Raw genomic sequence first — 144179 nt, forward strand, 5'->3', positions numbered from 1 at the left:
GCCCAGGCAGCTGAAGGCACGGCCACCAATGGTGGAGCGATTAAAATCGGGGATGTTTGAGAGACCAGAATTGGAGGAACGCAGAGATTTCAGAGGGTCGTAGGGCTGGAGGAGGTTACAGAGGCAGGAGGGGGTGAGGCCATGGAGGGATTTGAAAACAAGGATGAGAATTTTCCGATCAAGACGTTGCTTGAGCGGGAATCAATGTTGGTTAGTGAGCACAGGGGTGATGGGTGAATGGGCCTTGGTGAGAGTTAAGACATGGACAGCAGAGTTTTGGATGATCTGAAGTTTACAGAGGGCAGAGGATGGGAGGCTGGCCAGGAGAATAGTCAGGTTTCAAGGTAACAACAGCATGGATGAGCAATTTGCAGCAAATAAGCTGAACAAGGGGTGCAGAGAGGCGATGTAATGGAGGTGAAAGTAGGCATCCATGCTTGCAAAAGGTTTGGTTCAGACTTAGACCGCGAGGGCAATGGAATTGATTATGAAAGAATGGAGTTTATGGTATTGGGTGAAGATAATAGCCCAGGAATTCTGGCGAGCACAGGGAGAACAGGTTACCTTCCCTGTGCTTAAATGTTGGGGTCTGAGATTCCACAGATACTGGGCCTCAGGTTTCAAATAATGGATCCAGGATGGCAATGAATGCTGCAATCAAAGTCCTTGAATGTGTTGTTGCCTCCCAAATCAATGCCCATTTCTGCACACAGTTGACCGCACCATCCTCCGCCAGCACCTTCCCTCCATCATCCAGGTGGGTGGGTCTGCCCTCGTCTGGTACCATTCTTATCTCCCAGTCGTAATCACGGAATCTCCCACAATGGCTTCTCTTTCTGCCCTGCACCCTTCCTTTGGAATTACCCAAAGACCCATCCTTGGCCCCCTTCTCTTCTCCATCTACATTTTGCCCCTTGGCAATGCCTTTTGCAAACATTGTTTTCATAAACACACTGATGACACCCAGCTCTAGCTCACCACTACCTGTCTCAATCCCTCCACTAAAGAATGACTTGCATTTCTATAGCACCTTTCACAGCCTCAGAACATCCCAAGGTGCTTCACAGCCAATGAAGTACTTTCGAAGGCAGCCACTGTTGTAGGAGATGGGGTGGCCAATTTGCACACAGCAAGATCCCAGAAACAGCAATGTGATAATGAACAGACTGCTTCAGTGATGTTGTTAGAGACATAAATATTGGTCGAGACACTGGGGAAAACTCTCCTGTGCTTCTTTGAAATAGTGCCATGGGATCCTTAATGTCCACCTGAGAGAGCAGATGGAGCTTTAATTTAACGTTTCTCCTGAAAGACAGCATCTCTGACAGTGCAGCACTCCCTCAGTACTGTACAATGAGTGTCCATCTGGATTTCATACTTGAGTTGAACCTATAAATCTCTAGCTCAGTGCTACTCACTGAGCTGCAGCTGGCATTAACTCTGTGTTGTTAGATTGATTGTCCACTAAATCCAATGAGCCGCCAATTCCCCCAGGTGGAGACCTTTGTCTTGGGCCCCACCACATACCTTTGCGACTGACTCGATCCCTGTCCCTAGCCACTGTCTCAGATCCAAACAGACTGTTGGCTATCCTGGAATCCCAGCCAGGCTCAGCTTCGTTTTTGACCCCATATCCTCTCCATCACCGAGCTTGCCTACTTCCAGCTCCATAACATGACCTGTTTCCATCTCAGTAATATTCCAATGCTGTCCTTGACACAATGCCATCATTCACTCTATGTAAACTTCGACTCACCAAAAACATCAACCTCAGTATAGACTCTGAGTTATAACACTCTCTCTGTGACACACCCCACCCTCGGTATAGACTCTGAGTTATAACACTCTCTCTGTGACACACCCCACCCTCGGTATAGACTCTCAGTTATAACACACTCTCTGTCACAAACCCCACCCTCAGTATAGACTCTGAGTTATAACACTCTCTCTGTCACACACCCCACCCTCAGTATAGACTCTGAGTTATAACACTCTCTCTGTTACACACCCCACCCTCAGTATAGACTCTCAGTTATAACACTGTCTCTCTGTGACACACCCCACCCTCAGTATAGACTCTGATTTATAACACTCTCTCTGTGACACACCCCACCCTCGGTATAGACTCTCAGTTATAACACTCTCTCTGTTACACACCCCACCCTCAGTATAGACTCTCAGTTATAACACTGTCTCTCTGTGACACCCCACCCCCCACCTCCCCTCAGTGCATGCGTTCCCACGATTGTCAGGATTAGCTGCTTTTGATTGTATTTTGTGTTGCACCATTTGTTTCCCAGTGGGAGGGGAAAAGGAGTTTGTCTGGGAGATTCTGCCTGGTATTGACAATGCCTCGGGATTTTATTACCAAAGACTTTTCAAGATAAAAATTCAATGGGACTGAACAGAGTCTGGCGCCGAACGGACATTGAGAGATGCACCAAAAGTGCGTGATCTCAGTGTACTGTGAGATGACAGAAGCAGATGTCTCCTTCCCACAGCAACAATTAGCTCTGGTTTGGGGGTGTACTTTGCCTTTGCTTTAAGTGCTTTCAATGATATAAAAAAATGTAAATATTCAGAAGAAAGGATGAGTGCTCAGTGTGTAATTGATGTGCAGCTGTCATGACCATCAGTAGCAATTAACCAGGAATGTGATGATTACATAGTGGAGCAGCCGCTGCTGTGAAACCTCTCAAGCCCATGAGGATTTATTTCCTGCAGAGCGGATCGCAGCTTAGAATTGCATGGAATTTACAGCAGGCAAACAGGCCATTCGGCCCATCCACTCCGTGCTGGTGTTTCTGCTCCATATGAGCCTGCTGCCACCCTCCTTCATCTCACCTTATCGGCATATCCTTCTATTCTGATTCTTAACAAAGAGTCCTGCAGAGGGTTCCTCTTGTTACCCTGGATTGACACCCTGGATTAAGTTCCATTCTTAAATTCCCTTCATGCTCCTAGTCTAATTTAAGGGGCTTGCGTCAAGCACCCACTGTTTAACAAAATGAAAGAACTTGCATCTCTAAAGCGCCTTTCTCCACCTCAGGACATCTCAAAGTGCTTGACAGCCAATGAAATACTTTCAAACGGTGGTCACTGTTTTAATGTAGGAAACACAGCAGCCAATTTGTGTACAGCAAGATCCCACAAATAGCGACCTTGTTAGCAGTGATCAGGAGCTGGACCAAGATGAAAGCTGGTATCTTGCAGTTCAGTACAACAACAGAGACTTGTATTCATATAGCTCCTTTAACATTGTAAAAAGGTCCCAAGTAGCTTCACAGGAGTGTAAGCAGACACAATTTGACATTGAACCACACAAAGAAATATGGCATCATGTGACCAGAACCTTGGTCAAAGAGCTCGGTTTTTAAGAAGGGTCTTAAAGGAAGGGAGAGAGAGGTGGAGAGGTTTAGGGAGGGAATTCCAGAGCTTAGGGCCCAGGCAGCTGAAGTCACGGCTATCAATGGCGGATCGATTAAAATCAGGGATGTGCAAGGGGCCAGAATTAGAGGAGTGCAGAGACCTTGGAGGGTTGTAGATCTGGAGGAGGTTACAGAGATAGGGAGGGACGAGGCCATGGAGGGATTTGAAAACAAGGATGAGAATTTTCAAATTGAAGTGTTGCTGGACCGGGAGCCAATGTAAGTCAGCGAGCACAGGGGAGATGGTCAACAGGACTTGGTGCGAGTTATCATGGGCAGCAGAATGTTGGATGGGCTGAATTTACTGAGGTGGGAGAGAGCTTTGGAATAGTTGTGTCTAGGGTACCACAGGCACAGGTGATGGTTTCAGCAGCAGATGAGCTGAGGCAGGGTCGATTGATTATTTTTCATTGAGCCACTAATTTCAGTAAAACATTAAACTCCCAACATGTCTTCCACTGCAGTGAGTTTTCTGCCTTGCCCTCTGTTATAGCCAGATGGAGGGAGCCTTGCTCATTCAGCAGGCTCTGATAGCTTTGTTCCCCATTGCCACACTGATTAATTGGACTTGTGACGGCCACAGATCTCTGCTGCTCACTATTCTCGGAGCCTGTTCAATCAGGCCTGAGGCCTAATTAGTGGAACTGTTTGAGGAGGCCCTTGTGAAGCCAGTTCTTTGCCAGTCACACCTTGAATCATAAATTACTTTATTTCCACAATTTGTTTCTCCAGTGTTACATTGACTTGACAACACAGGAACAGGCCATTCGGCCCATCTACTCCGTGCTGGTGTTTATGCTCCACATGAACCTCCTCCCACTCCCTCTTCATCTCACCCTTTCAGCATATCCTTCTATTCCTTTCTCCCTCGTGTGTTTATCTGACTTCCCCTTAAATGCATCTATACTATTCACCTCCCTGTGGTAGTGAGTTCCACATTCTCACCACTCTCTGGGTAAAGAAGTTTCTCCTGAATTCCCTATTGGATTTATTACTGACTGTCTTATATTTACGGCCTCTAGTTCTGGTCTCGCCCACAAGTGGAAACATCTTCTATACGTCTACCCTATAAATCCTTTATTAAATTTTAAAGACCTCTATCAGGTCACTCCCCAGCCTTCTCTTAGCGAGAGAAAAGAGCCTGTTCAAACTTTTGTGATCGCTGTAACCTGTCCATTCTGGGATCATTCTTGTAAACCTCTTTTGCACATTCTCCAGTGCCTCTATATCCTTTCTTTAACACGGAGTCAGAATTGTTCACAGTTCTCCAAGTAAGGTCCAACTAAGGCTCGATGCAAGTTAACATTCAATTCTATTCCTCTAGAAACAGAATCCAGTGTTTTGATTGCTTTTTTGTGGCCTTATTAACCTGCATTGGTACTTTCAGTGATTTGTGAATCTGTACTCTCAGTGCCCTCTGATCTCTACCTCATTTAGACTCTTACTGTCCAGGCAGTATGTGACCTCCTCATTATTCCCACCAAAATGTACCCCACACTTATCTATTTTACACTGAGTTACAGCTACAACACAGAAACAGGCCATTTGGCCCAATGGGTCTTTGGCTCTGTTTATGCTCCAGATGAGCCTCCACCCACTCTGAGGGATATTGAAATTATTTTTTATACTGCTCTCCTCTCCTGAAGTAGCTGATTCTTGCCAGTTGAAGGAATTCGATGGACAGCACACATCACTCCAGTGGCTGCTCCTTCCAGTTGGGTCTGGGCAGTGCGTCCCTGGCTCAGTAGCATAGAGTGAGCCTTTCTGCCTCATTGAAAGATTGCGGACGCGCACGTAACTCATCCCCATCACAGCTTTTAAAATAAAACAAAAAAAATCCCAAAGTGCTTTACAGCCAATAAGATACTTTTGAAATGCAGCCACTGTTGTACTGTAGGAAATGTAGCAATCAATTTGTGTACAGTAAGATCCCACAGACAGTAATAAGATAAATGGCCAAATATTGTGCTTTTCAGCTTTTGGCTCAGGGATAATCAGGACACCAGGGAGAATTTCCCTGCCCTTCCTCAAAACAGCAGCTGTGGGAACATTTACATCCACCTGAGAGGGCAGTCAGGCCTCCGTTAAACATTTCATCCAAAAGATAATGCAGCACTCCCTCAGTACTGCACAGGGAGCATCCACATACATTTTCTGCTCAAGTGGCTGGAGTGGGTCCTGAACCCACAACCTTCTGATAAGAGCACCAGCCACTGAGCCACGTTAAAACAGAGGTGACCGGGTGACCAGGTGAAGAACGCTCTGCTCCAATCTTTCACATAGTTGGCCTGTTTCTCATTTCCAAGCAGACAGATTCACTCATGATAAATCAGTCCTTGCATTTGCTCCACACCATTTTTAAAAAGCATCAGATAATTTCTCTTCTGGTAGGAAGCTTTCCCTGTCTCTCTATCCCTGTGTCTCTCTATCCCTGTGTCACTCTATCCCTGTGTCTCTCTATCCCTGTGTCACTCTATCCCTGTCTCTCTATCCCTGTGTCTCTCTATCCCTGTGTCACTCTATCACTGTGTCACTCTATCCCTGTGTCACTCTATCACTGTGTCACTCTATCCCTGTCTCTCTATCCCTGTGTCTCTCTATCCCTGTGTCTCTCTATCCCCGTGTCTCTCTATCCCTGTGTCACTCTATCCCTGTGTCTCTCTATCCCTGTGTCACTCTATCCCTGTGTCTCTCTATCCCTGTGTCTCTCTATCCCCGTGTCTCTCTATCCCCGTGTCTCTCTATCCCTGTCTCTCTATCCCTGTGTCTCTCTATCCCTGTGTCTCTCTATCCCTGTGTCACTCTATCCCTGTGTCTCTCTATCCCTGTGGCTCTCTATCCCTGTCTCTCTATCCCTGTGTCTCTCTATCCCTGTGTCTCTCTATCCCTGTGACTCTCTATCCCTCTCTCTATCCCTGTGACTCTCTATCCATCTCTCTATCCCTGTGACTCTCTATCCCTGTGTCTCTCTATCCCTGTGTCTCTCTATCCCTGTGTCACTCTATCCCCGTGTCTCTCTATCACTGTGTCACTTGATCCCTGTGTCTCTCTATCCCTGTGTCTCTCTATCCCCGTGTCTCTCTATCCCCGTGTCTCTCTATCCCTGTCTCTCTATCCCTGTGTCTCTCTATCCCTGTGTCACTATCCCTGTGTCTCTCTATCCCTGTGGCTCTCTATCCCTGTCTCTCTATCCCTGTGTCTCTCTATCCCTGTGTCTCTCTATCCCTGTGACTCTCTATCCCTCTCTCTATCCCTGTGACTCTCTATCCCTCTCTCTATCCCTGTGACTCTCTATCCCTGTCTCTCTATCCCTGTCTCTCTATCACTGTGTCACTTGATCCCTGTGTCTCTCTATCCCTGTGTCTCTCTATCCCCGTGTCTCTCTATCCCTGTCTCTCTATCCCTGTGGCTCTCTATCCCTGTCTCTCTATCCCTGTGTCTCTCTATCCCTGTGTCTCTCTATCCCTGTCTCTCTAACACTGTGTCACTTGATCCCTGTGTCTCTCTATCACTGTGTCACTTGATCCCTGTGTCTCTCTATCCCTGTGTCACTCGATCCCTGTGTCTCTCTATCTCTGTGATGCTCTATCCTGACTCCATATCCCTGTGTCTCTCCATCCCTGTGACTCTCTATCCCTGTGACTGTCTATCCCTGTGATTGTTTCTCATTCCGAATCCCTTTGTGCTTCCTCTGTGTCGGTTTCTGTCTGTCTCTGTGTGTCTTGTGCATTCTCTGTTTGCTTTGTTCTGTCCTGTGTCAGTCTCGCTCTACAGTCTGATTCCATCTCCCTTCAGTGCAGTGACATTATGTAGAGAATCGTTAGTGAGGTGTTCTCACTCGCTGCTGATGGTCCGTGTCTGCTGCAGTCCCACTCCCCATCCTGTGTCGCTGCATCTGGAAGAGTTAATCTGCTCATTAAAGAACTTTCCGCTTTATTTCACAAACCACTTTTAGCAGATTGGCCGTAAAATTGAAGCAGTTATTTCTGAATCCGGAAAATTTATGGAGGGATCAAAATGATGGATGAATAGGAAACAATGATTGGCCAGTTAGAGCAAAAGGGACAAAGAGAGAGCGATAGAGCCAGATAGAGACAGAGTGACAGATAAAGATATCGAGACAGACAGATAGAGACACAGAGAAAGGGAGGAGGCGGCAGACAACAGAGTGGAGAAAGATAGTGAAGGAACAAGGGAGACAGGGAGAGTGAGAGAGAGAAGAGAGACTGATGGAGACAGAGAGAAATAAAGGAATAGAGACAGATAGAGGGGAGACAGAGGAGAGAGAGAAAGAAACAGAAACAGATCAAGGCAGAGGAAGAAGAGAGAAACAAAAAGAGACACAGAGAGCCAGTCTGAAAGGGTCACCTTTGTAAAGGTAAAGAAAGAATTAGTGACAGAGAGATAAAGAGATAAGTGAGAATATGGAACTTACTGCCTGTGGTTACAGCAGAGAATATTGATGAATTTAAGAGAAGACTTGATACATACATAAAATAAAAGGGAATAGAAGGGTACAGGGCAGGATAGGAGGAGGCAGTCAGATTGGGAGGAAGCGCATGTGGAGAGTAAACACCAACGTAGACCTGGATCCGTGCTGTAGATTTTTATTTTATTCGTTCGTGGGATGTGGGCGTCACTGGTTAGTCCAGCATTTATTGCCCATCGCTAATTGCTCTTGAGAAGGTGGTGGCGAGCTTCCTGTTTTGTGATTGCCTTTAAGAGTAATGCACCTTTAAGATCTTTGTATGCTAATGAGTCAAGTACCAGGACACAGTCATGTGACTACATGCCGCTCCCTCTCGGTACCTGTAAGACCAAGAGGCAAAACCTGCAAATAGACTGCTCTGTACTGTTTATACTTGTTAGCTATTTAATAAACCTGTTTGAGATCGTCAACTACCCCTCCGCACAATGCCCCCACGTTGGCTGTGGTGGGGAAGAGACGGTCGCCCACCTCCTCCTGGAATGTGTCTTTGCAAAGCAGGTGTGGAAAGAGATGCAGTGGTTTTTGTCGAGGTTCATCCCAAGCAGCTCTGTAACACAGGAGTCTGTGCTCTACGGGCTGTTCCCAGGGACGCACACCGACAAACATCAACTGCTGCTGGAGGACTATCAATTCGGTGAAAGACGCCCTTTGGTCTGCCCGAAACTTGCTGGTCTTCCAGCGCAAAGAGTTGTCCATGATCGAATGTTGCAGACTGGCACATTCCAAGGTCCAGGACTACGTGCTGAGGGACGCACTAAAGCTTGGGGCAGCCGCAGCAAAGGCTCAATGGGGAAAGACCGCAGTGTAAGGTCCCCCCACCAATCTGAACTGAGGGGCTGGATCCATGGGAAACCCCTCGAACTGTATCGGAAAAACTTTGTCTCGTGTAAAATGTAAAAATGTGATTGGCATGACAAATGTGAAATGGAAGGGTTGTGAGGCAACTCATGATTGTATTGAAGGAAACTGACCACCTTTGCACTGTTTGTATTTTTCGACTTGGTGCTTTTTGAAACTGTTTGGTAATGTATTTTTTACAGATTTTTATGAATAAAGTATATTTTGGAAATAAAAAAAAGAACTCCACACATCTCATTTTATGTTGCATCAGACAACATCAGTCATTGCACTGACTTCTTCAACTGCTTCAGTCCTCGGGATGTAGGTGCAGCAACAGTGCTGTTAGGGAGGGAGTTCCACGATTTTGACCCAAATTTTGTGTAGATGGAGAAAGAGAGAAAGAGAGAGAGAGAAACAGGAGGGAGATACAGATAAGGAGAGAACCTGGGTTCAATTTAAACTCCCGGGCAGGAATGCAGTGGAGTGAACAGCACAGCCTCATGAAAATATCGCTTGCTGACTTCCCGATCAAAACAGGTGTTAACATAATGTGACTGGAGGTCACTGAATATGAACCTTTAAAGGAGTTCCCAGGGTCGCGAGAGAGAAACCATTTCCTCTGGTGGGGAAAGTCCAGAACAAGTGGGAATAATCTTAAAATTCGAGCCAGGCTGTTCAAGAGTAATGTCAGAAAGCACTTCTTCACACAAAGGGGATGGAAATCTGGAACTCTCTCCCCCAAAGAGCTATTGAGGGTGGGGGGATCAATTGAAGATTTCATATCTGAGATTGATAGATTTTCGTTGGTTAAGGGTATTAATGGTTACGGAACTAAGGTGGGTAGATGGAGTTAGGCTACAGATCAGCATGATTTAATTGAATGGCAGAACCAAATAGCAGGACTGAATAGCCTCCTCCTGTTCCTATAGATCCATGACCCAGAAGGACGGACCCCAACACAAGTTGAATATTCCAAGGGGGAGAATCCCAATCGGAGGGGGTGGGTGGTGAGAAAGCCCAGGACAGGAGTGGCCCAAGGTTTCCTTGTGGGGCCCAGAGTTATTTGAACTTTACTGTCTGGGTCTACTCTGGCCCTCAATCCAACTCCTGCCAGGGTTTGGCCTGTTGTGGGAGTTCAACTGTAGCGTGCTGCACACTCAAACAACTCTCATTTGTACAGCACCTTTCACTGCTCCACAGCTAATGAAGTACTTTTTGAAGTGTGCTACTGTTGGAATGTAGGAAACGCAGCAGCCAGATGACACACAGTAAGATCCCACAAACAGCAAAATGATAATGATCAAAGGATCTGTTTTAGTGATATAAGTCATGAGTCACTGAAAGCTAACGTGCAGGTGCAGCAAGCAATGGGGAAGGCAAGTGGTATATCGGCCTGTATTGCAAGAAGATTTGAGTGCAGGAGTAAAGAAGTCTTGCTGCAATTGTATAGTGTTGGTGAGACTGCACCTGGAGTATTGTGTACAGTTCTGGTCTCCTTACCTAAGGAAGGATATACTTGCCATAGAGGGAGTGCAATGAAGGTTCACCAGACTGATCCCTGAGATGATCCTATGGGGAGAGATTGAGGAGACTGGGCCTATATTCTCTAGAGTTTGGAAGAATGAGAGTTGCTCCCATTGAAACATACAAAATTCTTACAGGGCTTGACAGGGTAGATGCAGGAAGAATGTTTGCCCTGGCTGGTGAGTCTCGAACCAGGGAACGCAGTCTCAGAATAAGAGGTCTGAGATGAGGAATTTGTTCACTCAGAGGGTGGTGAATCTTTGGAATTCTCTGCCCCAGAGGGCTGTGGAGGCTCAGTCTTTGAATATGTTCAAGACAGAGATCGATAGATTTATGTATATTAAAGGCATCAAGGAATAGGGGGATAGTATGGGAAAATGGTGTTGAGGTGCAGATCAGCCATGATCAAGTTGAATGACGAAGCAGGCTCGAGGGGCTGAACGGCCCACTCCTGCTCCTATTTCCTATGTTCCTATCTGACCAGAAAGATGGCACATTCAACAGTGCAGCACTCCCTCAGTACTACACTGGGAATGCCTGGATTTTGCGCTCAATTCTCTGGAGTGGGAACCATCCACCCGAGATCAGTAAACTTAGGACGGATCGTGGATCAAATTATCCTGATCTTTTCATAGCCTGACTGGTCTGCCTCTTCCAAACCAGTAACCTTTACCGCCTAGAAGGACAAGGTCAGCAGATGCATGGGAACACCGTCACCTGCAAGTTCCCCTCCAAGACAAGCTCCATTCTGACTCATAAATATATCGCCGTTCCTTCACTGTCGCTGGGTCAAAAACCCTGGAACTCGCTCCCTAACAGCACTGTGGGTTTACCCACACCACATGGACTGCAGCTCACCACCACCTTCTCAAGGGCAATTAGGGATGGGTAATAAATGCTGGCCTTGCCAGCGGCACCCGCATCCCATGAATGAATAAAGAAGATAGACAGCCCTCTCCAAACCGTTCCTTGCAACAAGCAGATCTCAGAACTCAACTGGTTACTGGTGTCTCCTCTTGTCCTTGTTTTGCTCAGTCTACTGTCGGGGAACTTGTTTGCCTTGAGGAAGACTCTGAAGCGCCTGAATTATAACCCACCACCTTTCTTACAGACTCCAGTGGCCTCTTCAGTATCTGCAGATTTTTCTGTTATTTATTTCTGATTTCTAACAATTGCTCCTTTTCTCTTTTAGTTGCTGTCAGCTCTGTGTGGACCAGGGCTTCATGTTCCAGCAATTACCCACTGATGGCAGAGAGTGCTGTCTGGGATTCACACACTCAAGGACTACACCGCTAATCTCATTACACACTTACACTACAGACTGAAAGCCAGCACCCCAAAGGAACGTAAGTAACAACAACTTGCATTTATATAGCGCCTTTAACGTAGTAAAGCGTCCCAAGGCGTTCCATAAGAGTGTTATCCAAAATTTGACAGGGAGCCAAAGGAGGAGATATTCGGACAGGTGACTAAAAGCATTTTCAAAGAGGTAGGTTTTAAGAGGTATCTTAAAGGAGGAGACAGAGAGGCAGAGAGAATTCCAGAGGTTAGGATGCAGGCAGCTGAAGGCACGGTTGCCAGTGATGGAGCAATTAAAATTGGGGAGACTCAAGAGGCCAGAATTGGAGAAGCACAGAGATCTCGGAGGGTTGTAGATCTGCAGGAGATTACAGAGATCGGGATGGGTTTCAAAGCAGGATTGGTAATTTTTAAATCATGGCTTTGCTTAACTGAGAGCCAGTGTAGGTCAGTGAGAGCAGGGATGATGGGTGAATGGGACTTGGTGTAAGGATACAGGCAGCAGATAGATGAGCACCAGTTTACAGAAGGTGGTAGGTGGGAGACAACCCAGAAGAGTGTCGGAATTGTTGATTCTGGAGGTAACATGAATGAGGGTTTCAGCAGCAGGTGAGCTGAGGCAGGGCAGAGACGGGTGATGTTACAGAGGTGGAAATGGGTGGTCTTAGTCCTCGAGTGGATATGGGGACGTAAGCTCAGTTTAGGATGAAATAGGAGGCCAAGATTCTGAAAGGTCTTGTTCACCCTCAGGCAGTTGCTAGGAAAAGGGATGGAATCGTTGTTACGGAATGGAATTTGTGGCAGAACCTCCGCATCTGTCTGGGGACTGTTTCTTGACATCATATCGCGGTCCGATTCTTTGGTGTGCAGCTGGAGTGAATTTCCATTCTGTGTTATTACTCCTGTATCTCACGGCCACATCCATATGTCTATATTTGGCAGTCTCACTGAATCAGCAGCTGTAACTGAGTGACAGGGAATTCCTGCTTCCCTGGAGACTGGGCAACAATTCTGTTTGCCTCAGCAACCTCTGGGTAACTGATACACCGAGGCGGCAGGACTAGCTTTGCCAAGATTACCAAAGATTTGTCTGCTGAAGAACAGAAGGTGGGTGGTGGTGGGGGGGGAGCGGGGGTTGGGGATGGCGATGGGGATAAGGGAGAGGGGGTGTTGGGTGGGGTGGTGGCAGGGATGGGGGTAGCGGGTGGTGGCGGGCAGGATAGGGCAGAGGCAACAACTCCCAATGGCAGCTCACCTTCGCTCAGTGTGAGCAAAGAGAACTGGGAGAGGATAGTGCAATAATCACAAGATCTTAATCCCAGTAACTCAAATCACAGAATTTAAATCAGGCACTTCTCAGGAGATTTCAAATTGACACTTCACAATAGTGTTATCAGAAAATGTCTTTCTCCCCAATTTTCACCTATTCTCTCTCACTGGGGTACGGGTTCCACACACACTGATTCTCACTGGGGTACGGGTTCCACACACACTGATTCTCACTGGGGTACGGGGGTCCCACACACACTGATTCTCACTGGGGTACGGGTTCCACACACACTGACTCTCACTGGGGTACGGGTCCCACACACACTGACTCTCACTGGGGTACGGGTCCCAGACACACTGATTCTCACTGGGGTACGGGTCCCACAAACACTGACTCTCACTGGGGTACGGGTCCCACACACACTGAATCTTACTGGGGTACGGATTCTACACACATTGACTCTCACTGGGGTACGGGTCCCACACACACTGAATCTTACTGGGGTACGGGTTCTACACACACTGATTCTCACTGGGGTACGGGTCCCACAAACACTGACTCTCACTGGGGTACGGGTCCCACACACACTGATTCTCACTGGGGTACGGGTCCCAGACACACTGATTCTCACTGGGGTACAGGTCCCACAAACACTGACTCTCACTGGGGTACGGGTCCCACACACACTGATTCTCACTGGGGTACGGGTCCCACAAACACTGACTCTCACTGGGGTACGGGTCCCACACACACTGATTCTCACTGGGGTACGGGTCCCACACACACTGAATCTTACTGGGGTACGGGTTCTACACACATTGACTCTCACTGGGGTACGGGTTCCACACACACACTGACTCTCACTGGGGTACGGGTTCCACACACACACTGACTCTCACTGGGGTACGGGTTCCACACACACTGACTCTCACTGGGGTACTAGTCCGCCACACACTGACTCTCACTGGGGTACGGGTTCCACACACACTGACTCTCACTGGGGTACTAGTCCGCCACACACTGACTCTCACTGGGGTACGGGTTCCACACACACTGACTCTCACTGGGGTACGGGTTCCACACACACACTGACACTCACTGGGGTACGGGTTCCACACACACTGACTCTCACTGGGGTACGGGTTCCACACACACACTGACTCTCACTGGGGTACGGGTTCCACACACACACTGACTCTCACTGGGGTACTAGTCCGCCACACACTGACTCTCACTGGGGTACGGGTTCCACACACACTGACTCTCACTGGGGTACTAGTCCGCCACACACTGACTCTCACTGGGGTACGGGTTCCACACACACTGACTCTCACTGGGGTACGGGTTCCACACACACACTGACACTCACTGGGGTACGGGTTCCACACACACTGACTCTCACTGGGGTACGGGTCCCACACACACTGATTCTCACTGGGGTACGGGTCCCACACACACTGAATCTTACTGGGGTACGGGTTCTACACACATTGACTCTCACTGGGGTACTAGTCCGACACACACTGACTCTCACTGGGGTACGGGTTCCACACACACACTGACTCTCACTGGGGTACGGGTTCCACACACACACTGACTCTCACTGGGGTACGGGTTCCACACACACACTGACTCTCACTGGGGTACGGGTTCCACACACACACTGACTCTCACTGGGGTACGGGTTCCACACACACACTGACTCTCACTGGGGTACGGGTTCCACACACACACTGACTCTCACTGGGGTACTAGTCCGCCACACACTGACTCTCACTGGGGTACGGGTTCCACACACACTGACTCTCACTGGGGTACTAGTCCGACACACACTGACTCTCACTGGGGTACGGGTTCCACACACACTGACTCTCACTGGGGTACGGGTTCCACACACACACTGACACTCACTGGGGTACGGGTTCCACACACACTGACTCTCACTGGGGAACGGGTCCCACACACACTGACCCTCACTGGGGTACGGGTCCCACACACACTGACCTTCACTGGGGTACAGTCACGCGAGGTTACTGACCTGTCTGAAAGACAAGGTGTTTCAGATAGTGTGAAAAGGGTCAATGGTCAAAGCTCCAGTGAGAATATGCAGAGTTTTCTGTAGCTTTGCTTCAAGGGCAAAATTAAAATATTTCATAAAGAGAAAGAAATGAGTGCAGATGGTACAGTTGAGTCTAACACCCCTGAGGAACAGAAAGTGCGGCAAAAAACTGTCTTATTACCTTGGGAATTCTGTGGGAATAATGAACCGAGAAATTGAGCTCGTCAAAGTCAGTGGCATAGTTGACCCAGAAACCTACCGTCATGGCAACAGGGAGCAGAGACTGGAGAATATAGTGACAGCCTTAGTCCTGGAGCATAGTAAGCAACAGATTGGGAAATTCAGAGTAAAAGTGAAAATGGGTTTCTGATTTCTGTGTTGAAATTAGTCTCTGACCTGGTTCACATTTCACACTGCAAGTCTCTACACTCAATCTTTATTTGAGTTTCATATCCCTTTCTTCACCCTGATTAATCTAACAGAATTAGCTGGTGTCCTATATAAAGTACATTAATACTGTGAAGGTGCCCTCCAGATTTTAACCAGTGTTACAGTTAATCAATAGGGTAAGATAACAAATTGGTTTGCAGGTAGGAGACAGAGAATCGGCATATACTCCAATTTTGTTGGCAAGGCCAGAATTGATTGCCCATCCCTAATTGCCCCTGAGAAGGTGGTGGTGAGCTGCCTTCTTGAATACAACTACATTTGCTTTGCAGAGTCAACCACATTGCTTTCGGTTTGGAGTCACGTGTAGGCCAGAACGGGTAAGAACAGCAGATTTCCTCCCCTAAAGGACATTAGTGAACCAGGTGGATTTTTCCAACAGTCTGGTAGTTTCATGGTCACCAGTACTGTTACTTGATTTTATTCCAGATTAATTTACTTAATTAAATTTAAATTCCCAGCTGCCAAATTGGGATTGAACTCATGTCTCAGGATCATTAAGCTGGACCTCTAGATTACTAGCAGCAGTAAAATAACCACTATGCTGCCCTACCTCCTAGTTGGCAAGATGTGGTCAGTGGTGTACCTCAGGGATCTGTATTGGGGCTTCAGCTTTTCGCCATATTTATCAAGGGCTTGGATGAAGGAATAGACAGTTGTATATAAAAGTTTGCTGTTGACACTAAGTTAGGTGATGCTGTGAGTCGTGTAGATGGGAGCAGAAAGTTGCAAAGGGACATTAATGGATTAAATGAGTGTTGAAAACTTTGGCAAATGAAGTTCAATGTGGCAAATGTGAGGTCACCAATGTAGACCTAAGATAGATCAGAGTATTTTTAAAATAGTGAGCAGCTAGGAACCGTGGAGGAGCAAAGAGATTTAGGGATTCATATACAGAAATCACTAAAAGCCGGTGGCCAGGTACAAAAATAATTCAGAACGTGAATGGACTGTTGGCCTTCATTTCAAAGGGACTGGAATATAAGGGGGTTATAGTTATACAGAGCTGTGGTTAGATCCTGTCTGCACCTCAGGAAGAATATATTGGCCTTAGAGAGGATTCATCAGAATGATACCAGGTCTAAAATAGTTACATACTCCAGTGAGAATCAGTGACTTAAGGGAAGCGGCAGAGAAAATTGGAATTTAAAAAAAAACCTGACCTGGATATTTTTTTGTGAACAGTTCCCTCCCTTTGCAACCTTAAAAGGATCATGGCATTATTGAAATAATTAATTTTTAAAGAGTTTTAAATTATTTTATTCACAGTGAGGAATGAAGAATGATAAATTACTGACTGGGCCTCAACTCTCAAACACCTGTGCTGTGATTCCTTATTCCGCTGTGTCTCTTTCAGTTGGCAACAGCCACCTCGCTGAGTGAGCTGCTGTGAATGCCTGATACACAAGTAGAAAATACATTGAAGAGTACGCAGCAGTGTACTTTACACAGATGGGTTTCCAATCAGAATCACAATACACGAATGCTATAAATGCCTCAATTTTGTACAGAGCCTTGGCCAGACCTCCATCTGGAGCAGCTGTTCAATTCTGCGCACTGCACCTCAGGAAGGATATATTGGCCTTGGCTGCAGCGCAGATTTACCAGAATGATCCCAGGGCTCAAAGGGTTAAATTATGAGGACAAGTTGCACAAACTTGGTTTGTACTCCCTTGAGTTAGGAAAGTTGAGGAGTGATCTATTCAAGATGTTTATAATGATAAAGGTGATTCAATAGGATAGAGTGAGAGAAACTCTTTCCTCTGGTGGGGGAAGTCCAGATCAAGGGGGAATTAACCTTAAAATAACCATTCAGGGATGATGTCAGGAAGGACTTCTTCACACAAAGGGTAGCAGAAATCTGGAACTCTCTGCCCCAAAAAGCTGTTGAGACTGGGGTCAATGGACATTTTCCAGACTTGAGCTTGAGAGATTTTTTTTGGGTAGGGGTATGAAGGGATATGAAAGAAAGGCAGAGAGATGGAATTAAGGTGCAGATCAGCCTTGTTCTAGTTGAATGACAGAACAGGCTCAAGGGGCTGAATGGCCTCCTTATGATCCTATATTTCTGTAGTTCAGGATTTTTGGAGACCCGAGATTACAGGAAAAGGAAGCGCAGAGAGGTGGCCAAAGTAACTTTGGCTGGGAAATATATTAGAGGCTTGAGAGATCATCTATGCAAGAAAGAGCTTGTGTTTATCTATATATATATTTATTTATATATTTATTTATATATATATATCAAAGCCCTTTATAGCCAATGAATTTCTTTTGCAGTGTCGTCATTGCTGTAATGTGGTCAAACATGGCAGCCAATTAGTGCACAGCAAGCTCCCACAAACAGGCAATATGATAAATGACCAGATCATCTGTTTTAAGTAATGTTGAGAGAGGGATAAATATTGGCCAGGACAATGGGAAAAATTCTTCCAATAGTACCATGGGATTTTTTATGTCCACCAGGGCAGGCAGGGCCTTGGTTTAACCTATATCAGTAATTTGAGACATAACGTGTGGTGAGTGCAGCAGACTTGGGAGGAACAACTGACTTTGGACGTATGTTTCCCAAAGCTCTCCACCACTGGGGTTTCCTCACCTTATGCTTGGGTCTGTTGTAGAAGACTAATTGATAGAGATTGACAATAACAACGTGCATATATATAGCACCTATAATGTAATAAAATGTCCCAAAACATTTCACAGCAGCATTATAAAACAAAATTTGAGACTGAGCCACAGAAGGTGATGTTAGGACAGATGGCCAAAAGCTTGGTCAAAGATTTAGGTTTCGCAGAGCATCTTAAAGGAGGAGAGAGAAGCAGTGAGGCAGAGAGGTTTAGGGGGGGAATTCCAGAGCTTAGGGCCCAGGTAGCTGAAGGCACGGCCGCCAATGATGGCGCTATAAAAATTAAGATCCGCATGAATTGGAGGAGCAGAGAGATCTTGGAGGGTTGTGGGGCTGGAGGAGGTTACAGAGGTAGGGAGGGTTGTGGGGCTGGAGGAGGTTACAGAGATAGGGAGGGTTGCGGGGCTGGAGGAGGTTACAGAGATAGGGAGGGTTGTAAGGGCTGGAGGAGGTTACAGAGATAGGGAGGGTTGTAAGGGCTGGAGGAGGTTACAGAGATAGGGAGGGTTGTGGGGCTGGAGGAGGTTACACAGATAGGGAGGGTTGTAAGGGCTGGAGGAGGTTACAGAGATAGGGAGGGTTGTAAGGGCTGGAGGAGGTTACAGAGATAGGGAGGGTTGTAGGGGCTGGAGGAGGTTACAGAGATAGGGAGGGTTGTGGGGCTGGAGGAGGTTACAGAGATAGGGAGGGTTGTGGGGCAGGAGGAGGTTACAGAGATAGGGAGGGTTGTGAGGCTGGAGGAGGTTACAGAGATAGGGAGGGTTGCAGGGCTGGAGGAGGTTACAGAGATGGGAGGGTTGTAAGGGCTGGAGGAGGTTACTGAGATAGGGAGGGTTTTTGGGGCTGGAGGAGGTTACAGAGATAGGGAGGGTTGTGGGGCTGGAGGAGGTAACAGAGATAGGGAGGGTTGTGGGGCTGGAGGAGGTTACAGAGGTAGGGAGGGTTGTAGGGGCTGGAGGAGGTTACAAAGATAGGGAGGGTTGTGGGGCTGGAGGAGGTTACAAAGATAGGGAGGGTTGTGGGGCTGGAGGAGGTTACAGAGATAGGGAGGGTTGTGGGGCTGGAGGAGGTTACAGAGATAGGGAGGGTTGTGGGGCTGGAGGAGGTTAGAGAGATAGGGAGGGTTGCGGGGCTGGAGGAGGTTACAGAGATAGGGAGGGTTGTGAGGCTGGAGGAGGTTACAGAGATAGGGAGAGTTGCGGGGCTGGAGGAGGTTACAGAGATAGGGAGGGTTGTGGGGCTGGAGGAGGTAACAGAGATAGGGAGGGTTGTGGGGCTGGAGGAGGTTACAGAGGTAGGGAGGGTTGTAGGGGCTGGAGGAGGTTACAAAGATAGGGAGGGTTGTGGGGCTGGAGGAGGTTACAGAGATAGGGAGGGTTGTGGGGCTGGAGGAGGTTACAGAGATAGGGAGGGTTGTAGGGCTGGAGGAGGTTACAGAGATAGGGAGGGCTGTAAGGGCTGGAGGAGGTTACAGAGATAGGGAGGGTTGTAAGGGCTGGAGGAGGTTACAGAGATAGGGAGGGTTGTAAGGGCTGGAGGAGGTTACAGAGATAGGGAGGGTTGTAAGGGCTGGAGGAGGTTACAGAGATAGGGAGGGTTGTAAGGGCTGGAGGAGGTTACAGAGATAGGGAGGGTTGTAAGGGCTGGAGGAGGTTACAGAGATAGGGAGGGTTGTAGGGGCTGAAGGAGGTTACTGAGATAGTGAGGGTTGTGGGGCTGGAGGAGGTTACAGAGGTAGGGAAGGTTGTAGGGGCTGGAGGAGGTTACAGAGATAGGGAGGGTTGTAAGGGCTGGAGGAGGTTACAGAGATAGGGAGGGTTGTAGGGGCTGAAGGAGGTTACAGAGATAGTGAGGGTTGTGGGGCTGGAGGAGGTTACAGAGGTAGGGAGGGTTGTGGGGCTGGAGGAGGTTACAGAGATAGGGAGGGTTGTGGGGCTGGAGGAGGTTACAGAGATAGGGAGGGTTGTGGGGCTGGAGGAGGTTACAGAGATAGGGAGGGTTGTGGGGCTGGAGGAGGTTACAGAGATAGGGAGGGTTGTGGGGCTGGAGGAGGTTACAGAGATAGGGAGGGTTGTGGGGCTGGAGGAGGTTACAGAGATAGGGAGGGTTGTGGGGCTGGAGGAGGTTACAGAGATAGGGAGGGTTGTGGGGCTGGAGGAGGTTACAGAGGTAGGGAGGGTTGTGGGGCTGGAGGAGGTTACAGAGGTAGGGAGGGTTGTGGGGCTGGAGGAGGTTACAGAGGTAGGGAGGGTTGTGGGGCTGGAGGAGGTTACAGAGGTAGGGAGGGTTGTGGGGCTGGAGGAGGTTACAGAGGTAGGGAGGGTTGTGGGGCTGGAGGAGGTTACAGAGGTAGGGAGGGTTGTGGGGCTGGAGGAGGTTACAGAGATAGGGAGGGTTGTGGGGCTGGAGGAGGTTACAGAGATAGGGAGGGTTGTGGGGCTGGAGGAGGTTACAGAGGTAGGGAGAGGGGAGGCCATGATTTGAAAACGAGGATGAGAATTTTAGAATCGAGGCGTTGCTTAAACATGATCCAGTGTAGGTCAGTGAACACATGGGTGCTGGGTGAATGGAACTTACTGCGAGTTAGGACACGGACAGCAGAGGTTTGGATGGGCTGAAATTTATGGAGGGTAGAATGTGGGAGACCATCCAGGTGTGCGTTGGAATAGTCAAGGATAGAGATAACAAAGGTTTGGATGAGCGGATGAGCTGAGGTTTGTGAGATTGATCACTATGATAAGTCAACAACTCCATTATTATTGTATTGTGACTACCAGGATGGTAGAAAGTGAAGAGATGGACCACGGTGTTGTTTCATCCAGTAATTCCTACCTTCCTGTGCACTCAAATCCTGCGGTGAAACTTCGAGCTACAATCTTCTGATTGATATCAGATAGAAACATCGAAAAATAGAAAAATAGGAGCAGGTGTAGGCCATTCGGCCCTTCGAGCCTGCACTGCCATTCAATATAATCATGGCTGATCATCCAAACTCAGTACCCTGTTCCCGCTTTCTCCCCGTATCCTTTAACCCTAAGAACTATATCTAACTCTTGAATATTTTTAATGATTTGGCCTCAACTGCTTTCTGTGGTAGAGAATTCCGCAGGTTCACCACTCTCTGGGTGAAGAAATCCCTCCTCGTCTCAGTAATCCCTCCTCATCTCAGTGATCCCTCCTCATCTCATTCACTACCAACCTCTCAGCTAAGCTGACACATTGAATAGCAATAGTTGGGGAGAAACCAGGTTAATCTCCTCGAGTTAAAATGCAAAGGGGTGGAGTTGGCTCCGAAATACTTATTAAACAACTGTGAGCAATGAACGTTGCATATTAATGCCATCAAACTGGCAGGGCAAACTAAACAAGAACAGTTCCTACTCTCTCCTGCTGGGACTCTTTCTTCTAAATGTTTCTCCCCCCACCCTCCCAATTGCCCCCCCAGTGGGTGCAGCTGCTGCTCCACAGACAGTGGCTGTCAAACAAAGGTCACAAAGCCACTCAGCCTCCATTAGCCCAACCCACACACACAGGCTGAGGAACTGCACCCACCAGGAGTCCAGTCCACAAAGAAATTCCACAGCCAGCACTAGAAAGACAAACATTCCCTGAAATTTTCTGCCTCTTCAGCTTCCTCGAGGGAGAGAGACTGTGAATTAGGGACAGGAACGCAAAGCCATTTAGCACACGTCTGTTTGCAAATGGCTTTTCAATGGCTCCCATTAATCTTCCCAGTCCCCTTGAGCAAGCAGACTTTTGGAGAAATCTGCAGCTTTCTAGACCCAATGCATATGCTCAGGTGGACACAATGAGGAAATTTTCTGGGATTGAGGGTCATGGAGGGTGTGGGGAGGGGGAGTCCAAACCCATTGCTACAACACAGTGGTCTGCCTGAATTTTCTGAAAGGTACTAATGGCTGTGTGGGGGAGTGGAGGGGGAAGATTCCCTAACACTGTGCATTCAGAAATGATCGCAGGACAGGTACAGCACGGGGTTAGATACAGAGTAAAGCTCCCTCTACACTGTCCCATCTGGAAAGAGCAGGGGGGAAGGTTGGGTAAATCAGGAAGTTACCAACTGGTCCTAATAAATCTAGGAGCCCAGGTTGAAATGTGGAACAGGAATAGAAAAAAGAACTTGCATTTCTTTATCGCCCTTCACAAATTCAGGGTACCTGAAAATGGAGGACTTTTAGAAGTGTCTTCTCATTTAGGAGACGTGGCAGCCAATTTGCACACAGCAAGCTTCCACAAATAGAAATGTAGCAACGACCAATTATCGGTTTAGTGATGTTGGTTGACGGATAAATATTGGCCAGGACACCTGGGAGAACACCCCTGCTCTTCTTCCAATAGGACCGTCTACATCCACCTAAGAGGGCTGACAGGGACTCAGTGTAACATCTCATGCAAAGGATTCCACCTCTGACAGTGCAGCACTCCCTCAGTACTGACCCTCTGACAGTGCAGCACTCCCTCGGTACTGACCCTCTGACAGTGCAGCACTCCCTCGGTACTGACCCTCCGACAGTGCAGCACTCCCTCGGTACTGCATTGGAATGTCAGCATAGGTTTTGTGTTCATTTATCCTCAGGGCCACTGCCCTGTATATTATTTGTAAATAAATCACACTATAGATTTTAGCCTGAAGAACACAGTCTCGTAGTTTGGTGTTTTCTGCCTTTCAGATTGGACAGGGGTTGGGGTTGGGTGGGGGGGAGGGGATTGAGGGGAAAAAATCATATTGTTGCAGGAATCTCACGTGTGGAGCATTAGTTCCTACCAAGCATTATCCCATCCCAGGGAAAATGTTCCCCTGGCTATGGAATCTGGAACATGGGATCACAGTCTCAGAATAAAGGGTCAGCCATCTTGGACCGAGATGAGGAGAAACTTCTTCACTCAGAGGGTTGTGAATCTTTGGAATTCTCTACCCCCAGAGAGCTCTGGATGCTCAGTCATTGAATATATTCAAGACAGAGGTTGATAGATTTTTGGGTACTAAGGGAATTTAGCAATATGGGGATAGTAGAAGAAGGTCGAGTTGAGGTAGAAGATCAGCCATGGTCTTGTTGAATGGCGGAGCAAGCTCAAAGGGCCAAATGGCCTACTCCTGCCCCTATTTCTTATATTCACAGCACATATAAAGCAACAAGATCTAGCTCATGGGAGACATGGACCTGCTTCTAGAAACTTGCCTTTGTGTTGTGCAGTGGGACCCAGCCGAGTGGGGGTGGATGGGAAGAGTGAGAGATCTGGATCTGGGTTAGAGCAGGTAGGCTGTGTGACAGTTCTTGATTCGTGGAGGAGGGAGAGTATGTGGGGGGCCTTGCAACCTCCATATCTCTTCCAGCCCTACAACTCTCCAAGATCTTTGTGCTCCTCCAATTCTGGCCTCTTGCACATCCCCAGTTTACATCGCATCACTATTGGTGGCTGTGCCTGCAGCTGCCTGGCACTTAAGTTCTGGAATTCCCTCCATCATAGGGTCAAAAGTGGAGATGTTTGCTGATGATTGTCGAGTGTTCAGTACCATTTGCAACTCCTTAGATACTGCAGTTCCTCCATCTCCCCTTGACGTTCAGCAGCATTGCCATCAATGAATCCCCCACCATCAACATCCTGAGGGTTACCATTGACCAGAAACTTAACTGGACCAGCTATATAAATACTGCAGCTGCAAGAGCTAGTCAGAGGCTGGGAATTCTCTAGTGAGTAACCCATCTCCTGACTTCCTAAAGTCTTTCTACTATCTACAAGGCACACATCAGGTGTGTGATGGAATACTCTCCACTTGCCTGGATGGGTGCAGCTCCAACAACACTCAAGAAGCTCAACACCATCCAGGACAAAGCAGCCCACTTGATTTGCACCCCATCCACAAACATTCACTCTCTCCACCACCGACACAGTGGCAGCAGTGTGTACCATCTACAAGATGCGCTGCAGCAACTCACCAAGGCTCCTTCGACAGCACCTTCCAAACCCGCGACCTCTGCCACCTAGAAGGACAAGGGCAACAGACACATGGGAACACCACCACCTGCGAGTTCCCCTGCAAGTCACACACCATCCTGACTTGGAACTATATCGCCGTTCCTTCACTGTCGCTGGGTCAAAATCCTGGAACTCCCTTCCTAACAGCACTGTGGGTGTACCTACCCCAAATGGACTGCAGTGGTTCAAGAAGGCAGCTCACCACCACATTCTCACGGGAATTAGGGGTGGATAATAAATGCTGGCCTGGCCAGTGACGCTCACATTCCACGAATGAATTAAAAAAAAATTCCCTCCCTGAACCTCTCCCCCTCTCCCTCCTCCTTCAAGACTTTTCTTAAAATCTATCTCATTGAACAAACCCTGCCTGATATCTGACTCCGTGTCAAATTGTCTGATAATAATTCATGTGAAATACCTTGAGATGCTTTGCTCTGTTAAAGGTAAAAATCCAAGCTGTTTCTGAATGGCCGGTGTCAAACTCAGATGGAACAGGAAAGTTCAGGAGAATCTCAATGAAAATAACATTGATAAAATAGGGATAAGAGGTTGTAACAGAGGGAGAATTCGGAGGCTAGAGAGAGAAATTGATAATCAGATGCTAATCTTTCTCACGCCTCCTGTTCAGTTGTTGTGTTGAAGAATTTGAGGGACATTGTTTTGACTTTTGGTGCGCAATAAACTCTGTAAGATGAATAAATAAATAAGGATGGTTAAAGTCAGCTGTTATTGACAATTTAAAATGCAGAGTTTCAGGATTTGTTTTTAAAGTTTAAAAGAATATCAGTGAAAAAAATCTCCGAAAGATCCAGTGTAAATTTGAAGAAAATCTGTTTAAAAAAAAGACTTTTTTTATTTTGAACTTTGTTACAACTCAAGAAAACAAGCAAACAATTAAAAAAAATGTACATTGAATGGTATACTCACAATTATTTACACAGTGCATGGAACACCACTTTCAGAGGTCTCGTCGCCAGTCACTCTCCAAACCTCCAGTGATTTTAAAAGTAAAAACTAAACCAATGTTAATCATTGTGGCTTTGACCACTTACCTGCCACTACGACAGTGGGATAAGAAAATTTGTTGGAAGATTATGCAAAAGGGGACTTGATGTGAGGATCTCAGTTTTCAGTAAATTATCAATATGGTAAGTGAGGTCCTTTTTTTAATTATTCATTCTTGAGATGTGGATGTTGCTGGCCAGGCCAGCTCACTGGGCTGCCTCAGAGGACAGTCAAGAGTCAACCATGTTGATGTGAGTCTAGAGTCACATATAGGCCCAGTCTGGGTAAGGAAGACAGGCTTCCTTCCCTAAAGAGACATCAGTGAACCAGTTGGGTTTTTAACAACAATCCGGCAGCTTCACTGTCACTTTTGCGGAGACCAGCTCTCTGTTTCCAGGTTTCACTTTTTAATTGAACTCAATTTTCCTAATTGATGTGATTGAACCTACCTACTGTGTCCTGTCCACCTCCATACCTAACTAGAAATGAGAGACTGAGACTTCGTGCAGTATTAGGAATGGCTGCGCCACAAATTCTGTTTCCTAGCCGCCAACTCCATCCCTCTCCCTGGCCAGTATCTCAGGCTGAACCAGATCACTTACAAACTTGGTGACCTATTTGACTCCAAGGTGAGGTTCTGACCCCATATCCTCTCCATCACTAAGTCAGTCAATTTCCACCTCTAACTTCACCCAACTCCGTCCCTCATCTGCTGATGAAACCCTCATCCATGTCTTTGTTGCCTTTTGACACAACTATTCCAATGCTGTCTTGTCCCACCTTTCACTCTCCTTAAAACTCATCCAAAGCTCTGCTGCCTGTATCCTGACTCACACCAAGTCCTGTTTGCTCATCACTCCCTGTGCTCCCTGACCTACACTGGCTCCCAGTCTGGCAACCCCTTGATTTTAAAATTCTCATCCTTGTTTTCAAATCCCTCCGTGGCCTCGCCCCTCCCCATCTCTAATCTCCTCCAGCCCAATACCTTCTGAGATCTCCTCCAATTCTGGCCTCTTGGGCATCCCCGATTTCCATCACTCCAGCATTGGTTGCCGTGCCTTCAGCTGCCTGGGCCCTAAGGTCTGGAATTCCCTCCCTCAACCTCTCCACCTCCCTACCTCTCTCTCTTCCTTTAAGACGCTCCTTAAAACCTACCTCTTTGACCAACTTTGGTCACCTGTCCTAATATCTCCTTATGAGGCTCAGTGTCAAATTTTATCTGATAATCGCTGAGTGAAGCACCTTGGGACATTTTACTACGTGAAAGGTGCTATCTAAATGCAAGTTGTTGTTAGTACTTATAGCACAATGTAAATAAGCTTTATGTCCCCTTAAAAAGAGTGCACTTTCCTTTTTTATCTTTTGCTGACCAGAATGGGATCCTGAGAGTCTGCATCGTACTGGTGATGTCATTGTGACACACGCTGTCTGCGGTTGCGTGCTGATGTCACAGATGTGATGTTACAACTCCAGAGCCAGTTTTTTGGGGGAATGTTGTGGGTGGGGGGAGGAGAGTTTTAAATCAAATTTGGGAGGAAATCAGTTTTTTAAACTGATTAACCGTCCAGATAGTAAAAAAACACAGATTGGTGAATTTATCAATGGAAATAGGTAAGAACTGACTTTAATCGTCTCCACCACTACACACGATCTCAGGTAAGGCAGTAAACACACCGAGCCAGTCATTCAGACATTTGGGACTTTTATTGAGCATTGACATTTTTAGGAGGCATCAAATTAACCCAATTTCCTATAGGTTTACTTCTGACCCTGGCAGCATGCCAATTTGAGTTTTCATTGGTTCATATTAGAATGATTGGCAGGTGGGTCAGAATAGCATCATGCCAGCATCAATGGTGACTGCAGCACTGATTGGAGCAGGAAGGTGAGGGGGAGGGGATTAGGTGAGTTGGAGAGTTAGGGAGTAAGAGGTGGAGGTTAGGGGATGGTGTGTGGGTGGGAAGAAAGAGTTGGGGTTGGGGTGGGGTGGACACTGGGTTGGGGAAGGGAAAGGGTAGGAGTGCGAATGGGAGGAGCAGAGGGAGGGGAGGGGCTGGGAGAAGGGCAGGAATGAAGGGGCAGAGTGGGGAACAATAAGGGGGATGGGAGGGGTAGAGCAGGGAGGGCTGGAGAAGGTTAGGAGATGAGACGGGGTGGTGGGGGAGGGAAGGGAAGGGATGGTGGGAGTGGGGGAAGGGTAAGGGGTGAGAGAGGTGGGGAGGGGGCTGGGGGTCAGGAAGGGTAGGATGGAGGGAAGGTGAGAGTGGCCAAGGGAGAGATGAGGGTGTGGGAGTGGAAGAGAATGGAACTAATGACAGAATTTTAATTTCACTCAATTTTGTGTGGACAGGTCAGGTGGGTATTTTGAGCAATGCTGCAGTTATTTTATATTTTTATATTTAGAGATACAGGACTGAAACAGGCCCTTCGGCCCACCAACAACCACCCATTTATACTAATCCTACATTAACCCCATATTCTCTACCACATCCCCACCATTCTCCTACCACCTACCTACACTAGGGTCAATTTACTAGGGGCAATTTACCTATCAACCTGCAAGTCTTTGGTTGTGGGAGGAAACCGGAGCACCCGGCGGAAACCCACGCGGTCACAGGGAAAACGTGCAAACTCCGCACAGGCAGTACCCAGAACTGAACCCGGGTCGCTGGAGCTGTGAGGCTGCAGTGCTAACCACTGCGCCACTGTGCTGCCCATTTCATTGGGTTTGTTGGTGAATAAAGTGGCAGGGCCTGGGGAGAGGGGGGATGGGGAGAATGGGGGGGGGGGTGGGGTTTGGTGGTAGGGGTTGGGGGGAGGGATGTCCGTGACCATTTTCTCAGTAGAAAAATTGGCTATTTTGAGGTTACACCCCGAGCCCAGACAGAAACTACAACTGCTGTCCTTTCCCTTTCTTTTGAACATTGGTGCTTCCTGCGGCAGGAATGAAACCAAAGACCTTCTATTGACCCTGATCACCTAAATTAAGATTTTCCTGAATAATATTTTCCTTCAACAATGATCTACCACTGCTGTGATAACACTTTTTATTCCCCTCACTTTCTCCCAGAACTCTTGGACCAGATCTACCAAAAAGCCCAGGTTGATTTCGGATAATTCAGTAATTCCTTGACACGTAGGAAGGGTTTCTACCAATGCCACTTTTAGGAGTTCCAAGAGGTGGCCAACTCAATAGCTTCTATTAAAAATTGTTACCCTTCCCAGTGACTGACTGCACCAAAGATTTGAGTATCCAACCAGTGCCAATACTATATATTCATTCATTGGATGTGGGTGTCACTGGCAAGGCCAGCATTTATTGCCCAACCCTAACTGACCTTGAGAAGGTAGTGGTGAGCTGTCTTTTTTAACCCCTGCAGTTGTGTGGTAAATATTGCTGACTTGTCTAAAAGTCAGCCAATGCCATAATAACCTCCATACGTTTTCTATTTCTTGGTCACATTAAGATGTCACAGGTTATTGGACAAATGGCAAAATCCAGCAATATTTAAAATAAACTTTGTCCAAGATCATTACTTACCAATTATTTGAACTCCAAGTTGTGTCTAATGCCCAATTTATCTTCCTATTTCTCTGTTCCCGAAGACACTGGGAGTGAAATCGGTCTTCCATGATAGCGCACAGTGGGAAGTAGCAAATCAGAACCGGTATAAAGCAGGCTCCTTATTAGTCATTGTTGAAGACCAATGTCACTCCCACCACACTTGTTTATTCTGGATACCAACTGTGGGCAGGCCATAGATAACACTCCAAATGGTCATTAGGCAAACCTAATTCACACCAAATCCCATTCACCCATCACCCCTGTGCTCTCTGATCTACATTGGCCCCCAGTCTTACAATGCCTCGACTTTAAGATGTTCATCCTTATTTTCAAATCTCTTCATGGCCTCGCCCCCTTATCTTTGTAATTTCCTCCAGCTCTACAACCCTCTCAGATCTCTGTGCTCCTCCAATTCTGGCCTCTTGTACATCCCTAATCTTCATTGTTGCACCATTGGCAGCCGTGCCTTCAACTGCCTCGGCTCTAAGCTCTGGAATTTCCTCCCTAAACCTCTCTGGCTCTCTCTCTCCTTTAAGACATGCCTGAAAATCTATCTCTTTGAGCAAGCTTTTAGTCACTTGTCCTTATGTGGCTCAGTGTCAAATTTTGTCTGATTACATTCAAGTGAAGTGCCTTGGGATGTTTTACTATGTTAAGGATGCTATATAAATGCAAGTTGTTGATGTTATGAGTCTAGGCATTGAATTGACAGGCTGTTCAAGCAGATGGGGTAGGCGGCATTACATTACATCCCGATCCTGGCCGTCACTCAACCTCGACAATTGTTCCCCATCCATTGGGGAGGTTGACTATTGCTTCTTAATTGGGAGGAGCAGCCCTGGCTCAACTTTACCCTCTGACCCTAGGGTCTGCTGAGACCTATTGCAACACCCACTACAGCTGAGGCCCTGCTAGTTCAGCTCAGACGTCAGATTGAACCCTGGCCTGTATTAACTCAGCATCACACTGGGCTAATCTTTTACCCACTTGACCAGAGTGGGATCTAGCAGCTGTGTTTGAACACAAGGTGTTGGGGCTATGCTTTAATAAGCAGAGGCAGTCTTGTGCCAACAAAAGCTCACAAACCACCTGCAGACTGTCCATAACCCACCAACCTGCATACTTCCCACAGCCCATTGAGTAGAGTAAATAGGATAGGTTCCACAATGGAAACTTGGGTCCTGCCAGAGCCTCGGGAAAATAGGATCTTCCCACAGTCTTTGTCTAATTGTACCCAATTATTCATATAGTTTAGGACTCTCAATGTTAAGGTCTTGCACTGAGCTGTACTATGGGACTGGGATGAATGGCAAAGATCTACCTTGCTTGTAGATTACGATGCTCAAATGGTGAACAGCCAAAACTCGTGTGTCTCCGTGGGCAGGCGGGTCGGAGGGATGGAAGGGAGGGTCGGAGAAGAGGAGGCTTAAGGGAGATGGCTTCAACCTATATATACTGGCCCAAACCCCTTGGCAAAAGCCTAGGGAGCTGCTTTACCCTTTTAAATATTAACGGTAACCTGCAGCTTCACTCCTAAAACCAAACTTATAAATTAGAGATGGCTTTATAGAAAAAAGCTAACATTGTAAGCCATACAATGGCCAAGTGAGATCAGATCATCTACTTCTGAAGGCCCCTAGCTGCTGTCAGAAGATGTATGCGGTGCTGTCGATGGCGAGCGACGCCTTCGTGTTGGCGTCCACGACCTTTCCGAACTGTAAGTGACCGGTTTAAACCTGTGCATGTGAGTCTCAAAGAAGTCACGCTGTTGTTGGCCAACAGCCTGGGTGATCAGTCCGGGTAACGCCTGGAGGCTGACAGTTAGTGAGTCCAGTTTGGTCTCCAGCGTCACAATCCGTTTCTCCAAGTCTTCATTCTTTTCCTGCAGTTCTGACAGGATGTCATACATCACGTTCTGTGTCTGTGAACAGGGGGCACAAAGAAACACAGATGTCAAAAGGACAGTGATACACCGTGAGTGTAACAGGCTGGGGATGAACAGGTGATTTTGGACCTATGGTTCCCAAAGCTCTCCACCACCGGGGGGGTTTTCCTCACCTCACGTCTGCGTCTGCTTTTATTCATTTGCATTCTGAGAATGTAGTGGTGGTGGGCCTTCTTCTTGAATTGCCGTCTAGCTGATTTTAATGTAACTTAGAGGCTTGCAATGCCACTTCAGAGAGCAGTTGAGAGTCAACCACGTTGGTTTGGGACTGGAGTCACATAAAGGTCCAGACTGAGTAAAGATGGCAGGGAACCTTCCCTGACCTAACTGATAGACATTGATCGTTATGATTAGTCAAAAACTCCAGTACTGTTTTATCATGTGAACACCAGGCTGATAGGAGACAAACTGGATGGAGTGTGGTCCTTATGTTCCTGTACAGCTGGGTTATTAACCTCTCTAACACAGCAACAGTGTTTTCAAATCTCTCCATGGCCTCCCCTCCCTATCTCTATAGCCTCCTCCAGCACTACAACCCTCCAAGATCTCTGCATTCCTCTAATTGTGGCCATTGAGAATCCCTGATTCTAATTTTCCCACCATTGGCGGCCGTGCCTTCAGCTGCCTGGACCCTAAGCTCTGGAATTCCCTCCCTAAACCTCCACCTCTCTCTCTCTTCCTTTAAGATGCTCCTGAAAACCTACCTCTTGGACCAAGCTTTTGGTCACTCGTTCCAATATCTCCAAATGTTGCTTGGTGTCTAATTGTGCTCCTGTGAAGTGCCTTGGAACGTTTTGCCATGATAAAAATGCTATATAAATGCAAGTTGTTGTTGCAATATTATTCAGTTTTTCTTTTCCCCCTCTCCCAAAGGGCTAACTTATATGGGGTGGGGTTCCAGTAACCCCTTGCAGCCTCAGCATAGTGGCCATTCTCTGTATGCGAGTGTACACTGACAGGTTATCTACCTGTGTGGAAGAGGGGGGAGACTCACAGCCAAATCCAATCCTGTCCTCACCCAACAATTCTCCCCCCAACCACCTCCGCACCCCACACCCACACATTGCAGCAGCATTCCGCAGATATTCACCCGTAGCAAGAGTCCTGGTTGACTTTTTTAACCCCTCCTAGCCCAGGAACAGTGAGGCTAATTGTGAACTTTGGTGACATCTCTTAACCAAGTAAACTTAGCAGAGGCCCGGGAATTAAACCTGCTCAGTAATATGACCCCTGTTTAGGGGTAGGGGTTACCAACCCTCCAGGATTGTCCTGGATCTCCAGCTCACTACTGTGAGCAACACCCAGGAGAAAGATCATTGGGGCATTATAAAAAAATGTTTATTAGTTTATCAGACGTGGAAATAAAGGCTGTTTGACTGATGGTGAAGATTCATCCAATTGGGTAATGATGAGTCTGTTCGCTTTTCGATTGGCTGTGGGAAGGCGGGGTGCCGTGAGAATGGACATTCCTGGTGACCAATGGCCGGAGTGTGGGGGAGGAGCAGTTGGAGGCAGGAGGTCATATGATGAAACCTCCAGGAATACGGCCTGAGTTGGCAACCTCTAGTTGCCCGAGAAGCCTCTCCATATCTTTCCAGACTAATGACCTGGAACTTGCTGCCCACAAGGGTGGTGGAAGTGGGGACAATCACTGACTTCAAAAGGAAATTGAATGGGCACTTGAAGAAAATGAGCCAACAGGGCTATGGGGATCGAGCAGGGTAATGGAACTGACTGGATAGCTCTGTGGAGAGCCAGCAAATATTCAATGGGCCAAATGGCCTCCTTCTGTGCCATAAATGACTCCTAAACAGTTCATTGCATTACCAACCTTGGCCAGATCCACCAGTGTATTTGCTTGGTCGTTTAACTTCCTCTGCTCCATTTTGACACCTCTTAATCTGTGTGGGAAACACAGCATTAATTTTATGCTGAACAATTTTCATCACAGCCATGCAGAAAGGACTAAAAGAAAACTACAGGCACAGGCAACAAGCAGCATCTGCCCCAGACACAAGCAGTCTGATTTTAGTTAAGGGTTTTAATGTAATTTTCCTTTCCTGAAAGATTGATTAATCCTTTCTGTGCCTAGAGCACAATGTTAACTTTACGGTTTAGAAGAGTGTGATCATCTCCATTTTGCACTCAGTGACTAGGGGTCAGGGTTCATGTGATGACCATCCTTGATCAGGGGAAGTTGGAACAGAAGTGAAAATCCACTTTAGGGAAAGTCACATTGGGCAGACCAGAGACAGAGAGAGGAGCACAGCAGGAATGGAGAGAGAGAGAGAGAGAGAACGGTGGGAACGGAGAGAGACAGAGAGAAAGAGAGCACGACGGGAGCGAAGAGCGAGACAGAGACAGAGAGAGAGAGAGAGCACAGCAGGAGCAGAGAGAGAGAGAGAGAGAGAGCACGGCGGGAGCGGAGAAAGAGAGAGAGCATGGCGGGAGCAGCAGGAGCGGAGTAGGGAAAAATCAAAAAGTGACATCAAAGTGATGTCACAATCAACAGTGAGAGCAGAGAAGCAGAGAGCCGCAGGGGTGAGTATACAGGTAAGCTTTTAATTTACTTTAATTTAAATCAAACATAGCAGCAAACATCACAGGTAAGCAGGTAGGTGATTGGTTTGGGAAGAAGCTACCTGTTTGGTGAGTATCTAGTAAGTGATTAAGGTCCATTCTAATCCTGACGTTTAAAATAGTAAAGGAACTAGTGGTAAGCTTAATAAAATATATTAGAAAAAGGGAAAATAAAATAAATAATTTAATAATTAAGTAGTTAATTAAAACACATTAAGGATGGCAGGACAGTTGATGTGTCACGGCTGCAGGATGTGGGAGCTCCTGGATCCCAATGTGATCCAGGGCAAACACATCTGCAGTAAGTGTTTGCAGCTCAAAGAGCTTCGGCTCAGAGTCTTTGAACTGGAGTCCGAGCTGCAGACACTGCGACACATCAGGGAGGGGGAAAGTTACCTGGACATTTTGTACCAGGAGGCGGTTACACCCCTTAGGATAGGGTCTTCTGATTTGGTCAGTGGTCAGGGACAGGAGAGGGTGGCTGCAACTGAGGCAGGTAAGGGGACCCAGAGGACAGGAGTGCAGGAGACTCAGCCTTTGCAATTGTCCAACAGATCTGAGGTTCTTTCAGCTTGTTTGGATGAAAGTGGGGGCTGCAGGGTGGATGAGCAACCTGACCATGGCACCATGATACAGGAGCAGTGCTTCAAGTGGAGGGAGAAAAAAGGAATGTAGTGGTAGTAAGGGACAGTATAGTGAGAGGGATCGACACTGTTCCCTGCATCAAAGAGCAAGAGTCCAGACGGCTGTGTTGTCTGCCCGGTGCCAGGGTTCGGGACATCTACTCAGGGCTGGAGAGGAACTTACAGTGGGAGGGGGAGGATCCAGTCGTCGTGGCCCACGTAGGTACCAACGACATAGGCAGGACAAGGGAAGAGGTTCTGCATAGTCAGTATGAAGAACTAGGCACCAAATTAAGAAGCAGAACCTCAAAGGTAATAATCTCTGGATTATTACCTGAACCACATGCAGATTGGCATAGGGCAAATAAGATTAGAGGAATTAATGCGTGGCTCAAAGACTGGTGTGGTAGAAGTGGGTTCCGGTTGGTGGGGCACTGGCACCAGTACTGGGGAAAGTGGTGGCTGTACCATTGGGACGGTCTACTCCTGAATCGTGCTGGGGCCGTGTTCTAGCGAGCTGCATAACTAGGGAAGTAGACAGAGTTTTAAACTGAATAGTGAGGGCAAGGGATCAAATTTGAGAAGATATGATAAATCAAGGAGTAGAGAGTAGAGACAAGGCAAGAGAGAAAGGTATTACTATGGGAAATGATAAACAGACTGTGACAGGAAGACAAATCTAAGAGTAGATCAACAGATAAGGCTAGAGGTTACAAACCTAATAAAAAAGGACAAAACTAAAGGCTCTGTATCTGAATGCACGTAGCATTCGAAACAAAATAGATGAACTGAGAGTGCAAATAGAAATAAATAAGTATGATCTGATAACCATTACAGAGACATGGCTGCAGGGCGACATAGATTGGGACCTGAATATGGAAGGGTACACGGCACTTAGGAAGGACAGGAAGCTAGGAAAAGGTGGAGGGGTAGCTCTGTTAGTTAATGATGGTATTAGCGCAATAGAGAGGGATGACCTAAGTTCAGGAAACCAGGATGTAGAAGCAGTTTGGGTAGAGATGAGAAATCATAAATACAAGAAGTCAGTTGTGGGAGTGGTGTACAGGCCACCTAACATTAACCACACTGTGGGACAGGGTATAAAGGAAGAAATAATGGCAGCTTGTCAGAAAGGCACAGTAATAATTATGGGGGATGTTAACCTACATATAGACTAGAAAAATCAGATGGGTAGAGGTAGCCTAGATGAGGAGTACATAGAATGATTTCGGGATAATTTCTTGGAACAATACATTCTGGAGCCAACCAGAGAGCAGGCTATACTAGACCTGGTATTGTGCAATAAGATAGGATTAATTAATGACCTCATAGTTATGGCACCCCTAGGTACCAGCGATTCAATTTTACATTCAGTTTGAGGGAAAGAAGAATGGGTCCAAGACTAGTATTTTAAACTTAAATAAGGGAAATTATGAGGGCATGAAAGCAGAGCTAGCTAAAGTGAACTGGCAAATCAGGTTAAGGGATAGGTCAATAGAGATGCAGTGGCAGACATTTAAGGGGATATTTCAGAATACACAGAATAGATACATTTCAATGAGAAAGAAAAATTCCAAGGGTAGGGCCTGCCATCCGTGGTTAACTAAAACAGTTAAAGATAGTATCAAACTTAAAGAAAAAACCTATGATTATGTAAAGATGGGAGGCAGGTCAGAAGATTGGACAGAATATAAAAAACAGTAAAGAAGGACTAAAAGATTGATAAGGAAAGTAAAATGAGAGTATGAGAGAAAGCTAGCTAGAAATATAAAGACAGATAGTAAGACTTTCTATAGATATTTAAAAGAGAAAAGAGTTAACAAAGTGAACGTTGGTCCTGTAGAAAGTGAGTCTGGGGAATTAATAATGGATAATAATGATAATAAAGATGAATTGAACAGATAATTTGCACCGGTCTTCACTATTGAGGATACAAATAACATCCCAGTATTAGGTGTAAGTCAGGAAATGGAAGGGAGGGAGGAACTCAAGAAAATTACAATCACCAGGGAAGTGGTACTGAACAAGTCTGACTGGGCTGACAAGTCCCCGGGTCCTGATGGACTTCATCCTAGGGGGTCAAAAAAAGTGGCTAGTGAGAGAGTTGATGCGTTAGTTTTAATTTTCCAAAATTCCCTAGATTTGGGGAAGGTTCTGTTAGATTGTAAAATAGCAAATGTAACTCCTTTATTCAAAAAGGGAGGGAGACAGAAAGCAGGAAACTACAGGTCAGTTAGTTTAACATCTGTCTTAGGGAAAATTACTAAAGATGTTTTGGTAGGGCATTAAGAAAAATTCAAGGTAATCGGGCAGAGTCAACATGGTTTTATGAAAGGGAAATCATGTTTAACCAATTTACTGGAGTTCTTTGAGGGAGTTACATGTGCTGTGGGTGAAGGGCATCCGGTGGATATATTGTACTTAGATTTCCAGAAGGCATTTGATAAGGTGCCACATCAACGTTTATTGCAGAAAATAAAAGGCCATGGTGTAACGGGTATTGGCATGGATAGAAGATTGGCTAGCTAACAGGAAACAGAGAGTAGGCATAAATGCGCCATTTTCTGGTTGGCAAGATGTAGCGAGTGGTGTGCCACAGGGATCTGTGCTGGGGCCTCAACCTTTTACAATTTATATAAATGATTTAGATGAAGGGACCAAAGGAATGGTTGCTAAATTTGCTGATGACACAAAGATAGATAGGAAAGTAACTTGTGAAGAGGACATAAGGAGGCAACAAAGGGATATAGATAGGTTAAGTGAGTGGGCAAAGACCTGGTAAATGGAGTATAATGTGGGAAAGTGTGAAATTGTCCACTTTGGCAGGAAGAATGAAAAAGCATATTATCTAAATGGTAAGAGATTGCAGAGTTCTGAGATGCAGAGGGATATTGGTGTCCTAGTGCATGAATCGCAAAAGGTTAGTATGCAGGTACATACTAACATCAGGTACATCGTTTATCGCATGGGGAATTGAATACAAAAGTAGGGAAGTTATGCTTCAGCTCTACAGGGCATTGGTGAGACCACATCTGGAGTACTGTGTACAGTACTCATCTCCTTATTTAAGGATGTAAATGCGTTGGAGGCAGTACAGAGAAGGTTTACTAGACTAATACCTGGAATAGGCGGGCTGTCCTTCGAGGAAAGATTGGACAGGCTAGGCTTGTATCCGCTGGAATTTAGAAGAGTAAGAGGCGACTTGATTGAAACATATAAGATCCTGAGGGGTCTTGACAGGGTAGATGTGGAAAGGATGTTTCCTCTTGTGGGAGAATCTAGAACTAAGGGTCACTGTTTAAAAATAAGGGGTCGCCCATTTAAGACAGAGATGAGGAGAATTTTTTTCTCTCAGAGGGTCGTGAGTCTTTGGAATTCTCTTACTCAAAAGGCAGAGTCTTTGAATATTTTTAAAGGCAGAGGTCGATAGATTCTTGATGAGCAAAGGGGGTGAAAGATTATTGGGGTAGGTGGAAATGTGTAGTAATCAGTTCAACCATGAACTTATTGAATGGCAGAGCAGGCTCGAGGGGCCGAGTGGCCTACTCCTGATCCTAATTCGTATGTTCATATTAATTCAACAACTTCAGGTCATGTGAGCAGACATATTCAACTGCACAATCCTTATGTTCATCTCTAATGCCTCAAGAGGACCCTTGTCCTCCTACCCCTCCCAATTGACACTTATAGGAAACCTGTACCCGACAACTCAACTCAAGCAGGCAACTCCTACTGGCTGAGTCATTTCACTGGTGTTTCTACTGTCCCAACACATGCACTTACATGGAAGTTACAGCACGGAAATAGGCCATTTGACCCATCTGCCAGTGTTTATACTCCATTCAGACCTCCTCTCACCCCTCTTCATTGAACCCCATCAGCATATCCTTCTATTCCTTTCTCCCTCATGTGTTTATCCAGCTTCCCCTTATATGCATCTATGTTATTCAGCTCAACCACTCCCTGTGATAGTGTGTTCCAAATTTTCCCCACTCTCTGGGTTAAGAGAGGCTGTGTGTAACTATGTGCCCTGGCTGGCTACACAGAAATATCAATGATATAAAAATCCAATTTTAATTACAGTCTTTTCTGTCCTTCTTGTATAGTTGGTTTGAAGGTTTTCAAGAGAATTTTCAGCATCAGCTAATATAACAAAAGATGACTTTGAAGGTGGCAGGACAAGTCGATAAGGCTGTTAAAAAGCATTCAAGATCCTGGGCTTTATAAATAGAGGCATAGCATACAAAAGCAAGGAAGTTACGCCAAACCTTTATAAACCACTGGTTAGGTCTCAACTGGAGTATTGTGTTCAATTCTGGGCACCATACTTTAGGAAGGAAGGTCAAGCCCATGGTGGAAATGCAGAGGAGATTTACTAGAATGGTACCAGGGATGAAGGACGTCTCTCACGTGGAGATGCTAGAGAAGCTGAGATGTTCTCAAAGAACAAAGAAAAGAACAAAGAAAATTACAGCACAGGAACAGGCCCTTTGGCCCTCCAAGCCTGCGCCGATCCAGATCCTCTATCTAAACCTGTCGCCTATTTTCTAAGGGTCTGTATCTCTTTGCTTCCTGCCCATTCATGTATCTGTCTAGACACATCTTAAAAGACTCTATCGTGCCCGCGTCTACCACCTCCGCTGGCAACGCGTTCCAGGCACCCACCATCCTCTGCGTAAAGAACTTTCCACGCATATCCCCCCTAAACTTTTCCCCTCTCACTTTGAACTCGTGACCCCTAGTAATTGAATCCCCCACTCTGGGAAAAGGCTTCTTGCTATCCACCCTGTCTATACCTCTCATGATTTTGTACACCTCAATCAGGTCCCCCCTCAACCTCCGTCTTTCTAATGAAAATAATCCTAATCTACTCAACCTCTCTTCATAGCTAGCGCCCTCCATACCAGGCAACATCCTGGTGAACCTCCTCTGCACCCTCTCCAAAGCATCCACATCCTTTTGGTAATGTGGCGACCAGAACTGCACGCAGTATTCCAAATGTGGCCGAACCAAAGTCCTATACAACTGTAACATGACCTGCCAACTCTTGTACTCAATACCCCGTCCAATGAAGGAAAGCATGCCGTATGCCTTCTTGACCACTCTATTGACCTGCGTTGCCACCTTCAGGGAACAATGGACCTGAACACCCAAATCTCTCTGTACATCAATTTTCCCCAGGACTTTTCCATTTATTGTATAGTCCACTCTTGAATTGGATCTTCCAAAATGCATCACCTCGCATTTGCCCGGATTGAACTCCATCTGCCATTTCTCTGCCCAACTCTCCAATCTATCTATATTCTGCTGTATTCTCTGACAGTCCCCTTCACTATCTGCTACTCCACCAATCTTAGTGTCGTCTGCAAACTTGCTAATCAGACCACCTATACTTTCCTCCAAATCATTTATGTATATCACAAACAACAGTGGTCCCAGCACGGATCCCTGTGGAACACCACTGGTCACACGTCTCCATTTTGAGAAACTCCCTTCCACTGCTACTCTCTGTCTCCTGTTGCCCAGCCAGTTCTTTATCCATCTAGCTAGTACACCCTGGACCCCATGCGACTTCACTTTCTCCATCAACCTACCATGGGGAACCTTATCAAACGCCTTACTGAAGTCCGTGTATATGGCATCTACAGCCCTTCCCTCATCAATCAACTTTGTCACTTCCTCAAAGAATTCTATTAAGTTGGTAAGACATGACCTTCCCTGCACAAAACCATGTTGCCTATCACTGATAAGCCCATTTTCTTCCAAATGGGAATAGATCCTATCCCTCAGTATCTTCTCCAGCTGCTTCCCTACCACTGACGTCAGGCTCACCAGTCTATAATTACCTGGATTATCCCTGCTACCCTTCTTAAACAAGGGGACAACATTAGCAATTCTCCAGTCCTCCGGGACCTCACCCGTGTTTAAGGATGCTGCAAAGATATCTGTTAAGGCCCCAGCTATTTCCTCTCTCGCTTCCCTCAGTAACCTGGGATAGATTCGATCCGGACCTGGGGACTTGTCCACCTTAATGCCTTTTAGAATACCCAACACTTCCTCCCTCCTTATGCCGACTTGACCTAGAGTAATCAAACATCTATCCCTAACCTCAACATCCGTCATGTCCCTCTCCTCGGTGAATACCGATGCAAAGTACTCGTTTAGAATCTCACCCATTTTCTCTGACTCCACGCATAATTTTCCTCCTTTGTCCTTGAGTGGGCCAATCCTTTCTCTAGTTACCCTCTTGCTCCTTATATATGAATAAAAGGCTTTGGGATTTTCCTTAACCCTGTTTGCTAAAGATATTTCATGACCCCTTTTAGCCCTCTTAATTCCTCGTTTCAGATTGGTCCTACATTCCCGATATTCTTTCAAAGCTTCATCTTTCTTCAGCCTCCTAGACCTTATGTATGCTTCCTTTTTCCTCTTAGCTAGTCTCACAATTTCACCTGTCATCCATGGTTCCCTAATCTTGCCATTTCTATCCCTCATTTTAACAGGAACATGTCTCTCCTGCACGCTAATCAACCTCTCTTTAAAAGCCTCCCACATATCAAATGTGGATTTATCTTCAAACAGCTGCTCCTTTGATAGATACGGCACTAAGGGGAACCAAGGGATATGGGGAAAGGGCAGAAGATGGAATTATGTAGAAGATCAGCCACAACCTTATTGACTGGCACAGCAGGCATGAGGGGTCGAATGGTCTACTCCTGCTCCTATTTCTTATGTTCTTGGAACAGAGAAGGTTACGGGCAGATTTATCATCATTGGTCAAAATGGTGGAATTCTCTTCCTCACACCATTGTCATCAGGAAGGCATCACCACCACCTTCACAAGGGAAATAAATAAATATCGGCCTTGCCAGTGACACTGACATCTCGTGAAGAAATATTTAAAGAAACTAACTGACTGATCTAAACCTTCAATACTATTGTCAAGAATATTAAACATGTCTTTATATTTAACATAGAGACAAATCTCATTCTTATGGGGCTCCTATCTTTCATAGATCTTTCTCCGAAAATGCCCAATAATTGCAAGGTGAGTATTGTACTGCAGAATGTAAACAGATTAAAAATGTTACTAATGATCGCTCAGGATCACTTCCCCTCCAGCCCCCATCCTGTTTGGATTTGGAATTTTTGCTGTTGTTTTTGGAGTAGGTCATCCAGAAATTTCTAAAATTCAAACGGGACAAAGACAATGTTTGTCTCAAACCTTCTCCTGTATCCCATGATATAATGGGGAAGGAGGAAGGAGGCTAATTTTTGAGGTTCCCGATCGGTAAAACGCAGCTCCGCACTCAAACCCTCCCTGTCCCGCTCCCATTCCTCCCCACCCTCATCCTATTTTTGGATTTAACAAAGAGATGTAAACTTCTTGTTTAGGTTTTAATCATAACAGGAAGTTACTGTTGAGGCCCAGGTTATTGTGCAGGCTAACTTCCTCTTTATGTAAGAAATGGCAAATATTCAGATGCTAGTAATCTCCAAATCATAAAATATATATTTTAAATGTTTAATGTTGAGGAGCTGAAGGGATTAGGTCAAATTGACCTATATTGTAGAATCATGTGACACAGAAAGCGGCCATTTGGCCCATTGTGCCTGTGCTATCCAATTAGTCCCACTCTCCCTGCTCTTTCCCCCTGCAAATTTCTCCTTTTCAATTATTTTATCCACTTCTCTTTTGAAAGTTACTATTGAATCTACTTCCACTGCCCTTTCAGACAGCGCGTTGCAGATCACAACAACTCACTGCTTAAAACAATTTCTCCTCATCTCCCCCTCCGGTTCTTTTGCCAATTACCTTAAGTCTGTGTCCTCTTGTTACTGACCCTCCTGCCACTGGAAATGTTTTCTCCTTATTTACTCTTTCAAAACCCTACATACACATGCAAATGTAATATTTGTTTTACTTAGATTTTATTCCAAACTGTTAAGGAACATTTTCTTCCAGTTAAAGCCCTCGGTCATTTCTCCCTCTCCCTCGGTAACCTCTCCCCTCTCCCTCGGTAACCTCTCCCCTCTCCCTTGGTAACCTCTCCCTCTATCCCTATACCCCGAATGGCTCAGTGTACAGTTCCCCAAATCTCAGTTAGTTGACCTTCTTAGCCAAGTACCACCTGGATTTTCCTGTTCTTCTCATTTGTAATCGGCAACATTCAGGCAGGAGAGGATGAGAAATGGGTCAGGAGTTTTTATTTTAAACACACAAGATCCCTGCTTACTTTAACTCCCTCCCAATTTCTTGTAGGCAGCAGAAGCTCCCCCTCCACCTCCAACCCTCGGCCCCTGTAGTGGGCTATCACATCTAAATGAAGTGGTTAAGATTTCACACGTCCTTTTCTTTTGTAATTGTTGCCTCATTTACGCCTGGCATTAACTGTTTTTCGATATAAAGACTGCCCACAGTTGCTCGGAAAGGTGACAATGGCAGAAGTAAATTTAAAGGAGCCAAGCAGCAATATCTGAAAGCCTTGCAGAATTCTTGGAATCAATTTGAACCTAACTGGCTAGTTGGGAAACTAATGACATCAGGTGCAGTTCTGGTTTTACACGCAAACCTCTCCCCATCCCCCAACCCTCCCGATTTCACTCTCCACTAAACTCAATGAACAGTGATATTGGACAGGGCATTCCACTTGATCCTATCCGTGCCCCTCCCACTGGGTTTGGTTAAAATTCCCCCCCTTATTTCTCCAAATATATATATTTTCTGCTCTGCCAGTTACTTACCGATCATAATTTCTGCTGAGTTACCTCCACCCACTTCAGAAAAGGCACAGAATGGGATTTCCCATGGGGATTCCCCTCTAAACTTTGCTTCCTGGAACAGGTGAAGGAAGAAGAGGGTGGTCAGGTGGGTGAGGTTACCCCTGGGACATGTGGCATCCACCGCCAGGACCCCCACATTTGAAGATACAGAAAAAGGTATCTGTGCTGGCCCAAGGAACAAAAGGAGAAGCCTGATGAAGATGTGGAGGACAACTGTCTCCTGGATCCAGGGCACATTCATGCCACCTTGATACAGGAGACCACTTCCTCCTCCTTGATCCTGTCACTGCACCAACTGTCCTTTCTCCTGTCCCACCAGCAATGACTCACCACCACCACACACAGACACTTCCAAACATTTCCAAGAACACACCCACACACACAACTTTAGTGCAACAGGATCTTAATCAAAGCCCATGGATGTGCCTGCTCTTTCGTTCCAGCACACTCCCTCACAGGGCTAGCAGGAGAAGTGCTGGGTGTGGTGCAATGGACTGAGATGGGAATTTGGAAGGTGAGAATTCAGGTTACTCCAGGCCACAGCTTCAAGGAGGCTCAGATATTAACCAAGTCTAATTGGGGGTCTCTGTGAAATGTACACCCATGCTTTGGGCAGATTACCAGTAATGTAAAAGCCCTGGTCGAATTAAGTTGCCTCTTTCTCATGTGTCTTATGAGAATGTGTTTTCCTGTCCTCCCCTAATTGGGAGTTACTTTAATTGACAGACTCACCCTACAGCGCAGGACTCCCATTCAGGCCCTTGGGTCTCAGTGGCATTTGGGTTTTGATTGGTGTTCTCTGCTAAGATCACCCAACTTCCAATTCAAGAGAAATACAAGTTGTGCAAAGCTCAGCGCAGAAGGAGGCCATTTGCCCATCGCTCTAGTACTAGCTCTGCCTCAGAGCCATCCGTTCCATTCCCATTTCCTCATTCTCTTTAATATATTTCGCATTCCTGGTCAAGCCTGGAAATAATGTGTGCATCACTGATACCTCACTTAGATCAAGGAACGATGGGGTTTGATCATCCTGGATACATCAATGGTGCTCAGTTAAGACGGACTTACCGCCCATGTTAATAAATATTGGGAGTTCATGGTCAGTGTTGACTATAATCGAATGGCTGCCCTAGAAACAGGACTGCTCACAACCTGATCACTTTGCATGCGTGCATTGCGCACTTTAATCTCCACACGTGGAATGTCATTACTTTACTGACCCTGCCCATCACACAAAGCTGCACAGAAGGGTGAATTTCTCAAGTTCCGGTGCTACCAGCGAGACCCCACACACAGCTGGTGCACTAAAATGAAAGGGCACAAAATTGTGGGCAGCACGTCCATGTGCAAGGCCTGGCGGGATTTACCCTCAAATCTCCAGCAGTCCATCACTCAGGGCCCAACTGTTTAGCCTTTCAGTAGACAGGATGAGATCAATGTGTAAAGGGGCAGAGGGGAAACCTGATGGGTTTCAGGAGGGGCTATCTGGGATTCAGAATTGGGAAAATAAAGGTGGGCATAGCCCATGTCCAAGATTCCCCCTTTCACCCATTACTGCACTAATGCATTAGGAGGTATATTATTGGAAAGTAGCTCCTATTATCAGGCCTGTAGGAACCATTTTGGAATTAGTATGGATGTACCATGGACTGTCTCATCGGGTGGTTTCTGCTTCCCTCCCTAAGATGGTAGCTCCCATTCCCCCACTGCCCATCCACTCCATCCTATTTTTGTTTGAATTCAATTTTCAATTTTGCCTTCAGTCTAGGAGTTAAGACAAGCACACGTTGGCAACTCTAAAGAAAATACTTTGACAGGGCAGAGCAACCCCATTGAATAGACAGGGCAGACGAGCAATGGTGATGTCACAGCCATACCTGTCCAATCAGTTCCTACAGCCCGCCTGCCACACACAAGCTCCTAACCATCACACCCCAACTCCACATGCAAAAGGAAATATAAAATCAAACACAACTTACTTCTGGCCTCTGCATTGAGTTAGCGAAACAGAACAGAAAAAAAAGGACAAAAACACATCACAGGATTAATAAGACAAGACACAGGGATAAAGGAACATACAACAAGTAACAATAATCCAACCCCTCTCACATGAATCGTCTCAGCCAATTACCTCTGACTATGAAGCTTCTTATCCAATGACAGTCCAATAGGAGGCCAAGATTTGTACTGTAGCATGAAGGGAAGAGGGTGGGATCATGCCCAGACTGGAACTTGTTTTTGGAACCTTTGCTTGGGTCTTGTGCAAGTACCCAAGGCTGGACCCTCCATTTAACAGTCTATTCAAAATACCAGTGCCAACAAAATGAGAGTCAAAGCATCGATCCCATTGGCACTTTGTTTGGAGCCAGTCTGAACACAGCACATTGCAGGCTGAATCATTTATAGTATCCATAATATCAACAGCTCAGTAGTAGCACTGTCACCAAAGTTTGTAGGTTCAAATCTCACTCTGGAGATGTGAGTACTTAATCCAGGCTGACACTCCCAGTGTGTATTAAAGGAGTGCTTTGCTGTCAGATGTGCCTTCTTTTGAAAGAGTCGCTAACTGAGGCCCTGTCTGCCTTCTCAAGTGGTTGTTAAAGATTCCATGGCATTATTTGGAAGAAGAGAAGGTGTCCTGGTCAATGTTGATCCCTCAACCAACACACTAAAACAAATTATCTGGTCATTATCACATTGCTGTTTTTGGGAGCTTGCTGTGCACGAATTGACTGTGTTTCCTACATTACAAAAGTGACTACACTTCAAAAGTATTTCATTGGCTGTAAAGTACTTCAGGACATCTTGAGGTTGTGAAAGGCCCCATATAAATGCAAGTTTTCTAACTTGATGTAGTGAATATTAAAAGTAACTCTGGGATATTAACAGTTGGCATCACTGTTTTAGCAAATTGGGAATCAATTAAATCAAACACAAATAAACGAATCAGACAGGACTGGACTGAGAAGTTTCACATACTATTGGCGTATAGCAGTGACCCTGACCCCTGACCCCAGGTATCCTTAGCACACTGTAGCCAGTGATGACTAGCAGCAGAATAAAGGAACCTTTATTTCCCTCCTAGCAACTTGGAAATGCTCACTTGCTGCTGGTTTCTAATCAGGGGTGTCAATGTGCAAACAGCTCCTTGCATTTGATTTGTTGGAATACAACTTGCTTGATCCCGTGGCAGATTCACTGAATCTTGGTCTAGGACACCTTCAGTTCTCTAAGCAGTGGCCATCACAAATCAGTTGCTTTGATCTCATGCAAAGAGGCCTTCAGTTACGCTGGGATGGGTCCCTGACTGCTAGGTCTGGGCTATTACTAACGGAGCACACAGTAAAGCACATCTGGAAACACACACCTCTCAGACCAGCTAGGAAGTGATTAGCCAGTCACTCATTCCGAACAATGTCACCTCAGCTGAGGTTCCCAACTCTGCTTGGACATATTCCAGGAGGTTTCATCACATGACCTCCAACGACCCTGCCCCTATATTCCCGCCATTGCTGTCAGAAAAGTCCATCCTCGTGGCACCCGCCTTCCCACAACCAATTGGAGAAAGAACAGAGCCTTAGCTACCCTGATTGGATGGATCTTGACTGTTGATCAAATAGCCATTTGTCCCCATTTCCAATATTTTTCTAACTATTGAAACTGTTCAAAGAAAGGGAAGGAACACAACTTTTTTTTTAATGCCATGAGTTTTACTAACAGCTGTGTCTTGGAGATGAATCATTAATTCCTGGAGACTCGAGGCCAATCTGGAGAGCTGGCAACACTTACCCCACAAGGTCCAGTTATATTTGGTGGTATTAATGATTTAGGGTCATTAAAGAGATAAAAGCCTCCCAATCACATTTACTGAGAGAAGCCGGGAAGCAGGAGCCTCTCAGTTGCATTTTAATGTTGTAAAAGAAAACATAATTGATAAGAAGTTCGGATATCATGTGAAAGGGGTCATGTCAGTATGGTAACAGAGCAGTGTTACAACATAACAGAAGGAAAGAGAACTTAAAATAAATGGCAGGTTATTTCAGCTGGTAACCTGGTTACTAAATAAGCTTCAATCAATAACTTGCATGACTTTGACATAATTTTGTTTAACGCATTTCACTGGAAAAAAACTGTGTTTGAATTAGACCAACATTTAATAGTAATTGTATAGTGAAGGGTAGACCTGATGTGTAGGCCCATAGAACAACCTCCAGTTAGTGCATAGGTTTAATATATATAGCATGAGATTCTGATCCCATTAATATGGGAGCTTCATTGATCACGGAGTACGTGTGTGAGTGGATCTCTCTTCAGCTTTAATCTGTGAGTTTGATGTAGTCTTGTGGATACAATTCAGGTAGAATGTTCTACATCGAGCTTCCAGAGGAGGTAGTCTGTGTGTATTATTTAATGCTCAGCGTCCTTAAGTATTAGCGTTTGGATTCAGTGGAGTCCGTGTCTCTTGTATGCCATCAGTCTGCAAGTATGATGCAGGAAACAGCTCCCTGGCTTCAATCACAAGATCATAATCACTGGAGTTGGTTTGGCTTTGAGCTCCCTTACACAGTGTTTTAACAAGTGTCTACTACTCCACTCCATAGGCCATTCCCATTTCCCACTGCAGAGAACTGTTGAATTTCAGGCAATTAGTAACACAATTATGAATAGTTCTACTCTTTGAACGTCTATCTAGTGGGAATTTGCTTGAGGATGCTTCACGCCTTCTCATTCCAGATCCTTAGCTAGGGAAGACTGTCAATGCCTCAGTCTGAGCTGGATTCAATACTGGGCTCAGTGGTTAATGGTTAGCGTCTAACACACTGGCCCAGAACCAGCCTCCTCTCAGGGAATACTGGCAATGGCCTGCAGTTATAACACTAAATGCAGTCGACTATCCATTTCAGCTATCTTGAAGGTTTAACTCATTAATCCTAAGGGATGAGTTCACACGAAACACCACAAGATTATAATCGTGCTTTGAGTCAATATTTCTGCTGCTTAAACTCCTTTCATATAACAAATCCAGAGATGTCATTCCACATGTTCAAACTGTCAAACAAACTGATGTTGAGAAGGATTAGAGACAGCTAGGATGGAAACAAGGTATGATGCACGATATGTGGAATATCAAAGAGGCTGGATAAAGCAGACAGAAAGTGAGTGAATAAGGTAAAGATTGGACTGAAGGATTAACTGAAGAGGCAGAGCTAATCTCTCCATGACAGTGTGCTGCCCACGGTTATTCTAAACATTAACCCTTCACACTCTGTCCAACTTGCTTGGGACATTAACTTATAACTCCTAATACTAGTTTATTGAGCTACTGTAAATTACCATTTCACACAATGGGATCTATAATCACACACAATGAGAGAAATATATATAGAAAGAAATTGGAAATAACAGGGGTTTTAGGTTACACATGATAATAAAAGCTATTATTATAGATACGTATGTGCATTATGAGCCCAAATGCTCATTTGGTAACACTCTCATCTCTGAGATAGAGGTATGAGTTCAAGTTTCACTCAAGGCTGACACTGCAGTCCAGTACGGAGAGAGAGCTCCAATGTTGGAGGTGTGGTCATTTACAAGAGACGTTAAACCGAGGTCCCGTGACTCTGTGGTAGTGGTAGTTCAGATAAATGATAAAGACCCCATGATGCTACTGATAGAGTCAGAGCTCTCCTGCGGTCCAGGCCAAAAGTCCTCCCTATTCCCTTAACTAACACCAACACAAATGGATCAACTGGCCATTCATCTCACTATGGAACTTTGAAGTGCATAAGTAGACAGTTGCATTCCTTGGAGCAACACCAATGACTGCTCTTCCAGAAAGTTTTCATTGGCTGTGACGCATTTTGGGAGATCAATATCATCATCAGGATAGCTTGCTGACAATATGAATAGTTTTAAAATTCTCAAAATAAAAACAGAAAGTGCTGGAAATACTCAGCAGGTCTGGTTGAATCTGTGGAGAGAGAGGCAGAGTTAATGTTTCAGGTCTGTGACCTTTGCCAGTTCTGATGAAAGGTCACTGAGCTGAAACGTTAACTCTGCTTCTCTCTCCACAGATGTTGTCTGACCTGCTGAGTATTTCCAACACTCTTTTGAATTCAGATTTCCAGCATCCGCAGTATTTTGCTTTTAAAATTCTCTTCCTGGTTTTCAAATCCCTTCATGGCCTTGCCCTCCCAATCTCTGCAACCTCCTCCAGCCCCACAACCCTCCAAGATCTCTCCACTCCTGCAATTCTGCCTTCTTGCTCATCCCCAATTTTAATTGTTTAATCGTGCCTTCAGCTGCCTGGGCCTTAAATTCTGGAATTCCCTCCCTAAACCTCTCTCTCCTCCTTTAAGTCACTTCTTAAAACCTACCTCTTTGACCATGTGGGTCACCTGCCCTACTATCTCCTTATATGGCTCAGTGTCCAATTATGTTACTGTGAAATGCCTTGGGACATTGCTATTACATTAAAGGTGCTATATAAATGCAAGTGGTTGTTGTGACGTTTTGATAAAGGCTAATGGAGCTGCTGTGTGAATCAAGCATTTTCTGTTTTGATTTTCAGATTTTTATTTTCTCTGTTACAAAAGTGTTTTTGATCAGAACAAGTTGTCCAATTTGTAAGCTTAACTCTGAGAATTTGCCACGTGCTGAAGTTCACTCTGACCAGATACTATTTGGCAGCTCCCCTGTGTCTACCAACAGCATGTAGACATGTGGAAACTTTTACAGTGGATTAGTTCAGTGCCTTGGAAGCCTGGGGATATCTGTGCAGATATCTTCTTGCACCGTCAGGGCACCAACAAGGTGATTTCCAACTGAGATCGATTGTGCTGATGTATAATGTGAAAAATGGATTTTGTCCAAAACTGCAACTAATTTATTTCTGAATGCCTTAGATAAGTGATTAACATTTAGAAATGAATGGATGAATTAGCAGCCCATTGTGCCTTTGTCACATCTCCAAGATTATCCCAGTCTCTCCACATCTCCTAGATCCCTTCAACTGTTCCATACAAAACATATAAAATTCTCAGCAGCTGGGCCATCAAGCCTGTCTCACACTCCATGACAGCTGGAACATGGAGAATAGATACTTCCCACCAGTGCCCCGTGCTCACTCCCCCAGCCCTGATGGCCTCTCTCCCTATCCAGCCAATTGTGGCCAATCCCACCCTCCTCAAACCCTGATCATCAGCCTTTCCCTTCCCTTGTCCTGCCATGGCCTCTCTCCCACCCTCCCAATCAGGCCCCAATGGCTCCATCGCCTTGTTCCAACCATGGCCGATCGCACCCTCCCCAATTCTGGGGTCTGTCCCCAAGGGTCCTCGTCTGTGGCCTCCTGCTGCTGGTTTCCTGTCTGACAGTCAGGCTGCCAATCTGGCCAGCTGCCAGGCAGGAAACTTGAAGATAAAAAATGATATTCAGGTCCTGCCTTGTTGACCTTCCTCTGCTGTTTCTGGCCTCCCCCACTCCCTCTTCCCCATGGAACCAAGAAAAGTTACGGCACAGAAGGAGGCCAATCAGCCCATTGTGTCTGCACCGGCTGAAAAAACTAGCCACCCAATCTCACCCCACCTTCCAGCACCTGGTCCGTAGCCTTGCTGGTTACAGCACTTCAGGTGCAGATCAAGGTACCTGTTAAATGAGTTGAGGGTTTCTGCCTCCACCACTGATCAAGGCAGTGAATTCCAGACATCCACTACCCTCTGGGTGAAAAAGTTTTTCCTCATGTCCTGTCTAATCCTTCTACCAATCACCTTAAATCTGTGCCCCCTGGTAATTGACCTCTCCGCGAGGGGAAACAGGTCCTTCCTGTCTACTGTGTCTAAGCCCCTCATAATTTTGTACACCTCAATTAAGTCGCCCCTCAGCCTCCTCTGTTCTAAGGAAAACAACACTAGCCGATCCAACCTTTCCTCATAGCTGCAACTTTCAAGCCCTGGCAACATTCTTGTAAATCTCCTCTGTACTCTCTCCAGAGCAATTATGTCCTTCCTGTAATGTGGTGACCAGAACTGTACGCAATACTCCAGCTGTGGCCTAACCAGCGTTTTATACAGTTCCAGCATTACATCCCTGCTTTTGTATTCCATACCTCATCCAATAAAGGAAAGCATTCCATATGCCTTCTTCACCACTTTGTCCACCTGTCCTGCCACCTTCAGGGACCTGTGGACATGCAATCCAAGGTCTCTCACTTCTGCTACCCCTCTCAATATCCTCCTGTTTATTGTGTATTCCCTCACATTATTTGCCCTCCCCAAATACATTACCTCACACTCCTCCGGATTGAATTCCATTTGCCACTTTTCCACCCACTCAACCAAACCATTGATATAATTCTGGAGGCTACAGCTATCCTCTTCACTATCAACTACACGACCAATTTTTGCGTCATCTGTAAATTTCCCAATCATGCCTCCCACATTTAAGTCCAAATCATTAATATATACCACAAACAGCAAGGGACCCAACACTGAGCCCTGTGGAATGCCACTGGAAACCGCTTTCCATTCACAAAAACACCCGTCGACCGCTACCCTTTGTTTCCTGTCACTGAACCAATTTTGGATCCAACTCACCCCATTCCCCTGAATCCCATAGGCTTTTACTTTTCTGATCAGTCTGCCATGTGGAACCTTGTCAAATGCCTTCCTAAAATCCATGTAGACAACATCCACTGCACTACTCTCAACAATTCTCCTTGTTACTTCCTCCAAAAATTCAATCAAGTTAGTAAGACACAACCTTCCCTTAACAAATGCATGCTGACTATCCCTGATTAATCCATGCCTTTCTAAGTGGCAGTTTATCCTCAGAATTGATTCTAATAATTTTCCCACCACCGAGGTCAGACTGACCGGCCTATAATTATTGGGTCTGTCCCTCGCACCCTTTTTAAACAATGGTACAACTTTCGCAGACCTCCAATCCTCTGGTACCTCGCCTATATCCCGTGAGGATTTGAAAATGATCCTCAGAGTATCCAGCATTTCCTCCCTAGCTTCCTTTAACAACCTGGGATACAATCCACCCGACCCTGGTGATATATCCACTTTGAAAGATGTCAGACCCTCGGGCTTATTGTATCTCATATTTCACACGCCTCCTCTTTTACTACAATGTCTGCATCATCCCTCTCCTTCATGAAGACAGAGACAAAAACTCATTAAGAAAAATAAAAGCAAAATACTGCAGATGCTGGAAATCTGAAATAAATACAAAAAATGCTGGAAATACTCAGCAGGTCTGGCAGCATCTGTGGAGAGAGAAGCAAAGTTAACCCTTCATCAGAACTGGCAAAGGTTAGAAATGTAATAGGTTTTAAGCAAATAAAGCAGGGGTGGGACAAGAGATAACAAAAGGGAAGGTATCGATAGGACAGGCTAACAGAGAATAACCGATCAGAAGGTCATGGAGCAAAGGCAAAGGGTGTGTTAATGGTGTGCTGAAAGACAAAGCGTTAGTGCAGAGAGGGTGTTAATGGGCAGAAAAATAAACAGCCGTGGCCCAAAGCACAAACATGCAAAAAACAGTGGGCAGGCACATGGTAAGAAAAATGAATGATGAAACAAACTAAAATAAAATTTAAAAAAAGAAAAAAAAACTGGTAATAAAATGGGGGGCCCATCATGCTCTGAAATTATTGAACTCAATGTTCAGTCCGGCAGGCTATAGTGTGCCTAATCAGTAAATGAGATGCTGTTCCTCAAGCTTGCATTGATGTTCACTGGAACACTGCAGCAAGCCCAGGACAGATATGTGGGCATGAGAGCAGGGGGGAGTGTTGAAATGGCAAGCAACCGGAAGCTCGGGGTCATGCTTTCAGAATGAGTGGAGGTGTTCCGCAAAGAGGTCACCCAATCTGTGTTTGGTCTCCCCAATGTAGAGGAGACCACATTGTGAGCAGCGAATACAGTATACTAAATTGAAAGAAGTACAAGTAAATCGCTGCTTCACCTGAAAAGAATGTTTGGGGCCTTGGTTAGTGAGGGGAGAGGAGGTAAAAGTGCAGGTATTACACCTCCTGCGATTGCACAGGAAGGTGCCATGGGAAGGGGACGAGGTGTTGGGGGTAATGGAGGAGTGGACCAGGGTGTCAGGAGGGAACGATCCCTTCGGAATGCTGACAGGGGAGGGGAGGGGAAGACTTTTCTGTCCATTAACACCCTCTCTGCACTAACGCTTTGTCTTTCAGCACACCATTAACATCCTCTTTGCCTTTGCTCCATGACCTTCTGGTCAGTTACTCTCTGTGACCCTGTCCTATCAACACTTTTGTTATCTCATGCCCCACCCCCACTTTATTTGCTTAAAACCTATTATATTTCTAACTTTTGCCAGTTTTGATAAAAGGTCACTGACCTGAAAGGTTAACTCTGCTTCTCTCTCCACAGATGCTTCTAGACCTGCTGAGTATTTCCAGCATTTCTTGTTTTTATTACTCATTAAGAACCCTGCCCGCATCTTCTGCATCCACACACAAGTTCCCTTGTACATCTCTGATAGGCCCTACCCTTTCCTTAGTTATCCTCGTGCTCTTTGGGTTTTCCTTGATTTTACCTGCCAATATTTTTTCATGCCCTCTCTTTGCTTTCCTAATTTCCTTTTTTACTTCACCCCTGCACTTTCTATACTCCTCTCGGCTTTCTGAAGTATTAAGTTTTTTGTGACCGTCATAAGCTTTCTTTTACTGATTTATCTTACCCTGTATGCTTCTAGAGAACCAGAGGGCTCTAGATTTGGCAGTACCACCCTTTTTCTTTGTGGGGACACGTCTACGCTGTGCCCGTAGAATCTGACTTTTGAATGCCTCCCACTGGTTTGCCACAGATTTTCCTTCAAATAGCTGTATCCAGCCCACTTTCGCCAGATCACCTCTCAGCTTCGTAAAATATGCTTCCCCCAATTTAGAACTTTCACTCCTGTTCTATCTTTTTCCTTTTCCATAATAATGCAAATCTAACTGTACTATGGTCACTATCTCCAAAATGGTCATCCACTTGCCCAGCTTCATTTCCTAAGACTAAATCTAGAATTGCGCCCTCTCTCGTTGGGCTTGTTGAGTGCTGGCTAAAAATGTTTTCTTGAATGCAGTTCAAGAATTTTGTGCCCCCTGTGCCCTTCACACTGTTTGTATCCCAGTTGATATTAGGGTAGTTGAAATCCGCAACTATTATTGCCCTATTGTTTTTGCACTCAGAAATTTGCCTACATATTTGTTCTTCTATCTCCCTCTCACTATTTGGGGATCCATAGTACACTCCTAGTAGTGTGGCTGCCCCTTTTTTGTTTTATTTCTGAGCTCAACCCATATGGCCTTATTTGATAATTCATTTAGCATATCATCCCTCCTCACAGCTGTAATTGATTCTTTAACCAATAATGCTACACTCCCTCTTTTTTCATCCCCCTCACTATCCTGCCTGAAAACTCGATATCCAAGGATGTTGAGCTGCCATTTTTGCCCCTCTTGAAGCCAAGTTTCCATTATAGCAATGATATCATGCTGCCATGTGTCTGTGCCCTCAGCTCATCGGCTTTATTTGCTATACTCCGTGCATTTAAATAAATAAATACCTTTTAACACTGCCAAATTCCTGTGCTGCACACTTTTTAACCTTTGCATCTTCTGTCTTTCAGAGTCACTCGCTAATTTTCTGCCTCCTTTTCCCTGCTCTGAATTTGTCCTATCTGAAACTGCCCTCAGGTTCCCATCCCTGATGATCACCCCCTCCCTCACACCCCTATAAATATTTGGGCCATAATGTCTTCAACTGCCTTCTTGGTGAAATACTCTTTCTGCTTCCACTGCCAATGCAAGTCACTGAGACCAGCGTTCAAAGCTAGTGTGTTTAAACAGCCATGATGAGGTGACACACAGCGACTGTTGGTGTGAGGATCAGACATGTGATCTGCTCGGTACCACGTGAAGGAACCTGGCCATTCCTGATTAAATTTGGCCACTCATGAAACTTGAAATCTGATGAAGTATTTAAGTATTTTCCAGAAAATAAATTTGATGGACAGGCACAAGGACAGAGAGAGAGATGAAACAATACACAAATAGAAACAAGGTCAGATACAGAGACATGGAGTCTGAACAGTTGCTCTTGTTTTTATCAGTATAAAAAGACATGGCAACAAAGTAATGAGCTGAATCAGAGAACAGAGTGGTGAGAAGATTAATACTGGGTTGCAGAGGTACATGAATTCCCAAGAGAGTCAATGGAAAATTACAGTAACAAGTGAATGCAGATCAATAATATATGAAAGGGATTTTAAATATGAATACCGGTCTAGGGATTATAAAACTGGACTAATGGATACCCAACTAGACTAGGGATCATTGAACACTGTCGGATTGAAGGTGGACAATGAGGAAACAGCAGAACTTTTCTTCTGTTGCATTTCAACAGCCTCGTTCACCAGACAGATAAATTACACAGAGTAGACACAGTGACCTCCCGAAAACTGCACAGAACGTGGGAGAGCTGATCGAAGCAGTGATACGAGGGGAGGGAGGCCCCACACGTCAATGCCTGGGAGGCTGAATTCAATATAACGTTAATGGGGATAAACATGAGGAAAACCCTCTGAGGCCATCTACTCACTGATGAATGGCTTGTAGAAATTTCCGTTGGTGTTTGCGTACTTTGGCGTGGTCAATCTTCTTTACCAGTTTGGTGTGTTTGTAAATCAGCCACGTTTCCCTGAGTACATTGGCAGCTGTGTTTTTTACCTGAAAGAAACGAACCGTCAGTCAGCGACAAGTGTTTGAAGAAGAAATCTTTGTTACAAGCAACGTACCTGTAATTTTTTTTTTGTAGTGTGCTGCCAATTTGTTTAAGTGCATGGATCCTTTAAATTTTTTTTCCACAGCACCACACATGCAGTGACTTAAAGGGGCAACTTGTGCGTGGCCTGCGCAGGAGGTTTGGGTTGCTATGCGGCCATGCGGCTGAGAGGGAACATTGGTTACAAGTTCCAATTATTCACTCTAATTTTCTGCCTCCTCTTTTCCCAAAGCCAGTGATTGTCTCAGGTCCAGTACTGGTTCATTTTGTAGTAAACTCACCTCTGCGTCCAAAGGTTGTGAGTTCAAGTCCCACTTTGGACTTGAGCACACAATCTAGGCTGACACTACTGGTGCCCATACTGAGGAGGTGCTGCATTGGATAAAATGACAAACCAAGACCCCACCTGCCCTCTCAGATCCCATGGCACAATTTTGAATAAAGAGCGGGCTGGGGGGGGGGGGGGGGGGGAGGGGAGTTCTCCCTGGTATTCTTATCAACATTCCTCCCTCAATGAACATCACTAAATACAGATAATCTGGTCATTATCTCACTGCTGTTTGTGGGATCTTTCTGTGTGCAAATTGACTGCCACGTTTCCAACAATACAACAATGACTACACTTCAAAACAATTTCATTGGCTGTAATGCATTTTGCTGAGGATGCAATAAGGTGCGATTTAAATGCAAGTTCGTTCCTTCAGATGGAGAAGAGAAGGGAAGGAAGATTAGCTACGATTCCCACTCCATATTAGTTCTGCCAACAAGTGTGTGGTTTTGGTTTTCACTCCCTTCAAGGCCCTCAAAATGGCAGTGGGGTATCAATATTGCACCGTGGAGGGTTGCTCTTTTCCCTGGGAATTGGCGGTCAACCAGAGGTCAGAACAGACCCCCAGTGTGGGGACAGACTGGGCAGGTGTTGCGTTTAATGGGGAACTCAGGTCCAGGCCCTCTCCGCACACGGTTACGATGAGCTCTCACCCGCTTCGTTAGCTGTGTGTCCATCATGAAGTTATGCACATGCTTCTCAGCTTTGGTAAGTTCTAGTTTCCGTGCGACCACAGCGACCACAAGTGCCGTGCACCCAGCTCCCTTCAAAAGAATCAAAATTACAATACACAAATATACAAGTAAACAAGCACATTCCCCACTCCCAGTAGAGCCGCCAACATTCCAGGAGTCTCCTGAAGTCTCCAGGAATTAAAGATTAATATCCCAGGGAGGAAATAGGTGGCATTACAAAAAAAGTTTTTAAATTTTCTTTGAATGCTTTTGTTATTTGTTGTACATTAAAACAATGTTTCCTCCATTAAAACAGTGACTACAATTCAAAACGTATTTCATTGGTTGAAAAGCTCTTTGAGATGTCCCAAGGTCCTGAAAGGTGCTTTATAAATGCAAGTTTTTCTTCTTTTATAATAATTGGCTGTTGGTATGATTCTTGGTGGTCAGTCGGATAACAAATACTCTGCTTGCTTTCTGATTGGTGGTGTGGACATGGCACTGCGAGGAGGGATGTGCCAGGTACCAATGACAAGAGTGTGGGGGATGAGCTGGTCAGAGGCGTGAGGATTATGTGGTTAAACCTCTGAGAATACGTCCAAACAGAGTTGGTGATTCCTAACCTCAATGGGCGTGAAATCGGTCTTAGGAAGCCACCCAGCACAGGCGATGGCAAATCAGATGCCAGTTTTAGACTCTGCCCAAATGAACTCAATGGAAAAGTCAATCAAGTGAGGATAAAACCGAGCTGCCAAATGCTGATTACCCAAAGCACATTTCACTCCCATTGTCTGGGTTACTGGCAGTAGTATTTAATCAACTGGTGCATTGGGCAACAAGTAAGGATACTGAAATCAGATGGTCATTACCCCCAGGGATTGTGCCTGCATTGTTTGTTCTAACCACCAACCCCATCCTCCTCCACACACTGACTTGTCAGTGTCTCCACATGCGCTGTGCTGTTCCCTGAGCAAATAGCTGCTCCGTTCCTCCTTAAAGGTTCGCCAAATCCTGCATCCTGACTTACATTGTTTTGACTCCAACAACCCCCTTTCTACAACAAGCTCTGCAGCTCCCAGACACATTCAAGAAGGGAGAATGCACAGGCTCAGAACTGCTGTTAGTGACACCAATGCAAGACTAATCAATACACTCCTGTAACATTCCCCACCTAGTTTACTATTTTACTGGAGGTTTAGTTTAAACAGGCACTGTCAGGTCTCCAGGTGATAAGGAGGTGAATGAGGAGTTTCAGCGGCCATGGGATTAAGATGGGGTGGAGACAGGAGATGTATCGGAGGTGGAAGTAGGTGTATTTGATACTGTATTGGATGTTCAGGGTCAAGCAAGTCACCAAGTTAGTCAACTATCAGGTGGAACTTGGGAGGAGACCCAGGAAGGGAGATGGGATCAGGCACTAGGGCAAGGAATATCTGGGGTAGACCAACCAGGGTGGCTGCAGGCATGACCTGCAAAAGTTTAAATGAAACTGTAGCCCCGTCAAAATTAATGTTTGCACCAAGTTTTTTAAAATCATATTTATATTTATTAGTTACTTAAAGTTTGGCATGCAGAACACAGGAATTTAGATTAACAGGAAAACATTAATAGATAAACAAGTTGTTTTTTCGTAGATCAATCCCAGCCACCCACGCTCTCCCTCAACCCCACCCTCTCCCTCAACCCCACCCACCTTCTCCTATTTCTCAACCACATCCTATTTTGTGGATTATATTGGTTTCTCACTGTAATTTTATCATAAAATCTTACCATAATCCCGGTAAGTAGGCAGACTCCTTTCCCACAGTATGTATGAGGCACCATATCTCCATATCCAATCGACAGAAACGTAATTGAAATTAGCCACATCGCTCCCAAAAAGTTGCTGGTGACTTCCTGTTTATCGTGGTATCTGTTCGGGTTCAGAGCAGATGACAATTAGGACCCATTCAAGTGTGGTACCAAGGTACCAGAACACCAGGCACTTCAAAAAAAAATACTTATATGCCTTTTCTTCACTCAATCTAACATAAGGGTTGAGGTTCACAGTGCAGCACACCAAGGCTGAATAGCCCAAAGTGCAATACAGCAAGGCTGAATGTAGTGGGAGAGAAGGAGATGAGGTAAGTCAGTCTATGGTGGTTCAAGGAACTTAGGAACATAGGAGCAGGAAGAGGCCATTCAGCCCTTTGAGCCTGTTCTACCATTCAATTAAATCATGGCTGGTCTGTGTCTTAACTCCATTTGCCCACCTTGGTTCCTATCCCTTAATATTCTTACGTAACAAAAATTTCTCTCAGTTTTGCAATTATCAATTGGCCCCACAGCCTCAATAGCTTTTTGGGGGGGTGTTGGGGGAAGAGTTCCAGATTTCCATCCCCTTTGAGTGAAGAAGTTCCTCCTGACATCACCCCTGAATGGCCTGGCTCGAATTTTATGGTTCTGCCCCTTTGTTCTGGACTCCACCACCCCACCCCCCCCCACCAGACAAAATAAGGTCAATCAAGAAAAACTATCAAATCCATTTAATCGTCTTACACACCTCAATTAGATCACAGCTTAATCTTATAAACTCAAGAGAGTACAAGTCTGGTCTGTGCAACTTCATAATTTAACCCTGGTATCATCCTGGTGAATCTGCACTGCACCCCCTCCAAAGCCAATATAAACTTCCTAAAGTGTGGTGCCCAGAACTGAACACAATGTTTACTAGACTGAGTAAGCATTGCCAGTGATATTTATAATTTTGAAGCAGACACCGTATTCATAATTATTGTAGAATAATTCATAATTGGAAAAGAGATTCTCCTATCGGTCCTTGTTGCCTCTGCTCACAATCCTTGGTCTCCCCAGCCTCTCTCTTGCTCCCGTTTCCTCCTCAATCCTTCCAATTCAGGAGGCAGTAAATCCTGGTCAGATAATGCTTCATTATCTGTGCCTACCCTCTGATCCATCCACTGTCCCTCTGCACACCAAGTGCCAGTGTGCTATTCACTCATGGGGGCATCACAATCCACAGGATCCTGTCTACACCTTTTGTTCACACACATGTACAGACACAAGTAGTTTCCAGTTTCCGGGTAACTTGGTCTGTTTCCTGCTTCTGAATAGTTTGTTTTACAGTTTGACAATGGCCACAACACAAAAATCTCCTGTTTAATTAAAAGAAAAAAATTGGAGGCTGCACTTATTTTTACTTTTTGTTCATTGTCAGGATGTGGGTGCCACTAGCGAGGCTGGAATTTATTGCCCAGCACCTAGTGGTTCTGAGAAGGTTGGGGGTGGGGCCTTTTCTGAACCACTGCAGTCCGCATGGTGAAGGTGCTTGTAGCAGCTTGATGCAACTCAGTGGCTTTCTCGACCACTTCACAGAGGACAGTACTGGTGGGGACAGGTCTGTCACTGTATAACACTGGGGTACAGTACTGGTGGGGACAGGTCTGTCGCTGTATAACACTGGGGTACAGTACTGGTGGGGACAGGTCTGTCACTGTATAACACTGGGGTACAGTACTGGTGGGGACAGGTCTGGCATTGTATAACATTGGGGGACAGTACTGGTGGGGACAGGTCTGTCACTGTATAACACTGGGGTACAGTACTGGTGGGGACAGGTCTGTCATTGTATAACACTGGGGTACAGTACTGGTGGGGACAGGTCTGTCACTGTATAACACTGGGGTACAGTACTGGTGGGGACAGGTCTGTCATTGTATAACACTGGGGTACAGTACTGGTGGGGACAGGTCTGTCACTGTATAACACTGGGGTACAGTACTGGTGGGGACAGGTCTGTCACTGTATAACACTGGGGTACAGTACTGGTGGGGACAGGTCTGTCACTGTATAACACTGGCATACAGTACTGGTGGGGACAGGTCTGTCACTGTATAACACTGGGGTACAGTACTGGTGGGGACAGGTCTGTCACTGTATAACACTGGCATACAGTACTGGTGGGGACATGTCTGTCACTGTATAACACTGGGGTACAGTACTGGTGGGGACAGGTCTGTCACTGTATAACACTGGCATACAGTACTGGTGGGGACAGGTCTGTCACTGTATAACACTGGGGTACAGTACTGGTGGGGACAGGTCTGTCACTGTATAACACTGGGGTACAGTACTGGTGGGGACAGGTCTGTCACTGTATAACACTGGGGGACAGTACTGGTGGGGACAGGTCTGTCACTATATAACGCTGGGGTACAGTACTGGTGGGGACAGGTCTGTCACTGTATAACACTGGCATACAGTACTGGTGGGGACAGGTCTGTAACTGTATAACACTGGGGTACAGTACTGGTGGGGACAGGTCTGTAACTGTATAACACTGGGGTACAGTACTGGTGGGGACAGGTCCGTCGCTGTAAAACACTGGGGTACAGTACTGGTGGGGACAGGTCTGTCACTGTAAAACACTGGGGTACAGTACTGTTGGGGACAGGTCTGTCGCTGTAAAACACTGGGGTACAGTACTGGTGGGGTCAGGTCTGTCGCTGTAAAACACTGGGGTACAGTACTGGTGGGGTCAGGTCTGTCACTGTATAACACTGGGGTACAGTACTGATGGGGTCAGGTCTGTTGCTGTATAACACTGGGGGACAGTACTGGTGGGGTCAGGTCTGTCGCTGTAAAACACTGAGGTACAGTACTGGTGGGGTCAGGTTTGTCGCTGTAAAACACTGGGGTACAGTACTGGTGGGGTCAGGTCTGTCGCTGTATAACACTGGGGTACAGTACTGGTGGGGTCAGGTCTGTCGCTGTAAAACACTGAGGTACAGTACTGGTGGGGTCAGGTTTGTCGCTGTAAAACACTGGGGTACAGTACTGGTGGGGTCAGGTCTGTCGCTGTATAACACTGGGGTACAGTACTGCATGGCAAAAATGCAGTTACTGCAGTACAGAAACAGGACCAGGACTGAGCTTGCATCGTCTGGGGTTCAGATACTGGAATCCAGCACAAATGAGATCAGAAAAGGAGATCATTGTTGTAAATAGCTATGGCAAGCTGCCCTAATAGCATGTTTTTAATGGACCTGTTTATCACTGGGCACCATTCCTGTTATTCCCTTGGAGAATTGTTCAGATAATGAGAAACGCTGCTATTTTTCTTAGAAAAGAAACGCATTATTTTCTAGATAATTAGGTTCTGATTTGGTCTTCACGGCCCCTTTGATTTCGTTTCTTGGCAATTGACTCCTTAAACTCAGTGCCTCACTGAACATGGAACGCTAACACAGTTTCCCTCGATTGACTGAACATCATCAAGTAGAATTTGAAGGATGCTGTCACATGAAAAGAATGTCAAAATTGGATTGACTTTCGTTATTTTCAACTTGACCGCGGGAGAGAGCATGTACAAAGAAGTCCAGGTCCCTGTGCAATGTCCGCACTTTCCAGCATCGATATCAATCAAGGGCTAGAAAGCTGGCCCATTATCCAGCTCCCCTAGTTCAAAGTTACCAAGGGCAGAGTGTGCTACCAATTGAACAATGGCTGCCATCTTGAATCCCTTCTCCTACCAATGCTAAATAACCCGCTGTGAATTTCAGATTTCATTATACATCGATCTTTGTTAAAAATTATATATTCATCCACAGGATCTGGAGTTTTCAGGCAAGGCCAGCATTTATTGCCCATTGCTAGCTGCCCTTGAAAAGAGGCTGGTGAGCAGTCCATGTGGGGTGGGTACACCCACAGTGCTGTTACAGAGGGAGTTTCAGGATTTTGACCCAGCGACAGTGAAGGAACGGCGATATAGTTCCAAGTCAGGATGGTGTGTGACTCGGAGGGGAACTTGCAGGTGGTGATGTTCCCATGCGTCAGCTGTCCTTCTAGGTGGTAGAGGTCGCAGGTTTGGGAGGTGCTGTCTAAAGGAGCCTTGGTGAATTCTCTAACAGAGAATGAGCAAACTGTCAAGTTGCTATTTTAACACCAGCGTTGAAGTAATTCCTGGAACATCTCGGCATCGTATTAACAACTGAGAAGGGCAGCTCCATTTTAGCTGGGCGAGTCAGTGGATATTTTGCTTTCTACAACCCCATCTCCCTTTACTCAATCATCCTCCTGTGTCTTCTAACCATTACTCTTCGATCCATCACCGCTACTGCTCTTCCTAAGCTTGTTGAAGTCCTACAGTATGGGCCTCCACCCTCACCTGGGATTCTTCGTAAGAAAGAGAAATCTGTATTACCCTAAAGTAGCACCCGGCACAGAACACACAGCAGGCTCTATCTGGCAATGAAGTACCTTTTCAATTATTTTTAAAAATCAATTTCAAACTTTCCCTTTTCCAGTGTTCAATAATACCTGACAGTGACCCCAATATTTTCCAGCATTGGTCCTTCAATTCAAACTGATACTAAATACTGAATACAATTGATGGTGACCCAATAGCATCCCAAAATGGAAGTCAACATCTAACTCATCAAATGATAGAGTACACAAGGAAGTCATTAAGCCCATCGCGCCTGTGCCAGCTCTCAAAGAATCATCTCATTAGTCCCACTCCCTTTCCCCCCATAGCTCTGCAAATCTTTCCTCTTCAAATATTTATCCAATTCCCTTTTGAAAGTTACCGCTGAATCTGTTTCCACTGCCCTTTCCGGCAGTGAATTCCAGATCGCAACAACTCACTGCAGACATCGGACGGTTTGAACTGAGAGCTGCTGAGTCTGGTATGTCTGGTGAGAAAGGGTTTTTAAGGGTCAATTTTTCTTTAATTTAGCAGTTAACTAAAATTACTCCTTGAGTAAAGAGAAGTTAAGTTTTAATTCCAGCCTTAAAACAGGGGTATACTAGTGCTCTGGGAGGAGCTGCAGCTAGTTATTTAGGTAGCTGGCTTAAACTGGTTTTCAGAAGCTTGAATCGGTTCTTTTTCAGAACGTATATAAGCAGGGTTCCTCAGTGCTGCTTTGAGTACACAGAGAGTAAAGTGGGAATTTGGTGAGTGAGGGAGTTCAGTGAGGGAGGGACTCCTTTCTTTTTCTACCCTTTTTCAGCCTCCAGTAGCTGGATTTTTTTTCGGTACAGGGGATGAAGCTGATTGGTGAGTGACTCGTATGTTATTCTACTTATTCTAATTGTAATAAATAGTTTTTAAAATTACAGTATGGCAGGACAGCTCGGCCAAGAGGAATGCACATCCTGCAGTATGTGGGAAGTCACGGACGAACACGTCTGCAGAAAGTGTCGTTGGCTGCAGAAGCCTGAGCTCCAGGTTTCGGAACTCGAGTGGAGGCTGGAGTCACTGTTGTGCATCCGTGAGGTGGAGGACTATGTGGATAGCATGTTTAGGGAGGTGGTTAGGAGCATGCAGGCAGAGAGGGAATGGGTGACCACCAGGCAGTTTAAGAGAAGCAGGCAGGTAGTGCAGGAGTCCCCTGAGTCTATCTTGCTTGCTAATTGGTTTTCCATTTTTGGATACTGGTGAGGGTGATGGTTCCTCAGGGGAGTGCACCACAGGTGGCTCAGCTGCACAGGTGGGGAGGAAGAAGATTGGAAGAGCAATAGTGATAGGGGATTTGATCGGGGATCGGACAGGCATTTCTGTGGCAGTAAAGGTGACTCCAGGATGGTTTGTTGCCTCCCTGCTGCCATGGTCAAGGAGCGGCTACAGGACATTCTTCTGGGGGAGGGTGAACAGCCAGAGGTCGTGGTCCACATTGGTACCAATGACACAGGTAGGAAGAGGGGTGAGGTCCTGAAAGCAGATTTTAGGGAGGTAGGAAGTAAATTAAAAAGCATGACCTCGAGCAGTAATCTCAGGATTACTCCCAGTGCCATGTGCTAGTGAACATAGGAATAGGAGGATTGACTGAACACATGGCTGGAGGATTGGTGTAGGAGGGAGGGCATCAGCTTTCTGAGGCATTGGGACAGGTGGGACCTGTACAAGATGGACTGGCTACACCTTAACAGGACTGGAACTAACATCCTTGCGGGGAGATTTACTGGTGCTGTTAGGGAGGGTTTAAACTAGCTTGTCAGGGGGATGGGAACCTGAGGTGTAGCTCAAATTGGAAGGAAGTAAAGTTGGTAACAGGAGGCAGAAAAGTAGCAAGTGACATTAGAAGGCAGGCGAAACAAAGGCGAGCATCAACTAGGCTTAGAATGCAGAATAATGTCAAGAAGACAAGATTAAGGGCACTCAATCTGAATGCACACAGCATTCGCGACAAGGTAGATGATTTAAAGGCACAAATAGAGGTTAATGGGTATGATCTAATTGCCATTACGGAAACGTGGCTACAGGGTATCCAAGACTAGGAACTGAATATTCAAGGATATTCGACATTCAGGAAGGACAGACGAAAAGGAAGTGGTGTTGCACTGATAATAAGGCTTGGGATCAGTACATTAAAAAGGGAGGATCTCAGATCGGAAGAACAAACTGTGGAATCTGTTTGTGGAGCTAAGAAACAGCAAGGGGCAGCAAATAGTGGTAGGAGTTGTTTCCAGGCCATCAAACAGTAGTAGTAGTGTGGGGAATGGTATTAATCAGGAGATTAGGGAAGCATGTAGTATGGATAATACAGTGATCATGGGTGACTTCAATCTGTACATAGACTGGGTAAACCTAAAGAGCACTAATGCTGTGGAGGATGAGTTTCTGGAGTGAGTTAGGGATGGTTTTCTAGAGCAGTATGTTGAGGAACCGACTAGAGAACAATCTATTTTAGATCTAGTATTATGTAATGAGAAAGGGTTAATTAATAATCTTATTGTAAAAGAACCTTTAGGGATGAGTGACCATAATATGATAGAATTTTACATTATGTTTGAAAGTCAGGTAGTTCAATCTGAAGCCAGAGTGTTACATCTGAACAAAGAAAATTATGAAGGTATGAGAGGCAAATTGGCTGAGGTAGAATGGCAAAATACATTAAAAGGTATGACAGTACAGAGGCAATGGATAGTCTTTAAAGAAATATTACATAACTTACAGCGACTATATATTCCTGCAAGGCACAACAACCCTAAAAGAAAAGACAGTCAACTGTTGTTAACAAAGGAAGTTAAAGATTGTATAAGATTAAAAGAAAAGGCCTATAAAGTTGCCAGAAATAGTAGTAAACCTGAGGATTGGGAGGATATTAGAATACAGCAAAGGAAGACCAAGAAACTGATTAAAAAAATAGAATATGAATGTAAACTTGCAAAAAAACAAAAATGGACTGTAAAAGCTTCCATAGGTACATAAAAAGGAAAAGTCTGGCTAAGACAAATATGGGTCCATTACAAGCAGAGTCAAGAGATTTATAATGGGGATAAGAAAAATGGCAGAGAAACTAAATGATTACTTTGTGTCAGTCTTAACTGAGAAAGATACAAGAAATCTCCCAGAATTAGAGATCCTGGGGAGAATGAGGAATTGAAGGAAATCAGTATTAGTAAGAAGGTTGTTTTTTAAAATTATTCATTCATGGGATGTGGGTGTTGCTGGCCAGGCCGGCATTTATTGCCCATCTCTAATTATCCTTGAGAAGGTGGTGATGAGCTGCCTTCTTGAACTGCTGCAGTCCATGTGGGGTAGGTACACCCACACTGCTGGTTGGAAGAGAGTTCCAGGATTTTGTACTGGAGAAATTAATGGGGCTGAAGGTTGATAAGTCCCCAGGACCCGATATTCTACATCCCAGAATGTTGAAAGAGGTAGCTATGGAGACAGTGGATGCATTGGTGATCATCTTCCAAAATTCTATATATTCTGGAACGGCTCCCGCAGATTGGAAGGTAGCAAATGTCACCCTACTATTTAAGAAGGGAGGGAGAGAGAAAACAGGGAATTACAGACCTGTTAGCTTTACATCAGTAGTAGGGAAAGTGTTGGAATCTATTCTAAAGGATGTAAATGGACACTTGGATAATAATGATCTGATTGGGCAGTCAACATGGATTTATGAATGGGAAATCACGTTTGACAAACCTGTTGGGAGTTTTTTGAGGATGTTACTAACAGAATTGATAAAGGAGAGTCTGTGGACGTGGTATACTTGGATTTTCAGAAGGCTTTTGATAAAGTCCCCCACAGGAGGTTGGTTAGCAAAATTAAAGCACATGGGATAGGAGGTAATATACTGGCATGGATTAAGGATTAGTTAACAGGCAAAAAACAGAGTAGGAATAAACGGTTCATTCTCGCACTGGCAGTTTGTGACTAGTGGGGTATCGCAAGGAACAGCACTTGGGCCGCATCTGTTCACAATATATATCAATGATTTGGATGTGGGAACCAAAGGTTCACGGATGACATAAAACTAGGTGGGATTGTGTGTTGTGAGGAAGATGCAAAGCTGCATCAAGGGGATTTGGACAGACTTAGAGAGTGGGCAAGAACATGGTGGATGGAATATAATGTGGAAAATGTGAGGTTATGTACTTTGGTAGGAGGAACAAATGTGCAGAGTATTTCTTAAATGGTAAGAGATTAGAAAGTGTAGATGTACAAAGGGACCTCGGTGCCCTCATCAATAAGTCACTGAAAGCTAACATGCAGGTGCAGCAAGCAATTAGGAAGCCTAATGGTATGTTACCCTTTATCGCAAGAGGATTTGAGTACCAGAGTAGTGAAGTCTTGCTTCAATTGTATAGAACCTTGGTTAGACTGCACCGGGAGTACTGTGTGCAGTTTTGGTCCCCTTACCTTAGGAAGGATATTATTGCCTTAGAGGGAGTGCAACGAAGGTTCATCAGACTTGTTCCTGGGATGGTGGGACTGTCCAATGAAGAGAGATTGGGGAAACTGGGTCTGTATTCTCTAGAGTTTTGAAGAATGAGAGGTGATCTCATTGAAACCTACAAAATACTGAAAGGGACAGACAGGGTAGATGTTTCCCCTGGTTGGGGAGTCTAGAACGAGGGGAGTCTGTGGACGTAGTATACGTGGATTTTCAAAATAAGGGGGAAGTCACTAGAGATGAGGAGAAATTTCTTTACTCAGAGGGCTGTGAATCTTTGGAATTCTCTACCCCAGAGGGCTGTGGAAGTTCAGTCATTGAGTATGTTTAAAGCAGAGATTGACAGATTTCTAAATACAAATGACATAAAGGGATATGGGATAGTGTGGGGAAAAAGGCATTGAAGTGGATGATCAGCCATGATTGTATTGAATGGCAGAGAAGGCTCGATGGGTTGAATGGCCTGCTCCTATTTTCCTCTTTTTGGGCTCTTCCAATTCTGGCTTTTTGAGCATCCCCGATTTTAATTGTTTCACAGAAAATGCTGGAAATACTCAGCAGGTCAGGCAGCATCTGTGGAGAGAGAAACAATTGCCATTTCAGGTCAATGACCTTTCATTAGAACTGAGACCTGAAACAATAACTTGGTTTCTCTCTCCACATATGCTGCCAGACCTGCTGAGTATTTCCAGCATTTTCTGTTTTTATTTCAGATTTCGAGCATCCACAGTATTTTGCTTGTGTTTAATCATTTCACTGTTGGCGGCTGTACCTTCAGCTGCCTGGGCCCTGAGCTCTTAAATTCCCTCGCTAAACCTCTCTACCTCTCTTTCCTCTTTTAAGACCCTCCTTAAAACCAACTCTTTGACCATGCTTTTGGTCACCTATCCTAATATTTGCCCAGGTGGCTCAGTATCAAGTTATGTTTTATAATGCTGCCACCTTCAAAGATTTGTGTACATAAAACCCCAGGCCTCTCTGTTCCTGCTCCCCCTTTAGTTTATATTGCCTCTCCTCATTCTTCCTACCAAAACGAATCACTTCTCTGCATTAAATTTAATCTGCCATGTGTCTGCCCATTTCAATCAGCCTGCCGATGTCCTCCTCACTGTTTATTACATTTCCGCTTTTTGTGCCAACTGCAAACTTTGAAATTATGCCCTGTATAGACCAGGTTCAGATTATTAATATACATCAAAAAGAGCACTGGTCCTAATAAGGACCTATGAGACACACAATTGTGTCCATCCCTTCTGTTTGGAAAACAACCCGTTTGCTACTACTCTCTGCTTTTTGTTCCTGAGCCAATTTTGTATCCAGGCTGCCACTATCCCTTTTTAAAAAAAATTCATTCAGGGATGTGGGTGTCACCAGCATTTATTGCCCATCCCTAATTGCCCTTGAGAAGGTGGTGGTGAGCCCATTTATTTCAATTTTGTCAACAAGTCTAATATTTGGTACCTTGTCAGATGTCTTTTGCAAGTCCATATACACATCTTCCTCCCTCTCCGTTACCTAATCAAAGAACTTGATCAAATAGTCCAACAGGATTGTCTTTAATAAATCCATGCTGACTTTGTTATTAATTCATATTTGTCCAAGTGACAATTAATTTGGTCCTGGATTAATGTTTCTAAAAGTTTCTCCACCAATGTTAGGCTGACTGCCCTGTATTTGCCAGGTTTATCCCTCTTTGCTGTTTCGAACAGGAGTGTAACATTTGCAATCCTCCAGTTCTCTGGCACCACCCCCGTATCTAAAGAAGATTGTGGCCAGAGCCTCTGCAACTTCAACCTTACTTCCCTGTGAGTGCCAACAGAATCTCACACCCAACAGGTTAATAGGTGGGAAAGACTGCTTAACAAAGGTAACTGAAGAGGTAGCTTTTGGAAACAGAACACAACGTGGAATGATACCCAAACAGTAAAATTCTCACTGGAGTCAAGGAATGGAGAGATCTAGGGATGCAGATATCTAGATTTACAAGTGCAGGGATGCTGATCATGTTGCACTTCTACCAAAATGGAAATAGCCATTCACAGGGAAAATTCTGTTTTTTATATATAGGGGCATTGAAGATAAAACTGACGAGGAATCTGAACAAGACTTGGACTCACATGCCAGAAAGGAAATAGATTGACTGGTTTAAAGGGATGTTAGAGAATGTGACAGCTTCTGGCTCATTAATATTCAGGACGCACAGTTTTACAGCAGTGGCATGACCTGAGTTGGTGTTTAACTTTATACTTAATGGGAGGGTAGGGTGGTTTGGGCCATCCTGGTCCTGTTAGCTCACTCAGATATGTGGGGGGCATGGGGCAGTGGGAAGAAAAGTAAGAGATAGTGAAATTGATAGAATAACAGAGAGCAAGAGAGAGAGGTTGAGCAACCAGGTGAGAGAGAAACAGATAGGGTGAGCAAGCGTGATAAGACTGTGAAAGGGCGAGTTAATAAGTGCGAACAAAATTGAGTGAGCAAGACAGAGGGAGGGAGGGAGATCAAATGAGCAAGAGTGACAGAGCTCGAAGTAGGGAAGGAGAAAAGTATGTGCAGGAACAAGAGATTGAAACAGTCAGAGTGAGCAAGGTCGCACACTCACGGAGGGCAGACATGGACTCACACACCTAGGAGCGTTTTATGGGACAGTGTACAAAGAACAAAGAACAGTACAGCACAGGAACAGGCCATTCGGCCCACCAAGCCTGTGCTGCTCTTGATGCCTGCCTAAACTAAAACTTTCTGCACTTCCAGGGACCGTATCCCTCTATTCCCATCCTATTCATGTATTTGTCAAGATGCCTCTTAAACGTCGCTATCGTACCTGCTTCCACCACCTCCCCCGGCAGCAAGTTCCAGGCACTCACCACCCTCTGTGTAAAGAACTTGCCTCGCACATCCCCTCTGAACTTTGCCCCTCTCACCTTAAACCTATGTCTCCTAGTAACTGACTCTTCCACCCTGGGAAAAAGCTTCTGACTATCCACTCTGTCCATGCCGCTCATAACTTTGTAAACCTCTATCATGTCACCCCTCCACCTCCGTCGTTCCAGTGAAAACAATCCGAGGTTATCCAACCTCTCCTCATAGCTAATGCTATGTAGAAGGGGCTTTCCTCTGGATCTAACCCTGTGCTGTACCTGTCCTGGGAGTGTTTGATGGGGACAGTGTAGAGGGAGCTTTACTCTGGATCTAACCTGTGCTGTACCTGCCCTGGGAGTGTTTGATGGGGACAGTGTAGAGGGAGCTTTACTCTGTAGTGCTCTCACCAGTTGTCAAAAATGGGAAATCTCCCCTTTTGCAGAGCTATCACCACCTAGATAACATAAAATCCAGTAAATAAGCACCAGAAGGTAAGTTCCCCGAACACTATACTGCCAGTAGTCAGCAACACTCCGAGGTTTGTGGAGCTCCTGATCCCTCCAAGCAGTGCTCTTTGAGTGCAGGACCTCAGAGAGCTCCAAATTGTGAAAATACTCTTACAAGGTGAAGGGAAAGGGTTTAACTTGGATTCCACATCTCAATTGTGTTTGTGCCCCCGTCAGCCACTCATTGAGGTTCCATGTCTAGACTCACACTGAAAGAATATTCCTGGGACGAGGTACTGGAGGGTGTGGTAATGGTCAGAAGGACTGAAGAAGCGAGGCTTTGCCTTACCTTTCGCACACACGTACGGTCCAGGCAGCAATAATCCACGAAGAGATACTAAAGACCAGGAGCACGGTCCCTGGACAAATTGTCATGAGAGTCTTCATTACAAAGCGAGTGTTGAAGTTTATCTTGTTTAATGCTCCAATGCTTCGAGATGAGGCATCCGTAAATAGTTTACTGTGGAGCAACATCACCCTGGCGATCAGATAGAGTCTTAGGAACATAGGGATGGAGAGGATAATGTCCACGTCCGCATTGGCCAATGACGTCGCATAGCTGAAGGCGAGACGTGCAGTCCATGTGAAAATATATTGTCCAGGGATCGGGTGGATTGCACACACCAGCAACTCCAGGCAGATGAAAAATATCCTTTCATACGTCATGGCTATTCTCCAATCATCGGCTCCATTGTCAACCATGAAGAGCTGGAAGCCAAGAAGCAGATAGCGGGATTAGGCCCGAGAGAGTCATCGGAACAGCAAGAGGCCATTCAGCCCCTCGAGTGTGTTCCACCATTCAATTAGATCACGACTGATCTGTATCTTAACTCTATTTACCCACCTTGATTCTGTGATCCTTAATCCCCCTATCCAACAAAAATCTATCAGTCTCAGTTTAGAAATTTTCAACTGCACTCCACACCCCCACCCCATTCACCTCCAGCCTCAACAGCTTTTTAGGGAAGAGAGTTCCAGAATTCCACTCCCCATTTGTGTGAAGAAGTGCTCCCTTGAACAGCCCTGGCTCCAATTTTAAGGTTCTGCCCCCTTGTTCTGGACTCCCCTGCCCCCCCACAGAGGAAAACGTTTTGCCTATCTAACCAATCAAATCCTTTAATCGTCAATCAGATCGCAAAAAGGTAAAGGTCTGCGATAGGGTGAAGGATGATTGATTAAGGGGGAATTTTATCCTGGCAGCGGGGGTCTCCAGGGGCTGAGATCCCCATGTCGCCTCTTTTCCAGAAGGCCCACCGAATTTAGTGCCAATCAGGCACTTAAGTGGACGCTGGCGGCCCTTCCATAGGATCTAGGACCCCATCGCCGGACGTCCTCCCTTGGAGAGCTGCTGGCCAATCAGAGGCCTGTGCTGTAGCACCATCACAGAGGCAGTGGCTGCTGCTGGAGGCCGAGGAGCAGCGCTGGAACTAGGCTTAACGTAGATCAGGGTGGGAGGGGGTGTCCCTCAGCAGACCCTCCCCTTCAGGCACTGTGCCTTAATGAGGCAGACCACCCCCTCCCCAACTCCACACCCCGGAGCCGGGAAGCAGCTCGCATGGTTTTTCTTGCCGTGCTTCCCGTGTGGCGGCGAGGCTGCCCGCTGCACAGCTAATTGTGGCTGTGGTGGGATGAGGTCCTTAATAGGGGGTTAACTGCCCAGTTAAGGGCCTCGTTTGGTGGCGGTACGGGAAGTCCATTCACAGGCCTTCCCACTCTGGACTAAATTTTGGTGGAGGTGGGAACCACCCCATTTTATGCTCTCCCCACCTCCAAACCTGCCATGGGGGAAGAGCATCAAATTCGGCCCTAAATGTCAAAAATGATCATAGGCTTCTTCCCTTTTCCCTGACTCTGTACTTGCTTAAAAACTGTTAAATCTGTAACATCTTCCAGTTCTGATGAAAGGTCATTGAACAGCTGACTCAGTTTCTCTCTCCGCATAAGTTACCTGACTTGAGTTTCCACCATTTCTATCTTTATTTCAGATTTACAGCATCCGCAGTATTTTGCTTTTAGATTTTCTCCCCCCTTTCTCTTTCAGATGTCGACCTGATAGAAGTAAAAGCAAAATCTGCCTGGTACTGTCAGAGAGAGAAAATGGGATCAATTATTGACAGAGAATTCCTGAGATTAGAGGCTTTATATCAAATGCAACACATGGAACCAGCTTGTCAATTTGGTGAGGGCAGGACTTGCGCACCTGAATTTCAGCAGGGTGGTAATAAATCAATTCCCTTACACTCCTATTGTGAGAAATCCCTGATCCGAGCTTAAAACTCAAAAAGCATTGTTCTCAATTATTTATTGCATTGAGCAGCCTGGTCACCGAATGCAGGAGAGTCTTGACTTTAACACTCTGATATAGCAGTTACAATGCTGATAGTTTAATGGTTGCTTCTAGAATCTCCTAGACTATCAAATTTTCCCACACACCACCTCCTCCACACACCCACCCCTCACTCCCACCCTCATCCCGCCCATATAATGCAGCTTCCAACTCAGTCCCTGGGGCTGACACTGCAGATAATGTGCTGTCAATCCAGAGAGATTTCACTGCAACACTGCAGTACCACAAATAGCTTCACACATCAGGATCAGCTGAAAGGATCTTCTTTCACCAATTGTCATTCAATGCTGCAAATTTAAATGTAATAACAATAATGGGGAACACACGAAGCTAGTCTTTCCCCAAGAGATAACAAGGAGTTAATGTGTTAGGGATAAGGGTTGCCAACTCTCCAGGATTGGGCTAGAGTCTCCAGGAATTAAAGATTTGCCTCCAGAACATCAGTGCATGCAACACCCGGGAGAGAAATCACAACATTAAATTACAAATTTTGTTTCTTCATTTTCTTAGAACAGTTTCATTAGTTAGAAAAATATTGGAAATGGGGGATAAAATGGCCATTTCCAACAGTCAAGATTCATCCAATTGGGGTAATGAAGACTTCATTCCTTTTCCAATTGGTCACGGGCGGGCAGAATGCTACGAGGATGGACGTGTCAGACAGCCAATGGTGGGAGTGTGGGGGTGGGGCAGCTGAGGTCACATGATGAAACCTCCTGGAATCTGTCCAAGCAGTGTTAGCAAACCTAACTGGTTAGGAGCCTCGCATCAAAACTGGGAATGGTTAAGAGATGAAGCCCCCTCAAAGGAAAAACCAAAGAGAGAGGGGAAAGAGGGGGAGTTCAACAGTTAACGATGAAGGGGACACATATACTAAGTAAAGGAAGAAAGTACTTGCATTTATATAGAACCTGTCACAACCTCAGGATGCCCCAAAACATATTTGCAGCCAATGAAGTACTTTGGAAGTATAGTCAGTGTTGCAATGTGGTTCAATGAAGAGTGCAGGAGGGCATGCCAGGAGCAGCACCAGGCATACCTCAAAATGAGGTGTCAACCTGGTGAAGCTACAACCCAGGACTACTTGCATACCAAACTGCACAAGCAGCATGCGATGGACGGAGCTAAGTGATCCCATAACCAACAGATCAGATCGAAGCTCTGCAGACCTGCCACATCCAGCCGTGAATGGTGGTGGACAATTAAACAAATAACTGGAGGAGGTGGCTCCACAAATATCCCCATCCTCAATGATGGGGGAGCCCAGCACATAAGTGCGAAAGATAAGGCTGAAACATTTGCAACAATCTTCAGTCAGAAGTGTCAAGTTGATGATCCATCTCGGTCTCCTCCTGAAGTCCCCAGTATCACAGATGCCAGACTTCAACCAATTCAATTCACGCTGCGTGATATCAAGAAACAACTGAAGGCACTGGATACTGCAAAGGCTATGGGCCCTAACAATATTCTGGCAATAGTACTGAAGACCTGTGCTCCAGAACTTGCCGCACCCCTAGCCAAACTGTTCCAGTACAGCTACAACACTGGCATCTATCCGGCAATGTGGGAAATTGTCCAAGTTTGTCCTGTACACAAAAAGCAGGACAAGTCCAACCCGGCCAATTACCACCCCATCAGTCTATGCTCAATCATCAGTCAATCCCCCTATCCAACTAAAATCTATCAATCTCAGTTTTGAAATTTTCAACTGCACCACCCGCCACCGCATCCACCTCCAGCCTCAACAGCTTTTTAGGGAAGAGAGTTCCAGAATTCCACTCCCCTTTGTGTGAGGGTGTCATCAACAGTGCTGTCAAGCGGCACCTGCTTAGCAATAACCTGCTCAGTGACGCTCAGTTTGGGTTTCGCCAGGGCCACTCAGCTCCTGACCTCATTACAGCCTTGGTTCAAACATGGACAAAAGAGCTGAACTCAAGAGGTGAGGTGAGAGTGACTGCCCTTGGCATCAAGACAGCATTTGACCGAGTGTGGCATCAAGGAGCCCTAGCAAAACTGAAGTCAATGGGAATCAGGGGGAAAACCCTCCGCTGGCTGGAGTCATACCTAGCACAAAGGAAGATGGTTGTGGTTGTTGGAGGTCAATCATCTCAGTCCCAGGAGTTCCTCAGGATAGTGTCCTAGGCCCAACCATCTTCAGCTGCTTCATCAATGACCTTCCTTCAATCATAAGGTCAGAAGTGGGGATGTTCGCTGATGATTGCACAATGTTCAGCACCATTCGCAATTCCTCAGATACTGAAGCAGTCTGTGTAGAAATGCACCAAGACCTGGACAATATCCAAGCTTGGGCTGATAAGTGACAAGTAACATTCGCGCCACACAAAAGTGTCAGGCAATGACCATCTCCAACAAGAGAGTATCTAACCATCTCCCCTTGAGATTCAATGGCATTACCATTGCTGAATCCCCCACTATCAGCAACCTAGGGGCTACCATTGACCAGAAACTGAATTGGAGTAGCCATATAAATACTATGGCTACAAGAGCAGGTCAGAGGCTAGGAATCCTGTGGCGCCTAATGCACCCCCTGACTCCCCGAAGCCAGTCCACCATCTACAAGGCATAAGTTAGGAGTGTGATGGAATACTCTCCACTTGCCTGGATGGGTGCAGCTCCAACAACACTCAAGAAGCTCGACACCATCCAGGACAAAGCAGCCCGCTTGATTGGCATCCCATTCACAAACATTCACTCCCTCCACCATCGATGCACAGTGGCAGCAGTGTGTACCATCTACAAGATGCACTGCAGCAACGCACCAAGGCTCCTTAGACAGCACCTTCCAAACCTGCGACCTCGACTAACTAGAAGGACAAGAGCAGCAAATGCATGGGAACACCAACACCTGCAAGTTCCCCTCCAAGTCACACACCATCCTGATTTGGAACTATATCGCCATTCCTTCACTGTCGCTGGGTCAAAATCCTGGAACTCCCTTCCTAACAGCACTGTGGGTGTACCTACCTCACATGGGCTGCAGCGGTTCAAGAAGGCAGCTCACCACCACCTTCTCAAGGGCAATTAGGGATGGGCAATAAATGCTGGCCTCGTCAGTGACGCCCACATCCCACGAATGAATAAAAAAAATGCACCAGCCAATTTGCACACAGTAAGAACCCACAAATAGCAATGAGATAATTGACCAGATAATCCATTTTAGTGATGTTGGTTGAGGGATAAATATTGGCCAGGACACCGACACAGAAGCAATCGCCTGGAATATGGGCTCAGGTGTCTGGAGTAGGACTAGGACCCACAACCCTCTGACTTACAGGTAAGAGCGAGACCTACTGAGCCACAGCTAAGATCTAATATACAGAAAAATAACTATTTAATGCAGGTTGAAATTCGAAAATGCTACTTGAGGAGTTGTCAGATAGTTCTGCCAGAATTTATTTTAATAAGAATGTTTTTCAATTAACATAATTGTTTAGACATATCATTAGAATTTTAATGCTTCACTGGATAGATTAACATAATTTACACATTATTTTTACACATTTGAAGATGTCTAGTTTCAAACTTTACAAATGAGTGAACGGAATGAACATTGTAGGTTGAAAATGGATGTTTGAATGGATCAGGAGGGGAGTTGTGCTTGGGGAGTGCGGAGGCCACCAGTGTTTTTGGGCTCAAATCCCAAGAATTCTTAAAGTGGCTCTGCTCGTAAATGCAAACTTAATGGCAAAAGGACAATGGCTGCAATTTCTGACAAGCCCTTTGTGCTGTAAGATACAACATTCTCCCAGCTGGCCTCCCACCTTGCACTCTTTGTAACCTTAAGCTCATCCAAAACTCTGCTGCCTATTTCCTAACTCACATCAAGTTCTATTCAATCACCCCTGTACTCGCTGACCTACAGTGAGTCCCAGTCCAGCGACAACTCAATTTTAAAATTCTCATCTTTGTTTTTGAATCCCTCCATGGCCTCTGCTCTCTCTAATCTCTGTAACCTCCTCCTGCTCCATAACTCTCTGCGATCTCTGCACTCCTCCAATTCTGGCCTCTTGCACATCCCCGATTTCCATCACTCTGCAATTGGCGGCCAGGCCTTCAGCTGCCTTGACCCGAACCTCTGAAATTCTTCCCAAACCTCTCCCTTTCCTCCTTCAAAACCTACCTATTTGACCAAATCTTGGGACACTACCCTGAGGAACTCCTGCAGTGATGTCCTGGAGCTCAGATGATCAATATCCCAATATCTTGTTATATGGCTCAGTGTCAAAAAACCTTGATGTTTTTTATTACGTTTAAGATGCTATATAAATGCAAGTTCTTATGAACATTTTAAAGCTGTTCTGATACCTGCTTGAAGCACGATTGACAACATGAAGGAATCGGTCCTTCCAAAGGCATCTGGGGCTCAGATTTTTGGATAGGCTGAAAGTGCAGGACAAATTTAGCAGCACAGGGAAGATAGTAACAATCATAGGCTGAGTTTCTTCAGTTTTATTCATTCATGGGATGAGAGTGTCGCTGTTATTGCCCATGCTAATTGTCTTTGAGAAGGTGGTGGTGAGATGCCTTCTTGAACCGCTGCAGTGTGTATGGTGTAGGTACACCCACAGTGCTGTTCGGAAGGGAGTTCCAGGATTTTCACCCAGCGACAGTGAAGGAATGGCGATATAGTTCCAAATCAGGATGGTGTGTGGCTTGGAGGGGAGTTTGCAGGTTTCTGTTCCGGTGCTCAATGCCCTCACCCTGAAACAACAGTGTCCAAAGCTACACTCTTGTTTCTTTTGAATCCAGTCAAAGAATAAATGATTAAATGGAAGAGAGAGAGAGAGAGAAAGAAAGTCATGCTAATCTGCAATGAATTATTGAGTTTAGGTTGGACCAGCTCCAAAAGAGGTTTCAAAAGGAACTTTTAAAGATTAGTTCCGCTTTCAAAATAATCGGAGCTGCTCATTCTGTAGCCCATGTCCCATGTCTGTGGTTGGTTTGTACAGGGAAGCTGTTGATCTCCTCCTCAGCTCTAGCTGTGTGTAACCCAGCTCAGTGCAGCTCCACTGGCTCAGTTAGTGCTTGCTGTACCCACGGTGGTGCTGGGTCTCACATACTAGGAAAGGATTACTTTCTGCCCCTTAACTATGCTCAGTTTGAGAGGAGGGCTACAAATCACTTCATTAGCCCCATGAGATAGCAGCAAATTCCCCAAATGTACTCATTCTGTGACCTCTGGAAAAAGAGAAGCAGGGTGATAACATGCAAATTCAAGAACAAAACGGCAGAGCATGCACAGAGGCAACAGAGCACGTTAGAAAGAGCGAGAGAGCTTCGGTGTGAGCTTAACGCAGAAAGCATATTAGACCAGGGCACAGCAAGGCTTGACTGTGATGCTTCACATGGTCGAAAACCCCACTGACAACTTGCTATCGAGCCCACACTTGAGGAAAGGGTCAGCTGTACCAGGTGCTGAGGCTGCTGAACCCCAGTCGGTCTGGGGGTGAGGGGTCACAAACAGAGGAAGAAAAAAGGGAGGGAAAGACTTGGAAGAAAGGTTAGGCCCTTACCTGAATCTCTCGAGCATGATAGACAACAATAAGACCCAGTAATATTACAGTGGAGAGGCTGATAAGGCATTTGAGTGCGAGGGAATACAGAGACGCCTGCAATGCAACAGAGAGCTGGTTAGAGTCTTATACAGGACTCAATTAACAGAGCTGACAGAAATGTTTGAACTACTGTCTCTCTAACAAGCAACTTCAGCTGCAAAGATAAGCATTTTAGGAACAAGAAAGGGCCATTTGGATTAGTAAGTCTCAACCTTCAATCCCACCTACCTACTATCTCACATATCCCTCAAGCCCACCTTGATAATTGAACTGAATTGCATGCAGGTGCTGGGCATTAACTGGGAATTCACTTGTGCTCCTATAAATAGAATCAGACTGAAACTGTGGTTGTTGGGTGAGGAGTTGCATGTTTGTAATGTCTATCTCTATAAATAAATGCTTATAAAAGTGTATAAAGATTGGCTCCAGTTCGATCCTTTACCACCTGTCTTTCTGGAGACTGACAACCGATCCACCTTCTCTCCAAACCCATCAACTCCACCGACATCCCCCCGCCCACCACCACTTATCCCTACCCTGATGGTGTTCAGTATCAACACTCTGCATAAACAAACACTTTATGAAGTTTGATCGAGTTTTGCTGAAAAAAAAGAGACATGCTGTCGAAGCTTTTCCTCTTGCACTTATCAGGACAAATGTAAAAATGCCAAATTTCAAAGGAAGCAACAATTTATACTGCACGATAAAGGGGTACTGATTGGTTACCAACTCTATTCTGATTGGTCAAGGCTTTGCCATGGAGAATGCACCAGGGAACTATGATCCCCCACGCTTTGCTTAATTCAAAAAAGGCACAACGCCTGGACGTGTTCCTTTTGTTTGCAGAGGACAGGTCCCTGCAAATGAATATATGTAGCTTCCAGGAAGCATTAGTGAGAAATTATGCTTACTAGAAGCTACATATATTCAGATGCAGCAAGCAGTTAGGAAGGCGAATGATACGTTGGTCTTCATTGCAAAAGGATTTGAGAACAGGAGCAAGGATGTCTTACTGCAGTTATACAGGGCCTTGGTGAGACCACATCTGGAGTATTGCGTGCAGTTTTGGTCTCCTTATCTGAGGAAGGATGTTCTTGCCTTGGAGGGAGTGCAAAGAAGATTTACTAGGTTGATTCCTGGGATGGCAGGATTGACGGATGAGGAGAGATTGGGTCGACTAGGCCTATATTCACTAGAGTTTAGAAGAATGAGAGGAGATCTCATCGAAATCTATAAAATTCTAACAGGACTAGACAGGCTAGATGCAGGGAGGATGTTCCTGATGGCTGGGGAGTCCTGAACCAGGGGTCACAGTCTCAGGATTTGGGGTAAGCCATTTAGAACTGAAATGAGGAGAAATTTCTTCACTCAGAGGATGGTGAACCTGTGGAATTCTCTACTGCAGAAGGCAGTGGAGGCCAAGTCATTAAATATATTCAAGGAGAGAAATATATTTCTTAATGCCAAAGGGATCAAGGGATATGGGGAGAAAGCGAGAACAGGATACTGAATTAGACGATCAGCCATGATCTTTTTTGATTGGCAGAGCAGGCCCGAAGGGCCAAATGGCCTACTCCTGCTCCTATTTTTCTGTGTTCTAGGTTTCCAAATTGTTGCTTCCTTTGAAAATTGGCATTCTTGTGTCTGTCCTGATGAGTGCAAGATGAAAAGCTTTGACAATGTGCCTATTTTTTCAGCAGTACTCAAGTTTGATCTTTTTAAACTCAGCTCCCTAAATTCCTCCAACTCCCAGCAACAGACCCATACCCACCAGTACTGAACCCCAGTATTATACAGTGACAGACCCATACCCACCAGTACTGAACCCCAGTATTATACACAGTGACAGACCCATACCCACCAGTACTGAACCCCAGTATTATAGTGACAGACCCGTACCCACCAGTACTGAACCCCAGTATCATAGTGACAGACCCATACCCACCAGTACTGAACCCCAGTATTATAGTGACAGACCCATACCCACCAGTACTGAACCCCAGTATCATAGTGACAGACCCATACCCACCAGTACTGAACCCCAGTATTATAGTGACAGACCCATACCCACCAGTACTGAACCCCAGTATCATAGTGACAGACCCATACCCACCAGTACTGAACCCCAGTATCATAGTGACAGACCCATACCCACCAGTACTGAACCCCAGTATTATAGTGACAGACCCATACCCACCAGTACTGAACCCCAGTATTATAGTGACAGACCCATACCCACCAGTACTGAACCCCAGTATTATACAGTGACAGACCCGTACCCACCAGTACTGAACCCCAGTATTATACAGTGACAGACCCGTACCCACCAGTACTGAACCCCAGTATTATACAGTGACAGACCCGTACCCACCAGTACTGAACCCCAGTATTATACAGTGACAGACCCGTACCCACCAGTACTGAACCCCAGTGTTATACAGTGACAGACCCGTGCCCACCAGTACTGAACCCTAGTATTATACAGTGACAGACCCGTACCCACCAGTACTGAACCCCAGTATTATACAGTGACAGACCCGTACCCACCAGTACTGAACCCCAGTATTATACAGTGACAGACCCATACCCACCAGTACTGAACCCCAGTGTTATACAGTGACAGACCCGTACCCACCAGTACTGAACCCCAGTATTATACAGTGACAGACCCGTACCCACCAGTACTGAACCCCAGTATTATACAGTGACAGACCCGTACCCACCAGTACTAAACCCCAGTATAATACAGTGACAGACCCATACCCACCAGTACTGAACCCTAGTATTATACATTGACAGACCCGTACCCACCAGTACTGAACCCCAGTAATATACAGTGACAGACCCGTACCCACCAGTACTGAACCCCAGTATTATACAGTGACAGACCCATACCCACCAGTACTGTACCCCAGTGTTATACAGTGACAGACCCGTACCCACCAGTACTGAACCCCAGTGTTATACAGTGACAGACCCGTACCCACCAGTACTGAACCCTAGTATTATAAAGTGACAGACCCGTACCCACCAGTACTGAACCCCAGTATTATACAGTGACAGACCCATACCCACCAGTACTGAACCCCAGTGTTATACAGTGACAGACCCGTACCCACCAGTACTGAACCCCAGTATTATACAGTGACAGACCCGTGCCCACCAGTACTGAACCCTAGTATTATACAGTGACAGACCCGTACCCACCAGTACTGAACCCCAGTATTATACAGTGACAGACCCGTACCCACCAGTACTGAACCCCAGTATTATACAGTGACAGACCCGTACCCACCAGTACTGAACCCCAGTGTTATACAGTGACAGACCCGTACCCACCAGTACTGAACCCCAGCATTATACAGTGACAGACCCGTGCCCACCAGTACTGATCCCTAGTATTATACAGTGACAGACCCGTACCCACCAGTACTGAACCCCAGTATTATACAGTGACAGACCCGTACCCACCAGTACTGAACCCCAGTGTTATACAGTGACAGACCTGCCCCCACCAGTACTGAACCCCAGTATTATACAGTGACAGACCCGTACCCACCAGTACTGAACCCCAGTATTATACAGTGACAGACCCGTACCCACCAGTACTGAACCCTAGTATTATACAGTGACAGACCCGTACCCACCAGTACTGAACCCCAGTATTATACAGTGACAGACCCGTACCCACCAGTACTGAACCCTAGTATTATACAGTGACAGACCCGTCCCCACCAGTACTGAACCCTAGTATTATAGTGACAGACCCATACCCACCAGTACTGAACCCCAGTGTTATACAGTGACAGACCCGTACCCACCAGTACTGAACCCCAGCATTATACAGTGACAGACCCGTGCCCACCAGTACTGATCCCTAGTATTATAGTGACAGACCCATACCCACCAGTACTGAACCCCACTATTATACAGTGACAGACCCATACCCACCAGTACTGAACCCCAGTGTTATACAGTGACAGACCCGTACCCACCAGTACTGAACCCCAGCATTATACAGTGACAGACCCGTACCCACCAGTACTGAACCCCAGTATTATACAGTGACAGACCCATACCCACCAGTACTGAACCCCACTATTATACAGTGACAGACCCGTACCCACCAATACTGAACCCTAGTGTCATACAGCGGCAGACCTGTACCCACCAGTACTGAACCCCAGTGTTATACAGTGACAAACAAGACTTACTTTCTTAACCTTTTATCATAAGTCAGTTCTCAGTAACTAGAATTACTATCGATTAAGTCTTGCTTGCTCAGACACCACATGAAACTGTTAAATAAGAAAAGTTGATAATTGAGCACTCTGTGTTGCGATGTACTTACTCACTGTTTCAATGGGTGACCATCAAGTTGATCTGACACTTGGGTAAACAAGGTATTGTGAAAATTAAAATTGCCATTTTTCTAGCACCTTTCCCAACCTCAGGACATCCCAAAGTGCTTAACATCCAATTAAGTACTTTGGCAGTATAGTCACTGCTGTAATGTAGGAAACTTGGAGGCCAATTTGTGTCTAGCAAGATCCCACAAATGCCAATGTGATAATGACCAGATGATCTGTTTTGCATTAAACAATATTGTTTGAGGGATAAATATGGCCCAGAACCCAGGGAGAACTCCCGAGTTGAGTCATGCCATGGGATCTTTGACCAGCTGAGAGGGCAGAGAGGGCCTCAGTTTAACTTCTCAATTGAAAGACAGTACTTCCAATAGTGCAGCACTCCCTCAATACTGCACTACACTCTCAGCCTGAACTATGTGCTCAAATCTCTGGAATGGGACTTGAAGCCACATTGTTCTGACGTGGAGGCAGGAGTACAACCCACTGAACCGTGGCCCACAACTTGTGGTTATAAGCATTTGCCAATACCTGTGCTGGGTTTATCAGGATCCCACCTATGCCAGCAAGTGTCTGTACAACCAAGCAATACCCATCTTCTCACCATCCCCTTCAGCCCTTCTCTCTGTCTCCAAAAAACTTTCAGTTGTCTTTTTAATAACATACGTAATATTTACAGCACAGAAACAGCCCACTTGGAACACACTAACCTCAGACACACACTACAGCGGACAAAACACTAACCTCAAGCACACACTAGAGCAGACAGAACACTAACCTCAGACACACACTAGAGCAGTCAGAACACGAACCTCAGACACACACTAGAGCAGTCAGAACACTAACCTCAGACACACACTAGAGCAGTCAGAACACTAACCTCAGACACACACTAGAGCAGTCAGAACACTAACCTCAGACACACACTAGAGCAGTCAGAACACTAACCTCAGACACACACTAGAGCAGTCAGAACACTAACCTCAGGCACACACTAGAGCAGACAGAACACTAACCTCAGACACACACTAGAGCAGTCAGAACACTAACCTCAGACACACACTAGAGCAGTCAGAACACTAACCTCAGACACACACTAGAGCAGACAGAACACTAACCTCAAGCACACACTAGAGCAGACAGAACATGAACCTCAGACACACACTAGAGCAGACAGAACACGAACCTCAAGCACACACTAGAGCAGACAGAACACTAACCTCAGACACACACTAGAGCAGTCAGAACACGAACCTCAGACACACACTAGAGCAGACAGAACACTAACCTCAAGCACACACTAGAGCAGACAGAACATGAACCTCAGACACACACTAGAGCAGACAGAACACGAACCTCAAGCACACACTAGAGCAGACAGAACACTAACCTCAGACACACACTAGAGCAGTCAGAACACGAACCTCAGACACACACTAGAGCAGACAGAACACTAACCTCAAGCAAACACTAGAGCAGACAGAACACTAACCTCAGACACACACTAGAGCAGACAGAACACTAACCTCAAGCACACACTAGAGCAGACAGAACACTAACCTCAGACACAAACTAGAGCAGTCAGAACACGAACCTCAGACACACACTAGAGCAGTCAGAACACTAACCTCAGACACACACTAGAGCAGACAGAACACTAACCTCAGACACACACTAGAGCAGACAGAACACTAACCTCAGGCACACACTAGAGCAGTCAGAACACTAACCTCAGGCACACACTAGAGCAGACAGAACACGAACCTCAGACACACACTAGAGCAGACAGAACACTAACCTCAGACACACACTAGAGCACTCAGAACACTAACCTCAGACACACACTAGAGCAGTCAGAACACTAACCTCAGACACACACTAGAGCAGTCAGAACACTAGCCTCAGAAACACACTGGAGCAGTCAGAACACTAACCTCAGACACACACTAGAGCAGACAGAACACTAACCTCAGACACACACTAGAGCAGTCAGAACACGAACCTCAGACACACACTAGAGCAGTCAGAACACTAACCTCAGACACACACTAGAGCAGTCAGAACACTAACCTCAGACACACACTAGAGCAGACAGAACACTAACCTCAGACACACACTAGAGCAGACAGAACACTAACCTCAGACACACACTAGAGCAGACAGAACACTAACCTCAGACACACACTAGAGCAGACAGAACACTAACCTCAGACACACACTAGAGCAGACAGAACACTAACCTCAGACACACACTAGAGCAGACAGAACACTAACCTCAGACACACACTAGAGCAGACAGAACACTAACCTCAGACACACACTAGAGCAGTCAGAACACTAACCTCAGACACACACTAGAGCAGTCAGAACACTAACCTCAGACACACACTAGAGCAGACAGAACACTAACCTCAGACACACACTAGAGCAGTCAGAACACTAACCTCAGACACACACTAGAGCAGACAGAACACTAACCTCAGACACACACTAGAGCAGTCAGAACACTAACCTCAGACACACACTAGAGCAGACAGAACACTAACCTCAGACACGCACTAGAGCAGTCAGAACACTAACCTCAGACACACACTAGAGCAGACAGAACACTAACCTCAGACACACACTAGAGCAGTCAGAACACTAACCTCAGACACACACTAGAGCAGTCAGAACACTAGCCTCAGAAACACACTGGAGCAGTCAGAACACTAACCTCAGACACACACTAGAGCAGACAGAACACTAACCTCAGACACACACTAGAGCAGTCAGAACACGAACCTCAGACACACACTAGAGCAGTCAGAACACTAACCTCAGACACACACTAGAGCAGTCAGAACACTAACCTCAGACACACACTAGAGCAGACAGAACACTAACCTCAGACACACACTAGAGCAGACAGAACACTAACCTCAGACACACACTAGAGCAGACAGAACACTAACCTCAGACACACACTAGAGCAGAAAGAACACTAACCTCAGACACACACTAGAGCAGACAGAACACTAACCTCAGACACACACTAGAGCAGACAGAACACTAACCTCAGACACACACTAGAGCAGTCAGAACACTAACCTCAGACACACACTAGAGCAGTCAGAACACTAACCTCAGACACACACTAGAGCAGACAGAACACTAACCTCAGACACACACTAGAGCAGTCAGAACACTAACCTCAGACACACACTAGAGCAGACAGAACACTAACCTCAGACACACACTAGAGCAGTCAGAACACTAACCTCAGACACACACTAGAGCAGACAGAACACTAACCTCAGACACGCACTAGAGCAGTCAGAACACTAACCTCAGACACACACTAGAGCAGACAGAACACTAACCTCAGACACACACTAGAGCAGTCAGAACACTAACCTCAGACACACACTAGAGCAGACAGAACACTAACCTCAGACACACACTAGAGCAGTCAGAACACTAACCTCAGACACACACTAGAGCAGACAGAACACTAACCTCAGACACACACTCGAGCAGTCAGAACACTAACCTCAGACACACACTCGAGCAGACAGAACACTAACCTCAGACACACACTAGAGCAGTCAGAACACTAACCTCAGACACACATTAGAGCAGACAGAACACTAACCTCAGACACACACTAGAGCAGTCAGAACACTAACCTCAGACACACACTCGAGCAGTCAGAACACTAACCTCAGACACACACTAGAGCAGACAGAACACTAACCTCAGACACACACTAGAGCAGTCAGAACACTAACCTCAGACACACACTAGAGCAGTCAGAACACTAACCTCAGACACACACTAGAGCAGTCAGAACACTAACCTCAGACACACACTAGAGCAGTCAGAACACTAACCTCAGACACACACTAGAGCAGTCAGAACACTAACCTCAGACACACACTAGAGCAGACAGAACACTAACCTCAGACACACACTAGAGCAGTCAGAACACTAACCTCAGACACACACTAGAGCAGTCAGAACACTAACCTCAGACACACACTAGAGCAGTCAGAACACTAACCTCAGACACACACTAGAGCAGACAGAACACTAACCTCAGACACACACTTGAGCACAGTGTTGGAGGGCAGAATGGAGAGTTTCAAGCACTTTGGGATAAGAAGAAAAATGAGAAAACAGAGACACAGAGACAGCAACGAGAAGATAGAGACCAAGAAAACAACAGCAAGGATAAACAGTTACAGAAAACACACTAAATATTACAGTTTCTATCACTTGTGGTCCAATGTAAATCACTGAACACATTTTCTGTTATCTGTACATCTCTTATTTATAGAATTTATTTCATTCCAGGAACTAATAAGCTCCCGGAGTCTTCGCAGCAGTTTTAATGTTCTAAAAAAGGAATTGTTTAATAATTTGTCTTGGGCCCTGACAGACGTTCATGGTGACATATTCGGACTGTAATTATAAATAGATTTTGAAATCAGTCAAAAAGAGATGGGGCTGCAGTGTGCGGCCAAATCACCATCATAGATCAGCAGTGCTCGAGATTCCTGTGGGATAAACATCAGCATCCACAAATTTAAACTCAGCTCACTGAAATTCCGTCGGATATTGCTGTAAAATCAGCCAAGTGTGTGTGTGTGTGTCGGGTGGAGGGGGAATATGTTCTGCAGTGGTAAAACACATAAGAGCAACTGTCCGAATTAAAATGCAACCAGCACAATTCCTCGATTGCATCAGTTTCAGAAAGCGCAGTGCCCTTCATTTGTATAATTTTCCACCTTGGGCTCTGCTGAGTTAGCTAGGGTCAGGAGTCAGCAGTAAAGGGTTGGGGTTAAGGAATGATTGACTGTATTCCTGGAGGTTTCATCACATGACCTTCTACCCTCCAAAAGCTCCAGCCCATGCCCACCATTGGTTGCTCAACATGTCAATCCTTGCGAAGCCCCGCCTTCCTCAGGGCCAATCGGCATGCAACCAGGTTCCATCACCTGAGCAGTAACCTCCATTTCTAATTTTTTTTAAATCACTAATGAGCAAAATTATTTGAAGAAAATGAAATAAAAAGCACACAATTTGTTCAATGCCCCTATATAATCAATCAATCAATCAGTCTCAAGGGTGCTGCTCACAGTATTCTAGAGATCAATCTTCAATTCCTGGAGACTGATCTCAGCAGACATGAGGGTTTGACAGGGTTGGTGCCGTGAGGCAGTTTCCTCTGGCTGGAGAGTTTAGGGCTCAGGGTGGGGGTGGTCACAGTCTCCAGATAAGGGGTCACCAAATTAGGACTGAGATGAGGAGAAATTTGTTCATACAGCAGTTTGTGAATCTTTGGAATTCTCTATCCCGAAGAGCTCTGAATGCATTGTCATTGAATATGTTCAAGACTAAGAGCGACAGATTGTTGGGCACGAAAGGGTATCAAGGGGATGGGGAGAGGGGAATGTAGAATTGATACAGAAGTTTGGCAATGATCTTATTGAATGGCGGAGCAGGATTGAGGGGCTGAATGGCCTGCTCCTGCTCCTATTTCTTATGGTCTTATGTTCATATGAGGGAGGGGTCTCTCCCTCTCCACCCTCCACTCACCTACCTAGGGCACCAAGCAGAACTCACTTGGTCTGAGATCAGACTGAGCAGTTGCTGGAAGTTTCTGGCTTAACGCCAACACCCTGCTCGGGAATGCCAAGCAATGTGGGCTTCTCAACCAAATTCATTGACTTAGGAGCATCGGAACAGGATGAGGCCATTCAGCCCCTTGAGCCTGTTCTGCCATTCAATGAGACCATGGCTGATCTGTAACCAAACTCCACCCACCCACCATGGTTCTATATCCTTTTATACCCTTGTCTAGCAAAAATCTATCCATTTCAGATTTAATGTTATTAATTGAGCTTTCAGCTTCCTGTGGGAGACAGTGCCACACTTCTCCCACTTTTACATAAAGAACTGTTTCCTAACTTCTCTCCTGAGTGGCTTGGCTCTGATTTACGAGACCTCATCATAGACTATTAGTGGAAAAGATTTCTCTCTATCTACTCTATCAATTCCTTTGAAATTCCTAAAAAAAAAATCAATCAAATCACCACTTAACCATTTAGATTCCATGGAATGCAAGACTAGTTTATGTAGTCGCTCCTGATAATCTAACCCGGTATGGATTCCCAGGCAGTTAAGATACCAATTTGACGGAAGGCTGTCGGGGGTGGGGTGGAGTGGAGTGCAGGGAAACCCTGGGATTAGGAACAAACTGGAGTGAAGTAACTCATGCAAAAGCAAAATACTGCAGATGCTGGAATTCTGAAATAAAAACAGAAAATGCTGAAAATACTCAGCAGGTGAGGCAGCATCTGTGGAGAGAGAAGCAGAGTTAACATTGCAGGGCGATGACCTTTCATCAGAACTGGAAAAAGTTAGAGATGTAATAGGTATTAAGCACACCTCAAAATCTACCTCTGACTGAGATTTTGGTCACCTGTCCTAATATCTCCTTGTGTCTCGATGTGAAATTTTGTTTGATCATTCCTCCTACAAAATGCCTTGGGATGTTTCTACTACATTAGAGACACGATATAAATGAAAGTTATTATGGTTGCTGGTCTCTCACTCATCCCCTTCTCCAGTGTGGTTATGAGCTTTGCCCTAATTGTTACACAGGGATACTTGTCCCTGACAGAACATGTCAACATTGACATTCAGTCTGTGTATTGTCAAGAGTTAGAGCCGAGAGACTGATCTTTGTTAATGGAGGGGTTTATCATCCAATTATAATTGTGTCCTTGTGGGAAAGATGTACCTCAGAAGGAAATTGGAACAGGCACCCTGGTATTACCCTTCACTCGACACTGGGCTAAGTCCACCAACAGGAGTGAAAAGAAACAAAAAGCAGGAAATGCTGGAAATACTCAGCAGGTGAGGCAGCATCTGTGGAGAGAGAAACAGAGTTAACGTTTCAGGTCGATGACCTTTCATCAGAACTGGAAAAGGTTAGAGATGTATCAGGTTTTAAGCATGTCCGGATGACTGTGCGGAGTCCTGGAAAGTGTTTCCAGATCAATATTGAGTTACAAAGAAACAAAGAAAATTACAGCACAGGAACAGGCCCTTCGGCCCTCCAAGCCTGCGCCGATCCAGATCCTCTATCTAAACATGTCGCCTATTTTCTTCAACAATTTCAAATCATAACCCCATTTTTTATTTTGTTTTTGTATTTGGAATGGCAGCTGTTGGTAATGATTCTGCTTTTCCCATTTACTCCTCCTCTAGACCCATCTTTTGTTTCTTTACTTGTCCCATTCCCATCTCCTTTTGTCTTGCACCATCATCTCTTTTGTCATTTATTCTCTCCTGCCTTCCATCCTGTCACAGACCTTCCTATTGATCTTTCTTCCTCTCCCCCTTCCCGCCTCTGAACTTGCTTAAAATACATCTCTAACTTTTTGCGGTTCTGAAGAAAGGTCATCAACTTGAAACATTAACTCTGTTTTTCTCTCCACTGATGCTGTCAGACTTGCTGAGTATTTCTAGCATTTTCTGTCTGTTTCAAATTTGCAGCATCTGCGGTATTTTGCTTCTGTAAGAGTGAGAAGAAGATGCAAACTTGTTGTTGTCAACTCTGATTGGATGTATTCCTGGAGGCTTCAGTGCTCCCGCCACTGGTCACTTGACATGTCCATGCTGAGGGCACCCCACAAATCCATGGCTAATTGAGAAGCAAATGGGCTTTTCATTGCCCCACTGCACGACGCTTGACTGTCAGCCAGCTTCATTTTCCCATCTCCTAATAAAAAGAGTCATAATGTCACAGGAGGAGGCCATTCGGCCCATCGTGCCTGTGCTGGTTCTTCGAAAGAGCTATCCAATTAATTCTACTCTCCTGCTCTTTCCCCAAATCCCTGCAAATTTTTCCCCTTCAAGTATTTATCCAATTCCCTTTTGAAAGGGACTATTGAATCTGCTTCCACCGCCCTTTCAGGCAGCGCGTTCCAGATCACAACAGCTCGCTGTGTAAGCAGCTTTTTCCTCATGGACTGAAAGCTCCAGGAAAAACTCCAACCAGCGGTTGCTTGTTTTCTCTCCTCTCCCCCCTGTTCTGTTTCCTTTTAAATGCAGTTTTATCTGTAACATCTTACAGTTCTGATGAAAAGCTGATTTGGGGTCTCTCCACAGAGGCTGCCAAATCTGCGGCGTTTCTCCACTGTTTCTTGTTTCAGATTTCCAGCATCCATGGTGTTTTTGCATTTTGTACAAAATCCCCGTCTGTTGCTCCCTTGACTGAGGTACAGGTTGTCAGGGTCTCTGGTTACAGTCGTTAGTGTCAGTTCACTGGTACTCATGACACCTCATCCAACCATTAACTAACCACCAGGAAACTCGATACCTTCTACAAGTGTTCGGTTCCCGATCTGGCCTCTCATTCTCTTTCTCTGTCTCTCTCTCTCTCACCTGCCCCCTCACTCCCTCTCTCTTTCTGACCTTCTCTCTATCGCTCACTTAGTTGCACTTCCCCCTTTCTCTCTCTCTCTCTACCTGCCCCTCTCTCTCTCGCAAACACAAAACCCCTGGACCTGATGGACCTGATGGACCTGCATCCTCGGGTCTTAAAAGAAATGGCTGCAGAGATAGTGGATGCATTGGTTGTAATCTTCCAAAATCCCTAAATTCTGGAAAGGTCCCAGCTGTTCGGAAAACCGCAAATCTAACACCCCTATTCAAGAAAGGAGAGAGACAGAAAGCAGGAAACTATAGGTCAGTTAGCCTAACATCTGTCATTGGGAAAATGCTAGAATCCATTATTAAGGAAGTAGTAGCAGGCCATTTAGAAAATCACAATCTAATCAAGCAGAGTCAACATGGATTTGCAAAAAGGAAAATCGCGTTTGACAAATTTATTAGACTTCTTTGAGGATCTAAAAAGCAGGGTTAAAGGGAGCCCAGTAGATATAGTGTCTGTGGATTTCCAAAAGGTATTTGATAAGGTTACTGCTCAGGATAACAGCTCATGGTGTTGGGGGTAGAATCATACAAAGTTTAAGGCACAGAAAGAGACTACTTGGCCCATCGTGTCTGTGTCGGCCGAAAAACGATCCACCCATTCTACCCATTCTATGTTAGCATGGATCGAGGATTGGCTAACAACAGGAAACAGAGAGTCAGGATAAATGGGTCGTTTTCAGGTAAACAGTAACTAGTGTGAGCTGCATGGAAGATGGTAGGATCCCCAAAGACACATTGTACAGCGAGCTCGCCACTGGTATCAGACCCACTGGCTGTCCATGTCTCCGCTTTAAAGACGTCTGCAAACGTGACATGAAATCCTGTGACACTGATCACAAGTCGTGGGAGTCAGTTGCCAGCGTTTGCCAGAGCTGGCGGGCAGCCATAAAGACGGGGCTAAAGTGTGGCAAGTCGAAGAGACTTAGTAGTTGGCAGGAAAAAAGACAGAGGCGCAAGGGGAGAGCCAACTGTGTAACAGCCCCGACAAACAAATTTCTCTGCAGCACCTGTGGAAGAGCCTGTCACTCTAGAATTGGCCTTTATAGCCACTCCAGGCGCTGCTTCACAAACCACTGACCACCTCCAGGCGCTTACCCATTGTCTCTCGAGATAAGGAGGCCAAAGAAAGGAGTAACTAGTGGAGTGCCACAGGGATCAGTGCTGGGGCCTTAACTATTTACTATCTATAGTAATGACTTGGATGAAGGGACCGAGTGTATTGCAGCCAAATTTGCAGATGATACAAAGATAGTTAGGAAAGCAAGTTGTGAGGAGGACACAAAGAGCTTGCAAAGAGATATAGATAGGTTAAGTTAGTGGGCAAAAATTTGGCAGAGGAGTATAATGTGGGAAAATGTGAGGTTGTTCATTTTGGTGGGAAGAATAGAAAAGCAGAATATTATTAAAATGGAGAGAGACTGCAGAATGCTGTGGTACAGAGGGATCTGGGTGTCCTTGTACGTGAATCACAAAAAGTTAGCATGTAGGTACAGCAGGTAATTAGGAAGGTAAATGTAATGTTAGCATTTATTGCAAGGGGGATGGAGTTTAAAAGTAGGGAATCTTGCTGCAACTGTGTGGGATGTTGGTGAGACTGCACCGAGAGTATTGGGTATAGTTTTGGTCTCCTTATTTAAGGAGGATTATTCTTGCATTTGAGGCAGTTTAGAGAAGGTTCACTAAGTTGATTCCTGGGGTGAAGGAAAGGTTGAACAGGTTGGCTCTGTACTTATTGGAGTTTAGAAGAATGAGAGGTGATCTTATTGAAACATAAGATTCAGAGGGGGCTTGACAAGGTAGATGCTGAGAGGATGTTTCCCCTTGTGGGGGGAATCTAGAACTAGGTGGCACAGTTTCAAAATAAGGGGTCTGCCATTTAAGATGGAGATGAGGAAGAATTTGTTTCTCACAGAGGGTTGTTAATCTTTGGAATTCTCTATCCAAGGGAGCAGTGGAGGTTGGGTCATTGAATATATTCAAGGCTGAGTTAGACAGATTTTTGATCTACAGGGAAGTCACGAGTTATGGGGCGGGGGGGGGGGCAAGCAGGAAAGTGGAGTTAATCAGATCAGCCATAATTTTACTGAATGGTGGAGCAGGCTCGAGGGGCTGAATGGCCTACTACTGCTCCAAATTCTTATGTTCTGATGAACACCCAAGCAGCCTCCTGTGACCAGAACTTAAACAGAAACTATCAAGCATTGTAATATTGAACAGATTATCTGGTCATTATCGTACTGCTGTTTGTGGGAGCTTGCTGTGCACAAATTGGCTGCCATGTTTCCCTACAGCACAACAGTGAATACATGTCAAAAGTACTTCATGGTCTGCTAGGTGCTTTGAGGTTGTGAAGGGCATTATAAAAATGCAAGTTCTTTAAGAGCAATCTGAGCCATATTTGGGGCATCCTTAAAAAAAGCCAAGTGAAAAGTGAGCACATTGCCTTTTTTTTTGAGCTGAGCAGATGAATGAATGAGAGACAGTGTCTGAAATATCCTGTTAAGTATAGAGTATGACATAGGGCTTGTCTGTTCCAACACTGGAGTCTCCATGGTAATGAAGGGACAAACTGCTCATGCAGTTTCTTAGTTAAAAGACTTAAACGTCTCTTGGAAATATCTTAAGGAGCTTCAAGTAAATCGAGTTACTTTGAAGTGCTGTGACTTGTGTGGCCAAGTGTAGAATCCATTTTGCACATAGCAAGATCCCACAGATGGCAATGGGATGCAGTGACAGAGCCAGTGGAGGTCAATGGTCAAGGCGGTCCAAAATCATTTTGAGGTTGACCAACACAGGTTTTGCAGAATCCACTTCTGTCCCGCTCCCAGGAATCTCTGCCACCCATCTTCAAACTCTCAGATCAATCTGCAGGTCTGTGTGGCTCAGTGGGGTAACATTTTCACCTCTGAGTCTCTAGGCTATGAGGTCAAGTCCCACTTCAGAGACTTGAGCGACCACTTGCAGTGTTGAGAGTGTGCTGTAATAACAGACGTCCCAGCTTTTGGAAGAGACATTAAACAGAGGCTCCATCTGCCCTCTCAGCTGGGTGAAAAGATCTCACACCCACTATTCAAAAAAGAGCAGGGGAGTAATTCATGGTGTCCTGGACCAATATTAATCCCTTAACCAACATCACTGAAACAGGTTATCTGGGTTATTAACACATTGCTGTTTGTGGGATCTTGCTGTGCACAAATTGGTTACCATGTTTCCTACAACAGTGACCACACTTCAAAAGTACTTTGGTAGCTGGAAAACGCTTTGGGACATGCTGAGGTTGAGACAGGTGCTTGTAATGGCAAATCTTTCTTCATGCTTAAACCTCACCACAGTCACCACTTGACACTGTGACTGGTTCATTTAAAAGTAGAATTGAGCCAAACAGAGCAGGAGACTCCCAGGTTCAATGTACTAGGTTAGCTGATCTCCATGATAGAGGACATGACAATTGGCCTTAGCTGGTCCTGGGTTAATGGGTACAGAGGAATAAGCCAAGCCTCCCATTGCTGATTGCTATCCAAATGAAACCCCACATTGAAAAGTATGGGTGTGAGTAACATCTCCATCACGCCCCACCCCCTACATTCACATTGTGTGCACTCACACTTTGTAATAGCTGAGGCCATTGAAGGTGGTTGATGCCTTTGTAACCTTCCAAGGAACCTTCAAAAGCAGCATCTACAAATTGGAGTTGGGAAGAGGGGCAGTAGGTTTCGTCTAAGTGCTGGTTACAGATGCTCTGGAGGGGGGGAAATGAAGAGTTAATTTCAAAATGCAGGCTCCCGGCTCACAACTTGACCCATCGGAGGGTAATGCTGAATTCCCAGAGTGTTCTGTTCTCAGGATGGAAACTCAATAACACAACTTTTCTTTTATATAGTGTCATTAACATAAGAAATATCCCAAGGTGCTTCACAGGGGTGAAATCAGACAAAACTCTGACACTGAGATAAAGGAAGAGATATTAGAAGGGGTGACTAATAGCTCAGTCAAAGACCAAGGTTTTAAGGAGCAACTGAAAGGAGCAGAGAGGGAAAGGGAGTCGGAGAGGTTTAGGGAGGGAACTCCTGAGCTTAGGGCCCAGGCAGCTGAAAGCACAGCCACCAATAGTGGAGCAAAGGGAAAAAGTCAGGAGTATGCATCAACTTCCCAATAGGCTCTCCCAGTGGTTGAATCTCTTGGAAACAATTCATTCCAAATGGGGCTGTGTGATACTCTGCACGTTCTGTGGGATCAAGGGATTGTGGGTCACACACCTCAGTGACGGTAGCACAAGAACACGACAGGGAAAGATAGATTATTTCATCCTAGACATTAGCATCAGCATCGGGCACTGCAGGTGAAGAATGGGGCCAAGCACAAGAACCATCAACATGGCACCTTTTGTCCAATAATCGGCCCAAAACACCTCACACACAAAATTGGACACCAAACTCTAACAGGAGAATATGGGGATATAGCCAAAGCATGGTGTCATGCTTGGCCCCGACCTGCCAAGAACGAGGCACATTAATTTTGTCATGAACATTGATTTTAAACTGTTACTGGAGTGAAGAAAGGACTTGTTAAACAGAACAGCTGTGGCTGGAAAAGACATTTGCATATTTACAGACAGTGCTTGGAAGAACAAAGGACTATTCCCTGACACATTCAACCCACAATGGACCTTGATCACCAGGTATTGTGTGTAAGAGGAGCATTCCAGAGACTGATAAGGTGATACAATCCGTGACGTGGTCAGACCTGCTTGGCAACCAGGGTTTTTCTGAATTGTACAAACAGTTTGAACTCCAAGACTGTTTGCTCCTGGACTGAAGATCTCTCCTGTCTGCTCCCATCTCTTTCTCAAAAGACTCTGAATCCACTGAAAACACATGAACCCCAAGAGAGAAAAGTCTCCTACAGTGAACAAGGTTTAAGAACGATACTGGTCCCCAAAGAAAAGGAAGAACTACCTACAATCAAGGACTCTACAGTGAGCTCGAAGAATCATAACAAAAACTCTTCAGATATTGCCTCAAGCTTTTCCACTTTATTTTTCTTCTCTTTTCTGTCTCTATTTGCATGCGTGTATCGTGTATGCATGCTAGCGTGGGCGTGTCATGTATCTGCAAGTGTCAACCAAATTAGAATTTAAGTTCAAGTTTAATAAATTTCAACCTTTCTTCTTTAAACCAAAGAAAACCTGTTTGTGCTGGTTTCTTTGCCTTATAATTGGAAAGTGGTGAACAAGGATTCACCAAGGGGGAGTTAAAAACGTGGTGTGTTTAAAATTGAACCCTGTTACTGTAAGACCAGGTGAGAGGGACACCTAGACACCTTTCTCACCTGGTCGTAACAATGGTCTTAGAAATAGCTTTTAAATAAGCTTCTGAAAGGGTCAAAAGAGTCAAGTTTCAAGCTCCCTCTACACTGTCCCCATCAAACACTCCCTGGACAGGTACAGCATGGGGTTAGATACAGAGTAAAGGTCCCTCTACACTGTCCCATCAAACACTCCCAGGACAGGTACAGCATGTGGTTAGATACAGAGTAAAGCTCCCTCTACACTGTCCCATCAAACACTCCCAGGACAGGTACAGCACGGGGTTAGATACAGAGTAAAGGTCCCTCTACACTGTCCCCATCAAACACTCCCTGGACAGGTTCAGCATGGGGTTAGATACAGAGTAAAGCTCCCTCTACACTGTCCCATCAAACACTCCCAGGACAGGTACAGCACGGGGTTAGATACAGAGTAAAGCTCCCTCTACACTGTCCCATCAAACACTCCCAGGACAGGTACAGCACGGGGTTAGATACAGAGTAAAGGTCCCTCTACACTGTCCCCATCAAACACTCCCTGGACAGGTTCAGCATGGGGTTAGATACAGAGTAAAGCTCCCTCTACACTGTCCCATCAAACACTCCCAGGACAGGTACAGCACGGGGTTAGATACAGAGTAAAGCTCCCTCTACACTGTCCCATCAAACACTCCCAGGACAGGTACAGCACGGGGTTAGATACAGAGTAAAGCTCCCTCTACACTGTCCCATCAAACACTCCCAGGACAGGTACAGCACGGGGTTAGATTCTACGTTCGCGCCCGGGTGTCCCTGGAGAAGGAGCATGCGGTGTCCGCCGGTGCGCTTGAGGCCTTCCGCGACCGGTGGGCACCGCAGGGACTGGAGTGCATTGTCGACGCCGAGAATGGCATTTTAATTTGAGTTTTTGTTTATTTCTGTTTTTAATAAAGTTATTTTAAAAATATAAGTGTGTATATAAAGGGGGCCTGAGGAATAAAGGCCCCCTCGACATAAAATATATAAAAGGGGCCTGGGGTATAAAGGCCACCTTGGAAAAAAAAAACGGGGTTAGATACAGAGTAAAGCTCCCTCTACACTGTCCCATCAAACACTCCCAGGACAGGTACAACACTGGGATTGGCTGGGCAATTTGGAACACTTCCTGCCAGCAATCAGGGGGAACAGCTGCACCTGTGCTGCAGCGAGTGCAGAGTGCAGAGTGGAGACTGGAGACTGGAGCAACTGGGGAGAGAAGACTGGAATAATTGGAGGGAGTGGAGAGAGGTGAATGCAGAGTGGAGAGAAACCATCAAGGAAGGCTGCAATTGTTTTGGAGAGGTGGGTGTCAGGGCACCTGAAGAACTCTTAAGTTTGAACTGTTTGGGGGAGGGAGAAGAGGCCGGAAGACTTGGGTGGGGCTGCCAAATCCAGTAGGGGGCCCCTGTATTTGTATTGGTGCTTGCACACAGGGAGCTCCCTCCCCACCCCAACTGCCTGCTCGGGATAGCTGGAGTTGCCCGGGTGAAGACTGTCTTGTTAAAAGCAGAAGAGGAGAGTACCGGGCGGCTCCAGCCATCCCGGGCGAAGAAGCCTCCCCCAACTGGAAGGCAACAAACAGTTTTGGACTAATTGTTATAAAGGTGCTCCAACTGGCAGTTGGATCAAATATCCCTTTCAGCCTTTCTCTCCCTTCCTCCACTCAGTCGCCTCAGTCACCTATCCCCCCTTTTTCCTTTACCTTCCTACCCCTATCCTCCTCTACTCCCACTCCACTTTGTTTAAAGTTTGTTTGTCTTGTTTCAATTGTGTAAAATTGCTTTGCTTCTTGGGGGTGGACATGGCTCTGCGACCCCATGACAAGCCCCTCTTCGCCGGTGGCGGGGCCTTCCCTTACATATGCTGCTGCGGCTGCACCTGTTGCCCCGTCACCGTTTGCATTAATAACATCGAAGCATGGGGTCAAAAGCTACGTCCACCAAAACATGACGATAGAGGCATGCGTGAAAGCAATGGCCAAGATTGTCGGCCCTTCGGCCATTGTTGCAGCCCCTAAAATGTACGGGAAGGCAGTGTTTTTCCTGAAGACCGAGCGGGTGGTGTCCCTGGCTCTGAACAAGGGGCTCACCGTGGGCGGGACCTTTCTGTCAGTGGACCCCCTGGAGGAAACTGCGCAAAGCGTCATTTTATCCAACGTCCCGCCCTTCATTCCTGGTGAGCTCCTCCTTCCCCACCTGCACCATCTGGGGGAGGTAAAGACGGGGCTCACCCCAGTCCCGCTCGGTCTGCGGGAGAACAGCCTCCGGCATGTGTACTCCTTCCGCCGCCAGCTATTCATGCAGCTGGCGCGGGAGGAGGTTACAGAGGACCACTTCAATACAGAGTTCCAGGGGACGGCCTACCGCGTCTTCTGGACCTTGGATGGGGTGCGGTGCCATGTCTGTAAGGGGGTGGGGCATGTTCGTAAGAATTGCCCCAACCTCCCGGCTGCCAACTCCAACTCGGCGGCCCAGGTTGGCGCCGCTGCACCTCCTCCCACCCCCCCCCTACACCTCTACCAGATACCATTCAGTCGGTACCGGAGGCTGTGGTTTTCACAGCCTCCGGCAGGGAGAAGGGTGCCCGTCCAAGTGGAAGGAAGGCGCGGAGGAAAAATAAACATCGAGAGGTGCGTCCCCTGGACATATTGACACAACCCGAGTCTGAGCTCAGCACAAAGCCCGATCTTGGGGAGTCAACTTGCCCCACAGCGGGGCTCAGGCCCAGGGTGAATAAGAAAAAAGAGAGTGCGGAGGCCTCTGATGACATGGAGGTCTCTGAGCCTCTGCACCCAACTGGGAAAAAGAGGAGAAGGCACCCCTCCACAGAGGTGACAAGGGGCCCTGAGGCGCAGGGTCCATCTGTTGGAGGGGAGCTGTCTCCTGTTTCAGGTCCCCAGGTTCCCCTTACCACCACCACCAACATCAAGGCTGCAAAGTCCGGGCAGGAGCTCCCTGTTCCTCAGGATGGAGGGGAGGGGGAGACACCTGTATGTGTGGCCCCTCCAGGGAAAGCCAGTGGAGCCCTGCTTGTTGTGGGGGAGCCTGGGGACGCCGCCCATTCTGCCATTGCCACTGGGTCGGGTGCCCTGAGTAGAGGGGAGGGCGGGGCCCCAAAGGGTCGGCCCTCCCAGCCGGAGTCCACCACCAACCAGGAGACACCCGACCCGGTTATAACCGAGAATGCTGCCCCATCTGATGGGCCTGTGGGTGCTGGCGGAGCGGGAGATGGCCTCCTCTCTCCACCTCCGGTCTCGGCTCCGGTTGGATTTCCGGAGTCAGGAACTTCTGTCTCCCCTGGACCACTCATTGGCCTGGGGACGGAGGTGGAGGGGGGGTCCTGGGCTGCTGGTACCCACAGGCTCCAGTTTCACAATAGAACCCAGAGAGGACTCCTCCGCCATCGATCCTGGGGGTGGGATCATGATGGGGGCAGGTTCAGCTGGCGCGGCTGGGATGTCTGCCCCACAGTGTGTGGTGGATGTGTCGGCCACTAGTGGTGATGACCCGGAGGAGGATGGGGATTCGGTGTGGGGCACGGAGGATGATCTTGATTCCATCGCCAGTGAGGTGGTGGAGTCCCTCGTGCCTCCCACCGAATCTCCTCTTATCCCCACGACGGAACTCCGGGATTTCCTCGCGGCTTGCAGGGGTTGCCGCGATAAAATTCAGCTGGCCCTCGGCCGTTGGTCGAATCTGGCGCTGATCATACAGGCCGTCCGTGCCGCCCTCAAGAAAGCGGGCAAGCGCGCGGGCGTGAAACTGGTTGAGAGGCGCCGTTTTAATGTGTTCCTCAATGGGTTGCTGGGGGAGTGGAAGGCCAGGTGCACTTCCACTCCCTCCTCACAGTGAGCTGTTGGTGACGGGTTTTAAGTACCTTTGACATGAAGATAACCATAGCCAGCCTCAACATCAACGGCAGCAGGGGGTCTCACCGCAGATTTCACAATCTCTCAGTCCTCTGGGAAGGGAGACACGCGGTAAGCTTTCTGCAGGAAACCCACACCGTTCCGGGAGACGAAGCCACCTGGCTCCTGGAGTGACAGGGTGGGGTCTACATGAGTCACCTCATCCCTATTTCTAGTGGGGTGGCTATTTGTTGGCCCCGACTTTTCAGCCGGAGATCTTGGGGGTCTAGGAGCTAGTGCCGGGCCGCTTGCTCCACCTCGCCGTTCGCCTGGGTAGCGTGCCGCTCCACTTTGTGAACGTGTACGTGCCCAGGCCCGGCACGTTGCAAGCGCGCTTCTTTGAAGAAGTGTCCGCTCTCTTGAGCTCCATTAATAGCGGCGAGTGCATCATCCTCGGGGGGGATTTTAACTGCATCCTCGAGGTGGGGGATCGCTCCGGTCCCCAGCGCGGCCAAGCGTCGGTGGAGAAGTTGAGGGAACTGATCAGCTCCCTTAACTTGGTGGACGTCTGGCGGAATCTCCATCCCAACTCCAGCGCCTTCACGTGGAGGTCTGGAGGAGGAGGGTCCCGAATCGACCGCCTCTACTTTTCGCAGGCGTACGTCTCCCGCGTCTCGGCGGCCTCCATGCGGCTGGTGCCGTGCTCGGACCACCGCCTGGTGTGGGCGGAGTTTACTCCGCTCTGCACGCGGGCAGGGTCCGCGTACTGGCACTTTAACAACCGGCTGCTGGAGGACGAGCGATTTTGGGACTCGTTCTGTCGATTCTGAGCCGACTGGAGAAGGAAGCAGGGGGGCTTCCCCTCCTTGAGGCTATGGTGGGATGTGGGCAAGACTCACATCCGCGTCTTCTGTCAGGAGTACGCGAAGGGGTCGACCAAGAGGCGGGAAGCCGAGATCAGACGCCTTGAGAGGGAGGTGCTCGACTTGGAGTCCCGCCTCGGTCATGCCGTCGTGGACCCGGCCCTGTGGCAGGCGTACAAAGAGAAGAAGGGCGCGCTGAGGGACCTGCAGCTCATAGGGTCCCGAGGCGCGTACGTGAGGTCGCGGATCCAGATCCTGGAAGATTTGGACTGCGCCTCACCCTTCTTCTACTCGCTGGAAAAATGGCGGGGGGTCCGTAAGCAGCTCGTCCTCCATCACGGATCCGGAGGGAATGGGCCTCCTGGTCCGGACTTATTACAGTGCATTGTTCTCTCCGGATCCGTCCAGCGAGGATGCGCGCAGAGTTTTGTGGGAGGACCTGCTGCAGGTCAGCTCGGAGGGCGCCGAAGGTTTGGAGGCTCCGCTCACGTTGGCGGAGCTGACTGGCGCCCTCCACCAGCCCTCGAGGGGCAAATCCCCAGGGCTGGATGGGTTGACCGTGGAGTTCCTTAGGGCGTTCTGGGACGTCCTGGGGGACGATTATGCGCAGGTCCTGGGTGAAAACCTGGCGACTGGGGAGATGCCACTCTCGTGGCGCAGGGCAGTCATCGTCCTGCTGCCGAAGAGGGGCGATCTCCGCCTGCTTAAAAACTGGCGTCTGGTCTCCCTCCTCAGCATGGATTATAAGATCTTTGCCCGGGCTATGTCTACGCGTCTGGGCTCCGTGCTGGCCCACATGATCCACCCTGACCAGTCCTACACGGTCCCGGGCTGGTCGATCCAGGACAACATCCACCTGGTCTGGGACCTGATCCATCTTTCCCAGAGGACTTGTCAGTCAGTCGCCTTTCTCTCCCTCAATCAGGAGAAAGCGTTCGACAGGGTGGATCACGACTACCTTTTCGGGACTCTGCGCGCTTTCGGACTCGGGCCGCATTTTGTGGCCCGGGTCCGACTTTTATACGCCGCCGCAGAGTGTCTAGTCAAAGTTAACGAGTCCTTGATGGCGCCCCTTCGCTTTGGGAGAGCAGTGCGTCAGGGATGCCCCATGTCCAGTGGCACAGTGGTTAGCACCGCAGCCTCACAGCTCCAGGGACCCGGGTTCAATTCTGGGTACTGCCTGTGCGGAGTTTGCAAGTTCTCCCTGTGACCGCGTGGGTTTTCGCCGGGTGCTCCGGTTTTCTCCCACCGCCAAAGACTTGCAGGTGATAGGTAAATTGGCCATTGTAAATTGCCCCTAGTGTAGGTAGGGAATATGGGATTACTGTAGGGTTAGTATAAATGGGTGGTTGTTGGTCAGCACAGACTCGGTGGGCCGAAGGGCCTTTTTCAGTGCTGTATCTATAAATAAAATTTAAAAATCTGCGTGGAGCCCTTCCTGTGCATGCTTCGCAGGAGGTTGACGGGATTGGCTCTGCGCGAGCCGGTCATGCAGGTCATCCTCTCGGCTTACGCCGACGACGTGCTCCTCGTGGTCACAGATCCCGTTGACTTGCGGAGGATGCGCGACTGCCAGCAGACCTTTTCTGCCGCGTCCTCCGCGAGGATCAATTGGGAGAAATGTTCCGGACTCCTGGTGGGTCAGTGGCGGGTGGACTCCCTGCCGGAGGAGATAACACCTTTTGCGTGGAGCACCACGCACCTCCTCTATCTGGGAGTCCATCTTAGCCCCGCTGAGGAAGCCTGGCCGGCAAACTGGCAGGAGTTGGAGGCGAAAGTCACCGCTCAGCTGGGGCGCTGGACAGGACTGCTCCGAGTTCTTTCCTACAGGGGCCGAGCGCTGGTCATAAACCAACTGGTGGCCTCCACGCTGTGGTACCGGTTGGTCACTTTGTCCCCGCCCCCTATATTTGCCACCAAGATCCAGAAGAAACTAGTCGATTTCTTCTGGAGCAAGAGGAAACACTGGGTCTCTGCCGCGGTCCTGAGTCTCCCGATTGAGGAGGGTGGCCAGTCGCTGGTGTGCGTCCGCACCCAGGCTGCGACTCTCCGCCTTCGGACCCTGCAGAGATACCTGTACGTCGAGCATCCTCCCACTGGTGTGCACTGGCGACGTATTTTTTCCGCCAGTGTCACTGCCTTCAAGACGACACGCAGCTCCCAGTGGAGACCGTTAGCCGCGCCTCTCTGAGGGAGTTGCCTGTCTTTTACTGGGATCTATTCCGAGTCTGGAACATGGTCGCCTCCAGTCAGGGTGCTCCCCCGCCGGCAAAGGAGCGCGCCTCGGCTCCATGGGCGGCCGACTCCGGGGACAGTCCGGCGGGCGGAGGAGTAACTGAAACCCCCAGGACGCCCCTCACTGCGGGTGGCGAGGGGGCTCGGGAGTGCGGAGCGAACCCGGCCGAGCTGACTCCCGCTCGGCCGGAACTGCTCATCGGACCCAGGCCCCGAAACCCTCCTCGGGAGCCGGTCCCGCACAACCAGTGCCGCCTCTCGGAAATGCCCTCCGTGCCATTCCAATTGGCGAAGAGGGGTTTCCTGTACGGGCTGCTCCTGCACACTCTCCACTTCCTCGCCCTTGTCAGCCGGCCGGACACGCCCTGGCGTTCCACGTTGCCATCTGGTGGCGAGGGGAAACCCTGATGGAGGTCTCTACGCGGGAGGCTTCCCCCTTTACATCGGGGACCTGGGGTGGAGGGTGCTGCACAGAGCAGTCCCGTGCAATAGACTTTTAAGCAGGTTCACGGACTCCCAGGCCGCCTGTACTTTCTGCGGCCTGGACGAGTCCGTGTTCCATGTTTCTACGGAGTGTGCGAGGTTGCAGCCCCTATTTGAGCATCTGAAGGGGCTGCTCCTCAAATTCTGGCTGCACTTCAGTCCCACGCTCCTGATCTTTGGGCACCCGGTGTGGAGGGGCTTGGGCCGGGAGGAGGATCTCCTCGCCGGTCTGCTCCTGGGCCTGGCCAAGGTGGCAATTCACAGGTCCAGGTTGCGGGCCATCGGGGGGTCCGTCCTCCCCGATTGCCTGCCCCTCTTCCACGGTTACATTCGCGCCCGGGTGTCCCTGGAGAAGGAGCAAGCGGTGTCCGCCGGTACGCTTGAGGCCTTCCGCGACCGGTGGGCACCGTAGGGACTGGAGTGCATCGTCGACGCCGAGAATGGCATTTTAATTTGAGTTTTTTGTTTATTTATCTGGTTTTAATAAAGTTATTTTAAAACTGTAAATATGTATATAAAGGGGGCCTGAGGAATAAAGGCCCCCTCAACGTGAAATATATAAAAGGGGCCTGGGGTATAAAGGGCACCTTATATTAAAAAAAAAGAAACAAAAAAAATATGAAGCAGTGTGTTTTGTTTTGGTCCTGTGGCTGCTGCTTTCAATCAGGCAAAGTACACAAGAATTTAAAAAGTAAAAGTGCATCGTACAGATGCTTGACGATGAGGAAGTTACAGGGTTACGGACAAAAAGCGGGAGGTGTGAGATTAAATATGACTTTCTTTAAAGAGCCAGCACCAGCACAATGGGCCAAAGGATCTCCATCTGTGTTGTAAATTTCCAGGATTCTGTGACAAAGAGGCTGACACAACTGAGAGGAAAAATGGAAATCTAGAAGTTGGGGGACTATAAACAGCAAAAGAGCAATACAAAGGAGGTAATAAAGGATGCAAAAATCAGAGTATGATTTTAAAAATTTGCAAGGAATATCAAAAACTATCAGTAAATGTTTTTCACAATATATTTAAAAGGAAGTGCTCAGGGTAAATGTGATCTCATTAAAGATAGATGCTGACGAGAGTATGACGCGCAATATGAAATGCCAAAATTGTTAAATAGACAAAATAGCAACGAGAAATAGAAACTAAAAATAAGTCAACCAGGGGGACTTGTTGGATTTAATAAAAATGGTAATGGAGAAAATAATGGGACTTAAGATAGACAAATCTCCAAGACCTGATGGTTTCCGACACACAGAATTAAAAACGATGTGCAAGAATTGTCCTGTCGCATTTTTAAAATATAGATAACAAGAAATAGGAGCTGGAGGAGGCCATGTGACCTGCTCTGCTATTCACTGAGATCATGGCTGATCCTCGACCTCAACTCTACTTTCCCACCCCATTCCCAATCCCTTGATGTTATGGGGGGAGGCTTGTGGAGAATAAGGACATAGAAATAGGATGAGGCCATTCAGCCCCTCAAGCCTGTTCTGCCATTGAATGAGATCATGGCTGATCTGTGACTTAACTCCATATACCTGCCTTTGCCCCATATCCCTTAATACCTTTGGATAAAAAAAAACTATCAGTCTCAGATTTAAAATTAACAATTGATCCAGCATCAAGAGAGTTCCAAACTTCCATCACCCTTTGTGTGTAGAAATATTTCCTAATTTCACTCCTGAAAGGACTGGCTCAAATTTGTAGACTAAGCTCCTAGTCCTAGACTCCCCAACCAGCAGAAATAGTTCCTTCTGTATACCTTATCTGTTCCCCTTAATATCTTGAAACTTTCGATCAAATCACCCCTTAACCTTCTACATTTCAGAGAACACAACACTAGTTTTTGTAATCTCTCCTCATAATTTAACCCTTGGGGTTCAGGTATCATTCTGGTAAATCTACACTGCACTCCCTCCAAGGCCAATATCTCCTTCCTACGGGGTGGAGCCCAGAACCGCTCCCAGTAACTCCAGGTGTGCTCTAACCAGAGCTTTGTATAGCTGAAGCAAGACTTCTACCCCCTTGTATTCTAGTCCTCTTGCTATAAAGGCCAACATTTCATTAGCATTTGTTGATTATTTTCTGTACCTGTTCATGACATTTTAATGATTTATGTACCTGCACACCAGCTCCCACCGTCCCCAAGTCTCTTTGGACTTCTACTGTTTCAGGCCATTCAAGGATGATCTCAGAAAGCACTTCTTCACACAAAGGGAGTGGAAATCTGGAACTCTCTTCCCCAAGAAGCTGTTGAGGCTGGGGGTCAATTGGAAAATTCACGACTGAGATTGATAGATTTTTGTTGGGTAAGGGGATTAAGGGTTATAGAGTCATAGAGTCATATAGCATAGAAACAGGCCCTTCGGCCCACCGCGTCCATGCCGACCATAATGCCTATCTATACTAATCCCATTTGCCTGCATTAATTCCATATCCCTCTATGCCTTGCTCATTCAAGTACCTGTCCAGATGCCTCTTAAATGTTGCTACTGTTCCTGCCTCCACCACCTCCTCAGGCAGCTCATTCCAGATACCCACTATTCTTTGTGTGAAAAATGTACCCCTTTGATCCCCTTTAAACCTCCTCCCTCTCACCTTAAATCTATGCCCTCTAGTTTTAGTCACCCCTACCATGGGAAACAGACTCTGGCTATCTACCCTATCTATGCCTCTCATAATTTTATATACCTCTATCATGTCCCCTCTCAGCGAACTTCGCTCCAGGGAAAACAGACCCAGCCTATCCAATCTCTCTTTATAACTCAAGCCCTCCAAACCAGGCAACATCCTTGAGTCTTTTCTGCACCCTCTCTAGCTTAATCACATCTTTCCTGTAGTGCGGCGACCAGAACTGCACACAGTACTCCAAATGCGGCCTAACCAACGTTATGTACAACTGTAACATGACGTCCCAACTCTTGTACTCAATGCCTCGACCAATGAAGGCAAGCATGCCATACGCCTTCTTCACCACCCTGTCTACCTGTGTTGCCACTTTCAGGGAACTATGTACTTGCACCCCAAGGTCTCTCTGCTCTACAACACTCCCCAGGGCCCTGCCATTCACTGTATATGTCCTGCCCTGGTTTAGCTTCCCAAAATGCATCACTTCACACTTGTCTGCGTTAAATTCCATTTGCCAATCCCTTGCCCACTTTCCCAGTTGATCTATATCCTGTTGTAACCTTAGACAACCTTCTTCACTGTCCACTATACCATCAATTTTGGTGTCATCTGCAAACTTACTAATCATGCCCCTTACATTCACATCCAAGTCATTAATATATATGACAAACAACAGAGCCAAGGTGAATAGATGGAGTTGAGATACAGAATCATAGAAATTTCCAGCACAGAACAAGGACATTCGGCCATCATGTCTGTGCCAGCCGAGAAAGAGAAATCCGGCCGAATCCCACGTTGCAGCTCTTGGTCTGTAGCCCTGAAGGTTACGGTATTTCACATTCATATCCAAGTAATTTTTAAATGTGATGAGGGTTTCTGCCTCTACCACCCATTCAGGCAGTGTGTTCCGTACCCTCCAACATCCTCTGGGTGAAAAAAATTCTCAACTCCCCTCTAATCCTTCTACCAATTATTTTGAATCTATTCTCCTGGTTATTGATCACTCTGCTGAGGGAAATCTTCTTCTTCTTTGGCCTCCTTGTCTTGGGAGACAATGGGTAAGCGCCTGGAGGTGGTCAGTGGTTTGTGGAGCAGCGCCTGGAGTGGCTATAAAGGCCAATTCTAGAGTGACAGACTCTTCCACAGGTGCTGCAGAAAAATTTGTTTGTCGGGGCTGTTACACAGTTGGCTCTCTCCTTGCGCTTCTGTCTTTTTTCCTGCCAACTGCTAAGTCTCTTCGACTCGCCACACTTTAGCCCCGCCTTTATGGCTGCCCGCCAGCTCTGGCGAACGCTGGTAACTGACTCCCACGACTTGTGATCAATGTCACAGGACTTCATGTCGCGTTTTCAGACGTCTTTAAAGCGGAGACATGGACGGCCGGTGGGTCTGATACCAGTAACAAGCTCGCTGTACAATGTGTCCTTGGGGATCCTGCCATCTTCCATGTGGCTCACATGGCCAAGCCATGTGATGAGGGTTTCTGCCTCTACCACCCATTCAGGCAGTGTGTTCCATACCCTCCAACATCCTCTGGGTGAAAAAAATTCTCCTCAACTCCCCTCTAATCCTTCTACCAATTATTTTGAATCTATTCTCCTGGATATTGATCACTCTGCTGAGGGAAATAGGTCCTTCCTATCCACTCTATCTAGGCCCCTCATAATTTTATATACACCTCAATTAAATCTCCCCTCAGCCTCCTCTATTCCATAGAAAACAGCCCCAGCATAACCAATCACTCCTTATAGACAAAATAAAACAAGACCGACCAGCTATGAACTAATTGAATGGTGGGACAGGCTCGAGGGGCTGAAAGGCCTACTCCTGTTCCAATGTTCCAGACCAAAATGAGATGGAACTGCTTAATACTTGCTACAGTTTTGACCTGCAAAATTCTGGCAGATAATCAGGAACGTGGATAATGGCTTGCATTCTGCCTGGTTTTAGTATATAAGTATTTGATTGTGTAGCGAGTATTCATTGTACAATATACATATTCAGGTATCAAAGAAAATCTTGCATTTATGTAGTGCCTTTCATAACCTCAGGGCGTCCCAAAACACTTTACAGCCAATTAAGTACTTCTCGAAGTGTAATAATGTAGGAAACACTGCATCTAATTTGCACACAGCAAGATCTCACAGTGAGCTGATGAAATCATTTTAGTGATGCCAGTTTGAGCGATAGATATTGGCTAGGACACTGGAGAGGACTTTCTTACTCTTGTTCAAAATAATGCCATGGAATCTTTTACGTCCGCCTGAGAAAGCAGACAGGAAGTTGGTTTAACATCGCATCCAAAAGACAGCATCTCCAATGGTGCAGCACTCTCTCAGTACTGCCCTGGGAGTGTCAGCCTGGATTGTTCTGCTCAAGTCTCTGGAGTGGGACTTGAATCCACAACCTTAAGACTGAGAAGTGAGAGTGAGCTACCCACTGAGCCACAGATGATGTGCATGTGTTTCACTCAAGGGGGGTAAAATTGGACTGGGTAGTGTAAAATCAGAAGCCAGTTCTACACCTGATCTGATTTAATTTTCATTGAAGCCAACAGAAAAGCACATGGGCACAGGTGTAAAATGAGCTGCTGATTCTCTCGCGTCCATTTTGCACGATAGGGAATTCCAAATTCACTTCCAATGGGTCTGGAACGAAGCTCCTCAGCTTGGTAGATCCTTCACTGATCTTCCAACAGTGTCCCTGCTCCAGATATATTTTGTGAAATACTAATTTCTGAAAGAGTGGCTTCCTGGAAAGGTAATGCTGAACTCACGATGCACGCAGGTATTAATGTGTGAATCGAGCAGCAAGTTCAGGAGTTAGAGTTGTGAATCTCCAGAACTTGCTGCACGATTTACATTCCTCCACAGTTTGCTTCACACAAACGGCAGCTCGCCTTCTGGCTTCCCATTATTTTTAAGAACTTGCTGGATTTATACATTAAACCTGCTGCAGAAAGTTAGGGCAGGAACTGAACTGTGTGAATACCCCTTTAAAACCATGATCGTTGTTAATGGAACACCAATCAAGCTCTCCCACCCAGGGAGGAACAATTTAAACTCTTTCCTTCCTGCAGGTAGGAAATTCTTGTTAGAAATTTTAAATTTATTTTAATATTTTTTTAATTTCACATTTATTCCTTTTCCTTTCTGTCTCTTATTTTCTGACTTTTTTAATGAAATCTTTCTCCCCTTCTCTCTCTCCTTCTCTCTCACAGTGTGTGCCTTGCGATGCTCCACTCCAGCAAGATTTGAGTCATTTGGTTTAATAGTTTATGACACAGAATTTCTTTCTCTGCTGTGTGGAAAATGTGAATTAATAGCTCTCCGGTATTAACTGCTCAAAACAGGCAATGCCACATTCAGAGGAGATGTCCTTCACCTCGAGTTCTACAAGGTTTTATTGATTTGCACTAGCGACTATATAGTGCCTTGTCTGAGGGGTCATTCTTCATTCACGAGGTGAGAAAGTGAGCTTCAGCATCGTGATTGACGTAGATCCTCTGCTCACCTGATGTCCTCACATGCAAACTTCCCAACAAGACCACTCGTAGCCATCAGGGGTGTGAATCCCATTTAGTTTTCTTTCTCCTCTCAAGCATTCAGTCATTGAGGTCAATTATGTCCCCATCCAACTCCCCCCACCCTCCCATGGCATCCTGGTGAAGATTAGCTAACTTGGGTGAAGACCAGAGATGGTACCTGGGACCTTTCTGCTCTGAACGGCTCACTGCCACATAGGAACATAGCAAGAGGAGGAGGCCATTCAGCCCCTCGAGCCTCTTTCGCCATTCAGAGAGATCATGGCTGATCTGTATCTTAACTCCATTCACGCACCTTGGTTCCATATTCTTCCTTACCTTTGCCTAACGAAAATTATCAATCTCAATTTTGAAATGCCATTTACTAGAAGCTGCCTTTTCCACTAACTCTATGGAGGAATTATCGGCAACTGAATTTGCTATTCTGATTTGTTTGACTTTATCTCACATCTTGATGAATGTGCCTGCTCCATCATCAGAACATTGTAAATGTACGAGACATTGTTTGATTTAAAACTCTTACACTGACCACTAGAATCCCAGTGAACATTTTTACAAATATAGCTTTTGGGGAATGTGGGTGACCCTGGCAGTTCCGATATTAATTACCCAACCCTATCTGCCCCAAGGGTATTAAGAGTCAACCACAGAGTGTGGGACTGGAGTCACGTGCAGGCCAGACCGAGTAGGGGGTGGCAGATTCCCATCGCTGAAGGACATTTATGAAGCTGTTGGGTTTTTAATCACAATCTGACAACTTTCCTGGTCATTTTTCTGATGCTTGCCAATGAATTACCATATTTATTGAATTCAATTTAACAACTTGCATCTGAGGCCAGCTCAGGGACTGAGGCCTAACCTTTTACACAATCCCGGGGCCTCCTGTTTCATTAGATTTAGGGCATAGGCTAAATCCTGTGTCTGTGGCAAGTCTTTTCGCCACAGTGTCAATAAGAAAAAAAGGCTAGACTTACCTTGGTATAAACTCCCCATGACAGTTCTGTCTCTGTTACCATAACAACAATCCCAAACATTCCAAATATCAGCGCGTAATCACTCAGCCGCTTCCTTTTCTCAAACAGGGCCCTCCTATGTCCCAGCTTATGGCCAATATTCTGCGACCTTTTGGGCGATTTTCTGCCTTCATTCACCAAACTGTCATTGGCGATGTTGTTCTGCTCCGGTTTGGAGACCACAACCTCCAGGCCCGAGTTGGTCTGTAGAGGCTGAGTCTCTGAGTCCAGGTCATGAAGGTTCCTGTGTGAGGTGCCGAGGCTGCTGAGGGGTCTCACCACCCCTCCGTTATACTTGCAGCTGGTCATGGCTATCTCAGTGAAAGGGTTACTCTCGCTGAAGCTGTGTTTGGATCCAGCATGGTGCAAGCGATGGAAGTCACTAGCGTTCACCTAAATGCAAACCAAAGAAAGAATTTGGAAGTCAATAGCATAGTCTTGATGCCTCCGAATCAGTTTGTTTAAACACTATCCTGCTCGGGCTAGCCCTAGGACAGTGCATGAACCACATTTAAAACTTTTTGCTTCAAGCTCCTTCTAGAATGAATTAATACTACCTACCTCATGGAGGAGTAAACTCTGGGCGTTTGCCCCAGATCCCCTATGTTAAGATGGCTGCACTTATGTCAGCCTTGGCTCAGTGGGTAACTCTCTTGTATCCGAGTCAGAAGGTTGTTGGTTCAAGACCCATTCCAGAGACCAAAGCACATAATTCATCTGCCTCTGAAATGCAGTACTGAGGGAGTGCCGCACTGTCGGAGGGTCAGTACTGAGGGAGTGCTGCACAGTCAGAGGCTCAGTACTGAGGGAGTGCTGCACTGTCGGAGGGTCAGTACTGAGGGAGCGCCGCACTGTCGAAAGGGGGGCAGGACTGAGGGAGCGCCGTACTGTCAGGAGGGGCAGTACTGAGGGAGTGCTGCACTGTCGGGGGGGGCAGTACTGAGGGAGTGCTGCACTGTCGGAGGGGGCAGTACTGAGGGAGCGCCGCACTGTCGGAGGGGGCAGTACTGAGGGAGTGCTGCACAGTCAGAGGCTCAGTACTGAGGGAGCGCTGCACTGTCAGAGGCTCAGTACTGAGGGAGCGCTGCACTGTCAGAGGCTCAGTACTGAGGGAGTGCTGCACTGTCGGAGGGTCAGTACTGAGGGAGCGCCGCACTGTCGGGGGGGGCAGTACTGAGGGAGCGCCGCACTGTCAGGAGGGGCAGTACTGAGGGAGTGCTGCATTGTCGGGGGGGGCAGTACTGAGGGAGTGCTGCACTGTCGGAGGGGGCAGTACTGAGGGAGCGCCGCACTGTCGGAGGGGGCAGTACTGAGGGAGCGCCGCACTGTCGGGGGGGGCAGTACTGAGGGAGCGCCGCACTGTCGGGGGGGGCAGTACTGAGGGAGCGCCGCACTGTCGGAGGGGGCAGTACTGAGGAAGCGCCGCACTGTCGGAGGGGGCAGTACTGAGGAAGCGCCGCACTGTCGGAGGGGGCAGTACTGAGGGAGCGCCGCACTGTCGGAGGGGGCAGTACTGAGGGAGCGCCGCACTGTCGGAGGGGGCAGTACTGAGGGAGCGCCGCACTGTCGGAGGGGGCAGTACTGAGGGAGCGCCGCACTGTCGGGGGGGGAAGTACTGAGGGAGCGCCGCACTGTCGGAGGGGGCAGTACTGAGGGAGCGCCGCACTGTCAGGGGGGGAAGTACTGAGGGAGCGCCGCACTGTCGGAGGGGGCAGTACTGAGGGAGCGCCGCACTGTCGGGGGGGGAAGTACTGAGGGAGCGCCGCACTGTCGGGGGGGGGCAGTATTGAGGGAGCGCCGCACTGTCGGGGGGGGAAGTATTGAGGGAGCGCCGCACTGTCAGGGGGGGATGTATTGAGGGAGCGCCGCACTGTCGGGGGTGGGGGGGGCAGTACTGAGGGAGCGGCGCACTGTCGGGGGGGGCAGTACTGAGGGAGTGCCGCACTGTCGGGGGGGGCAGTACTGAGGGAGTGCTGCACTGTCGGGGGTGGGGGGGGCAGTACTGAAGGAGCGCCGCACTGTCGGGGGTGGGGGGGGCAGTACTGAGGGAGCGCCGCACTGTCGGGGGGGGCAGTACTGAGGGAGCGCCGCACTGTCGGGGGGGGCAGTACTGAGGGAGCGCCGCACTGTCGGGGGGGGGGCAGTACTGAGGGAGTGCTGCACTGTCGGGGGGGGCAGTACTGAGGGAGTGCTGCACTGTCGGGGGTGGGGGGGGCAGTACTGAAGGAGCGCCGCACTGTCGGGGGTGGGGGGGGCAGTACTGAGGGAGCGCCGCACTGTCGGGGGGGGCAGTACTGAGGGAGTGCTGCACTGTCGGGGGTGGGGGGGGCAGTACTGAAGGAGCGCCGCACTGTCGGGGGTGGGGGGGGCAGTACTGAGGGAGCGCCGCACTGTCGGGGGGGGCAGTACTGAGGGAGCGCCGCACTGTCGGGGGGGGCAGTACTGAGGGAGCGCCGCACTGTCGGGGGGGGGGGCAGTACTGAGGGAGTGCTGCACTGTCGGGGGGGGCAGTACTGAGGGAGTGCTGCACTGTCGGGGGTGGGGGGGGCAGTACTGAGGGAGCGCCGCACTGTCGGGGGGGGCAGTACTGAGGGAGCGCCGCACTGTCGGGGGGGGCAGTACTGAGGGAGTGCCGCACTGTCGGGGGGGGCAGTACTGAGGGAGTGCTGCACTGTCGGGGGGGGCAGTACTGAGGGAGTGCCGCACTGTCGGGGGGGGCAGTACTGAGGGAGTGCCGCACTGTCGGGGGGGGCAGTACTGAGGGAGTGCTGCACTGTCGGGGGGGGCAGTACTGAGGGAGTGCCGCACTGTCGGGGGGGGCAGTACTGAGGGAGTGCCGCACTGTCGGGGGGGGCAGTACTGAGGGAGTGCTGCACTGTCGGGGGGGGCAGTACTGAGGGAGTGCCGCACTGTCGGGGGGGGCAGTACTGAGGGAGTGCTGCACTGTCGGGGGGGGCAGTACTGAGGGAGTGCTGCACTGTCGGGGGGGGCAGTACTGAGGGAGTGCCGCACTGTCGGGGGGGGGGGCAGTACTGAGGGAGTGCCGCACTGTCGGGGGGGGGCAGTACTGAGGGAATGCTGCACTGTCGGGGGGGGCAGTACTGAGGGAGTGCTGCACTGCTGGAAGTGTTGCCTTTTGGATGAGACATTAAACCGAGGCCCTGTCTCAGGTGGATTTAAAAGATCCCACAGCCAATATTTGAAGAAAAGCAACGGAGTTCTCCCTAGTCTCCTGGCCAACATGGATTCCTCAACATACACCTAAATCATTGCCATTTGCGGGACCTTCCTGTACGCAAATTGGATCCTACATTACAACTGTGACTACATTTCACAAGTACTCATTTACTTTTGGACATCCTGAGATTGTCAAAAATGCTATAGAAATGCAATTTACTTCTTTTTCTTTCTTTCCTCACCTATTTCCATCTCCATAACATTATCCGTCTCCATCCCTGCTTCAGCTCATCTGATGCTGAAATCCTCATCCATGCCTTTGTTACCTCTAGACTCGACTATTCCAATACTCTTCTGTCCGGCATCACAAATTCCACCTTCCATAAACTTGAACTCAATCAAAACTCTGCTGCCCATATCCTAACTCATACTAAGCTGCATTCACCCATCTCCCCTGTGCTCGCTGACATAGTTCTCAGTCTGGCAACGCCTCAATTTTAAAATTCTAATCCTTGTTTTTAAATCCTTCCAAGGCCTCTTCCCTCCCTACAACCCTGAGATCTCTGCACTCCTCCAATTCTGGCCTCTTGCGCATCTCGGATTTTAATCGCTCCACCATTGGTGGCCGTGCCTTCAGCCGCCTAGGCCCTAAGCTCTGGAATTCCCTCCCTAAACCTCACCCCCTCTCTCTCTCCTTTAAGATGCACCTTGGTCTTTGACCAAGTTTTTCATCACCTGTTCTAATATCTCCTTATGTCACTTGGTGTCAAATTTTGTTTGATAACACTCCTGTGAAGCACCTTGGGATTTTTCCTATGTTAAAGGTGCTATATAAATGCACGTTTTTGTGGTTGGTTGCTTTCTCTTTTTCCTCAATGGGATCAGGAGTCCTGTTCCATGATGGGATAGTGTAACATCTCATTTACCAAGCCCCAACAGGGAGGTCGTTACATAGCATGTCAGCTCCACCATGAATAAGATACATGGTTAGGGTGTAAAATGTAGGCACTGGAACAATTTAGGGCAAGACAATTCACTGTGCTTTCCCATTCTTGCAAATAATTTCTTGTGTGCAACCTTATGAAAGGGTCTGACCCTGGTACAGATACCTGGATTAGTAAAATACCAGCAAGGGTAAGAGGATGACATTGAAGCCTTCATGGCCAAGCTTGCACCAGACAGCAAATACACATGGCATTGAAGAGAAGTAGGACATTTACCGAGGCGGCTATATCCCACTGTTTAAAATGAGTAGGGAATGGTTTCCCGACATCTCGGAGTGACATGGTGTATTGTGCGGTTAATTACAGTCCACAAACTGATAGACACAAATACAGACATCTGGTTGAGTTGAGATTGTTTGAGCATCTTCACCGCATGTCAAAAAATCATTGATAGAGACCTGGAAAATGCATCGAGCTTTCAAGCTAATTATAGTTCATGGATTGAAACTCACAGACATCAAACCTGAAATTATACAGCATTTCCTGTGGTAGTCTGCAAAATATGGATAAAAATTGTCACACGATAACCTGCTCACTCACAGCAAGAGAAGATCACTACAATTCTGTACAAGTGACCACACTCTCTAAATGCCTGGTTAAAAGCCCTCACACTCAATACATTTTCTGTGGGGTGGAAACAAAGTTCAAACTGACCAGTTATTACTGTTTCTGTGGTCAGAAGCATTCATCTGGACACATGGGGAAGATCTTGACTCATTGTAATAATGTAAGGTGGGTGACAGCAAATTTGCAGCTGGTTTCACATCTCTTCCCATTTCTGTTTCCGATGAAGTGAATGGAAATAAAATTCCTGGGATGTGGGCATCACTGGCAAGACCAGCATTTATTGCCCATCCCCGGATGTCCTTGAGAAGGTGGTGGTGAGCTGCCTTCTTGAACCGCTGCAGTCCATGTGGTGTAGGTACACCCACAGTGCTGTTAGGAAGGGAGTTCCAGGATTTTGACCCAGTGACAGTGAAGGAACGGTGATATAGTTCCAAGTCAGGTGGTGTGTGACTTGGAGGAGAACTTGCAGGTGGTGGTGTTCCCATACATCTGCTGCCATTGTCCTTCTAGGTGGCAGAGGTCACAGGTTTGGAAGGTGCTGTTGAAGGAGCCTTGGTGAGTTGCTGCAGTGCATCTTGTGGATGGTACACACTGCTGCCACTGTGCATCGGTGGTGGAGGGAGTGAATGTTTGTAGATGAGGTGCCAATCAAGCGGGCTGCTTTGTCCTGGATGTTGTCGAGCTTCTTGAGTGCTGTTGGAGCTGCACCCATCCAGGCAAGTGGAGAGTATTCCATCACACTCCTGACTTGTGACTTGTAGATGGTGGACAGGCTTTGGGGAGTCAGGAGGTGGATTTGCATGTTGGGCCTTTTGGTGTGATCTCATCTCCTGTCAAGCAAGGGTAAATTTTCCAACCCTTCAGGATTGCACAGAGTCTCCAGGAATTAAAAACTGATCCACAGGGCAGCACTGGAACAACCCCAGAGAAAAATCATAGTGATATTTAAAAATTTGTGCTTTAAAAAAAAAACTTTAGAACACTTTTGTTTATTAATTACAAAAATACTGGACATGGGGGCTGACATACTGGACTGACAGCCAAACATCATCCAGTGGAGTCAATTTGCTTTCTAATTGGCTGGGAAGACGGGATGGACATGTAAGGTGACCAATGGCGGGAGTGTAGGGACATGGCACTTGATAGTAGGCCATTTGATGAAAGTTCCAGAAATACGTCCAACCAGAGTTGGCAATTCTATGCCAGGGTCCATTCTGGTTGGGAGCATTATGTAGTAAAATTTACCCAGCTGTTTCAGGAACGCGCGACTTCATTTGGTCTTTTGCTGGTGGCCAAGGATGAAAGGCCATTTGGTAAAATTATATTTAAAATGTTAAACAATAGGCGCTGAAGTCAAGGCAGTCAATAAAGGGGGTGGGGGTACAGTTTGTAGATTTATGCTGGCGTTGATCACTGCTGCCCCTCGTGCCCAGAGTGCAGACCTGTCACAAATGGATGACCTATTAATGGCAATGCCCTAGATTTCTAGAGCTAAAACTCAGAGGCCTGACAAGTAACTGGCCAATTATAGTGCACTTACCGAAGCAGCACGAAGCAATTAAAGGTCATTAATTACACTGTGCCATCCTATTTTGATACTGATTCCATTGTAGAACACGAAGAGGGCCAATATAAATCTAAAGTCAATACATGGGGTTATAATGGAATGGCATTAAAGCTGATCGTTTGCTGCACACATTTGGATCTTCCCATTGGAACAGGAGGAGGCCATTCAGCCCCTCGAGCTTGTTCACCATTCAATTAAATCATGGTTGATACGCAACTGAACTCCATCTACCCACCTTGGTTCTGTATCCCTTAATATCTTCACCCAAAAAAAAATCTATCAATCTCAGTTTTGAAATTTCTAATTGACCCTCAGCCTCGACAGCTTTTTCGGGAGAGAGTTCCAGATTCCCTTCCCCTTTGTGTGAAGAAGTGCTTCCTGACATCATCCCTGAATGGCCTGGCTCACATTTTAAAGTTATTCCATTTGATTCTGGATTCCACTCACAGAGGAAATAGTCTCTATCGAATTCTGCCTCTAGCCTCCAATCCCTTTCTCGACCACCTCTCTGCCCCAATTTTGACCCCACATCCTACCCTCCCCACCCCGCGGCACCCAACGTGAAGGGAGCACATGGGGTGAACGTGTGGGTTGGGGTTATCTTATCGACCGTTAACCGGAGCCAAGCTGCATGCACACCCCGTGCCATTTTAACAGGCAGGTTTTGGGCAATGTGAAAGCCTCTCATCTGAGGAGAGGGGCACAATGGATCTCATAGGGATTCAAGAAATAAAGGTTCAGTGACATCAATCGGGCCCTGAGGCTATTTTAAATATATGTCATGGGGTGGACACCCAATGCCGGCCTCGCCAGGGAATGCCATAACCGAAGAGAGCTGCTCTGGACTCCACAAGGAAACCTCAGGCTTCCCCTACCCTACCCTCCTCCCCCAGCAGTGATCTCCATCAGTACCCCTCTGATCCACTTATCCAACTGCTGGGGACCACTCGCTGCATTTGTCTGACTCCAGTCCCTCAGCCTTGTGTCACTGTTGCGAGGGTCACACTCAGCCCATTGGCCTCATGCTCTCTACTCGCCCTGGGTTACAAGCAGGCTTCTCGTCTCTCCCTCTGTTTCATCTTCTGTGGTCGTTGATCCCCAAACCCATATTGTTCCCCTAAATCTCCGTGCTGAATAAACAGTAACGCAGTGAGTGACCCTTATATTGAATTAACAGGGTAATGTAGCTTTTGTAGCGTAGGGCTGAGCATCTGATATGCAGCCTGTGTGCTCATCAAGGGGCCAAACACTATTGTACTGAAAGCCAGCCTTCTGTTCTTAAAGGCAAGCTGTCCCTCTTAAAGGGAAGCTGCACTGAATAATATGGCTGCAATTTAATACATGGACAATGAAACACCAGGGCAGACAGGTGCGGTGATGGAGGTATTAGTGGTGGAGATGGGCAGAAGGAGAGACATCACAGTTCCAAGGAGGAGCCAGGAGGCTCTCAAGGACCCCTCAGAAGGGAGTGAGAGCAGGTGGCCAGGGAGGCATCTGGCCCCAAGGACCTGGCAGCAGTTACCAAAAGAAGTCTAATGACCTTACATGGGTGGTAAAGGTGAGTGAATGCATTTTCACACAATATCTCCAATCCAACACATCACCAACCTCTCACATTGCTCAATGTACCACACTCCCATCATTCACCCAGCAACACTCCCTGGCACTCAAGACTCACACCTAACATCTAGATACACCACCTCACCCTCACACACCTACAGATGCTGCCAGCCTCACATCCACCACTTTCTGTCTCTACATACCACCAGCTATTCAACTATGGCAGGTATATCACCCAAACACAGTGTTACACAATCTCAGACATCCTGCTGTCATCCTTGCAGGACAAGGTGGCACACAATAGCAAGGAGCAGAGCAGAGGCCAGAAGGAGACAAGGACAGATGCATCATACAACAGAGTGTCATCCAGCATTGCTGAGAACATTGAGGATGATGGTATGTTCCTCCCTTATGCCCCTTCTCAACTCCAAGTTCACCCGCAACCTCTACCACCTAGAAGGACAAGGGCAGCAGATGCATGGGAACATCACCACCTGCAAGTTCCCCTCCAAGCCACACACCATCCTGACTTGGAACTATATCGCCGTTCCTTCACTGTTGCTGGGTCAAAATCCTGGAACTCCCTTCCTAACAGCACTGTGGGTGTACCTACGCCACATGGACTGCAGCAGTTCAAGAAGGAAGCTCACCACCACCTTCTCAAGGGGAATTAGGGATGGACAATAAATACTGGCATGGCCAGCGATGCCCACATCCCATGAAAGAATAAAAAAAAACCCTCATCCTGAGATCTGCCATGATGAGCAAGCTGCTGATGGTGTGACAATGGGCCTTTTGCTTCCCACCCCAAACCCCTCCCTCACACCAACATTCCCCTCTGGCTTTCAGACACCCAGGAATAACCGCCTGCCCAGTCACAGCAGCCCCTGAAGGAAAGAGCATGGCACTGATGAGGAGGCCCCGTCACTTGATCCAACACTCATAGCCACAGCCCAGATACAGGCACTGTACATACCTTGGAAGCTAGTAGAGAGTTGGGATCAGCACGTGGCGAGTCATGTGGGCACGTGCGCTGCAGCCAGACCAATGGTAAAGGACGGTTCATTTGCCAGCTCACAGGAGGGGGAGGTCAAAGACAAATGACGCTGCAGAGGACTCTGATGCGGACCTCGATGGGGCATCATTTAGGACAGCACACCGAGATACTGGGTGCATTGGCTGGCCTGCCAGATAGCCTCCTGTCACCATCAAGGAGCATGGGGTAGTCTGGCTCCAACTTGGCAGAGGCATCATGCAGAACTTGCCCTCTCTGCAGTGTCTGCTCCATCTCCCTGTTGTGTAGACTCAGAGGCACTGCGACTTGCTGCCCCCATACCCATTGCAGCCTTGGTGAGGACAGTTCACCAGATCCTCTGCCCTCCCTGTGAGAATGTAGCAACACTTCCTGCCAACCCCAGAAATTCACCGCAACCCCTTGAAAAACAATCCACTGTACTTCCAGGGACTTTGCGACAGCAGAAGTTCTTCAAAATTACCTTACCTGCAAGTAGGGTGCCTGGCCCTTTAAACAACACTAGTCCAGGGCCCATCTTGCTGATCAACGTTGCTTCTAGGCAGAGAGACACACAGATTTGTTCAATGGACTGGCATGGTCCAAGTTAGGAAGTCCGGCATCACATCCGCCAGTGCCTTCAAGAGAATGCGCCATGCGGGATGCTCCAGAAATAGCAGGGGGCAGAATGCACACCTTCAGGGGGGCACAGGGCTTGTGTAGCATTGCCTCCAACAGTGCTATGGAAACCAAATTCAGGCCGAGTGATTCTGTACAGCTAAACAGTGAGTGACCCTTACCCTGAACAAACAGTAAATCTGTACAGTTACACAATGAGTGACCCTTACCCTGAATAAACACTGACTCTGTAGTTACACAGTGAGTGATCCTTACACTGAATAAACAGTGACTCTGTACAGTTACACAGTGAGTGATCCTTACACTGAATATACAGTGACTCTGTACAGTCACAGTGAGTGACCCTCACCCTGAATAAACAGTGACTCTGTACAGTTACACAGTGAGTGACCCTCACGCTGAATAAACAGTGACTCTGTACAGTTACACAGTGAGTGACCCTCACCCTGAATAAACAGTGACTCTGTACAGTTACACAGTGAGTGACCCTTACCCTGAATAAACACTGACTCTGTAGTTACACAGTGAGTGATCCTTACACTGAATATACAGTGACTCTGTACAGTCGCAGTGAGTGACCCTCACCCTGAATAAACAGTAACTCTGTACAGTTACACAGCGAGTGACCCTCACCCTGAATAAACAGTGACTCTGTACAGTCGCAGTGAGTGACCCTCACCCTGAATAAACAGTGACTCTGTACAGTTACACAGCGAGTGACCCTCACCCTGAATAAACAGTGACTCTGTACAGTTACACAGCGAGTGACCTTCACCCTGAATAAACAGTGACTCTGTACAGTCACACAGAGAGTGACCCTTACTCTGCTGAATAATGTTTTATCCCTGCACTGCGTCTTTAACAGGACTGACGGACACTGCTGTAAGTTGTTGCTGAGAGAATGGGAAATGTATTTTAGGGAGGGCTAGTGAAGCGTGTTTTGCTTTTCTCTGGAATACGGTTACATAACCAAGCGGACTCTGAACAAGATTTGCTATTTGGGATAGCCTGCTCACTCACCATAATATTTATACAAGGCACTGGATCTGTGAGTCCCTGTTTGACTCATCGCAAATCTTTACCAGCAAAACACGTCGAGAGTTTTCAGGAGCAGCGAATGATGCTCAGGGACTGCAGTCACGGCCGTAACATTGTAATTCACTACTCACCGCATATATCAGAGTCACTTCCTGGAACATCCAACAACTGTTGACCAGTCACATGATCTTAACATTTCTGATATCACACGATGTGATTTGGCAAAGATTATCAGGGTTTGTTATTCTGAAAGCAACGGGGGATGAAATGTTTTAAATGCAAGGCATCATTCTGAGTGTCATCACTGGCTGTGCAGTGTAAGGGTGGATGTGTGAACGTTTCATACTGTGCTCATTCGAACTGTTAGAAACAACGAGAGGAACAGGTAGAAATCTGTTCTCTCAAACATGGATTCTGGAGACAACAGTTCTCTACAATGATACAGTACTTGTAGGTGCATCTCTGCCACTATATAACACTGGGGGTGCAGTCACCCACCAGTACTGTACCTGTGTTATACAGTGACAGACCCCGTAACCACCAGTACTGTACCTGCGTCTTACAGTGACAGACCCCGTACCCACCAGTACTGTACCTGTGTTATACAGAGAGAGGTTCTGTACCCACCAGTACTATATCTGTGTCATACAGAGAGAGGTTCTGTACCCACCAGTACTGTACCTGTGTTATACAGAGAGAGGTTCTGTACCCACCAGTACTGTACCTGTGTTATACAGAGAGAGGTTCTGTACCCACCAGTACTGTACCTGTGTTATACAGTGACAGACCCCGTACCCACCAGTACTGTACCTGTGTCATACAGAGAGAGGTTCTGTACCCACCAGTACTGTACCTGTGTTATACAGTGACAGACCCCGTACCCACCAGTACTGTACCTGTGTTATACAGAGAGAGGTTCTGTACCCACCAGTACTATATCTGTGTCATACAGAGAGAGGTTCTGTACCCACCAGTACTGTACCTGTGTTATACAGAGAGAGGTTCTGTACCCACCAGTACTGTACCTGTGTTATACAGAGAGAGGTTCTGTACCCACCAGTACTGTACCTGTGTTATACAGTGACAGACCCCGTACCCACCAGTACTGTACCTGTGTCATACAGAGAGAGGTTCTGTACCCACCAGTACTGTACCTGTGTTATACAGTGACAGACCCCGTACCCACCAGTACTGTACCTGTGTTATACAGAGAGAGGTTCTGTACCCACCAGTACTGTACCTGTGTTATACAGAGAGAGGTTCTGTACCCACCAGTACTGTACCTGTGTTATACAGAGAGAGGTTCTGTACCCACCAGTACTGTACCTGTGTTATACAGAGAGAGGTTCTGTACCCACCAGTACTGTACCTGTGTTATACAGAGAGAGGTTCTGTACCCACCAGTACTGTACCTGTGTTATACAGTGACAGACCCCGTACCCACCAGTACTGTACCTGTGTTATACAGAGAGAGGTTCTGTACCCACCAGTACTGTACCTGTGTTATACAGTGACAGACCCCGTACCCACCAGTACTGTACCTGTGTCATACAGAGAGAGGTTCTGTACCCACCAGTACTGTACCTGTGTTATACAGAGAGAGGTTCTGTACCCACCAGTACTGTACCTGTGTTATACAGTGACAGACCCCGTACCCACCAGTACTGTATGCCAGTATTATACAACTGAAAATGCATAATTACAACTTAAGAGATCATGCCTGACTACTGATACACATTTCCTGCATGGCGAGCTCAGAGTTGGGAATATTAATTGATAAAATCTCTCCTGATATTGAATGAAGTTTGACATTATAGCTCACGGTACTGAATGACATTACTGTGCTGCAGAAGCCCACACACCGTATACAGCTGCATTCTGATACCAACAGATTTTATGTTGGCACTGCAGGTGTTTACCAGCTCAAGCTGCTGGCACAGACCCACGTATCGGAATTAGGCAACGCCCTCATGAAAGATCATGGGAACACCCACTGGAATTCCAGATGTGTGCTCCAGTCAGGTGAGGTTCCACGTGGGACTGCGGTTTTCTACCAGCTATGTATACAGATTAATCCATTGCAAGATGAAGCAGTCTATGACATAAGCTTTGCAATGATATTGTATAGAATCATACAGCATAGAAGGTGGCCATTCAGCCCATCATGCGTGTACCAGCTCTTTAAAAGAGATTTCCAATTAACCCCATTCCCTGTTCTTCCCCATATCCTTGCAAAAGAAATTTCCCTTCAAGTATTTACCCAATTCCCTTTTGAAAGTTACTATTGAATCTGCTTCCACCGCCCTTTCAGGCAGCGCGTTCCAGATCATCACAGCTCACTGTGTAATGCTCTGTATCATATAGTGCATTTTCGAATGTGTTTATGCACATCATTTTTATTGCTTCGAGTCCCACTTGAAAGCCAAGGCACAGAGCAAGCATAAGAGGACTAGGAGGGGAAACAAGACAGATCAAGAATTAGGGGCAAGAACCTATGGTTCTAAAGGCCTGTAGATTGTGGAAGGAAAGGAGGATCAATGGAGGTGAGATTTTCCAGTTTTGAGATCTGTGAAACAAAATAATAAAAGATTTGCATTTAAGAAGCACTTTCCACCACCTCAGAACATCCCAAAGTGCTTTATAGCTGATGAGGTACTTCCTGAAGTGTAGTCACTGTTGTAATGTAAGAAACACAGCAGCCAGTTTTCGCACAGCAAGCTCCCACAAACAACAATGTGATAATGACCAGATAATCTGTTTACTTTGGTATTAGTTGAGGGATCAGCTCCACGACTTTTCTTCAATATAGTGCCATGGGGGTTTTTTTTTGAATGTACACCTGAGAGGCCAGATGGGGCCTCAGTTTAACATCTCATCCAAATGACGGCACCTCCAATAGTGCTGCATTCCTCTCGGTACTGGCACTGGGATTGTGGAATATGGGACTCATGTTTCTGGAGTGGGGCTTGAACGGACACTCCTTAGAATTGGAGGCACGAGAACTACCCCATGAACCAATCTGACAACAGGAATTGAAATGAGAGACGTGTGATGGGTCTCGGATCCAATGCAGAGAGGCTACAGGGAAGATGATTGTGTAGGATGGAGGTTTTTGGATCTCAAGAGGCATTTCAGAGAAGCAATGACTATCATGTATATGAAAGCACCATTGTGTGTACAGTGCTATACATAATATGAGAATGTAAACTCCCATCCAATAGATCTAGCATAATTGTACAGCCAGGCTCCAGATTTATTTAACCTCCTGAGGGAAGTGAATAATCTGAGGGAAAAAGTACAACCTCCGAATGTAATTAATGAGGTTCCCATGCAATGTATGTGCAGGTACAACCATTTCCATTCCAAATCTCATCTCTCCTCTCTCGAAGGCGATGACTCTTGTTTGGGTCTGGAATTTCATCGGTGCTGATCACCCTCCAGTAGTTCAACAAGGATAGCTATTCTTCAGACACAAGTGTAGACAGCAAGTGTCATCAGGCTGTTCGACCGTGGAGGCACAGCTCAAGGCTCAGCCTAATGCCCAGAGGTGTTTCGCAGCAGGGGCAACTGGATTGTGATCAGTTTATCTGCCCTCTCCAAGCCCAGACTTGCCAAGGATCAGTGCAGTGCCCCCACTGTAATCAGCTCTAATCTGAGATTTGATGCTGGGATCTGCTGCCTAATCACTGGTCCATCTGGGGAGCTCAAACACATCAAATTGCATTTATATAGCACCTTTAACATAGTAAAACATGAACACAGGAACGCTGCAAAACAAAATTAGACACCAAGCCACGTAAGAGGATATTCGGACAGGAGACCAAAAGCTTGGCCCCAGAAATAGATTTTAAGGACTGACTTAAAGAAGAGGTGGAGCAGTTTAGGGAGGAAATTCTAGAGCTTAGGGCCCAGACAGCTGAAGGCACAGTCGACAATGGTGGAGCAATTAAAATCAGGAATGCATAGGTAATTAGAAAAATGTAAGATAATTGGCAGAAGAAGTGGGGGAGATGAGGAAGATTTCTTATTTTGTTTACACATTGAGTTGTTGGGATCTGGAATGCGCTGCCTGAAAGGACGGTGGAAGGCATTTCAATAATAACTTTGAAAAAGGAATTGGATAAATACTTGAAAATGAAAATTTTGCAGGGGTATGGGAAAAGAGTGAAGGAGTGGGATTAATTGGATAGGTTTTTCAAAGAACCAGGATGGGCCAAATGGCCTCCTGTGCAGCATTATTCCATGATATATAAAAGATAGATCTTGCCTTTCTATAGTACCGCATCACATCCCAAAGTTCTACATAGCCACTGAAACACTTCTGAATTAGTCAGGTAGGCAGACACAACATCAAATTTGAACACAGCAAGATCCCTTGAACACCAAAATGAGATGTACGAGCAGTTAACAAGGCCATAAACAAAAGCATGAAAAGCATTGGGATTCATTCCTAAAGGGACAGAATTGAAATACAGAGAGGTTTTGTTAAATTTAAAAGTATAGAACTATGGTTAGACCACACTTGGAATACTGTGCACGGTTCTGGTCTCCATATTGTAAAAAGGATATACAGGCACTGGAGAAAGTGCAAAAAAGATTTCCTAGAATTACTGAGAGGTTATATCTATTGGGAAAGGCTGAACAGGCTGGTGCTTTTTTCTCTAGAAATAAGACTGAGGGGTGACTTTGATGAAGGTCTTTATAAGATTATGAAAGGGTTTGATACGGTAGATGTAGAGAAGATGGTTCCCCTTGCAGGGAAGACCAGAACTAGGAGCTTTATGGTTTTTAAAAGTGGAAAGAGAGGTAGTGAGAGAGGTGGAGAGGGCATTAGAAAAGGAGGGGGGGATAGGGAGGGAGGAGTGAGTTTCAGGAGTAGGAGGAGATGGTTGGAATGAAAGGTGGTGGGGGAAGAGGGAGATGCAGAAAAAAAACGTCAGAGTTTGAGGACTCAAGGTTGTGGGAAAGAGAAGGTCCCTCACCAACTTCTCAGGGCAACTAGGGATGGGCAATAAACGTCAGCCTTTCCAGCGATGCCCATATCCCATGAGTGAATATTTCTAAATGGGCAAATCGCAATAGACGGTCAGTGGAGGCAAAGATTTATTTAATGTATTGTTGCTGATAGAGGAACGGGTAAAAGTGGGGAGTAAACTTCGGAACATAGGAATAAGAGGAGGCCATTCAGCCCCTCGGGCCTGTTCTGCCATTCAGTTAGATCATGACTGATCTGAATCTTAACTCCATCTAACCACCTTGGTTCCATAACCCTTAAAACCCTTACCTAACAAAAAATCTGTCCATCTCAGTTTTGAAATTTTCAATTGACAAGGCCCTTGTCAAAAGCCTTGACAACTTTTTGGGGGAGTTTGTTCCAGATTTCCACTCCCCTTTGCTTCCTGGCATCACCCCTGAAAGGCCTGGCTCTAATTTTAAGGTTCTGCCCCTTTGTTCTGGATTCACCACAATCCTCCCCCACTCCCGCACCCCCCTGCAGAGGAAATAGTTTCTCTCTATCTACCCTATCAATTCATTTGATGATCTTAAATACTTCAATTAGATCACTCCTTAATGTTCTATAATCAATGGAATACAAGCCTAGTCTGTGCAACCTGGCCTCATAATTAAACCCTTTTAACTCCGGTATCATTCTGCGGAATCTTCGCTGCATCCCTTCCACAGCCAAAATATCCTTCCTGAGATGCAGTGCCTGGAAGTGTATAGAGTACTCCAGCTGGGTTCTGATCAGAGCTTTATATAACTGTAGCATCACTTCCAAACCTTTCTATACAATAAAAACATACATCAGCAATAAGATAGAACCTTTTCATCTGAGCTTTATAAGAGGTGCAGAATGGGTTTCTGGGGTTGAGAACTGCACAGTATACAATAGGGTTAGGAGACGGTTCTAGGGTTTATTTACATCTGGGAATGCATTGGTTAATGGCCTGTGCACAATTCCTTTCTGTTTTCTATTCGAGAGCTCATCAACCCACCTATTTGACCAAGGCAGTGATGCTACTGCAATAGCAGGCTGAGGGATTTGGATTGCTGCATTGAAAGGCAGGTATTTCAAAGTCCCGATGCAACCATTTGAGACATTGCATGCAGCCAGCGCAAACTGCAAAATGGGGGCAGCTCACCTGCGATTTTCCAACATGTGCTGGTGAACTGCAGGTTTCCACCGAGAGCGCAGGGCCCAGTCAAATTCACCCTGAGCCGTTTGTATGAGAACAGTGTTGATGGTAAATATCATTTGGCAGCAAGGTGGGATTGAGGGATGTGGGGAGAAAGTGGTTAGGTGAGGTTGAGGGATATGGGGAGAAGGTGGGTAGGTGAGGTTGAGGGATATGGGGAGAAGGTGGGTAGGTGAGATTGAGGGATATGGGGAGAAGGTGGAGAGGTGAGGTTGAGGGGGATATGGGGAGAAGGTGGAGAGGTGAGGTTGAGGGGGATATGGGGAGAAGGTGGAGAGGTGAGGTTGAGGGGGATATGGGGAGAAGGTGGAGAGGTGAGGTTGAGGGGGATATGGGGAGGTGGAGAGGTGAGGTTGAGGGGGATATGGGGAGAAGGTGGAGAGGTGAGGTTGAGGGGGATATGGGGAGAAGGTGGAGAGGTGAGGTTGAGGGGGATATGGGGAGAAGGTGGAGAGGTGAGGTTGAGGGGGATATGGGGAGAAGGTGGGTGGGTGGGTGGGGTTGAGGGATATGGGGAGAAGTTGGGTGGGGTTGAGGGATATGGGGAGAAGGTGGGTGGGTGGGTGGGGTTGAGGGATATGGGGAGAAGGTGGGTGGGTGGGGTTGAGGGATATGGGGAGAAGGTGGGTAGGTGAGGTTGAGGGATATGGAGAGAAGGTGGGCAGGTGAGGTTGAGGGATATGGGGAGAAGGTGGGTAGGTGAGGTTGAGGGATATGGAGAGAAGGTGGGTAGGTGAGGTTCAATGGGATGGCTGTCCCTATTCCCAGAAAGACTTGCTGCTGATGCAATGAGTGTGTGTGATACAGAGCGGAGTCTGTATCTGTCATCTCCAATACTGCTCCTGAATGTTTAATTATATATTGAATTGAGCTTCAGTTCAGAAGAAATCTTAAAGATAATCGAACGCTTCTCAGTTATAGTCCCTTGGGCATGTTTTAAATAAAAATCTAAGTGCATGATCTAAAAGTTACATTTAAATCTTTTCATAATTGGACTTCTCCCTGTTGTACAATGTGTGTTCAGAGAGACAGGTCTCCGGCCGCTCAGAGCCACAGAACATGAATCCACAGTGTGACTGCAAACACGGTGTTAGATTTACTGACAGGCAGAGAATGATCCTGAAAATACACAGAATCCTTCACCTGTCACCCCTTGGGACTCAGTTTGGTGTCTTTTCCTCTTCTGTCATTCCTGAGCTGGATGACAGGACAGGTTTTTTTTAAACTCTAATTTACACGGGAATGCACTTCCCAAAGAATCCCCACTCCCGCAAGGAATTGCAGTCACCAGAAACAACTCGAAACACTCAGATGCCTTCACATCGGATGCAAGGGGATCTTGAATAAACATTCCCCGGTACAGGGAGGCGCGTTTAGCTCCTATAGAAAGGCTTTTAGTGTCTCAGTTAGCCGTACCCGCAATGAATGTGTTTCCCACAGAGAATACCAGGTAGAAAAGAGTTGCATGGCTGATCTATAGAGGAACACGCCACTCTCTGTGCTATAGATTAGAACATGCAGAGATAGAAGCGGGGATTTGGTTTCCTGATCAATGTGTAACCTGTCGCTTGACATTTTTCATTTTCAAGAGCTGCTGGGGTTTTCTTCTCCTGTTTTCTGGGACTGGCTGACGCTGCGGTATCAGTTTGGGATGATATGGGATGCAGCAAGCTCTCACCCTGGTAGATCTCCACCACAATCACCCCTCACACTCCCTTCAAACACACACACATCCATTGGAAAATTAACACCATCGCGACTTCTCTCCGCCGCCTCTCCTACATTGGGTAGTGATTTACCCATTTAAATTCCTCACACAAAAAAAAACAATATACAGCCAGTGCAAGGACATCTGCACCAGGTTTCGGATGATTAACCGAGCCCCGGAGGGGAGAGACACTGTCCTCCCGAGGTGCACATTGCTGGTGTTTTGCTTACTGCAGATTCAGCACCGCTACCTGCAGGTCAGGTCCCGAGATAAACATTTACAGAGATGACACAGAACAAATGGAGCGAGGATACCGCACTCCTGGAGGACAGGGTGTCCATCTCTCTAATCATCTGTCCCTCTCTATTTTCCCCTGTGTGTATGTATGTGTCTTGATATCTATCTCTATGTCTCTTTCCCGGTCTCTTTGTCCGTTTCTCTCTCTCTCTCTCTCTCTGTCGCTCCCTGCTTCTGTGTGTCTCTATGTGTCTCTCTCTGACTCTGTGTGTGTCTCTCTCCCTGTGTCTTTCCTTCTGTGTCTCTGTCTCCCTCTGTGTGTGTGTGTGTGTGTGTGTCTCTCTCTCTCTCCCGGTGTGTGTGTCTCTCTCTGTCTCCCTCTGTGTGTGTGTCTCTCTCTCCCTGTCTCTCTCTCTGTCCGAGGCTCCTTACCTGGTATTCTCCGGACTGGCTCTGGTTGCTGTGCCAGCAGTGCTTGTGCAGACACTGGTTCCTGTGCTGACAGTTGCAATGATGCTGCTGGTGCCGAGACTGCGCCCCGCTCTCCCGGCCCGACCCCCCTGCGCCCTGCTCTTCCGCAGGCTCCGGCTCCATGGCACTGCCCGCTCCGCACTGCACCGCGCCCGGGAGCTGCGCCACTCGCGGGCACCGCTCGGCCCCACAGCCCAAGCTGCCAGCCTCATTGGTCGGCCGAACCAAAACAACCCGCATGACGTTACCTTTAAGCCCCCCTCCCCCCTCCTTTACCCCCAAATTTAAAGGGGCCCCTTCCTATCTCTCACTCAACCAACCCATAATACTCAACAGTGGGGAAGAATTATTGCCTAGGGAAACAGATAAAATGATCAAGATTAAATTTTAATTCACTCAGTTCTAATCATGTGGGTGGTGTCACATCTCTGAGTTGATCATTTCAACCTGGCTTTTATTCAACCTCAAAATAGTCATCTGTTTGGAAAGAATCTATTGTATAGATTGAAGGGTAAGGATACATATGGGGAGAGAGTCAATAGGGTCAGTGTTTACTGCAACTGTTTTAAGGGGCTAAAACTCATGGACTCGCTAATCTTCAGTTATATCCTCATCTGGAGTCAGGACAATGAATGGGACTCAGGTGGATTGGAAGGAGCCCCCAGTAGATCCCTGGCCAGCATCAAGTGGATGGATGGTTTCTGAGATCCAGCCTTGGAGTCAGTCCAAACCCTAGAGTAAAATAAAATTAAAGAGGTTATATCAATATCGAACTGTCAAATTTCATTCCAATTGGAAACAATCAAAGATCAAACCAGAACCTCTACAGGGCACAGAAACCCCTGGCTCAGATCAGTTTCCGAAAAGCTTCTTATAAAATATAGATCATAGATTCATTGAATGGTCACAACACAGAAGGAGGCCATTCGGCCCACCATGTTCCATGCTGGCTCTCTGCAAGAGCAACTCACCTACTGCCACTTCCCTGCCTTTTCCCCGGAGCCCTGCAATTTTGTTTTTCAGATAATTACCCAATTCCCTTTTGAAAGCTGCAATTGAATCCGCTCGATCACACTCTCAGGCAGTGCATTCCAAATCATAAGCACTTGCTCCAGAAAAAAGTTTCTTCTCTTGTCGTCTCTGGCTCTTTTGCCAATCACCTTAAAACAGTGCGCTCTGGTTTTCCAGCCTCCCGTCAATGGGAACAGTTTCTCTCCCAACCAGACCCCTCATGACCCCTCATAATTTTGAACATCTCTATCAAATTTCCTTTCAACCTATTCTCTATCATATCATATCATCAACCTCCTGTTTCCTCCTATACTTGCAGTATCTTATAGCACAGAAGGAGGCCATTCAGCCCAGTGTGGCACAGAAGGAGGCCATTCAGCCCAGTGTGCCTGTGCCAGCTCTTTGAAAGAGTTATCCAATTAGTCCCCACTCCCCTGCTCTTTCTCCATAGCCCTGCAAATATTTCCTTTTCAAATATTTGTCCAATTCCATTTTAAAAGTTACTATTTTTTTTTAGAGATACAGCACTGAAACAGGCCCTTCGGCCCACCGAGTCTGTGCCGAACATCAACCACCCATTTATACTAATCCTACACTAATCCCATATTCCTACCAAACATCCCCACCTGTCCCTATATATTTCCCTACCACCTACCTATACTAGTGACAATTTATAATGGCCAATTTACCTATCAACCTGCAAGTCTTTTGGCTTGTGGGAGGAAACCGGAGCACCCGGAGAAAACCCACGCAGACACAGGGAGAACTTGCAAACTCCACACAGGCAGTACCCGGAATTGAACCCGGGTCCCTGGAGCTGTGAGGCTGCGGTGCTAACCACTGCGCCACTGTGCCGCCCTATTGAATCTGCTTCCACCGCCCTTGCAGGTAGCGCGTTCCAGATCACTCGCTGTGTAAAAGTTCACCCTCCTCATCTCCCCACTGGTTCTTTTGCCACTTATCTTAAATCTGGGTCCTCTGGTTACCAACCTTCCAGTCAAAGGAAATAGTTCCTACTTATTTACTCTATGAAAACCCTTCATAATTTTGAACATCTCTATCAAATCTCCTCTTAACCTTCTCTGCTCGAAGGAGAGCAATCCCAGCTTCTCCAGTCTCTCCACATTAACTGAAGTTCCTCATCCCTGGAACCATTCCAGTAAATCTCCTCTGTATCTCCTCCAAGGCCTTGACATCCTTCCTAAAGTGTGGTGCCCAGAATTGGGTCGGGATTGTACTGGCAGCCACAAAGTCCTGACATCAGGACCTAAAGTGGGTGGTGTGGCCGTGCAGCCGACGAGGGTGGAAGTGAGAGCACAGTCTTCTCAAAACTGTCCAATTAACGGCCGGCAGCTGAGGGAGCTGGTCAGTTAGGAGTTGTGCGCTAGAGGAAGTACCAGTGGAGGCATGGCTGCCACCATATTTAAAAGGCATTACTTTCAAAGGCAATAGGCCCGGGGGAAAGGAGAAGGAATCCTGACCATGGCAGAGACAGTGACATTAATGACATGGCAGAAGGCAGAGGAAGGGTTGTAATGAGGTTCACTGATGCCTTTCTGGAGCTGCTCCTCCAGGCTGTAAAGGCTTGGAGGGACGTCCTGTTCCCTGGGATGGTAGGAGGAGACTGGCTCGCCAAACCAAGGAGGCATGAATGGAGATAGCAGTGGAGGTCAGCAGCCATGGGGTGGTCTCACCAACCAGTCACAGTGCCGAAAGAGGATCACTGGCCTGTTGCATTCCAGCAAGATAAGTGTGACGCATAATATTAAGCCAGCGGTCTTAAATGTGACTGAATATGAAAATGAGATTCGAAAAGGGGTTGTCCATCCAGTTAGCAGCAATGCCTAGGCTTCAGCATTGGCTGTCAGATGCATGTTAGCCTCTGTGCAGGACACCAGTCAGGCAGAGGTGGCTCCTGCACATCCAGTACTGACTGGCTGCCTGCAGGAGACATACCTGTGGCACCATGATGGGCAGTTTGGCTGTCAGCAACATAACCATTGTGTGTGTCTTTGATGAGTGCGGTATGTGAACATCTGGCGGAGCTTCTAGAGGCTATGCACACCCATGCGCAAATGATGGGGGAGTTCATCCAGACCATGAGTGCAGCCATGAATCTGGCATATACATGCATGCCCTTCTTTATTAAGAGTGGCAACCCTCTTGGAGAGCCACATACAGCAAACCATCCATTGGATGCTGGAGACCCGCATGCCATCACTTTCTCCATGAGCTATGTGGAGGAATGGCTGGACAAGATGGGGAACGAGACACTTGGAGTCATCACCAGGTCCTCCATCTCCTCAGGTGAGCAGGGAGGGATAAGTGTGCCCTGAAAGGGTAGAGGAGTGGCTGTTTGAAGAACCTGGGAGTTCCTCTCAGGGCGCTTCTGGAATGGATGACAGGCCCCCCCCCCTTGCCCCTCTGATCGTGATACCAATGCCTCAGGAAGCCGCGATGACATAGGCGGCACCCGCACCTCTGCAGGAGACCCTCAACATGCCTGGGCCCTCAAGGCCTCAGAGAACGATCACCAAGGCCCGTCAAAGGCCATGGAGCAGAAAGGCCAGCAGTCTGCCTTCACCTCAGCTGTCAGTATAGGGGGAGCACCATGTAGGAACACCTGCAAGTGTTTAAAGGATTCTATGTTGCTGCACTTGGGTTTCACGAGTTAGATTATGTATATAGATGTCGCCTTGCTGTTTATTTGTCCGTAATGAATTATGATATGCTGCACCACAGAAAGAATCCTTCCGTTATTTAAATACTGCAGGATGGCTCTCGCAAAGAGTGTGATAGGAAGGAGCACATCAGATGAGGTCAATCATTTCCCATGCAGTCGCCTCATGAGATGACAGGTCCAGGGCATTCGAGGAAAGTGGAAGATTTATTTGATTGAATGGATGTGTAAGGAAGGCACCATGAGAAATGTGCCTGTATTAGTGAGTTGCGAGCCTCCCTTGTGCATGTCATGCTGTGCCTTGCCTGCTGTCCCTTGGGGTCTTCAACATATTGCACCTGGTCACCATCCCCCTCCATATCTTCATCCTCAGAGGAGGCTTCACACTCCAGAATGTCCTCACTGTTCCATTGTTCTACCATCTGTATCACCAGCACTGCACCACAATCTGCAAAAATAAAAGCAAAATACTGCAGATGCTGGAAATCTGAAATAAAAACAAGAAATGCTGGAAATACTCAGCAGGACAGGCAGCATCTGTGGAGAGAGAAGCAGAGTTAACGTTTTAGGTCTGTGACCTTTCATCAGAACTCGCAAAGGTTACAAAAGAATTAGGTTTTAAGCAAGTGCAGGTGGGGGGGGGGAGGAGGTGGGGCAGGAAGAAAACAAAAGGGAAGGTGTGTGATAGGACAGAGGGCAGGAGAGATTAAATAACAAAGCTGTCCTGGGACAAAAGCAAAGGGTGTGTTAATATTTGTGGTGAAAGACAAAGCATTAGTCCAGAGAGAGTGTTAATGGCAGAATAATGAGCAGCTCTGTCTACGTGAAAAACAGGCACATGGTTAAAAAATAAAATAAAATAATGAAAAAGTAGAAAATATAAAAAGAGGCCAGTCATGCTCTGAAATTGTTGAACTCAATGTTCAGTCCACAAGGTTGTAGAGCGCCTAATCGAAAGATGAGGTGCTGCTCCTCCAACTTGCATTGATGTTCACTGGAACACTGGAGCAGGCCAAGGACAGAAATGTGGGGATGTGAGCAGGGGTTGTGGGGGGGATGTGTTGAAATGGCCAGCAACCGGAAGCTTGGGGTCATGCTTTTGGACTGAGCGGAGGTGTTCTGCAAAGCAGTCACCAATCTGTGATTGGTCTCCCCAGTGTAGAGGCAAACACATTGTGAGCAGCGAATACAGTATACTAAATGGAAGGAAGTACAAGCAAATCAGTGCTTCACCTGGAAGGAGTGGTTGGGGCCTTGGATAGTGAGGAGAGAGGAGGTAAAAGGGCAGGTATTACACCTCCTGTGATTGCATGGGAAGGTGCTGTGGGGAGGAGACGAGATGTTAGGGGTGATGGAGGAATGGACCAGGGTGTCAAGGAGGGAAAGAACCCTACGGAATGCCAACAGGGGCGGGGAAGATGTGTTTGGTAATAGCATCACGCTGGAGGTGGCAGAAATGGCGGAGGATGATCCTCTGTCTGTGGAGGCTGGTGGGGTGGAAAGTGAGGACAATGGAAACCCTGTCACGGTTCTGGGAGGGAGGGGAAGGGGTGAGGGTAGAGGTGCGGGAAATGGGCCGGACACGGTTGAGGGCCCTGTCAATCACAGTGAGGTGGAATCCTCAGTTGAGGAAAAAGGAAGACATGTCAGAAGTGCTGTCATGGAAGGTAGCATCATCAGAGCAGATGAATCAGAGATGAAGAAACTGGGAGAATGGAATGGAGTCCTTACAGGAGGCAGGGTGTGAAAAAGTGTAGTCGAGGTAGCTGTGGGTGTCGGTGGGCTTATAATGAATATTAGTAGACAGCCTATCCCCAGAGATGGAGACAGAGAAGTCGAGGAAGGGAAGGGAAGTGCCAGAGATGGACCATGTAAAGGTGAGAGAAGGGTGGAAACTGGAAGCAAAGTAGCTGAAGTTTTCCAGTTCGGGGTGGGAGCAGAAAGTGGCACCGATACAGTCATCAATCTACCGGAAAAAGAGTTGGGGGAGGGGGCCTGAGTAGGACTGGAACAAGGAATGTTTGACATATCCCACAAAAAGACAGGCATAACTAGAACCCATGCGGTACCCTAGCAACACCTATTATTTGGAGGAAGTGAGTGGAGTTGAAGGAGAAGTTGTTCAATGTGAGAACAAGTTCAGCCAGGCGGAGGAGGGTGGTGGTGGTGGATGGGGACTGGTTGGGCCTCTGTTCAAGGAAGAAGCAGAGAGCCCTCAAACCGTCCTGGTGGGGGATGGAGGTGTAGAGAGATTGGACGTCCACAGTGAAGAGGAGGCAGTTAGAGCCAGGAAACTGGAAATTGTTGAAATGACGTAGGGCGTCAGAAGAGTCACGGATGTAGATGGGGAAAGACTGGATCGGGGAGAAAAGATAGAGTCAAGATAGGAAGAAATAAGTTCAATGGGCAGGAACAGGCTGAAAAAATGGGTCCAAAAATGGCTTGTGGATTTTTGGGAAGGAGGTAGAAGCGGGCTGTCCGGGGTTGCGGGACTATGAGGTTGGAAGCTGTAGAGGGAAGATCTCCAGAGGAGATGAGATCAGTGACAGTCATGTGGACAGTAGCTTGATGTTCGGTGGTGGGGTCATGGTCCAGGGGGAGGTAGGAAGAAGTGTCTGAGAGTTGGTGCTCAGTTTCTGCAAGGTAGAGGTTGGTACGCCAGACAACAACAGCGCCACCCTTGATCACAATGTTGGGGTTAGACCTGAGAGAATGGAATGCAGCAAGTTCAGAGGGAGACAAGTTCGAGTGAGTGAGGCGAGTGGAAAAATTGAGATGGCTGATGTCACGTCGACAGTTCTCAATGAAAAGATCAAGAGTGAGTAACGCTGTTTCTCTCTCCCTAGATGCTGCCTGACCTGCTGAGTATTTCCAGCATTTTATGTTTTAATTACCACAATACATGAGATCCTTGCTGGGGTATATTGAGGGCTCCACCCACCAGATCTATCAAGGCATTTGAACCACAATTTCAGAAGGCATATGGCCTGCTCGATGGTCGCTCAAGCTGTCCCATGGCAGATATTATATCAGTCCTCTGCATCTGTGTTTGGGATCCGCACAGGCGTCAGAAGCCATTGCTTCAGTGGGTAGTCCTTGTCACCCATTATCCATCCTGGAAGGCGCGCGGGGGGGCCTATAAAGGTTGGGTACCTGGGACAGCCTTAGTATATACACATTGTGACAGCTTCATGGGAACCTTGCACAGACCTGAAAGGATCCATTTGCAGTGGTCACAGACCAGTTGTACATTGAGCAAGTGGAAGCCCTTCCTGTTGATGAAGGCTGCTGCCTGGTCTGTGGGAGCCGTGATGACTACATGCATGCAGTCAGTAACACCCCACACCTGGAGGAATATAGTGATGGCCAGAATCCGATAACCGTCTTAGCCTGTCTGTCTGGATCGATGTGGAACTGCACATATTGTTGACCCTCTTGAAGATGGCATTGGTGACCATCTTGAAGCAGTGATGATCCGCAGTCAGGGAGATCCCACAGGTATCTCCAGAAGATCCTTGGAATGGTCCGGAAGTATATAAATTCAGCACCATGGTGACCTTCAACGCAACAGGCAAAGGGTGCCTACCACTTCTCATTGTGCTCAGATCCTCCTCCATCATGGCACACAGCTCAAAGGCCGTCTCCCTGGAAAGGCACAGTCATCGGTGACACTGCAGGAGGTTCAGCCTGCCATGGTAGACCCTCTCTGGTGGGCACTGCCTTCTGCGCACAAGAGGCTGATTGCATGCCCCTCTGCGCCCTTCTTCTCCATGCCCCCTTCTAGCTTCATGATCCCGGTGCTCCTCTGGGAGCTGCTGTCCTTCTCCTGGTGGCTGCAGCCCGCTCCCTCTCTGATACTCCTCCCCACTGGAGGTCTCAAAGCCTGAGTGAACGAGGGCCATAACAAATTGCTGCACTCACTTTCAGGGCCTCCCATCCCTGCACCACCCCCTTTACACCGTACACACAAGTGCCAAGTCTGAGAGGACACTCAACCAGAATGCCCCCGCTGTGCCAGCCAGGTTTGGCTTGCATCTAGATTGTTACTGCCACTGTCTACTCAGTCTCACCCTCCCTAAAATCCATGCTACCTCTCGCAACAGCTGCCAACTGCTGCCAAGACTGACCTGCCGCTCAGTTTCTGCCTCCTTTTACCTGACGAGACTCTGAAGCTCCGTTGTTCTTATTTGCCACTCGCAAATGCAAAAAGGATGGTAAATCGCAATTAATTGCCTGTTTAACAGGCGAATTACCTTCCTGCTGCCTTCAAACGATACCTCCTCCTATCCGCCTGGTGGCCTCTGGGAATAACCCCTGGCAGCATAAACACTTCGGGCTTCCCTCCCTATGCCTTTTGCTTCCATTTTCCTGTCTCTGCTGCCTCCGCGCCTGTCTCCAATGAGCTGGCAAAATCCTGGCCTTGGACACCATACTTCTGCTGAGGCCAATTCACTTCTGAAAGTTACTATTGAATCTGCTTCCACCACCCTTTCAGGCAGCGCATTGCTGTCAAAAACCCTGGTTCCAACTTGATACCGGGTAAAGTTGGTGTCTGTAACCAGCTGTAAATATTATTTATTTGACTCTTATCTCCAGACGTTTCAGACATACAGGACCTCACTCACATTAGAATATCTACTTGCAACACCTAGCCTCAGTTATTCGCTTTCTTATGAAAATAACATTCTACTCCATCCACAGATCCTTCACCCTTTATGGAACTGTCCCCCAACATTCCTGGGATGAACCGGTTGGATCCTATAATGAGGAGAGAGGGGAGATCATTTGTATCTTGGAGGATGGATAACTTAAGATAGGCCTAATAGCTTTGTAATCCTGTAATCTAAAAAGTTCAGCATGAGAGACCAACTGTGGTTCAATGGTCTCACTGTCTCCCCCCACCCACCTCCCCCCGAGGCAGAAGGTTGTGGGTTCAAGCCCCACTCCAGAGACTTGAGCACAAAATCCAGGCCAACACTCTCAGTGCCAAAACTGAGGGAGTGCTGCACTGTCAGAGATGCCATCTTTTGGATGAGACCAATCTGCCTTCTAGGGTGCAAAAGATCCTATGGCACTCTTTGCAGAAGAACACATGTGTCCTCCCCAGTGCCCTGGCTAATGTTTATCCCTAAACCAACACCTTAAACTGATGCCCTGGTCATTTATTTCATTTCAGTTTTGAGAGCTTGCTGTGCACAAATTGGCTGCCACATTTCCAATATTACAACAGTGACTACACTTCAAAAGTAATTCATTGGTTGTAAAGCACTTTGGGGCATCCTGAAGTCATGAAAGGTGCTATAGAAATGCAAGTTCTTTTTTTCTTTCTTTATGATAGGACAAAGTGTAAATGGTATGTGGAACAAAAGTCAATTGGTAATGGCCCATAATAGGATCATGTGTACACAGGCTGTGGAAGAGGTTTAAATGCATGGGTAGAGTCCATGGTAGAGGCTTGATGGGCTGAACGATCCATATCCCATTTAATGCTGTTTTGATATCTGGTAACTCATGTTCTGAAAGATCAGTGATTCTAGGAATCAATGTGTCTGATAAACTCTGGTTGGGGAAGCATTTTGGAAAGGTTGATAGGTGCACTTGGGGAAGGATAGCTTGCTGTAGTTTGGCGGGCATTGATAGGGTGACTTGGGAAAGGATTCTGGTAGTCTCAGTCTGGCAACGGTTTGGATGACTCCAGTTCCCCGCGGAGATGGACACTCCATGAATTACTTGCTGTGGGAGGCTATACGGGAGTCTGTTTTGTATATCTGCCCAATAACTCCTAAATTGATGTCCTTGTACTTAAAATTGCTCATGTGCACATTGATCTACACTTTTCAACATTTTAGAAACTCTCAGTGTGGCTGCATTCAATGAAAATAGAGAAATGGATCAATTTATCTCACTGAAAGTATGGTTTTGATGGGCTTTTGCTTTGGCAGTAATTGCAACTTTTTCAGAATGTGCGCTCCTTGACACTTTGATATCACACATTGATATCGCCTGTCCTGAGCAAAGCATCGCTCGATAACTGGAGTTCAAATCCTACCATGAGCTGTTTGAGAATCTGAATTCAGTTTAAAAAACACTCTGGAAATAAAAGGCTGGTCTCTGTAAGAGTGACCATGACATGGTCGGATTGTCATTAAAAACTTTCAGGAACGAGAAGCTGACATTCTGACCCAGTCTGGGCTGATTGGTTATTAAGCTCTGATGCTGTCCAATGATAGCGTTATAAGTCACTGATATAGGACCCAGCGCAGTTGCAGCCATTTCTAGGTCATAGATATTCTGCTCTAGAACAGTGGGTCATAAAACCATTTACAGGATGGTCTGTTCTAGGTCACTGCTTCATAACACTAAGTAGCCAGATAGGCTGTTCTGGATCACTGGGGTCATAACACCATGTTCAGGATAGAATATTCTAGATCATTGGGATCATAACATTATGTAGCTGGATAGGCTATTCTAGAACAGTGGACCACAACAGGAACAGATTTATTTCAATTAAGTAAATTGCGGTTGGCTGACACAGTGCATTAACTCAATACTGGTTCATGGGTTCAAATCACAACACGATCAATTCTGGATTTATATCTTTAAACCTTCACTTATGTGTAAAAACTTCAAAAAACTTTGGACTCTCTGCAAAACGGAACAACATAACTGCTACACAAGTGAGCATGGTAGTTTGGTGGTTATATTACAGGACTAGAAACCCAGCAAATGTGAGTTCAAACCTTCAATGGTGGTTTGAGAATTTGAATACAGATTGGAAAAAATCTGGAAGTCAAAAGCTGCTCTCAATAAATGTGACCATGAAGCTGTCAGATTATTGAAAAAACCCAACTGGTTCTCTGTTGTCTCTCTAGAAAAGTGAACCTGCTGTCCTTACCTGGTATGTGCCTAGAAGTGACTCCAGTGACATACAATATTTCTTTTTAATTCATTCTTGGCATAGGGATTCACTGGCAATTGACTATCCCTAGTAGCCCTGATACAATGGAGTGCTTGCTGGGCCAGTTCATAGGGAAGTTAAGAGTCAGTCTCAATGATGGACATTTCCTTTCTCAGCTGCTCTGAGTATGAGCTCTTTGTAAAATCAACAAGGGACCACCTCAACCCAGTTGGTTTTATTTTGTAAACTTCCAACTGCTTCACTAGTGCCCGTCAGGGAAGGGTACAACAACAACTTGCATTTATAAAGCACCTTCAACATGGTAAAAACATCCCAGGCACTTCACAGGAGCGTAATCAGACAAATAATGACACTGAGCCACATAATGAGATACTGGGACGGGTGATCAGAAGCTTGGTCAAAGAGATAGGTTTTAAGGAGTGTCTTAAAGGAGGAGAGAGAGGTGGAAAGGTTTAGGAAGGGAATTCCAGAGCTTAGTGCCTCGGCAGTTGAAGGCACAGATCTAATGGTGGAGCGAAGAAAATGGGGGATGTGCAAGTGGCCAGAACTAGGGGAGTGCAGAGATCTTTGAGATTTGCAGGGATGAAGGAGATTATAGAGATAGGGAGGGACAAGACTAGGAGGGACTTGAAGACAAGGATGAGAATTTTAAAATTGAGGCATTACTGTACTGGGAGCCAGTGTAGGAAAGTGAGCGCAAGAGGTGATGGCTGTATCTGCCATCCTCAGCCTACATGTGACTCACATGCCCTCTGAACTTTCCTCACAAGTCAATCATTTGGAAAAACAATTGCTGAGGAGAAGGTCCATCACCACCACCTTCTCAGGGCAACTAGGGACTCTGGAATTTCCTCCCTAAACCTCTACACTTCTCTACCTCCCTCTCCTCCTCGAAGATGCTCCTTAAAACTGACCTCTTTGACCAAGCTTTTAAAGGTAAAAAAAGGCCTCAGCTTAAGAGGGTAAGGCCTCCTTCTGAAGGGATAATACTCAGCCTGGTGAGCCTTGCTATTTAAGGAGTTAAATTCCCCATTGTAGGGCGCCAGTCTGTTATGTTAAGTTTCCTGTTTAAAATTTGCGTATAGTGATCATCCTGCAGCAGGTGCTTTGCCACGTGTCACAGTGGCACGATTTCGCTAAGAAGTTGTATTGATATTGGCATAAATAGCATTTAATAAATCTGTCTTTGTGTCAGAATGTCAATAAATACATCATTCTGAGAGGAAATTACCCATGCTGCATTGCAGTCAGACCTGATTAAATCACCTCATCTGACGAGTAATTCCACTGCGATGGAGATCTTTACAAGATAATAGTGCATTAGGTAAGACCACAAAATGGAGTACCTGGAGAGTAGACATTCAGAGGATCATAGAATGATACAGCATACAAGAATGCCACTTGCCCATTGGGCCTGTGCTGGCTCTTTGAAAGATCTTTCCAAAAGTCCCATTATTCCCCCCCTTTCCCCACAGCCCTGCAAATTTTTCCCCTTCAGGTATATATCCAATTCCTTTTAGAAGGTTATCAATGAATCATCCGTGCAGACAGTGCATTCCAGGTCATATAAACATCCACTGTTGTAATGTTGGAAACACTGCAGCCAATTTTTATTTAGCAAGACTCTCCTGCTCTTCTTCAAAATACTGCGGTGAAATCCTTCATGCCCACCTGAGAGAGAAAACTGTGCCTTGGTTTAACATCTCACCGAAAGATAGGATATCCGCCAGTGCTGCACTGGGAGTGTTAGCCTGGATTGTTGTGCGCAAGACTCCGGAGTGGAGTTTGAACCCAAGTCCCACACCATTAGATTTAGTAATGAGTAATGAGCCAGATTTAGTTAAGAGCCGAATGGTACGTGAACATTTATCAAATAGCGATCATAATATGGTCAAGTTCAAGGTAATGTTTGAAATGGAGAAACATGAATCAGCTAGTAAGATTTTAGATTTAGATAAGGCTGACTTCAATGGGATGAGACAGAGACTGTGCTCAGTAAACTAGGAAAATCTGGTAATGGGTAAAATGACAGAAGATCAGTGGGAGGTGTTCAAAAAAGAATTTAATGTGATGCAGAACCAGTTTATATTCCTAAGGGGCAAGAGCTCCATTTGCCAAAAACAGCCACGGACAACGAAAGAGGTAAAGAGACAACATAAAACTATAAGAGAAAGCATACAAAAATGCAAAATATAGCACAGATTCTGGCGACTGGGAAAGATACAAAGAACAGCAAAGGATGACAAAACAGAACTACAAAAAGGGAGTATGAAAAGAAACGTGAAATGGATATCAAAATCAACACAAAAAAATTACAATTACTTTAGGGAAAAGAGAGTGGGTCCTTGAAAACTGATAATGGTGAAAATGAAAATAAGGAAATGGAGGACATGCTGATCAATTACTTTGCGTGAGAGGAAGAGGTCAGCATGTCAGAGATCCCAAAGAAACTAACATTGAATTAAGGTCAGTGACTTAATAAAATTAACATAAGTAAAATAACAATAGTGAATAAAATAATGGCACTAAAGTGTGACAAACCACCAGGACCAGATGGTTTCCATTCCTGGGATTTTAAAGGAAGTAGGTGAGAACATTGCTGATGCCCTAACTATAATCTTCCAAAGTTCTCTAGATTCAGGAACTGTTCCTTTAGATCAGAAAATTGCACATCATTCTGCTATTTAAGAAAGGTGAGGGGAAAATAGGGAATTATAGACCAATTAACCTGAGAATTATAGCATAAGATCTGTTGTCAGGAAATTACTCGAGTCTATAATTAAGGATGGAGTGACTGAACACCTTGAAAACTTTCAGCTGATCAAAGACAGCCAGCATGGATTTGGAAAGGGAAGGTCATGCCTGATGAATGAGATTGAAGGTTTTAAAGAGATGACTGAAGTGATGGACAGGGGAATGTCAATGGATGTTATTTATATGGACTTCCAGAAGGCATTTGATAAAGTGCCTCATGGGAGACTGTTAACTAAAGTTGAAGCTCATGGAATTGAAGGTAAATTATTGGCCTGGTTAGGAAAATAGCTGAGCAGCAGGATAATGGGCAGAATGTGACTAGTGGTGTCCCAAAGGATCAGTGTTTGGGCCTCAACCATATTTATTAATGACTTAGATGATGAGATAAAAAATCAAAGTCTGAATTTGCAGATGACACCAAGATAAACGGCATTGTAAGCAGCGTAGATGGAAGCATACAATTACAAAGGTATTGATAGATTAAGTGAATGGGTTAAACTGGGACAAATGGATTTCAACGTCGAGAATTGTGAGGTCATCCATCTTGCACCCAAAAAGTATAGAACAGGGAACTTTCTAAATGGCGA

General features: G+C 46.7%; 1 protein-coding gene across 1 annotated transcript; it reads right to left on the bottom strand.

Annotated features, from left to right (window-relative positions):
* Positions 1–29924: 29924 nt before the first annotated feature.
* Positions 29925–111410, bottom strand: kcnn1a (potassium intermediate/small conductance calcium-activated channel, subfamily N, member 1a). The gene is made up of 8 exons (XM_068015786.1): positions 111013–111410; positions 78221–78316; positions 70629–71047; positions 58060–58201; positions 56269–56379; positions 55105–55232; positions 32326–32395; positions 29925–30470 (listed from the first exon to the last, which is right to left on the bottom strand). The coding sequence occupies exons 1-8, from the start codon at positions 111358–111360 to the stop codon at positions 30186–30188; spliced, it is 1599 nt and encodes a 532-aa protein (XP_067871887.1). The 5' UTR covers positions 111361–111410; the 3' UTR covers positions 29925–30185.
* Between the last annotated feature and the right edge of the window lie 32769 nt (positions 111411–144179).

The sequence above is a fragment of the Heterodontus francisci genome, chromosome 36 (genome assembly GCF_036365525.1).
Source record: "Heterodontus francisci isolate sHetFra1 chromosome 36, sHetFra1.hap1, whole genome shotgun sequence".
NCBI lineage: Eukaryota > Metazoa > Chordata > Chondrichthyes > Heterodontiformes > Heterodontidae > Heterodontus > Heterodontus francisci.

Excerpts from the sequence above, each read along its gene's own strand:
- kcnn1a (XM_068015786.1), bottom strand. The coding sequence starts at position 111,360 with ATGACCAGCTGCAAGTATAACGGAGGGGTGGTGAGACCCCTCAGCAGC. Across the intron at positions 71,048-78,220 it reads ATCATGCTCGAGAGATTCAG|CTCTTCATGGTTGACAATGG; the intron begins GTAAGGGCCTAA and ends CTTGGCTTCCAG. Across the intron at positions 55,233-56,268 it reads ACACACAGCTAACGAAGCGG|GTAAAAAACACAGCTGCCAA; the intron begins GTGAGAGCTCAT and ends CGTTTCTTTCAG.